The sequence below is a fragment of the Primulina tabacum genome, chromosome 17, assembly GCF_025594145.1.
Source record: "Primulina tabacum isolate GXHZ01 chromosome 17, ASM2559414v2, whole genome shotgun sequence".
Lineage (NCBI taxonomy): Eukaryota > Viridiplantae > Streptophyta > Magnoliopsida > Lamiales > Gesneriaceae > Primulina > Primulina tabacum.
In genome coordinates, this window is record NC_134566.1 from 29,961,470 (window position 1) to 30,103,627 (window position 142,158).

General features: G+C 35.2%; 16 protein-coding genes and 1 pseudogene across 30 annotated transcripts; 12 read left to right on the forward strand and 5 right to left on the reverse strand.

The window, feature by feature from the left end:
• The first annotated feature begins 1,037 nt into the window (after positions 1-1,037).
• Positions 1,038-19,941, forward strand: LOC142531811 (protease Do-like 7). The gene is given in 25 exon segments (XM_075638081.1): positions 1,038-1,520; positions 1,627-1,697; positions 2,717-2,851; positions 3,169-3,227; positions 4,285-4,321; positions 5,337-5,462; positions 7,567-7,656; positions 9,061-9,126; positions 9,224-9,280; positions 9,409-9,474; positions 10,063-10,170; positions 10,679-10,759; positions 11,761-11,810; positions 11,939-12,104; positions 14,562-15,077; positions 15,846-16,028; positions 16,096-16,198; positions 16,910-17,080; positions 17,221-17,300; positions 17,387-17,614; positions 18,351-18,566; positions 18,784-18,941; positions 19,173-19,248; positions 19,250-19,285; positions 19,514-19,941. Coding segments are annotated over 25 exon segments (3,333 nt in total). The 5' UTR covers positions 1,038-1,243; the 3' UTR covers positions 19,691-19,941.
• Positions 19,942-20,955: 1,014 nt separating this feature from the next.
• Positions 20,956-21,468, forward strand: LOC142531516 (uncharacterized). The gene has a single exon (XM_075637670.1). The coding sequence runs from the start codon at positions 21,113-21,115 to the stop codon at positions 21,338-21,340; it is 228 nt and encodes a 75-aa protein (XP_075493785.1). The 5' UTR covers positions 20,956-21,112; the 3' UTR covers positions 21,341-21,468.
• Positions 21,469-31,032: 9,564 nt separating this feature from the next.
• LOC142530964 (uncharacterized) lies at positions 31,033-37,944 on the forward strand. 2 transcript variants are annotated; one of them, XM_075636915.1, is made up of 14 exons: positions 31,033-31,311; positions 31,405-31,487; positions 31,915-31,972; positions 32,847-32,906; positions 33,540-33,669; positions 34,562-34,785; positions 34,879-34,971; positions 35,065-35,136; positions 35,551-35,583; positions 35,748-35,888; positions 36,212-36,268; positions 36,603-36,698; positions 36,782-36,884; positions 37,503-37,944. In XM_075636915.1, the coding sequence occupies exons 1-13, from the start codon at positions 31,216-31,218 to the stop codon at positions 36,836-36,838; spliced, it is 1,200 nt and encodes a 399-aa protein (XP_075493030.1). In that variant the 5' UTR covers positions 31,033-31,215; the 3' UTR covers positions 36,839-36,884; positions 37,503-37,944. The 2 variants fall into 2 exon arrangements, with proteins under 2 accessions (XP_075493030.1, XP_075493029.1); XM_075636914.1 differs by having other exon boundaries at positions 36,782-36,829.
• Positions 37,945-44,266: 6,322 nt separating this feature from the next.
• On the forward strand, positions 44,267-47,329 carry LOC142530942 (pentatricopeptide repeat-containing protein ELI1, chloroplastic). 2 transcript variants are annotated; one of them, XM_075636880.1, is made up of 3 exons: positions 44,268-44,459; positions 45,213-45,335; positions 45,682-47,329. In XM_075636880.1, the coding sequence occupies exon 3, from the start codon at positions 45,682-45,684 to the stop codon at positions 47,212-47,214; it is 1,533 nt and encodes a 510-aa protein (XP_075492995.1). In that variant the 5' UTR covers positions 44,268-44,459; positions 45,213-45,335; the 3' UTR covers positions 47,215-47,329. The 2 variants fall into 2 exon arrangements, with proteins under 2 accessions (XP_075492994.1, XP_075492995.1); XM_075636879.1 differs by having other exon boundaries at positions 44,267-44,459; positions 45,213-47,329.
• A 5,284-nt stretch (positions 47,330-52,613) lies between these two features.
• Positions 52,614-53,403, reverse strand: LOC142531122 (uncharacterized). Its single transcript, XM_075637164.1, has one exon. It carries the CDS (start codon positions 53,334-53,336, stop codon positions 52,803-52,805), a length of 534 nt encoding a protein of 177 aa, XP_075493279.1. The 5' UTR covers positions 53,337-53,403; the 3' UTR covers positions 52,614-52,802.
• Positions 53,404-58,516: 5,113 nt separating this feature from the next.
• LOC142530336 (serine/threonine-protein kinase 12-like) lies at positions 58,517-62,076 on the reverse strand. Its single transcript, XM_075636135.1, has 11 exons — positions 61,821-62,076; positions 60,781-60,873; positions 60,510-60,590; positions 60,317-60,408; positions 60,116-60,236; positions 59,960-60,039; positions 59,803-59,865; positions 59,414-59,505; positions 59,251-59,339; positions 59,040-59,149; positions 58,517-58,857 (listed from the first exon to the last, which is right to left on the reverse strand). Exons 1-11 carry the CDS (start codon positions 62,070-62,072, stop codon positions 58,740-58,742), a joined length of 1,191 nt encoding a protein of 396 aa, XP_075492250.1. The 5' UTR covers positions 62,073-62,076; the 3' UTR covers positions 58,517-58,739.
• Positions 62,077-62,122: 46 nt separating this feature from the next.
• Positions 62,123-71,484, forward strand: LOC142530335 (DNA ligase 6). Of its 4 annotated transcripts, XM_075636134.1 has the most exons (19): positions 62,124-64,626; positions 64,736-64,853; positions 64,995-65,076; positions 65,290-65,392; positions 65,495-65,591; positions 66,504-66,606; positions 67,242-67,355; positions 67,468-67,515; positions 67,942-68,039; positions 68,127-68,192; positions 68,508-68,667; positions 68,894-69,001; positions 69,594-69,643; positions 69,886-69,920; positions 69,999-70,060; positions 70,144-70,305; positions 70,394-70,483; positions 70,630-70,743; positions 71,019-71,484. In XM_075636134.1, exons 1-19 carry the CDS (start codon positions 62,304-62,306, stop codon positions 71,325-71,327), a joined length of 4,242 nt encoding a protein of 1,413 aa, XP_075492249.1. In that variant the 5' UTR covers positions 62,124-62,303; the 3' UTR covers positions 71,328-71,484. The 4 variants fall into 4 exon arrangements, 2 of the variants coding, with proteins under 2 accessions (XP_075492249.1, XP_075492248.1); XM_075636133.1 differs by lacking the exons at positions 70,394-70,483; positions 70,630-70,743; positions 71,019-71,484 and having other exon boundaries at positions 69,999-70,041; XR_012816139.1 differs by lacking the exons at positions 69,594-69,643; positions 70,394-70,483; positions 70,630-70,743; positions 71,019-71,484 and having other exon boundaries at positions 62,123-64,626; positions 69,999-70,041; positions 70,144-70,219.
• A 699-nt stretch (positions 71,485-72,183) lies between these two features.
• Positions 72,184-74,988, forward strand: LOC142530678 (F-box protein CPR1-like; annotated as a pseudogene).
• A 1,165-nt stretch (positions 74,989-76,153) lies between these two features.
• LOC142532015 (histone chaperone ASF1B-like) lies at positions 76,154-79,906 on the forward strand. Its single transcript, XM_075638313.1, has 3 exons — positions 76,154-76,467; positions 79,163-79,278; positions 79,364-79,906. Exons 1-3 carry the CDS (start codon positions 76,359-76,361, stop codon positions 79,727-79,729), a joined length of 591 nt encoding a protein of 196 aa, XP_075494428.1. The 5' UTR covers positions 76,154-76,358; the 3' UTR covers positions 79,730-79,906.
• A 17,539-nt stretch (positions 79,907-97,445) lies between these two features.
• Positions 97,446-101,094, forward strand: LOC142531853 (protein DETOXIFICATION 14-like). The gene is given in 8 exon segments (XM_075638118.1): positions 97,446-97,590; positions 97,592-97,762; positions 99,175-99,719; positions 99,798-99,884; positions 99,991-100,047; positions 100,161-100,399; positions 100,580-100,785; positions 100,861-101,094. Coding segments are annotated over 8 exon segments (1,419 nt in total). The 5' UTR covers positions 97,446-97,521; the 3' UTR covers positions 100,906-101,094.
• A 9,444-nt stretch (positions 101,095-110,538) lies between these two features.
• Positions 110,539-112,540, forward strand: LOC142530348 (protein PAL OF QUIRKY-like). Its single transcript, XM_075636148.1, has 2 exons — positions 110,539-111,322; positions 111,522-112,540. The coding sequence occupies exons 1-2, from the start codon at positions 110,625-110,627 to the stop codon at positions 112,333-112,335; spliced, it is 1,512 nt and encodes a 503-aa protein (XP_075492263.1). The 5' UTR covers positions 110,539-110,624; the 3' UTR covers positions 112,336-112,540.
• A 281-nt stretch (positions 112,541-112,821) lies between these two features.
• On the reverse strand, positions 112,822-115,286 carry LOC142530347 (protein PLASTID MOVEMENT IMPAIRED 2-like). 2 transcript variants are annotated; one of them, XM_075636146.1, is made up of 2 exons: positions 114,864-115,286; positions 112,822-114,783 (listed from the first exon to the last, which is right to left on the reverse strand). In XM_075636146.1, exon 2 carries the CDS (start codon positions 114,742-114,744, stop codon positions 112,987-112,989), a length of 1,758 nt encoding a protein of 585 aa, XP_075492261.1. In that variant the 5' UTR covers positions 114,745-114,783; positions 114,864-115,286; the 3' UTR covers positions 112,822-112,986. The 2 variants fall into 2 exon arrangements, with proteins under 2 accessions (XP_075492261.1, XP_075492262.1); XM_075636147.1 differs by having other exon boundaries at positions 112,822-114,714; positions 114,864-115,284.
• Positions 115,287-119,348: 4,062 nt separating this feature from the next.
• Positions 119,349-119,904, forward strand: LOC142531756 (non-specific lipid-transfer protein 2-like). The gene has a single exon (XM_075638008.1). The coding sequence runs from the start codon at positions 119,434-119,436 to the stop codon at positions 119,734-119,736; it is 303 nt and encodes a 100-aa protein (XP_075494123.1). The 5' UTR covers positions 119,349-119,433; the 3' UTR covers positions 119,737-119,904.
• A 182-nt stretch (positions 119,905-120,086) lies between these two features.
• LOC142531755 (uncharacterized) lies at positions 120,087-120,794 on the forward strand. Its single transcript, XM_075638006.1, has one exon. It carries the CDS (start codon positions 120,295-120,297, stop codon positions 120,682-120,684), a length of 390 nt encoding a protein of 129 aa, XP_075494121.1. The 5' UTR covers positions 120,087-120,294; the 3' UTR covers positions 120,685-120,794.
• A 2,297-nt stretch (positions 120,795-123,091) lies between these two features.
• On the forward strand, positions 123,092-128,731 carry LOC142531305 (uncharacterized). 5 transcript variants are annotated; one of them, XM_075637404.1, is made up of 6 exons: positions 123,092-123,776; positions 125,613-125,649; positions 126,178-126,414; positions 126,497-126,544; positions 126,719-127,167; positions 127,586-128,731. In XM_075637404.1, exons 1-5 carry the CDS (start codon positions 123,472-123,474, stop codon positions 127,118-127,120), a joined length of 1,029 nt encoding a protein of 342 aa, XP_075493519.1. In that variant the 5' UTR covers positions 123,092-123,471; the 3' UTR covers positions 127,121-127,167; positions 127,586-128,731. The 5 variants fall into 5 exon arrangements, 4 of the variants coding, with proteins under 4 accessions (XP_075493519.1, XP_075493517.1, XP_075493518.1 ...); XM_075637402.1 differs by having other exon boundaries at positions 123,093-123,776; positions 127,579-128,731; XM_075637403.1 differs by lacking the exon at positions 127,586-128,731 and adding an exon at positions 127,394-127,482 and having other exon boundaries at positions 123,093-123,776.
• Positions 128,732-129,123: 392 nt separating this feature from the next.
• Positions 129,124-133,219, reverse strand: LOC142531304 (uncharacterized). 5 transcript variants are annotated; one of them, XM_075637399.1, is made up of 6 exons: positions 132,839-133,219; positions 132,307-132,504; positions 132,130-132,191; positions 130,175-131,986; positions 129,640-129,766; positions 129,124-129,513 (listed from the first exon to the last, which is right to left on the reverse strand). In XM_075637399.1, the coding sequence occupies exons 2-6, from the start codon at positions 132,461-132,463 to the stop codon at positions 129,161-129,163; spliced, it is 2,511 nt and encodes an 836-aa protein (XP_075493514.1). In that variant the 5' UTR covers positions 132,464-132,504; positions 132,839-133,219; the 3' UTR covers positions 129,124-129,160. The 5 variants fall into 5 exon arrangements, 4 of the variants coding, with proteins under 4 accessions (XP_075493514.1, XP_075493515.1, XP_075493513.1 ...); XM_075637400.1 differs by having other exon boundaries at positions 132,727-133,219; XM_075637398.1 differs by having other exon boundaries at positions 132,650-133,219.
• A 5,226-nt stretch (positions 133,220-138,445) lies between these two features.
• On the reverse strand, positions 138,446-139,141 carry LOC142530679 (uncharacterized). The gene has a single exon (XM_075636493.1). The coding sequence runs from the start codon at positions 139,139-139,141 to the stop codon at positions 138,446-138,448; it is 696 nt and encodes a 231-aa protein (XP_075492608.1).
• Positions 139,142-142,158: the final 3,017 nt, after the last annotated feature.

The window sequence follows — 142,158 nt, forward strand, 5'->3', positions numbered from 1 at the left end:
CGTTTTTAGACATGTTTCGATAGAGTGAACAGTTAAGTGGTCTTACGCTGCCATACTTATAAGCTCAAGCGATCGAGTATATCAAATAAATCGCTTAGACTTAAAATCGTTGAATAGATTTGCATCTTGAGATGACTTTTTCTGAATCTTTAACAGTATGGTCAAATAAATATAATACATGCAAAGATATTGCATAATTAAGTATAATGGTTGCTTTGAATGGCAAGAATGTGGTTCAATTTTAAAAAGAAATGTTCAAGTGAGTTGTTTCTTGGTGTCTTAACAAATCAATGTTAATTAACTTAATCTCATATCTTTATTATTATTTTATTTAATCTTATTTTGTATACCATTTTGAGTCATCCTACAGTATTATGAGATTTGTACAACTCTTAAAACACAAAAAAACTTAATAATTTTTTTTATTTATATAAATATCAGGAAATAATAGTAAAATCTCACGATATTATTGTTGTAAATATCAACATATAATATATTTATTGTATTTTTATCATTATTAATTTTTTTAAAAAATACTTTTTTGAAAGAGTAGGTCTCTTACGAGACCGTCTCATGACTTTTTATCTGTGAGACGGGTCAATTCTATCGATATTCACAATAAAAAGTAACTCTTAGCAAAAAATAATGCTTTTTCATGGATGACCCACACAAGAGATTTGTCTTACAAAATACGATCCGTGAGACCATCTCACACAAGTTTTTGTCTTTTTTAAAAACAATATGTGAATCCGAGGACCTTTTAATTACTGTACCTATTCGGTTTGAGTTCGGTCTCTACCATTATTATTCAATTAATATATTAGCAAGTTTTTTGTTTTCTATTTGATATTATTTTCTTGTAATAATGTCGTATGTTTTTTATTACACATGAAACAATAAAATAAAATTTGACATTGGTCTTGGCCGTAGATTACCTCTCAGGCCACCACAATTCCTATATTAATATTAAATTAGCAATGATCATTACCCTTAATGACTTGGGATTTTTGTCCAAAAACATATAAAAAAATATTTTGATTGATTGGCACCATTCACCTTTTGCCCCAAGAATTCACAATATACAGGTAGAGTCGCAAGGAAGATTCCCCAAAATTTCTTCTTTTGACTCAATCCTTATAACTCTGTTTCCCGTCTGAATCCCAGTGCCTGCACTCATTGATTTGTCCGGAAAGTTTTTATTTTGGATAATTTTTTAGGGTTTTTGAGGGGGTTGAAATTTGAAATGGAAAGATTGGGATCGGAGGGAGCTTTAGCAGGGATGGAGACAAGTATGAAGGAGGATCTTTGCATGGAGATCGATCCTCCGTTCAAGGAAAGTCCCGCTACCGCCGAGGACTGGCGGAGGGCTCTCAACAAAGTGGTCCCAGCAGTAGTTGTACTCCGTACCAACGCCTGCCGTGCCTTTGATACCGAGTCCGCCGGTGCCTCTTATGCGACCGGGTTTGTTGTCGACAAGAGCCGTGGAATCATCCTTACCAATCGCCACGTTGTGAAGCCAGGTTTGAAAATTCACGATTCTTTAGTCTCTGTCTGTTTGTTGCCCCCTGAAAATGGTTTTAAGTTCAGTTCCTGAGATGGTCGATGTTGCCGTTTTTTTTGTCGCAGGTCCGGTGGTGGCCGAAGCGATGTTTGTGAACCGCGAAGAAGTTCCGGTCTATCCCATTTATCGAGACCCCGTGAGTTGTGATTAATTATTTTAGTTTATGAATAATCTTGTATGTTTCTCAAAAATAAAATATAGGTATTTATGAACATTGTAGTTTGGTATGTTGAATTTATGAGTTGCTATTCTAGTTCCTGAATCTTGATGTAAAAGAAACGATTTTTTCTTTTTCTTTTCCTTTTTTGACGGAACTCCAATGTAAATGTTCACTTGTAAGTTCAATTTTTATGAGAAATCATCCCTTCTCCTTGAATTTGAAATTGTTCCAAAGAAAAATGGATCCTGATTGACTGAAAATAGATATTTATGTCAAAACTAGTTACGAGTGTGGTTGGAATTCAGCTGAATTATCTTCTTCTTCAGCGGACATGCTTATCAAAATTGGTGCATGTCCACTTGCCATCATGCATCTATCATATCTGGCAGATGATGATTATTATGCAAACTGCTAATTTGTCACACGTGCACGAAAATCTAAGACGAGAAAGTGATTTGCTTGATTGACTTAATTTACCTGCTTTTACACTAATTTTGTGGAGCTTGGTCCTGTAAAATTTGGTTAGTGTCTTGAGAATTGACATCTAATCTTGATATGCTTCACTTACCCGAATCTGAACCTCAGTTCGTTGATTTTGTACCGAGTTCACTAACTATCTGCTTTGCTATTGCTACCTGTCTTTTCTTGTATTTCCTTTTCAATTCCTGGCTAAAAACTAAAAAAATGCACTTATTATGAAAATCTTATGATACTGATATTTGATAGAGCAATGCAAAATTGAAAGATAAAATGGATTGAAATTTAAAATAGTTGTCATTTGGAAGAATATATGCTGGTGTTCCTTTATTTATTCAACCTATTACCCTTATTTATGTGTTCTATAGGCATATGCTTGCATTACTGAAATGCTTCTTGAAGTTATCTATCCTTTTTTTTTCAATGTCTTTCGCAAGTAGTCTGATCACATCTGTTTAAAGTCAGATTTATTTTCTAACCTATATTGTACTATTTAACCTTATGACTTGGATGTCTAGGTTCACGATTTTGGCTTCTTCCGTTATGACCCTTCTGCTATAAAATTCTTGAGCTATGAGGAGATTCCTCTTGCACCTGAGGCAGCTTGTGTGGGTCTTGAAATCAGGGTTGTAGGAAATGATAGTGGAGAAAAGGTACGTAAATCAGTTTGTCATTTGGTAGTAACTTTTTTGTGGTACCAAAATAATTAGTGTGCAATTTGGCAACATTAAGATAGCCAATCATATAAAAGTTCTTTGGCCATTGAATCTTACCTGCCGATGGTTGTTGCCTCTGCTCGGTGTGCACTCTAATGATTAAGGGGATTCATTTCCTGAGATGAAATTTTATGTGCGCTACTTTTATATGAATGTTACCTAACATTTTTTTTATTCTGAATGTGATAGGTATTGAATTGCCATTGGTGGTTTACTTGCCACTTTTGTGCTACTATTAACATTTTCTGAATCAGGTCTCTATTTTGGCTGGTACCCTTGCTCGTCTGGATAGAGATGCTCCACAATACAAAAAGTACGATCTTTGTGTTATTATGCATCCGATTTTTTCGTGGTTACTCGTTCAAGAATAAGTTATCATCGGATAAAATGGCGGGAAAGCCTAGTAGTTGGGGAATTATGTGGCCCTGTATGTTGAACAAGTCATTCGGCGACCATAATTATTACTATTCATTGGACATTGATGCCAGGCTTTGTTTTCATCACTGTTTGGGAATAAATCATTGTGGGATCTTTATTTGGTTTGATTCTAGTCACAGTTACTTGGTGTTGCTAGACTCTCATAGGTTGAGAACATCTTTCCAGATGTGAAGACTTGGATAATCTATTCCCTGCTAGTCTGAGACCAGTGGCTTGCCAGCATGACCACTAAAACTGTGTCTAGCAGAATTGGTTTGCATACAACGATAGTCTCTCTCCATATTGACCTTTTTGAATTCTTGATTATTTGTTCTGTGGATGGTAATATCGATGAGATGTAGAGTAGCAGATCACAATGTAGCCTTGTTAAAGAAAACCACCGTTGCACATCAACATTTGGCTTATAGGAAGGTACCCACGATTTGCAGATGGCCATGTTGGCTTTTGGAAAAAAGTGATTAACATCCTTCCAAAACAGAGGCACAAGTGATCTATGACTCTGCATCTTATTGAAAATTGCATACTCTGCATCTTATTGAAAATTGCATTCCCAATTCAGTAATTTTTTTTTGTGGGGTGGGGTGGAGGGGGGGGGGGGGGGGGGTTTGTTACATCTTTTCTTCTCAGTTGACAGTTGATTGATGACAACCACGGATTCTAGAGGGCTTCTCTGGTATTTAATGAGATGGGCTATAGGCTGGAAGGAAATTTTATGCTGCATAAATCCATGATATTGAATTCTTTGCCGAGGGATGTTATGATTATTGCAAAAAATGTTAACAGAATGTGTGCTAGATGATCAGTTCTTTTTCTGGCATGACTCTTTGAGTTCTTGTCTTTTTCTAGTTGCTGGATTACATGCTTTGTGATCTATATTCAAGGAATATCAGCATTTGCCATCACATTTGACTTTGAGTTGACCATTTGTGCAGGGATGGCTACAATGACTTCAATACATTTTACATGCAAGTAAGCGTTGTGATTTTGATACTTTTTAATTGCAACATGCTTGATACTCATTGGGACCATGAAGTTTATTTAGCGTTTCATTGTGATCCTGAATATTTTCCTGTTTCTCTTTTGACATAATCACGTCTGGAATGATTTGTTATTGTTGCATAGCTTTCTAGAATGCTATACTTGATTGTAAGTGTGAAATAACCAGATCTTGATAGAAATTGTAACGAGAACTCGTGAAAGTAAAAGGCGAACCTCATATGCTCTCTATTTTTTTAAAGATAAACTCATATGCTCTCTATTTTAACTAAGGCAGAGTGTATTACTTTTTTAAATGTATGTTTTGTCTTTCTCTCTGATGTTAGCTTAATGGCCATGGCTGATTTCATCTGTGTTTAGATCATGTAATAATTTTGTTATATAATCTAATAACGCAGAGTATCAGATGTTGGATTTGGTTGTTTTCGTAATCACAGCCCCGACAATCAATAATGTTTTATTGATATTGGTCTTACGGGCACAAATACACGTGCTAAATTAATATTAAGTCTCTTATCTAAGGAAAGAAAGTATCCGTGGGGTACAACTGAAAGGATCTTGAGGTCCATAAGATGTGTTATCATATACCATTGTGCATCTGAAATTGTTTGAATCATACGTCACTCTTGCTAAAGTTTAGTAGTTGAAGAAGATAGAAAATAAAAATTATCAAAAATAATTCAAAGGCAAACCATTTAACACATGCATATGCCATATCATATATCAAGTAATTTTACTTGACAATAATGAAAGTTTTGTACATTGTTGATTTTGATAAAAGAGGCGTACATTTTTAAAAGTTGTTCATGGCTGTCTATTCCTTATCAAACGATTCTTTTTGTGTTAATCTCTTCAAGAATTTGCTAATTGGATTCTCATGTCCATGATAACCAAGTTTCTTGCTCCATCCATGCCTCACTCTATTTTCCTTCTTTTAACTGTTGTATCTTAGTATATCTTTGTGTTATCCACCTTTCATGGAATGCAGGCAGCTTCAGGAACGAAAGGAGGTTCAAGTGGCTCCCCTGTAATTGACTGGGAGGGCAGAGCAGTTGCCTTGAATGCTGGGAGCAAAACATCCAGTGCTTCAGCATTTTTCTTACCTTTAGAACGAGTAAGCAAAGTTTTAATTATGTTTTGTTTATTTTTCGTTGATATTGTATCTTTTTCCAAGCTTCAATCATATGGTTTTTTCACAGAACTCTCAAATTAAACCCTTTTTTGGTGGCCTCTTGATGTTCATCATTTGACTTTAAACACAATTACACTATTGCATATGACTTGCTCTCTGTGACAGTTGTTTTTTCAAAAGTTGGTTCTTTTGCAGGATAAAATTCAGAACTATAGTTATATTTTCCCTTAATAAGATATCATAACTCATACGTGAGATTAATATTTTCCTTTTGGTCTACATGATGTGTGTTTCTGAGCCTATATTCTTGATTCTACTTTCAAATTCCAAGGACCGTTATATCCTTGTCTTTTCTTGCCCAGTTTACCTAATAGGTGTCACCTGGGAGTCTAAATATTCACTAAGAGAGTATTTGACTAAACTTATTTAAAGCAACTTATAAGCTATCACGCCTTATAAGTTGCTTTAGTAGCTTATAAGTTGCGAGGTCTTATTTTAAAAATAAATTAAAAGTGTTTGGATGAACTTATTTTAAACAACTTAAAGATTTAAATGTGTTTGGTATTATAAGAATTTTTTATTGTCATAATTACCAGAAAATGTATAATAGTATGAGTTAATGTAAGTAGTTATATATAAAAACAGTTTTATAATTTTAATATTAAAAAAAATAAATCTATTTTATATTTATAATTATAAAAATTGATGTTCTTTGGAAAAGATATTTAATATTATTTTTAATGTGTTCAAGTAAAATGTTGATTAAAAAAATAGTAGTTACTAATTTACTCAATAAAAATTTAATAATGTTGTTCTTGTATCCTAATAAAAAGTTAAACAAAATCTTATTTTAAATTCGATAAAAAAGAAAGTGATAAAGTGTAGATTCAAGAAGTAAGGATAAATTGATGATTTAAGTAGTAAGAATAAAGTGATGATTATATAAGGATATTTTGGAGAAGTGAAATATTAAAATAAGATCTTTTTGAAAAAAAGTAGGGTATCCTAACTTTTTTAAAAACAGCTTATGAGTTGTCAAACAACTTATTTGATAGCTTATAAGTTGTTTGCAATTTTTTTACCAAACAAATTATGAGAGTTTATGGCTCTAAAACAATTTATAAGCTGTTATGTAGAGTTTATAAGTTCTACCAAACACCCTTTAAATCATATTTGTTCTGTTCACAAGGTTTTAGATTTTTTATTTATGTTTCTATTTGCAGTTTGTTGCTAGTTAAATTATATTCCTATGTGAACTATCTTGTAGGCCGATGGTATACGGCTGGGCTTGGATTTTGGTATCAACTATTTATGATTCGTTCTTTTGGTCTGGCATTTTCACATTACCAATAAAAGCGTTTTATCACTTGAATTAGCTTCTTGCATAGTGTAATGGACATTGTAAAGTTTACCATTTTCTTTGCTAGAAGTTCTGAACGAAGATTTGGTATCTGCCAAAATAATAATGGCCTGAAGCTATTATACTGTAGCTTCAGGTATCAATTTAGTAAAGGATCTAAATAAGGCAACAAAAGATGTAATCAGGATAAAAGAATGGATTGAAGGACTGAATTGGAATTTTAAAATTTGTAAAAAAATAAAGGAAAAATTCTGGAACAGTTGAGACGAATTTGAATATTAAAATTGTAAAAAATAAAGGAAAAAGTCGTGGAACAGTTGAAATCAATCTGATGGAAATCAAGGAAGAAGGCCATCCTCCCCAGGATTAGTCGGGCAAAAACCCGGATACCTAGGTTACCAAACAAAAAGGTGCTTCCAAGTTTCCGTTTACAAAATCAAATCGCCAAATCTCTTGATTGTTTCCAGGAATCAGTCCTCCACTTGGTGCAAGATAAAAATATGATATGACCATTTGGAAAGAAATATCACTTTTATTAACATTTTCCATCAATGCCGAAGATAATTACGGTGTGAAGTTGCACGAGGAGAAAAAAGAAGTGTGTTCAAAGAGTATTTTATTTACTTATCAAGACTTCAGTTATGTCTGATTTTGTTTGTGATATTGGTAGTTGTTAAGACTGATTACCTATGCCTACTAAAATGAGCAGCTTTGATACAATTTCAGGTTGTTAGAGCCTTCGAATTCTTACAGAAAGGAAAAGACTCCGTCACAAATACATGGGATGCAGTCACCATTCCTCGTGGTACGCTTCAGGTTTGTCAGTTCTTCCTTTTTTGTTTGTTTTAAACCTTGACGTTATTTTCTGCTTTGTCATTGTAATTTTTTTATTTCCATTATTTTTTTATTTCAATCAACTTTTATTTTTTGCAACTTAGCAATATTAAACTTGTTTTCTTGCCTTTTAGGGAGCTGCTTTAGGCTGAATGCTTTGAACAAACAAATTCTTTATGATGGAGTTTTTTGTCATTCAAAATTGTTTCGAACATGTATACTCAGTGTTATAAAGGAATTTAATTATTCACAAAATTAAATTTTGTTCAGTCAGAAAAATATTGATCGATGTGGGTTGAGGGCCAGTACAATTGAATGTGGTTAGTTCAGTAAAAGTTTAACTGCTTAGTTTGTGAGTTCTTGTCATGCACATGGTACCCCAGAATCAACTAACTACTGTTACATATTTTTGGAGACTGTTGAGTTTTGCCTATCCAAATCCAAAGTTTTTCTAAACAAATTCTATATGCTTTGGTTTTCATCAACATGATGTCTTTCTTGAAGCTTTTAAGAAATGGCAGTGACATTATAGTACGGGAAACTTTAATCTTCACAATAATCTTTATTACATTTTCTGACAAGCTTTTCCTTCCAGGCTTTTTAATCGTGTAAGCTAGATATAGCATAATCGTTGTTTACTCGCAAACATTAACTGCATTATATTCACATTTGCTTTTTTGTTACTCTTCTGTGTTCTGCTGGGGTGAGTATGCTCCATTATTTGATAACAAACTATGTAGCACGGATACCTTAATTTTTTTTTGAAGTATCGGATACGGATACGATACGGATATGGATACGACACGCGGATACGAGTGTCGGATACCTCAAAATCCGTATCGTTGACTTTGTTTAGGGTTGACCAGCCTAATACGTTTTGGACACGGCGAGGACACGCCATGGATAAGTTTTTCGGATACATTTGGGCAAAATTGCAAATATTTAAAAGTTTTAGGGGGTTAATAAAAAAAATTAAAAATTTTAGGGACTAAAAGAAAAATAATTTAAAATAAATTTGGTTGGGCTTTTAAATCCCTAAATGCATTTGTCCGTCTCTTTCATTCCATTTATATAATTTTTACTTTTCAATACTAAATTTATATAAATATAAATATATATAATATTTATATATATTTTAATGATTGTCGTATCCTAATCGTATCGTGTCTAATATTTTCAAAATTTGACGTGTCGCCGTATCCGTATTGTATTCGATACGATACTCGTACCCGTATCCATGTAACATAGATAACAAATCAGTTCATGTATTTTAAAATTTATTTTTTGTTATATTTTTGCAGTGTCATAAAACATTTTGTCAATATCTTACTCAATAGGGTCTGAATGGAATTTCATTTGATTTAGATCGACATATTGGTGTTGTAGGTTACATTTTTGCACAAAGGTTTTGATGAGACACGGCGTCTTGGCCTACAAAGTGAAACAGAGCAGGTATGTTTGCCTGCGTCTTCATATCGTTTGTCTTTTCATTTTGTCCAGGTTAGAATTTATTGAAATAAGTAGTGACTCATCGTTTTCAATGCATCAGTTAGTACGACATGCATCTCCCCCTGGGGAAACCGGAATGCTTGTTGTTGATTCTGTTGTGAGTATAATTCTGGGTTTATCATGTTTCATTTTATATATTTATTATTTCTCTTGAAGGGACATAAAATATTCTGCTATTTGCTTTGACTTCCTATAAATCTGGTCTTGATATTGCATTTCTGATAGGTTCCAGATGGCCCAGCTCATAAGCATTTGGAGCCAGGTGACGTGCTTGTTCGTTTGAATGGAGAGGTTAGTTTCACTTTGAGTTACATTATGTTGGGGAAATCTTTGTAGATTTGTCTTACAGAGTATTGAGCACTTGAGTCAATTAACCCAACTTCAATGCTTTCGTGGAAAACATTGGGAAATTGGTTCCAGATTTTTGTTTATTTATCTTGTTAATTTTTTACCGAGTTAATGCTGAAGTCAGAGTAGTAAATTAGTGAGGCAAGGGGATGGGCAAAATGTATATGAGGTTTTGTAAGTGGAGAAAGGGTTAAAGACGTATACTAACAAACCAGTGAAACCCCCCTCCTCCCCCCATTTTCATATCAGTGGTAGTGTCATGGAATTACCACACTTATTACTGGGATGTAGTCAATGCCCAGAGGTGCTGGTTTCGGTGAAATGTGATGGAATTGTTCTCTCCTTTTGGATTTAAAGCAACATAAATTTTACTTCGCTGCAGGTTTGACTCCTTGAAATTTCTAATGATTGACTTTTATAATTGAGATGTTATGGATCTTGTATAATTATTTGATGATGCATGGATATGTTTTTAACGAAAATTCATTTTGCATTTGGCTTACTGAGTTTGATCTAATTCATTGGTTGTAGGTATCTACTCAATTTCTCAAGATGGAGACTTTGCTTGATGATAGCGTCCACCATAAAGTTGAACTTCAGATTGAAAGGGGAGGAAAACCTTTGACAATGAATTTGACAGTAAGATATAATTTTCTCTGAATTTTCTTAAGTTTTACTTTAGCTGTTATTTGATTCTACATGTAACTCTAATTAATAGATCCAGGTAACCCTCTAAATGTTATTAAATTTAAGCAGTGCATTTGTCCTCTTGTTGTAATTCTTGGTACGATTTTTTATCATTTATTATTTTTGGAAATGCACTTTTTCCATGTATTTTCCATGATAGTTTGACATTGTCGGATTGAGTCCTAACTGCTTTAACTTTGATGCCATTCCTGGCTTCCTGTACACCTTTTATTCTTCAGTTGGTCGGATGCATCTTTCTATTGGTCGGACATACCTTTCTATAGGTCATCCGACTTATGCAATTATTATCCCGTTTGTAAAGGATCTTTCGCTTGGAGAGAGAAACTTTGTCACAATTTTTTTCCAGACACCATGTTGAAGTTTTCTGGTCGATCATCCTCCATTGCTGCATTTTACATTTCAAATTTATATTTTTTATTTTCCCTTAAATCTCTTTCAGGTTCAGGATTTGCACTCGATCACTCCTGATTACTTTCTTGAAGTTAGTGGTGCTGTGATACACCCTCTTTCTTATCAACAGGTTGGCATTTTCAATGAATCTTTATCATCGCCATTTTTTGGGACCCTTATGGCTGGTATTAATGTATTATATGAATCTTGAATTCCCTGCTCAAGTTGCCTAGCGTTTTCATGCTCCATGTTGGTGAGAAACTGTGTCTATCATACTAACAGTTGATATGAACTTGTTGAATATGATATTGATTTATGAATTTCTAATTTCTAACTACTTTTTCCATCATTTGGGAATCAATATGCTGTGACCAATGATTAATATGTTACCCACTATAGACCGAACCAAATGTACCTTTACAAAATTTAGTTTGACCCTTCATTTTGAGACGTATTAGTTCTTTTCTACCATGCATTTAATCTTTGCTCTTATGATTTCATGTTGATTTGGACACATTTCATTTTCTATATTGGAATTGGATCTTAATTTGGAAAGATGGGGGCACTCGGATATTTGATTTGATGATAAATGATTTTTGGAATTTCCAAAAAGATCGAATTTAAATAATGATTATTTAGGGTAATGTGAAAAGTAGAAAGATAATATGTTTACATTAACCGAAAATAACATAGGTATTATGTTATCGGGAAATAAAAGCGTCCTGGAAAGGGGAAAACATAACATGCATTGCCTGAGACTTCCAGAAGAGCTCCATTGTTGTGACAAAAAGATAATATTGAGTAGTTTCTTTTGAGTTCTTAGTAAGGAAGGTTGTGCAGATGAGTTTCGTTTTGATTACATGTGCTGGAGGAGGGCGAGACAAGAGAGAAGAAGTAAAATTTGTTTACAACATCTTTTAACTCGAAAAGTCAGTGACAACTGGGTATTCTCATTGTGGAACATTGACAATTGAAAGTTCTGGACATAATTACTCTCGTTCAACAATATACAGAATGCATTTAATGAGATTCTATCGAATTCAGTGTGTTAATGCTGTACTTTAATAGTTGGTCACCTTCAGAATCTGCTAAGTTGCTGCCTGCAATAAACTAATTCTTCTTTATATGCAGGCCAGGAACTTCCGCTTCCAGTGTGGTCTTGTTTATGTTGCTGAGCAGGGGTACGCACACATTTTCTTGGAGTACATGATTATGTTAAAATTATAATCCTTTTATTTCTGTTTCTTGTAATGCCGATGCTAAATGTGGAGGCCTTCCACTTAATTGACCATCTACTCACCTATTCCAGGTATATGCTATTCAGAGCTGGAGTCCCACGCCATTCTATCATTAAGAAGTTTGCAGGTGAAGACATATCAAGACTTGAAGACTTTATCTCCGTGCTGTCTAAGTTATCCAAGGGTGCAAGAGTACCATTAGAGTATATAAGTTACTCGGATCGTCATCGAAGAAAGGTACACTTGATGTCTCAAATATAGTGTTGGATATGTGCTCAACCTATAATTCTTACATAAGGTATTCATCGAATACATTGGGTTTGTGAAGACACCCTTTCTCTACCTTCACTTGCGTGTGAACAAGAAAAATGCCTCCTGGTGTCAATATTCAAGCCACATTTATTGCTCCGTCAATTATATATTTGTTGACGGGCAAACATCCATTTAGAAATTTGTGGCGTATCTCATTATATCTTATGTTGGTTAAATGCTTTTGAATCTGACTTTATAAATGCCTGAAGAAGATTTATGCATGTGTTAAATAGAGATCCTCACTGGCTTCCAAAATCAAGAGAGCCATGAAGAACTCTTCGAGTGTTTTCTTGTGAGAGTTAGAGATTATTCTATTGATTATACTTGGAGTCGGGATTGTAATATTTTGAGTGTTTGGTAAACACTTTCTGAAATTTTCCTATATCGAAATTTTTTAGTAGCCTTGTGGACGTAGCTCTTGTTCTCGATCGGTGCGGCGGAAGGTGTGTTTCAAAAAAACTCAACTTAATTTAGATAAAATATATCAATACTGAATTTTGTTTTGAACCCAAATAACAAACTTATATAGAGCTATTCCTAGTCTAATACTATAATAAGAGTCCTAATGGTATTAAAAATACTAGTCCTAATGCAGTTGAAATACTAAAATCCTAATGTAGTTAAAATACTGAGAGTTCTCATCTAAGTAGAATACTAACAAAAATCCAATATGAATAAATATTAATCATGTCCTGCATCATTTACACGCGGGAACCACGTAAATGCATAACCTCTTTTGTTGGCTAATTGTACCAACCTCCTTGTGAAGAGTCTAAAAGACACAAGACCACCTAAATAATATTAATAGACCAACACATCCTCCATTAAAAATCAAGCACATTTTATTCTTGTGTTAATAAAACTTGTGCACATTTGTTCCCTCTAGTAGGGGTTTTTATATCTTTTAAACACAAGAGGTCTAAATGCTATTTATTCTACATATGTTTTTTTTTACATTGGTGGTGGCTCAATTAGTCTTGTTTTTTGTTGATCGCTTTATTCCGTTTCTTCATGTTTTGAGCTTCCACAGAGATCTTTTTGATATCTTCAAACGAATATCGCTCGTACCAATTATTTCCAAAGGTTTTCCATCAGCCAATTTTTTTTCTCCATAATTAGTAGATAGTAATAGTGAAAAGAAGTTTGAGAGTCCATAACCTAAACATCAATTGGAATTTCCACGTATAATAGTAAAACACCATGTTCTTTCTCAATTACAGCGTCGACGATGTTCTTATTATCACGATTCTTTATTGATTTGCAGTTCCTCATCGAGTGGCCAGTATCATCACAATTCCAAACACTTTTTCTTTTCAAGTTCATTCTTCACCTTACCACTCCTTGACTTAGACTTGCCGCAACCTCATTTAGCACTTTTTTCACTACTCCTGCCCCCGATATCGAGATTTATAACATAACTCAATGATATTCTTCTAGTCAAATCCATCCTGCGAACTTATTCATTAAGAATTTGGTCTGTTACATCATTGAATTGTAGGAATTGCTAACTGCTGTTTGCGTTTGTTCCCAAGTATTTGGTAAAGATGCAATAATAGTAAGGCACAAATGTCATCATCAAAGTTGATTTCAACCAATGTTAACTGATGAACAACCATGTTAAACTCATTGATGTTTGCCGCCACTGAAGCACCTTCGTCCATAGCTGAATTTTTTTTTCTTCTGATGTATCTTGTTACTTATAGACAACTTTTTGTACATGTCTGACAGTTTGGACATCTCCTCCGTGGCTTTTGCCTCCAACACAATATTTGCCATATTCTTCGTTAGTGTCAATCGAATTACACTTGACCTCTATCGATTAGGCTCCCACTCATCAACCTCCACCTTTTCTAGCTTCTTTCCTCGTAGAGGTTGATGCAGGTTTTTGTCATACCGATAATATTTAATTTGTGATATAACAATAAAGTTGTAGGGCCGATTTTATTGTTTCCATCTCCCAATCTATCTTCTCAAGGCATCACTTCGCACCTCAAGCTTGACTTCAATTTTCAAGATTGGAAGGATCACAACGCTCTCATCACTGCTTGCATTTTATCTCATGGTAGAACAAGTTATAATATAATCTTTAATATTATAATGGTTTTTGTGTCTGTTTGAGCTATGTATGATACGAGCACTAATACAATAATTAATAACAGAGAATTGAAACTAACTTTAAATATTATAATCTGGAATCAAGAACTTTTGCAATTACCATAAAACTAAATGGCAAGGAAGAACAATCACAATTTTCTCCTCTTGCCCCAACTTTCTTGATCCATATTTTCATTCAAGTTCACCTTCTCTTTGCTAACAATGTATTTGATTATTTATCTTATCGAAAGTTGTGGACATTCTGTTTACTGTTTTCTTTGGATGCAGTCTGTCCTGGTCACAGTTGATCGCCACGAGTGGTATGCTCCTCCTCAGATATACACTCGCAATGACAGTTCTGGTCTGTGGGCAGTGAAGCTAGTTTTGCCACTGGAATCCCCGCTTCTATCATCAAGGATGAGTCCTATAGATCACAATCTAGCAAGCAATATAGTTTCACCTTGTAGTACTGAGGTTATCATGGAACAAGGGCATAATTGTGTTGGCCAAGAACTAATGGACGGTGTGATGAGTATGGAAACAAGTTGTGAACACGTCGCCGAGGGATCACATCCTCTAGATGAATCTGATACTGGAACCAAAAAAAGACGAGTGGATGAGGATTTATCTGTTGATGGTGTTTTATTACCGGACTGCTCTTTGCATGAACCTAGGGAAGAGGGTTTGGGGGATTCTGTTTCTGAATCTGAGACAGTTTTAAGAGATTATCAAGGTGCAGCAGGGGCAGCAGCTAATGCTTCGATAGCGGAGCGTGTGATTGAGCCTACACTTGTGATGTTTGAGGTATATGATCATTGATATTGTTTTTTTATAAATTTACATGTTTGCTTCATCTTTATTAAGTTTTAGTTTCTCTTTCTTATGTCTTTGGAATGCGGTTTATTTGAACTAAAAACAGGGTATCTGCAATATGAGGAAGAGTTTAGCGATGGATTAGTTTTTTGGAAAAAAAACAAATGGGGAAATAGGCAGAATAAGAGAGAAGCAACGCTCAAAGAACAAAAGCCATGCAATGTGTTAGGACATAGGGAGCAATACTGATCTCCTAAATCTAAAGAAAGAACTGAACCTGCTTTGAAATTGCTGTCAGATAGAGGATTTGTCTATGAAAACCAGAAGCTTTTGTTGATTAAGAAGTTTTTCTGTGAGTTTTAGATGAGTAAGACGGCTGATCATGACAAAGTCTTTCAATTAGCTTGTGGAATGTGGGAGAGAGCATGGCATTCATCCATTACACATGAAATATGAGGTGGGGGGGGGGGGGGGGGGGGGGGGGGGGGTTAGGAGCATAGTAACGAACTGCACCCTGTGGAGGTTGGTTGGTGGGCTCAATTCTTCATGATCTGCTGGTCAATTTGTACTTGCGTAACTGCTTTGATTACCACAGGAAGTATTCTAGTCATTACCCTGGTTGGATAAACAGAGGCTGGCTTTGAAAAATTGAAAGAATCTGAATTTCTGTTAATTATTTGGTTCTATCAGAGGCATGCATGTTCTCTTCAATAGTCTCCTCCATAGTAGTATCCTAATTAAAGTATTTCTAAAATGCAGGTACATGTGCCATCATCTTGTATGATTGATGGAGTGCACTCACAGCATTTCTTTGGAACTGGTGTAATAATATACCACTCTCAAACCATGGGATTGGTCGCAGTTGATAAAAACACTGTTGCAGTATCTGTGTCTGATGTGATGCTTTCTTTTGCTGCTTATCCAATCGAAATTCCTGGCGAGGTAATTTTGTATCTGTTGAAGCTATGTTTGTTGCTACTGTTCTTACTGACTCATGCGAATTAAATAGGTTGTTTTCCTCCATCCTGTCCACAATTTGGCTCTAGTTGCATATGACCCTTCTGCACTTGGTGTTGGTGCTTCCGTTGTTCGAGCGGCTGAACTACTTCCAGGTAATTTTTTAATCTGCTTGAATTATTTTGCTGCATGATTGTCTTCCATTTGAGACTGTATTTTCTATCTTTTTGTTAAAAGATTGAGTGGAAGGTGTGATTTGCACAATATGAGGGGCGTAATATCAGTTATATGGCAACTTTTAGACTTTGCTTTCATTTTATTAATATTTATTCAATGATCTAGCCTGTGGTGACATAGTACTCGGTTCCCTCTTACACCTTCAACAGTATTAAGTTTTGATTTGAATAATTAAATGAAGACGGGCTGAATCACCATGCCGATGATGTGAGTGATGTTGGATGTAGTTGATAGACATCTAGAATGATGTCAGCATTTGGGATTTGAATGGATTTGGTGCTGTTGGGATTTTGTATTTCTGGCGCAATTTTCCCTAGTAATGTGACACTCAGAATTCTACTTGACCTTTTCGCTTTATTGTTTGACATGGTGAAAGAAAATCCTGTAACTTTTGTTCACGCGGAACTTTAAGCTGCCCTTAGTTGGTTAATACTATAGGAACTAACATCAAATGCAAGCATGGAGAATTCTACTTTCATGTGTCACAAGCTAAGTGACCATTCTTTAAGCAATATATTTTTCAAAGTAGTTTAAAATACTTTCCATTATTTCCTGTTTTAGATTGATTTCCGTTAAAGTGAAGCACACCCCCTCTCTCACACAAAATTTGATTATATCTTATTCCTCAGAACCTGCACTACGCCGTGGAGATCCCGTATGTCTCGTGGGCTTGAGTAGGAGTCTACAAGCAACTTCCAGGAAATCATTTGTCACCAATCCTTGTGCTGCTTTGAATATTGGTTCTGCCGATTGTCCACGATTTAGAGCCACCAACATGGAAGTTATAGAGATTGATACTGGTAAATTGGAATTCAAATTTCTACCTATCTAAATTGGTTCTCTTTACTCTTTCTGTGGCTTGGCTTTTTGCCTTTTCATTGCTTCTGGCAATCATAAGAAACATCCAGTTCTTATAATTATTTGTCATTCCATGTTGCAGATTTTGGTGGCGCATTTTCTGGTGTTCTCACGGATGAGCTTGGAAGGGTTCATGCTATTTGGGGAAGCTTCTCAACTCAGGTATTTTCTTCTCTCCCTCTCTAGTTCATCTGAGCTGTCTTGCAGAAGCGAGATCTAATGCTTACTCTGTATGCTACTATTTCCAGCTTAAATATAGTTCTAATTCATCTGAAGACCATCAATTTGTTCGAGGTATTCCAATTTATACAATAAGCTCAATCCTTGACAAAATCATATCTGGTGCTGAAGGACCTTCGCTTCTCATTAATGGAATCAAAAGGCCTATGCCACTTGTAAGGATGCTAGAGGTTGAAGTTTACCCCACTTTGCTCTCCAAAGCTCGTAGTTTTGGCCTGAGTGACTCTTGGATCCAGGTAATCTACTGTTTATGCAATTCTATTTGTTCTCGAGTGTTTGCTGTCTACAGATGGTGGTAATTATTTTATCAGGCAGGAGAATTCAACTATAAATGAAGTAATCTTTATAATAGCTTTGTCTATTTGTGTTTGTGGATATAAGATGCTTCTAAATCTGTTTATTTATGTCATGATGGTTTCTTAGGCTAATATTTCTTTGTTTTTCCCTTGACAATTTCAATGGGTGGAGTCACAGTTGGGATGAGCAGTTGCATTTTAAGAAAGATAATAAGTGACATCTCAACTGTCATTTTTTACCCCCGACAGTTATCGCCTCTTGGCTTTGGGGTTATGTTGGTAGATTTCATGTGTATGTATGTTCACTAGGTGCTCATTTGGATGTAAGCTTATATATTAGAAGAAGCCTGCATGGATAATTGAATCCAAAGTTCGAAGACGTGATTGGCTCTGAGAATTTTGTCACATCAGTTCTATGGCTGCAGGCATATCTTGACACCTGAATGATAGGTCTAGATAATGATTACCACGGGGCTTTGTCATGTTGGTAGGCTTCATGTGTGTTGTACTGGGTATTCATCTGTATATGAGGCTCCTCTTGCTCAGTGATACTAGATGTGAGTCATTGTCAGACTTAAAGTTGAACCTATGTAAATAGTATATTCTCTGCTTATTAGATAGTTGAGGGGCATTGGATGGTATTGGAACTCTATCAATCTTTGGTTATGAATCGCAGGCACTTGTGAAAAAAGATCCTATCAGGCGCCAAGTTTTGAGGGTCAAAGGCTGCTTCTCTGGTTCTAAAGCGGAAAATTTACTAGAACAAGGCGACATGGTTTTGGCAATCAATAAAGTACCAGTCACTTGCTTCGGTGACATTGAGGACGCTTGTCAAGGACTAGACCAATGTAAAGACAGTGATGGGAAGCTCAGTATGACAATTTTTCGCCAGGTTCGTATCTGGCACCTTTATCATGTGGTATATTTGTATTTATTCATTTACCTTGTCAGATTCTTAACAAGAAACTATGTACATTATGGGTCTTGTGGCCGAGGATGTGTTAAACTCTTACTGAGGTAGACACTTTTGATTCAGCCGGAATAGAGACACTTTTGATTCAGCCAGAGACACTTTTAACTATTTTCAACTGATCGATATGATTCTTCAGGGTCGTGAAATGGATCTTTCGGTGGGAACAGATGTGAGAGATGGAAATGGAACCACACGTGTGATAAATTGGTGCGGTTGTATAGTGCAGGAGCCACATTCAGCTGTGCGAGCTCTTGGGTTTCTGCCTGAAGAAGGGCACGGTGTATACGTGGCAAGGTAAGTCCTTTAAACACATTCATCAAAAATTAACTGGTGTACTTATCTGGAGAAAACTACTAGAGAGCAAGATTTTTGCAGGTTCTATCTAAATAATTAACACACTTTTTTAAACTTGATCAGAATGGAAACCACACCCGTTTTAGGAAAATCAAGTTTTTGGCTTGAAATATATTCTGTCCTCTTGATTACCAATTGATAGTCAGATTACTTTCTGCATATTTATTTCAGGTGGTGTCATGGAAGTCCAGTACATCGATATGGTTTATATGCTCTTCAATGGATTGTAGAAGTCAATGGAAAACCTAACACCAGACTTGGATGCTTTTGTTGCTGTAACAAAGGTACCCCCATCTTTTTATGAAATCATGAGAAATCGAAGGAACCTGACCAATACCAGATATAGTAGCACTTAGCAGTTTCTGTTCAAGAAAATAAATTTTTATGCCCGTAAGACCAATTTCACATCAATAATTTATAACTTGTCAGAACCAAAGTGTAAGTTTTCCTATACTGGCGTTGCTACTTGATAATATGAATCTGTGAACTTTTTGTAAATTGGAACATTGTAGGAAATAGAACATGGGGAGTTTGTTCGAGTGAAGACCATACACTTGAATGGGAAGCCACGAGTACTAACTCTGAAGCAGGATTTGCACTACTGGCCTACATGGGAGCTGAGGTTTGATCCAGAAATGGCTGTCTGGAGTCGAAGGACGATCAAAGCGCTTGATTGTGACTCCCAGTGAATGTATTCTTGGCAAGAATCCTGAGTTTTCTCGAGTAATGATACGAAAAAATGGAATTTTCTTGATCAGGTCAATGTATAATTTGATTGATTTACAGTGTCATACGAGATTGGTAGTGCAACCAATATTTTTCAGATTATTTATATTTACTAGTTGTGTGGTGGATGATATGATGATGAGAGAATTTATATAGGTTCAACTTTTAATGTGCAGAGAAATATTTAATAAAAACATGAGGTTATTTATCTTTATTTATAATTATTCATATATTATTCCCTGTTTGTTTTTTTTTAATTAATGTGTTTAGAATAATGACGATGACTTTTTTCTTATATCAATTTTTTGTTAATCATCAAGCTATATCAATTTTGGTATTGAAGTTCCGGTCATATTTCGAGAGAAAGATACTTCAAAATTTATTTTCTGATCTAATTAGGAAATTCAAAATAATCCACTAAATTTAATCTGCATTTTAAACTCATTCATCGTCTCTGTACCCGAAACAGATGCGCTTCTGGGAGCGTTCTACGAGAAGGCATATGTGTTACATCCCTCGCGGCACGGCAGCATCCGTACTATTGAAATGGGGTGGTACAGATCTTTCTTTCAACTGGAAGTGGGTAGTGCACCAGCTTTGAGGATAAATTCAAGATCTAAAGTACTGACTGAAGCCTAAAAACTTGAAGCCGAAAAGACCTTGAAAATTTAGTTAAGTTTGCAATCCTAGAACTAAAACGAACATCGAGCAATACAACTTTGCAAAGAAACTGTTAGAAAACAGAAATTGGTCTATTATGCATCGATTCTTGCCACCTTGAAAATATTATTCTCATGAGGCAGGTCAAATAGCAAAAAAATTTAACCATAGTCCACAAAAATAATATTAAGATCTCGTATCTATACTTTTATATTATTAAGTATGAGATTCTTAGAATAACTCATTTAACATTAAATTTGGATCATATGTTGTATTATCAACCCAAGAAAATATCACACATATGGATTAATATATTTCTTGATTATTTAAATTAATTAGACATTTGTAGCAAATTTACTCGGGAAGAGTATTCTATCTAAAGGTTCAATGAAAAAACAACGAGTCATATGTTATGTGTCAGCCCATTTCAAACACAAAACGGACATCTGTCTCAAACATTAAAAAATAAATAAAATTATAATACAATGTAGATGAATAAAAGGTATTTCAAGAAGTCAAAGATCCAACAAGTGTCCAGTTTCTAGGTACGTGCTCTGCTCGGGACACATCATTCCCCCATACCACGTAACAGATTTAGTCTTCCGAATCACGGATTTTGCTGTATAAATCACAGGACTCGCGGCCTCCGATGAAGAAGAAATCAAAGAAACATCTTTCTTTTTCTTTTCTTTTTTTTGTGATTGGATAAATTTACAAGAGAGAAAATGGGTCTTGGGATTCCAATCTGCGTGCAGTGTGGGACGAGGAGCAACCCATGCAGGTGCAAGGTGGTGGGGCCGACGCTTGGGTTCCTGGCGTTTGCGGCGGCGGCGCTGGTGGAGTGGCCGGTCGGGGCTTTTGTCTACTGCTTCCGGCACGCGAAAGGCCGCCGTATAATTGCGCATCCCGGGGCAGTCGTTTATCCCTCGGTCAACCGTTGCATCCCCATTTGAAATTGCAAGTTCAATGGTGGATTTAACACTTTCTTTTCTAATTTTATGTTCAAGCGGATTGTAATAATAATACACGTAACATATTTTACCATAATTACACTGTTTTATTATTATTATTATCATTATTATCTTTCATAATTACATTACCAGTATGAGTATGTCTGTTATTGTGAGATGATCACGAATCTTTATCCGTGAAACGTGTTAATACTATCGATATTCACGATAAAAAATAATATTCTTAACATAATAACTCAAATAAAAGATTTGTCTTGTAAAATACGATTCGTGAGATCGTCTCACATAAGTTTTTGTCTTTCATTAAATCAGAAGACATGAGATCCATGACCGATTAGCAAACAAGAACCAGAATTCAAGATACCCATTTTAAATCCAGTCAATCTAAAGTTAGCATGTAAAATCTGCAAACACCAAAATTCAAGTTAAATCATGCTTAAAAATACTATAAAGTTTCTCGAAAATCGTCAAAAAAAGAAGAAGAGAGTTCTTCAGAAACTATAATCACTAGGCCCAAAGTCCACACAATATCGTAGGACGAACTCATCAGTCTCTCTTAACAATGTTCTAAATATCTTTCTTATTTTTTTAAAAAAAATTTGATATATTTTTTACTTAATTTGTATCATATAAAAGAAATTTTTTTATCAACTTTTTAAGTTAAAATATGATATAAAAGATTTTAGAAAAATAGAGAGATAAACAAAAAAATAAATATTTTAAATAAAAAAATTCATCTAGTCGGGTTGTCTACAGAGTTAGATGTTTAGATTAAAAAAAATCGCATAGATATACAGATAAAGACAATAAACGTAAAGCCGATGGCTGATCGTTTTTTTAAGACACTGTTATTAAGAAAAAAAATAAGATTTTCTTATTAAAAAAAGGTTTCTAACTGCTATAAAACCCCAAAAAAAATAATTACAATGCAATCATGTCTCAATAAGATCAAAGAAAGCTAGCTATCTTTTATTTATGAAATTATTAAAATTTAACAATCTATAGTTATTCATAGATTTAACTTTCGGAAAGTTATAATTTTAATTTTGTAAATTGATTTTTTGTTTTGTTTTTCGAAACTATTAAATTGATCGAATATGATTTATTTTACATTGATTCTATAAATATAGAAAAGAAGGTAAAAACTTGTGTGAGACGATCTCATAAGTCATATTTTGTGAGATGGATCTCATATTTGAGTAATTCATTAAAAATTATTATTTTTTATGCTAAGAATATTACTTTTTATTGTGAATATCGATAGGGTTGTGTGGGGACCCGGACGCTAATTCATTTCTTAATAATCTTTGGGAATAATTGAATCAATTAAGATAAATATGGTCTAATTTTTTTTTAAATACAAGTGCGGAAACGTAATGTAATCAATCTGATATACATATCAAAAGTAAAGTACATGTCTTGTACTCAACACATTAAAATCAAACTAGGGTTCAACTACTATGTATCAAGTGCTGAAGCCTATCTACTTCTGATCCGGATCTCCATGCTAACTTGTCCTCTCTCATCCTCTTCTTGACACTGATCCTGTCCCATCTGTTGTCATGCACACATACAAACACGACAACAACCGGATAACTCCGGTGAGAATATAATCCCAGTATAAACAATGTAAACATGCAATCCTATAAAAACCTATATAAAAGCATATAACAGTTATCAATAACATGTATCAAATCCGAAAACATGAATGATGTAAAACTGTAAATAAACTCATGACTCGTCATCTCAGACTCGACTCATCTATAATCTAGGGATCCCGGTTCCTGGATATTACAATATACCGAATCTCCGCAATAGAAGTCAATCCGCTCCTATGCAACATCGATATAAATCAACCATCCAGTGTCTTGGCATATCCGCCGAAGACTTGGCATGTCCGTCAATAACTAGGCATCTCCGCCCCTAACTCAATACACGCTTTGCTATAACTCAATAGACTAAGCATATCAATTTAATAAATTGCAAATATCAATGCAATAAATAAAGTATGTGGTTTTTGGGAAACTCAAGTCCAATCTGACTTAAGTCGATCTCCTGGTTAACATTGATTTATACCTTTCTTTTAGTCGATTTGACGAAGTCGAAGTCTCGAATTCGAATCTGTCAATACTCAATCTGGCAATGACAATATCGAGGAGTACAATATCAATACACCTTGCACTGCACGTCTCGCGCATATGCGCGACCTCCCTCGGCGCAGGTCGCGCATATGCGCGAGACCTACTGGTCTCAGCGCGTGTCTCTCGGCAGCTCGCGCATATGCGTGCCCTCACCCGGCGCATATGCGCGGGGTTCTTTGCAACTCTCTGCCATACTCGCGCATATGCGCTGGTCCATGTCGCGCATATGCGCCCGGCTGGGTCGCGCATATGCGCGAGGTGCTCAGTCCTCGCACATAACATTCTTTCTCTGGTCTTCCCCGGTCCGATCCGTTCTGTCTATAATCATATCAATTTATCAACAAATCATTTCAGATTACAATAATCAAAATATCGGGCATTACATTTCTCCCCTCCTAAGATACGATTTCGTCCCCGAAATCACAGGCAATCAAATCATATCAGAAAAAAATGTATAACAAAAGTTAAACAGAAAACTCACATCAGTGAAACAACTCGGAAAATCTCTGTCTCATATCTGATTCTGTCTCCCAGGTAGCTTCTTCAGTGCTATGACGACTCCACTGAACTTTCACAAGCGGAATAGTCTTCGTTCTGAGTTGCTTTTCTTTACGATCTAGAATCTGTATCGGCTTCTCAAAGTAACTCAGTGTCTCGTCAAGTTCTGCCTCGTCTGGCTGAATGACATGTGAAGCATCGGGAAGATATTTCCTCAATAACGATACATGAAAGACATCATGTATTCCAGATAGAGAATGCGGTAGGGCGAGTCGATAGGCACAATCTCCTATCTTCTCGAGAATCTCGTACGGCCCAATATAACGTGGAGACAACTTCTCTTTCTTGCCAAATCTGACAACTCCTCTGAAAGGTGAAATCTTCAAGAATACTCGGTCTCCTGCCTCAAATACCAACGGTTTACGTCAAACATTGGCATATTTGGCCTGTCTGTCTTGAGATGTCTTCATTCTCTTCTGAATCAGCTTCACTTTTTCAGTCATATCTCTGATCATATCAGGTCCAATCTCAGGTACCTCAGAGATATCATCCCAATATATAGGGGATCTGCATTTCTTACCATACAACGCTTCAAATGTTGCCATCTCAATACTCGTCTGATAGCTGTTGTTGTACGAAAACTCACAAAGTGGCAAAGATTCTTGCCAACTAGTGCTAAAATCAAGCACTACAGCTCTCAGCATATCTTCCAATGTCTGGATAGTCCGCTCTGACTGTCTGTCGGTCTGTGGGTGATATGCGGTACTCAGATGTAACTTCGTACCTAGAGCCTTCTGTAAACTCTGCCAAAAGTGTGAAGTAAACCGAGGATTACGGTCTGATACAATCGACTTCGGCACTCCATGCAATCTGACCACTTCTCTGACATAGATCTCTGCCATCTGGTCATGTCTGTATGTCATATTGTACGGAATAAAACATGCGGATTTAGTCAATCTGTCAATCACGACCCAAATCGCATCACAACCTCAGGAGGATCTCAGTAGCTTCGTTACAAAATCCATGGAAATGTGATCCCATTTCCATTCAGGAATAGATAATCTCTGTAACAGTCCTCCCTAGTTTCTTTCTTTCGGCTTTCACATGTTGGCAATTCAGACATTTGGATACAAATTCAGCAATATCAGCTTTCATCTGTTTCCACCAAAACTGTCTTTTCAAATCATTGTACGTCTTTCTGCCACCAGGATGAATACTGAATCGACTACTGTGCGCTTCTGACAATATCTGTCGTTTCAACTCTGAAAAATCTTGCACAACAAGACGATTATTCACATACAGTACCTGATCACGTACCTTGTATTCTGATCGATACCCTGCTCTGACCATCGATATCGAATTCTGCACATTCTGATCAACTTTCTGAGCCGCTTTAATTCTCAAAATCAGCTCTGGTTTGACTTGGACGGCATATAATCTCAACGGTTTACAATCTGTCTCAAATACTAATCCAGACAAACAACAATCTTCTATCAAATTCGAATCACCAATCGTCGATAAGGATAAGGAACATACATTTCGACTTAGTGCATCAGCTGCTGCATTAGACTTTCCTGGATAGTATTTGATCTCACAATCAAAATCTTTAAGCAAATCAAGCCATCTTCGCTGCCTCATATTCAGCTCTGACTGTGAAAACAGATATTTCAAACTTTTATGATCAGAATAGATTTCAAACTTCTCACCGTATAGGTAATGTCGCCATATCTTCAGTGCAAACACAATGGCCGCCAATTCAAATCATGAATTGGGTAGCGAGATTCATGTGGCTTCAACTGTCTCGAGGCATAGGCATTCACATGTCACCGCTGCATCAAAACACAACCCAATCCTCTGTGAGAAGCATCGCAATAAACTACAAAATCACCAGTACCTGATGGAATAGTCAAGATCGGAGCAATGGTCAGTCTCTTCTTCAACTCAAGAAAACTGGATTCACAGTCTTCTGACCAAATAAATGGAGCATTCTTCTAAGTCAGCTGCGTAATAGGTTTAGCAATACTGGAAAAATCTTTAATGAATCGACGGTAATAGCCTGCTAAACCCATAAAACTGCGTATCTCTGGCACTGAAGTCGGTCTCGGCCAGCTGATCACAGCCTCAACCTTGCTAGGATCAACAGAAATACCGTCTCCAGATATAATGTGACCCAAAAATACAACCTGTCTCAGCCAGAATTCACATTTCGACAATTTGGCATACAATTTTTCAGCCCTCAGAATTCTCAACACAGTTCTCAAATGCTCAACATGATCAATCATATTCTTCGAATAAATTAAAATATCATCAATGAAAATAATCACAAACTCATCAAGGTACTTCTGAAACACACGGTTCATCAGACCCATAAACACAGCTGGAGCATTCGTCAAACCAAACGGCATGACAATAAACTCATAATGTCCATACCTGGTTCTGAACGTTGTCTTCGATATATCAGAATCTCTGACTCTCAGCTGATGATATTCAGATCTCAAATTGATCTTGGAATAGAGAGAAGAACCCTGCAACTGATCAAATAAATCATCAATACGAGGCAAAGGGTATTTGTTGTTTACCGTATCCTTGTTCAGTTGCCGGTAGTCAATGCAAAGTCTCAATGAACCATCCTTCTTTCTAACAAACAACACTGGAGCACCCCAAGGAGAAACACTCGGTCTGATGTAACCCTTGGCCAGTAAATCTTCCAACTGATCTTTCAATTTTTTCGGTGCCATTCGGTACTGGAGCTCTAGAAATCGGAACTGTACCTGGTACCAATTCAATGCTGAAATCTATCTCTCAAATCGGAGGCAAACCCGGAATCTCATCTAGGGAGACATCAGCAAACTCACAGACCACTGGAAAATCAGCCAATGATGAGCTCGATTTCAGTACGTCAACTGAATACACAAGGCACTCTCTGCTCCTTTCTGTAACAATCGAATCATAGATAATGTCGATATCAAAGGAATTCTAGCTCTAGAACCCTTACCGTAAAATTTCCATTCTTCAGCCATCTCAGGTCTGAATCTCACAATCTTATGGAAACAATCAACGTTAGCACTCTACTTGGTCAGCATATCAATACCGATAATACAGTCAAAATCATACAACCCAAGTACAATACAATCTAGCTCAATCTCATGTCCATTATACTGTAGCATACAATGTCTAACAGATGTCACTGATACAAGACCTCTCCCCAAATGTGAAAAGACAGATACTACAGATGATAAAGACTCAACAGGCAATGCATGACTCAATGCAAATCGCTCAGAAATAAATGTATGAGAAGCACCCTGTATCTATCAATACATAAGCAGGGTAACCTACATAAAGAACAATTATCTGCAACAACATCATCTGGTGCTTCCTGGGCCTGTTCCTCTGTCAAAGCAAATACTCTGGCCTGCTGTCTAGGAGGCTGGCTAACTGTCTGGCTTCCTCCTGGCCTCTGCTGTGACGGAGTAGTAGTCGGTGGTGGCTGGAAAGAATGAACAGCTGATGATCGTCTATCAGTCTGAGCCACTGATCCAGCTGATTCTGCTTCCTGGGATCCCTGGAAACCTCTCTGTGGACATATTCTAGCAAAATGTCCCTGCTGTCTGCAAATACGGCAACTACCAATCACTCCCTGGCATTGCTCGATCGGATGTCTCCCTCCACAAGTTCTGCAATAAGCCCCGGTATAACTCTGGCTCTGTCGGGAACCACTGGAGCTAGAAGAACTGCTGCCAGACTTCTTAAACTGTTTTCCTCTGGCTTTCAAATAATCTTTCTTCCCGCTGCTGCTGCCACTCTCAAATCTGGGAGGGGGTTGCTCGGGGTCTCGGTGCTGGAGGAACATACGAAGCTCCTTTCTGTCTCATCAGACCAGCTTCAGCTCCTTTGGCTCTATTCAGGGTATCAGCAAAGTTATTCGGTCGCCCTGTGTTCACCAATGTAAAAATCTCAGGATTCAGCCCATTAATGAACTGATCAGCAACAGCTTTGTCATTCTCGGCCACATGTGGAGCAAAACGCAACAAGGTAGATAACTTGGCCACATACTGTTCAATGTTCAACTGACCCTGTCTCAAATTTGCAAACTCTGCACCCTTGTCTTTCCGGTACGATACTGGGAAAAATCTTTGATAGAACTCAGTTTTAAAGACATTCCAAGTGATATTTGTACCTCGATGATCCAATGCTCTCTTTGTCGTGATCCACCAGTTCTTTGCAACGTCATGCAACTGGTGCCGAATCAATCGGACTCGGCGCTCATCTGTGTAATCCAAGGAATCAACCAGCATCTCAATATCATCTAACCAACACTTACAATCAACAGAAGTCTCTGTTCCTTTCAGGGTTGGCGGTTTGAACGACTGAAATCTCTTCAGTAACGTTTCCATCGGTGTTGCTGTCACATCCATCGGATTAGCTGAGGTACTATCCTGTTTTAGTACTCTTCGAGGAGGCATATCTGATTACCAAAAAGGTTAGAAACCAAATACAACAAACCTATTTCAGTCCTCCTCTGATCATCTTACTGCTGATCAAGAATCGGTTCTGATTCATTCTCAATAGCACATGTTTCCAATCAAATCAGATAATCAGGTAAACATGCAATTCAAAGCAGTAAAACATGATAGCAATCAAAAGCAAGGAAGAAAACTCATTCTACCTCGCTCACTAGCTTCTATCTCAGTCTACAGAACCTACTGCTCTGATACCACCTGCTGTGGGGACCCGGACGCTAATTCATTTCTTAATCATCTTTGGGAATAATTGAATCAATTAAGATAAATATGGTCTAATTTTTTTTTTAAAATACAAGTGCAGAAACGTAATGTAATCAATCTGATATACATATCAAAAGTAAAGTACATGTCTTGTACTCAACACATTAAAATCAAACTAGGGTTCAACTACTATGTATCAAGTGCTGAAGCTTATCTACTTTTGATCCGGATCTCCATGCTAACTTGTCCTCTCTCATCCTCTTCTTGACACTGATCCTGTCACATCTGTTGTCATGCACACATACAAACACGACAACAACCGGATAACTCCGGTGAGAATATAATCCCAGTATAAACAATGTAAACATGCAATCCTATAAAAACATATATAAAAGCATATAACAGTTATCAATAACATGTATCAAATCCGAAAACATGAATGATGTAAAACTGTAAATAAACTCATGACTCGTCATCTCAGACTCGACTCATCTCTAATCTAGGGATCCCGGTTCCTGGATATTACAATATACCGAATCTCCGCAATAGAAGTCAATACGCTCCTATGCAACATCGATATAAATCAACCATCCAGTGTCTTGGCATATCCGCCAAAGACTTGGCATGTCCGTCAATAACTAGGCATCTCCGCCCCTGACTCAATACACTCTTTTTGCTATAACTCAATAGACTAAGCATATCAATCTCATAAATTGCAAATATCAATGCAATAAATAAAGTATGTGGTTTTTGGGAAACTCAAGTCCAATCTGACTCAAGTCGATCTCCCGGTTAACATTGATTTATACATTTCTTTTAGTCGATTTGACGAAGTCGAAGTCTCGAATTCGAATCTGTCAATACTCAATCTGGCAATGACAATATCGAGGAGTACAATATCAATACACCACTCAAATCAATACTAGATATAATCAGAACTCAATCTAATTCTGTTTCAACGGCATAACTGCACAATCTCAATATACCCAGCAATACAAATCAAAAGATATCAATTCCTACAACTCATAACCCATAACAATACAAATCTGATATCAAATCTCAATCAAATCCATTCTGAAAATCATAAAAATTTCATACGGTATCTGTTCTTCAATCCGATTTCGATTATACGATGTCTAATATATCAATAACACCATATATGAATCATATCTGATTCCTTCAATATCATATTTTCAAGTCATAACAAAACGTAGTAAAACTTACGTCCAGTTGAAGTCTTTGTCGCTAGGAACACAGTACTGAAGTCGGATTGAAATTCTGACGGGTGGATCTTGCACAAACTTCAAATTCCTAAAATAAAATGTGTATGGATTTTCACGAGGCTTCCTCGATCGTTTTCCTTGAAAATCTGAAGGAACAATTGCAAATTCGACATATATATATATATATATCCTAATGCATGCTAAGGCCATGTGGCTAACTCCTTGCACTGCACGTCTCGCGCATATGCGCGACCTCCCTCGGCACAGGTCGCGCATATGCGCGAGACCTACTGGTCTCAGCGCGTGTCTCTCGGCAGCTCGCGCATATGCGTGCCCTCACCCGGCGCATATGCGCGAGGTTCTTTGCAACTCTCTGCCATACTCGCGCATATGCGCTGGTCCATGTCGCGCATATGCGCGAGGTTCTCTGCCTACCTTGCACATATGCGCCCAGCTGGGTCGCGCATATGCGCGAGGTGCTCAGTCCTCGCACATAACATTCTTTCTCCGGTCTTCCCCGATCCGTTCCGTCTATAATCATATCAATTTATCAACAAATCATTTCATATTACAATAATCAAAATCTCGGGCATTACAGGTTGACCTGTCTCACAGATAAAGATTCGTGAGACCGTCTCATAAGAGACATACTCTAGAAATAATACAGTTCATATTACTAAAAAATTAAAATTAATGGATAAAAATAAATAGAAAAAAAAAGTAATACGGCTCCTGATACTTCAAAATGATAGAAAATAATTTTTTGTTTTTCTTTATTTATTTTTGTTTATATATATTTTCACGTGTGTAATATAAACCTTATTTTTTGTTACATATACCACGTAAGATATAATCGATAGTCAAATAAATCGTATTATATGAATGTAATGTTTGAGGACAAATAAACGAGGAAAACTAAACTTTTATAATAATTTAAAAGAGTTAAAACAGTCCAATTTAAAAGGCTAAAACTGCAGTTTTACATTTAATTGATAGAAAAAAAAAAAGTTAAAGAGACCATAATTATAAATATTCAAAAAACAATGGAAATATTACACAAATATTCAGGAGCAAATAATAAAAAATGTACTGATTTATTTTCTCAAAAGAAAAAAGAAAACAGTGAAGCTTCTAAGTTTTTCTGGTAGTGACGATGAAGATGATTCCGGACACTCGAATCAACTCGTGAACGAATTTAGGACTGTGGCAGAATCGGGATTGAACCCTAGCATCACGGGCCATTTTGAAACAAAATATTTGATTTGATACAGATGGACCCTGAAACAGCTCTGGAGTTTGTAAAGCACGGCGCCACTCTTCTTCTCCTCGATGTTCCTCAGTTCACTCTTATTGGAATCGATACGCAGGTACATCTTCTGTGTGATTCATGCATATGAATTTGTTTTGTGTGATTATTACTTGTTTACCTGAGGAAGCGAAATTATTGTTGTGTGGCGCAGATGTTTTCGTCGGGTCCTAAGTTTAAGGGTATCAAGATGATTCCTCCGGGCGTTCATTTCGTATATTATAGCTCATCTAATAGGTTGGTTTCTTTTATTCTTGATTGTTCCATATTTTGTACTGTCAACTTGAGGGTGCAACGCAAAGCGGATCCGAAAATTTTCAAAGCTTGTATTTTTCTTCCCCTGAACTTATACTTTTCAGCTGCTAAATGCTTAAATCTTCCCTTCTGGCTTGGGGTCTGCTTTTGGGATGAACTGAATCCTATAAGGTGAAATGTTAACTTAGAAAAAGTTGCGATTTTTCTTTCTTCTGAATGAGCTTACTTGCGTCGGAGGTTCCTGTATTCACTTGATAATATCTGCTTTAAAATCGACCAGAAAAAAATCAGCAAGAATGAGAATTTTTGCCAAAATTTGTTCAGATAAAAAGTAATGTAGTATTGTTGATTGTAGCTTGTTTTTTAATGGTTTGGTTGTGGTACTTGTTTTGGGTATGTGATTATGCAGAGAAGGCAGTGAATTTTCTCCAATAGTTGGTTTCTTCATTGATGCGAGCCCTTCTCAGGTGACTGTCATTATTTCATCTTTTTGGATTTGCCGTTCCAACTCTTGCATTCACTTAGTTTCCGACTCGAGACTAAAAAATTATTTTGTTACATGCTCATGTTTGTGTAACTTAAAGTGACTGTTCAATGCTTATAATTTAAATAAGTATTCAAATGCTTTGTTGGATCTATTTGTCTAGAGTATTTTCCGGCAAACGATTTTGTTGACAGTGCGCCTTTGCTGTGAAGAGCATGTCTTGCACACTGTACATGTTGGTGTTAAATGTAATGTGAAATGCAACTTAATAATCATTATATATTTGTGCACTGATGAATGTTTATTTTATTAATATTCAAAAGTTCATAAAGTATGTATTGGATGTTGTAGGAAATGTAATATAGTTTTCTTCATTATTTAGATTCTAGAATATTATGTCCCAGCGCACGTCAATAATGCTTGCACCTCACGACTAGGATTTAGGGTATCACTTTACTCGTTTAGAATCCCCATATGTAAACTGTGACATGTAGCAATTTATACGCGAATTTTACTCTCTAATTATGCTGACGAAAATTGCAAATATGCCAAGTGGAACTGCACTATATTAAAAGAGCAAGTGAACTGCTGTGAAGCAAAACTGCTGGTAGGAGATGCTAGTTAAAGTGATCTAAGTGATCTTTTGACGCATTATTTGTCGACGAACCCCAGAAGAAAATTTTAAGTTTGACATTTTGTAGATACCTCTGGCCCATTGTACGATGTGTGTTGATAAGTTACCTTATGGATCGAGTGATTTATATTTTCTTTTGTTTATGTTTACAAATTATGAATTGATTCCTTGTATTGGATGACAAATCATAAAGCGTTGGTCCTTTTCTGATTTGGTGTAACAGGTGATTGTCCGGAGATGGGAAAAAAAAGAAGAGCTGCTTGTCAAACTGTTGGAAGAAGAGGTAAGACCAGTTTATGGAACAAGTTCTGACTTATGATTTTTTGTTCCTGAATAGCGCGTTCACTTGCGTGGACCCATCATGTCATACCCAACCTGTATGGTGAAGCTTGATAACCCAAAATCTACAAGTTTTCCCACTGATTGCCAAATATCTAATTATGTTTTGAATGTCTCACATCTCCAGCAGCTTAAGCCTTAAGGTTTTAGGTGTGATGGTCACTTAATATGGTTTGAGAACCATGCTGAAGAGATCATCATCCAAAAGAGTTTAACCACCACCATTTACAAATGCTTGTCTCTGCTAGGCTTCATATGTAGAAGACACGTGTGCTATAGATGATAAATGTTTAACAACTCCTAACAATTTAATCTTTTTGGCGAGGTTTTCATTCGATAGGTGGCTTGTCTGTTGACTTATTTTTGACTTACTGTTAGAGGGTACACATGCATGTTCAATGCTTCAAGCATTGATTTCTAGTTGAAGCTCACTAATCATAACTGTTGTGGCCTGATTTGAATAATATCTTCAAGTTGCTGCCAAAAATTGTGATTTAATAAACACGTTACTGATGAAACACTTCCTCTTGCACTGATTTTGTGATGCTTATTCCTAGCCTTTTATTCTTTTATATAGGAAGAGAGATACTGTGAAGCAGTTAAAAGGCTAGAATTTGATGCACAGCTTGGACCATATTCAATGAGTCAGTATGTTGAATGGAAGCACTTGTCCAATTATATTAACAAGGCTACAATTGATCGCATTGGTGAGAAAATACAGTTATTTACAATATGTGCTACTTGATCAAATGCATTTAGTTTTACTATTATGTCATAAGATTGTTTTCCTCTCCCGGTCTCTAACCCTTCTACATTATGATTCTAATTATTAAAACAATTTGAATTATTCAAGTTGGCGAGGGGATCAATCATAAAAAGAGGAGAAATAAGTTGTGAGAACGAGTTTGCTGATATTTGATCAGGATATCATTAAGATATGAAGCACATTGACAAATAATATTTTTTTAAAAGAAGTTCTTTTTTTAAGATTTATCTTTGTTTTGAATTAAGACTTACAAACTTGAATGTGGTATAGCTAATGGGACTCTGTGGATAAACTTTTAATTTAATGTCCCAGTTTATCTGTTGTCCACATCTATTTCGATAACAAATTCCATGTATTCATTTCTCCCCCCTCTATTATTATATCATGCGGTAAAAGAAATCAGGCTAAAAGATAAGTTAACAGAGACATCAGACGCTGGGGTTGAGTGATGAAGTTCTATTTTCTAACTTTAAAGAGAGTCATTGCCTACTAGTGCAATTTCACTCCCCTATCTGGCAACCCCCTCCCTACCCACCACGAAGATGGGTAGGCATATATGCACGGCAGAAAAGATACCAAATGATATGTTGGCCATGGTGACACATATTGGCTTCTTGAATAAGGCAAATAACTTTTGGTGGGTTGACAAAGTTGACTTTAGTCTTCCTTGGAGACTTCATAATAACCTTTGTTTTCCAGAGACTAATTTGACAATGATCGATAGTAGGATCTTCTTTAGATTTCTTTTTAACAGTTAAATGGCGGTTTTTTAAGTGTATATCCTTCCTTTTGTTGCTGTGATAACTGATGTGTGATGATTGTATGATTTACAGAACCTATTGGAGGAGAAATCACAGTTGTTTCAGAATCTAAAATGGTTGGGAATTTTCCTAAAACCACAATGGAGAAAGCTTTGGCCGAGCAGTTGAGGAGCAGCAAGTTTTCAACTCATGAGGAAAATTCCCAAAGAAGAGGCTGCTACTACACTAAAATTCCTAGAGTTGTCAAGCACAATGGACTTTCTGGCGGAGAACTTACCAATATGAATCTTGACAAGGTTTTCTGTTGGAAAATTCTTCTACATTGAAGTTAAGATTTTGTGATTTTTCCAGGTATTCTGAGTTAGGAATGTATGCTTCTGTTTTTTCAGACACAGCTGTTGGAAGGCATATTAATGAAAGAATATGGAGGTGTTGAAGATTCACTTCTAGCAGAAATGCAGTTTGCATTCATTGCATTTCTGGTGAAGAAGAATTCGGTTTTTATGTTTCTCAAGTTGCATGGAACATAGACTGTTTTGGGTTAATTTAGATGTTTAATTAGGTAAAAATTGCAGATGGGTCAGTCATTGGAAGCATTTCTGCAGTGGAAGCTTTTACTCAGTCTCTTATTTGGCTGTACAGAAGCTGTAAGTATACATCTGAACAACAAAATTCTTCAACGTCATTATTGGAAAATATTGTGATATCTGTGCTGTCAAAATTTAAATGCCATTCTGGTAATTTACGTTCATGCAGGTGATAGTGTAATACTTGCTGGATAATATTTTTCCATACCATGATGCCCAAAAATGTGTTAATTGTGTGAAGATTGAAGCTCAAAACAGAAGACCGACACAATCGAAAAGCTTTTTTTTACTTAAAATGATCTTTTTAGTCTAACATTTTGTGGAAAATCAACCTTAGGGAAAAAAAACCGTAAATCAATTTGTTTTGCTGTGTGTCCTTATGACTATATTTTGATGTTCTGTCCAACTAATTTGAAAAATTCGTGAGATCGTTTCTTTGTTCTAATTCTCATCTGAATTTTTTTATCTCTGCAGCCTCTTCACACCCGGAGTCGGCTATTTACAAAGGTAGGGTATTAAGTTAAGCTCATCTTGATCTTCATATTTTTTATGGTTTTCATGTTAATCATGGTGGTTTGAGGTGCATGCTTTGAACTCTAGATTAATTATTATAATTACCTTAGGTATTTTATTATCTTCCTCTTCTGATTTTGAAATTGATGTATTGACAGTCTATTAGAGTGATTTATTATCAGTTAAAATATGGATTTCAAAAAGATCAGCGAGATATTGGTGCCACGAACAAAGGAGTATCAGCATTGTTGGATGAATCTTGGTTATCTTCTGATAGCTTTCTGTTCCACCTATGCAAGGTAATGTTATAAGCTGACAAGATCATTATGCTCATCCATGTGCAATTAATTTTGGGCAATTGAGAATATTTTTTTCACCTCAGTTTCTGATCCTGTACCTCCCATCCTTGTCTTAACGTGATTAGAGGGGAATCTTGACACGGATTTTGTTTCCAAAATTTGACTGTTTAATTGAATTTTAAGTACTCAATTACTCAGGCATATGTTGTTTACTTGCTTATGATTTTTGCCTTTTCTGCATTTCTGAATAAATTGGAAACATCTCCTCAATATTCATCTACTGTAAATTTAGACTTAAGGTCAATCCCTTATTATTGCTACAGGATTTCTTCTCGTTGGTGATGGAAGCTCCGGTGGTTGATGGGGACCTTCTGACTTGGGTATGTGTATTTTTTTATTTTGCTTAAATGATAACTTATTTTGTTATTTACTTATTTACAATCATTTTCATTTTCAATATCTAATCACACCCACGGTAAGTATGCTCTTATTTTAATATTATTCCTTTTGTTTAAAGTTAAAATTTTTCGAACTTAATCATAGGAAGGGGCAGGGAGTGAATTGAAAGTGATATCATCAAGGAATAGACATCATATAGTTTCATTCTATCAAATAGATTTGACAGTTCTTCTCATATGCAGCAGTATGAGACATCATTATTTGAAAGATATTTTCCTCCATCGAGTACTAAATTTTGCCTTTTGCTTTTGAAAGATAAGAAAACTCAAACTGCTGCTTGAGAACTCATTTGGATGGCAATTTCATCAGAACAGCACGGTGCATGGTGTTTACGTCGAGGAAGATGATGAGGTTTGTATAAGTGAAAACATAATTATCCATAATTTATATTCATTTACTCCATTATGCCATGACTGGTGTTTTAACTTCTACAGTATGCTCCAGTTGTAGAGATATTGGATGATTCTCAACTGCAGAAATGTGTAAGCTAGTAGTTTTTAATCTTGTTTATGCCTTCAAGCAGCCTTGAGATAGCAGGTTAGCGAGCTTTTTAGTTCACAATTTGTGAGATGAGAGTCGAAATATTAAATCGAGATTGTGGTCTCAAAGTAATATTTTATCACCACAATTAAAATATTACTGTGTTGACAATTTAGTAGTAAAATTTAATGTAGAGCTGTGCCGGAAAATTCGATTGAGTTGTTGAAACCCTTAATGTTCAGCGTTGGTTTGTATTTTCCATCTTGGCTAATCATATGTAGTTTTTGGAATTCAAGAATTAAAATCGAGGACGATTTAGCATAAGTTGGAGGAAAATTAGATATTGAATGCAATTTCTCTCAGAAGTTCGATGTATAGTGATCCAAAAATGAAGTACCTCAAAGTCCCTGCTGTAGATTCAGTTAGCTTGACAATAAGTGACCACTTCAACTAGTAAACAGTGCAACCCAATGTTAACAGTGATGCATCATCATTTTATAATTCGCCAAGTCACGTATTGATCTAAGATTCGAGAAGAAATGCTGCAAGACCATGGGACCGAACTTGTATCAAGTTTAGTTGACTATTGGACAAATAGAGCAATAAAATGCTTGTCAAATTTATTAAATCTCTTTAAATGTATACAGTTTATTTACTTCCCACTTTCTGGTTCAGCACTTTGGAGACGACCAACAAAGGGCTTCACACCCTTCCATGTAGAGGACTCCTGGTTCTTCTGGGAAACGTTCTTTGCAGATCCGTTGCTGGTAACACTTGGGGGTGCTTCATACAGAGCAGTCTTTCACCTCCTGCGCAAAACAGAAAGTGATCCCGAAAAGGAATGAAATTGGTCGGCAGCAGTATATGATATGTATTGAATCGGTTGTATTAGTTATATTAGTTAAATGAGTTATTAGGTTGGGTATGAAAATATATTTTGAAGCTCTGCGCTTCCATCTTTTTTTGCATGAGCAAATCATCAAAGTAAATCGATTTCAATGTTATTGACAAAAACTTCCTGGTTTCAGCGGACTGATCGATAGTGTACAAGTAAGGTTGCGACTTGCGACTGCACGATTCTGGGTGTTCCGGAATGATCCCACGTGCACTTGGTCTATTTTCTTGGAAATTAGTCCAGACAAGAATACAGAATTATCGCAAACATGGTTAGAAAATATTTTTCAAGTTGTTTTCTTTTCTTGTTGTCAGCTTATTTTGCTCTATTATTATTTGCCTTGTTATTATTATTGCTTGTAAAATAGATGTATAAGTTATAGATGAAAGAAATGTCGGCAGAAGCATTAAATGTATGTTGGTTGATTTGTCAAAGTTGGTTGGCCGATTTAAACGAAAACAAAAACGTGGGAGGCAAAGTCATTGCATTAAGTGACACGTGGTTGGCTATGCAATGCAGCGGAAGTTTCACGGAAATTTTCAGAGGAGAAAAAGCGTTTTTATATGCGTGTTCACACGGTCAAGGGGTTCTATAAATAGAGCTCCCCCCTTCATTTGGAAATCATCCATTCTTCGAGTTTTCTCTCATCTTATAAGCATTTGAGTGCTTAGTTCTGTAATATTTGTGAGGTGTTTTGTTCTCCTGTATTAAGAGAGTGTGTTCTCTTTGGAAACACAGTGAGTGAGTTGTACACCACAAAATATTATAGTGGAATTTTTTTCATCTTGCCCGTGGTTTTTACCCTAATAATTTTTAGGGGTTTTTCACGTAAATCTCGGTGTCCAGTTTATTCTTTATTTTCGTGTTTTATTATCTCAAAATCCGCACGTGGGACCAACAAGTGGTATCAGAGCCTTGGTTTAAAATTTCTTAAAATTCTGAGCATGCTCTGTGGTTGCAGCCTAGACTGATCTTCCATATCAGAAAAGATTTTTTGATATTTTTTATTTAAGGCGGGATTATTTTGTCCAGTCTACTAAAATTGTTGTAGGCATAATGGCGGGAAGGTACGAGATAGCAAAGTTCAACGGAAGCAATTTTATGCTGTGGAAAATAAAGATACAAGCAGTTTTAAGAAAGGAGAATTGCTTGGCGGCCATTGGAGATAGACCGGTGAAGATTACGGACGATGGAAAGTGGAACAAGATGAATGATAATGTTGTTGCCAATTTACACTTGGCTATAGCAGACGAAGTTTTGTCAAGTATCTCTGAGATAAAAACAATCAAAGTTATCTGGGATACTCTGACAAAGATGTACGATGTCAAGTCGCTACACAACATGATTTTCCTAAAGAGAAGGCTTTATACTCTTCGGATGGCGGAATCCTCATCAATGACCGACCATATCAACACACTAAATACTCTATTTGCCCAACTCACTTCCATGGGGCATAAAATAGGGGAAAATGAAGGTGCGGAGCTTCTACTTCAAAGTCTACCAGATTCATATGATCAACTTATCATCAACAGTTACCAACAATATTCTTATGGGCTTTCTAATATTCGATGATGTCTTAACTGCAGTTCTCGGAGAAGAAAGCCGGCGCAAAAATAAGGAAGACATGTTGGTAACTTCGAAGCAGGCAGAGTCTTTACCGATGATAAGAGGAAGATTTATGGACCGTGACTCCAGTGGGAGCCAAAGACGAGGTAGATCAAAGTCCAGAAGTAAGAAGAAAAATATCTACTGCTTCAAATGTGGCGGTAAAGGGCACTTCAAGAAAGAGTGTACGAGTATCGAGAAGAGTTCTCAAGGAAATGTGGCCAGTACTTCAGGCGGTGGTGAAATATTATTCAGCGAAGCGGCAACTGTTGCGGAAGGCAGGCACAAATTTTGTGACACATGGATTATGGATTCAGGTGCGACGTGGCACATGACGTCTCGGAGAGAATGGTTTGATCATTATGAACCAGTCTCAGGAGGATCTGTATTCATGGGAAATGATCATGCCTTGGAAATCGCTGGGTTCGGTACTATCAAAATTAAAATGTTTGATGGCACCATTCGCACCATACAGGAGGTACGACATATGAAAGGACTAACGAAAAATCTTTTGTCCTTGGGGCAATTGGATGATATCGGGTGCAAAACTCGTATCAAGAACGAGATCATGAAAATTGTGAAGGGCGCGCTTGTGGTTATGAAGGCGGAAAAGGTTGCTGCAAATCTGTATGTACTTTTGGGGAAAATACACAAAGAGGCAGAACTAGCTGTTGCATCAATTGGTTCAGCAGAAGAATTAACAGTGTTATGGCATAGAAAGCTCGGGCATATGTCAGAACGGGGGTTGAAAATTCTCTCAGAACGGAAGCTGCTGCCGGGACTTACAAAAGTGTCATTACCATTTTGTGAGCACTGTGTTACCAGTAAACAACACAGATTAAAGTTTGACACTTCTACTGCCAGGAGCAAAAGCATATTGGAGCTGATTTCATTCGGATGTTTGGCAAGCACCGGTTGTATCCCTAGGAGGAGCGAGATACTTTGTCTCGTTCATTGACGATTTCTCTAGGAGATGTTGGGTGTATCCAATCAAGAAGAAATCAGAAGTTTTCCAAGTTTTCAAATATTTCAAAGCGCGGGTTGAACTTGATTCTGAAAAGAAAATCAAGTGTCTGAGTACTGACAATGGAGGAGAATATACCAGTGACGAGTTTGATGCATTTTGTCAACATGAGGGCATTAAGAGACAGTTCACGACGGCTTACACACCTCAACAGAATGGAGTGGCGGAGCGGATGAACATGACCTTGTTGGACAGAACAAGAGCTTTGTTGAGGACTGCGGGTGTAGAAAAATCATTTTGGGCGGAAGCAGTCAAAACCGCTTGTTATATTATCAATCGTTCTCCTTCAGTGGCGATTGATCTGAAGACTCCGATGGAGATGTGGACCGGGAAGCCGACATATTATTCTCATTTGCATACATTTGGAAGTCCTGTGTACGTTCTGTACAATGAGCAAGAAAGATCGAAGTTGGATTCGAAATCCAGAAAATGTATCTTCTTGGGCTATGCTGATGGAGTTAAGGGGTTTCGCTTGTGGGATCCTATTGTTCACAAGCTTGTCATCAGCAGAGATGTAATCTTCGAGGAAGATAAAGTAAAGAGAGACAAATGTACACCGAATTCAGAAACTACTATTTTTCAGGTGGAAAATAAGACGGACGAAGGTCAAGTTTCTTGTGAAGCAGTACCAAAGCACGAAGAATAAGAACATGTTGAGTCTGAGGTTTCTAATGTGAGGCAGTCAACTCGAGAAAGAAGACCACCAGGTTGGCTTTCAGATTATGTCACTAAAAGCAATATTGCATATTGTCTATTATCAGATGATGGTGAGCCATCGAGTTTTCACGAGGCTACTCAAAGCTCAGATGTATCTTTGTGGATGATAGCAATGCAAGAAGAGTTGGAGGCATTAGATAGAAATAAAATTTGGGATCTTGTTACACTACCACGAGGAAGAAAAGCCATTGGAAACAGATGGGTCTATAAGATCAAGCGTGATGGCAATAACCAAGTGGAGCGGTATCGTGCTAGATTGGTGGTAAAAGGGTATGCTCAGAAAGAAGGCATTGACTTCAATGAGATATTTTCTCCTGTGGTTCAACTTACAACAGTCAGAGTAGTGTTGGCATTGTGTGCGGTGTTTGACATACATCTAGAACAGCTAGATGTGAAAACAGCATTTCTTCATGGGGATCTTGAAGAAGATCTATATGCTTCAGCCAAAAGGTTTTGCGGAAAAAGGCAAAGAGAACTTGGTTTGCAGGTTGAAGAAATCTCTGTACGGTCTCAAACAGGCGCCGAGGTGTTGGTACAAGAGCTTTGATTCCTATATCATGAGCCTTGGATACAACAGACTGAGTGCAGACCCTTGCACGTATTTCAAGAGGTCTGGTGATGATTATATCATTTTGCTGTTGTATGTGGATGACATGTTGGTAGCAGGCCCCAACAAAGATCAGGTCCAAGGGATTGAAGGCACAGTTGGCTAGGGAATTTGATATGAAGGACTTGGGACCAGCAAACAAGATTCTAGGGATGCAAGTTCACCGAGATAAAAGTAACAGAAAGATTTGGCTTTCACAGAGAAATTATTTGAAGAAAGTCTTGCAACGCTTCAACATGTAAGATAGTAAGCCAATCTCGACCCCTCTTCCTGTTAACTTCAAGTTATCCTCCGAGATGTGTCCTAGCAGTGAAGCAGAGAGGATGCAGATGTCTCGAGCACCGTATGCATCAGCAGTGGGAAGTTTGATGTTCGACATGATCTGTACAAGACCCCAGACATTGCTCAAGCAGTAGAAGCAGTTAGTCGGTATATGACGAATCCTGGACGAGAGCATTGGAGCACTGTTAAGAGGATCCTTAGATACATTAAGGGTACCTCGAATGCTGCATTATGTTGTGGAGGATCGGATTTTACACTCAGGGGCTTTGTCGATTCAGATTATGCAGGTGATCCTGATAAGAGAAAATCTACTACTGGTTATGTGTTTACACTTGCAGGGGGAGCAGTAAGCTGGGTTTCAAAACTGCAGACAGTTGTAGCGTTATCTACAACAGAGGCAGAATACATGGCAGCTACTCAAGCGTGCAAATAGGCAATATGGATTAAAAGGTTATTGGAGGAGATCGGGCACAAATAAGAAAATGTTCCTTTGTTTTGTGACAGTCAGAGTGCCTTGCACATCGTAAGGAATCCAGCCTTTCATTTCAGGACAAAACACATTGGAGTACAATTTCACTTTGTGCGGGAAGTAGTAGAAGAAGGAAGTGTGGATATGCAGAAGATTCATACAAGAGATAACATAGCTGATTTTCTGACCAAGCCAGTGAACACTGATAAGTTTGAGTGGTGTAGATCCTCAAGTGGTCTAGCAGAAACGTAAGCAGCAGGGAATGACAAGATTGAAAGAATGTGTGGAGATGTGTTTGATTCTCAATCAAATTTCCAAGTGGGAGAAATGTCGGCAGAAGCATTAAATGTATGTTGGTTGATTTGTCAAAGTTGGTTGGCCGATTTAAACGAAAACAAAAACGTGGGAGGCAAAGTCATTGCATTAAATGACACGTGGTTGGCTATGCAATGCAGCGGAAGTTTCACGGAAATTTTTAGAGGAGAAAACGCGTTTTTATATGCGTGTTCACACGGTCAAGTGGCTCTATAAATAGAGCTTCCCCCTTCATTTGGAAATCATCCCTTCTTCGAGTTTTCTCTCATCTTATAAGCATTTGAGTGCTTAGTTCTGTAATATTTGTGAGGTGTTTTGTTCTCCTGTATTAAGAGAGTGTGTTCTCTTTGGAAACACAGTAAGTGAGTTATACACCACAAAATATTATAGTGGAATTCTTTTCATCTTGCCCGCGGTTTTTACCCTAATAATTTTTAGGGGTTTTTCTACGTAAATCTCGGTGTCCAGTTTATTCTTTATTTTCGTGTTTTATTATCTCAAAATCCGCACGTGGGACCAACAAGAAATTCCTAACACACAAAAAAAAATCATATTCTGTCATTCTAACCTAACGGAAACGGAGAGAGATGGATGGTCTCGACTCGAACCCAAGTGATAGTGAAAAAAGCTCCAATTCCATGTAATCCAAAAAATCATAATACTATAACAATGTAATATAACGATGAACTGTAATTTCAAGATTAAGGTTTCTGAAAGCAGTGTTCTAAAATGCATGACTTAATTGCGAAGTGTGGGGAAAAAGTTTCGTTTTATAATATACAGAAAGAGTGAAAAAAACTTCCCCATAAAAAGTGGTCGGAAAGATTTATGGATATCACGGAGAAATGTTTATAAAATGATTGAAGATTTTGCTATGACGTGAAAATGATGTAGTATAAAAAAAACCATGCACATACATTTTGTTGGTTTTTTTTCGAGTAGGTCTATTATGAGACGGTCTCACAAATTTTTATCTGTAAGACGAGTTAATCCTACCGATATTCACAATCAAAGTAATACTATTAATATAAAAAGTAATACTTTTTCATGGATGACCCAAATAAGAGATTTGTCTCGCAAAATACGACCCATAAGATTTTTGCCTTTCTTTTCCTTTTGCAAATAATTAAAAGATATTATAATTATAAATAAAAAAATATTTAACTTATGATATCTATACTATATTATAAAATTTGATTTACTAAAAGTAATTAATTTTAGATGTCAATATATATTTTAAGAATTATATATATTAATGAAAGTTAAAAATTTAATGTAAACTAGATGTAGTTCAACGGATCTCTTTTTGTTTATTTGAATTTTTTTGTTATTTTTTTTATTTATTTATTTTAATTTATATATCAAAATTGTTGTATAATTTCTCATTATTTTTTATAATTATATTTTGATATTCATTTAAATATAAATTAAATAAATTATAAAAATATTGCGTGTGTCAATAAACTAATATATATTAAACCAGTCCTGATAATGTTTTGAAGCAAATATTAATGTTAAGTTGTCTAATTTTTCCAATATTTCATTACGCTCTAGTTCCGTAGTTCCTATCCACTTTCAGTGTTCCACTCTCCGCCAGCATGCCCGTCTGCCCTGCTCTTCACCGTCAGCCGTCGTGGTCCGATTAATTTCTTCACCCTCCGCCGGTACCGCTGTGTCCAATTTCTTCGTTGAAATATACTCTAATCGATTATGTACAGGTACGGACATGAACGGGATGAATGTTTTTGTTTTCTTGTTTTTTTTTAAATGTATATTATGTTGCTTCAATGACACTTGCAGAAGCGAAATTCTATGCAGCGAAGATTTCCGTGGGAAATTTCTCTTCTTTATTTACAGCTTGTCTTTTGATTTTACTTTTCTTTGGTATGCTTTTTTGTGTATCAGATGATGAATTGGTATGATGTGAAAATATGTGTTTCAATTTGTGAAATAGATTCTTCGCCTCCATGGTCTTGGTAGCTAATTGATGGACAAACATATCTTCTGTGTTGTATAGGGAATTTGTGCTTCAATCTTTGTCTTTTATTTCATTATTGAGAGAATATGCTGAAGCTAGTTTAGTTGTCATGACTTGGAAAGGCCAAGAGCATGATTATTCATCGGTGATATGTCTCTTGAATCTTAGTTGTTTCATGGTATGTTTGTCTATTAAGGATCTCATCTTTGCTGAAAATATTTTGTGCGAACATGACAGATTTCAGTGTATCATATGCTTGCTCTCTGCTGTCACAATGTCAGCAAATGAAAAGCTAATTATCTTTTGGTTTATTCTTGGGAGTCTTATTTAGGAGCTCCTTTTGTTATTTTTGTAACTAAATGGAATCTTTTTTCTAGCTATATTGTTGGACTCATTTTCCTTTTATATATCTTCTTTTTGGCAGAGGCAGTTAGTTTTACATGCCTTTGTCAATTTTGTGAACTTCTGATGTATTTTCTTTTTATCCTCGTAGGTATCAAACCTTGCATCACCTCTGCTCTGTTGGATGATGATACAGTTTACACTCCTGTGAAGCACTGCATGGTGCAAATCATCGTTTTTTCTATTGTGAGAACATAGCTTTTGAAATGCTATAGTAAGCAATGACCTCCATTTCTCCTCTTGTGGCACCACCACATTTCAAGCCTGCCATAAAGGAAAGCAGCAGTCCACATCATGAAAAACTTGCATTGCTTTTGGATAAAAACAAAACTATCAAACATCTTAGCCAAATCCATGCATTCATTATCCGGCATGGCCTGGAAAGCCACCCAGTTTTGAATTTCAAGCTCCAGCATTCATATTCTTCTTTGGGACAAGTCGAAGATTCTGTCGCCCTCTTTAATCGCACCCAGAATCCTAATGTTTTCTTTTATACATCCATTATTCGTAGCCATGCCACAAATGGTCTCCATGAACAGGCACTACATTTTTATGTGCAGATGTTATCTGAAAATGTGGAACCTAATGCGTTCACATTTTCCACTGTCATCAAAGGTTGCACACTGGAAGTCGGAAAAATCCTTCATTGCCATGCACATAAATTTGGATATGAATCGGATAGTTATGTAAGTACTGCCCTTGTTGATGTTTACGCACGAGGCATGGATGTTGTCTCAGCACGTAGACTTTTTGACATGATGCCTGAAAAGAATATTGTTTCCTCAACTGCAATGATAACCGGATATGCAAAAAATGGGGATGTTGATGAAGCTAGATCATTGTTTGATGGGATGGAGAAGAGGGATGTGGTGAGTTGGAGTGTGATGATTGATGGATACGTTCAATATGGGAAACCAAACGAGGCATTAATCCTTTTCAGGCAGATGCTGAAGTCGAAGGTGAAGCCTAATGGAGTGTCAATGGTGGCTTTTCTTTCTGCTTGTGGTCAGGCGGGAGCGTTAGAATTGGGGAAATGGGCTCATTCTTACATTCGTTATAATGAAACTTTGTCAAACGCTCAGGTGGGCACAACTTTGATTGATATGTATAACAAATGTGGGAGCTTAGAAGAGGCGAGGATGGTGTTTGATGGGATAAAGTACAAGGATGCTGTTGTGTACAACGCGATGATTTGTGGGTATGCAATTCACGGATTTGGCCTAGATGCTCTGAAATTGTTCAAAGAGATGACCGATCTGGGCCTTCACCCTACTGATATTACTTTTATTGGCATTTTAAGTGCTTGTGCACACGCTGGATTGGTTTCTGAAGGGTGGTCCATTTTCCACGCAATGAAAAATGAATACGGGATACAGCCAAAAGTTGAGCATTACGGATGCATGGTGAATCTTCTTGGTCGGGCAGGGCAATTAAAAGAAGCATACAATCTTTTGAGGAGTGCCAGAATCGAGGCTGATCGCGTTTTATGGGGAACTTTACTTGCGGCATGTAGGCTCCACAAAAACGTCGTTCTTGCAGAGAAGATTGTAGAATACCTACATGAACGTGGGCTTTCCAATTCAGGTACCTATGTTCTACTTTCCAATATATACGCTGCATCAGGAAACTGGGATGGGGTGGCTGGAATAAGGTCTATGATGAAGCAAACTGGAGTACAGAAGGAGCCTGGCTGTAGCTCGATTGAAGTAAATAACAACGTACACGAGTTTCGTGCCGGTGATGTGAAGCATCCGAAAAGCAAAGAAATTTATGAAATGCTCGAGCATGTAAATGGCTGGCTAAGGGCCCATGGGTATTCTTCACAAACAGATGAAGCATTGCAAAACATTGGAGAGACAGATAGGGAGCGCTTGCTGGAGGTTCATAGTGAGAAGCTTGCTCTTGCATTCGGGCTTATTAGCACCAATCCAGGGACTTCTATTAAAATTTACAAGAATCTCCGAGTCTGTCAAGATTGCCATGCTGTGATGAAGCTTGTTTCCATTATCTCTAGTCGAAAAATAATTATGAGAGACCGCAACCGGTTTCACCATTTCGTGGATGGTTCTTGTTCTTGCGGTGATTACTGGTGATGTATTGTACAGATTTCTTGCGACCTAAAATGAGTTCTCATACTTGATATCTCTATTGTTTTCATCGTGTATACTGATTGCTGTTTTATATATTTGAAAAATAGTGTATACTATATCGGTTTGGTCGTATATACCTTAAAAAATTCCAATAAAATTTATAGTTGTGGGATAATTAATACTCGAACATAATTTTGTTATGCTCTAAATAAATGATTCTTTGTTTTGTTCGATTTATGGTATTCTCATCCTTGTTAATAATATATGTTGGGCTGTGTATAAAGGACTTGAAATAGCTTGGGAATTATGACACAAAAAGTTAGTGCTACAATGTGATTCGGAGATAGTCGTGAAATGGATACAAAATGCAAGGACATCGTGTTCGTCATCGCTCAACTTAGTATCAAAATACAAGAACCTACTTGCTAAAGAATGGGAAGTTAAAGTACGTCATATCTATAGAGAGGAGAATAGAGCAGCAGACTTCTTGGCATCGGCATCCCTTGAACATGACAGAGGCTGGAGCATTATCGAGGCTGGAGCATTATCGAGGATCTTCCGACAAGATTAAAGGAGATTATGGAAGAAGACAGACTAGGACCGAGCATCTTTCTGAGAGTGATAATAAAATAGATACATTGTAATTAATGTCCTCACCCAATAGATAAAAAGAAAAAAATATGTTAGGGTTTTGAGATTGTTTAACAGTACTTGTCTAAAGCATGTGAAAAATCTTTAAATTATATTACTCTAACAGTCGGGCTTTAACACTCGATGAAGAAGGCTTCTCTCAAGATATTATATGTAGTGCCTATTTATTATTTTTAAAAATAGATTTTGTGATGAATCTATTGATTATCTCTCAAAATATTTTAGAAAATGAAATTTATGATATATAAATCAATATTAGTAAAAATATTCGAGATAAATTAATTCAAAGATAAAAAGTAAACTTCGAGATTTGAATGTTACAGGTAAAAACAATGAGAAATTCAATCATTGGCGTAAATATATTTATTCTATTTTATTAAGAATAATGACATGATAGTAATCATCTAGGAAGGACACTAACTTTTTTTTCCAACTTTACTCTTATATGATACTAATATTACACTTTTGTTTTTTTTCTTTTACTAAATTTCAACACACACTTTTATTTTTTATTTTTTTTATTTCAACAATTCAAATATCAATTTAGTCCCTACATAATTTGTCAAATTTCACTTTAATCTATCGATAATGATAAAAAAGAATGTACAAACACGTATCGCGTGTGCAAGAGTAACGAATAATTAATTAAATATATTCGAACCTACTCAATCATCGATATCAAACCACCCATTTTCTTCCAACGAAGCTTCCTTCATTTAAAGCCAAGATTGATCCTAACTTGTTCCAACATAATGAAATGAAATAAACTCTTCATACAATATATTATATACTTGCATACTAGTGATCAACATATAACATATACAATGAATATATAATTTTATTATATATTCAATATTTATTTTAGAATCAATTCGCATATATACGTATTTTGAAATCTGATACACCATGGATGAGCTCACTATCCTTGGTTCATCCCTAGCCCAAATAGAAGACAAGTTCATCAATGACCCAAGTGTTCTCCTATAAATACCAGGTTTGAGTGTTTAGTTAATCCATTCACTGTACTATTTTTCAGCAGCACCCTTAGCTGCTCTCCACTAATATCTTAGTCTTTGACTTGAGCGTCGGAGGGGCTACGATAGGACACCCTCATGTCCCCCTTCTAATGGTCTTATTCGTGATTTCAGGCTCAATGTAATTTCGAAACCTGCGTCTGGACTAATGACACTTGCCGGAATCGGACTCTAAATTTTTCGTGAGTATCAAAATCAATTCGCATATATACGTAATAAATAATTCATACAAAAAAAAAAATTATGAAAACATGAACCCGCACAACTCTTTCTAGTCTAGTATCTTGTTGTCGATCCACAGTTGGTCCAAGTAGACAGCATATTTCCTTCGACTATTAACCACAAAACTAGCAATCAGTAATTCAAAATAAATAAATAAATAATTTAAACTTAGCTCTTCACTAATCTGGAAACTGAAAGAACACTGTCTTGTCTTGTGAGTGATGATGTGGTGCAACCATATTGATTTTGGGTCATTTTCTAGCCCTTTTTAGTTGGTGCATCCATCTACTTTCTTCATACGTGTGTTATTTTTAAAATCAATTTTGTGAGATAAACCTTCGACTCGATTCATGAAAAAATATTATATTTTATGCTAAAAGTATTATTATTATTTTTATTGTAGATATCAATTTGGGTGATCCGTCAGATATAAATCGCGAGACATGTTAATTTATCTAAACATGAGGAAAATAGATTTAAATTAAATAAAGCAGATAATGGCTTATTTTTTTATGAATAAAAAAACCCGAAAGTTGCATTGAAGGAGTTGTTATTTTAGGCTCGTTAAAATTTAAACTCATATCCAATTTGAAATTAATAGATTTCTTGTGAGACGATCTCATATATCGGTTTCACAGATCTTTATCCGTGAGACGGGTGGTCCAAATATAATATGTCTCACAAAATTGAGTCGTGAGACCGTCTCACAAAAATTTTTGTGATTTGAAATTATATTTTAAAGTTAATGAGTTAGATTAGACCTTTCAGAGATTTATATTTATACTAGATTTGATATATTTAATTTTTAATCAACATATTATGACAAAAAAAAATATATATCTTGTGAGACGGTCTCACGAATCTTTATTCATGAGACGGTCTCATGAATAAAGTATTTACAATAAAAAGTACATAAAAAGTAAGACTTATGAACTATATCCATATTTACAAAAAAAAGTACATAAAAACTCTTGTAAGATGGTCTCGTGGATCAATTTTGTAATACATATTTTTTTTTTGAGTCATCCATGAAAAATATTGTTTTTATTCCAAAAATATTACCTTTTATAGTCAATATGGATATGATTGACTTGTTTCATAACGTCTCATAAAAAACTTACTCTAAAAATTAATAATTTTGACATAAAAAATAATATTTTTCATATGCGACCCAAATAGAATATATGTTTCACAAAATTGACTCATAAGATCGTTTCACATTAGGTTTTGTGAACAAAAAATCAAACAAAGTAGTTCTGAGTTAAAACTCCAATCATGTATTTAATATCAGTGATGCAGATATAAATTGAAAATATTGCAAAGATTTAAACAAATGCATAAGAGAAGAAAAAACTTGAATCGTAAAGAAATAAACAAACGTACAGACAGACATTGACTTGATAATTCATACATAAATATCAGTATTACTACTTGGAGTACATGTGAGGTCTTAAAGACCCGCTACACGACCCGTAGTCGGAAAGATACAAATTTCTTATATGTATGATGCACCGAATACGATGCTGATAGGGATATAAATGATTCAACCAAATCAAACAGTATCAGGCTTGAGTTTTGCTCGTCTAAAATTGTTTGAGGCTCGAGCTCGATTCGAGCTTTTATTATCAAGCTCGAGCTTGGTTTGTCTTGAAATTACCAAGCTCGGGAAAAGCTCGAGCTCGTTTAAAGCTTGTTTAACATGTTAATCAAGACGGGCTCGAGCTTGATTCATTAATAGTTCGTTTAGCATGTTTAACAAGCCTGGCTTGAGCTCGGTTCGTTTTCGAGCTCGTAAAGCACAGAATTGAGCTTGATTCGAGCTTGTTAAAAATTAAATATATCTATAAACTAATTTTAAATCAAACATAAAAATATAAATTCATTCATAAATAACCAAAATGACACAAATAAAAGCTAAAAAAACATAAATCAATATATTATTGAAGATTCCAAAATAATACATTTAGGCATAGTTTGGTACATGAGATAAGTGAGGGATTGATAAAAAATCCTCCTTATCCCATGTTTGGTACTTTTTTAAAAGCCCATGATATGATAAATAATTTTTATAAAATATCCTTTCTATTAGGTGTGATAATTTTAATTTAATGATAAAATACACTACAAATGACTTAATTACCCTCAATTTATAAATGATTTTTATAAATCTATGCTAGTAGGTAGAAATTAAAATCAAATAAATTTTTTATTTATTTTTATATATTATATAATATGATAATTATATAAATGAATTCGAGATAATTATATAAATAATTTTTATAAATCTCAATAAAATTATTAGTATCACCCGATTAACCATAAAAATTGATATTTAACTTGACTCACAAAATCAATGGCTCAATTATCATATTATATAATATATAAAATTAGGTAAAAATAAATAAATCATGCAAGCACAATCGGCACATGAACAGATAAAAAATATGAACTCAAGCAACAACTTTGAAATTATAAAATTTATTATAATAAGGTTAATTTTGTCATTACAATCTAATATATAAATTTAATCACTCTTATTAAAATCATATCAAACATTAAATATAGTATTCTCCATCTTATTTATCCTTAACTTATCATTATATTATATATCACATGTTTATCTTATCATGTGTACCAAACTATGCCTTAGAATATACATCATACACTGATATCACCCTATAAATAACAATGAAATAATTACATCCCTTTAATAGTTCAACTAAATCTGATGAGAAAGTAGGGAGGACGTCAGAGAATCCATTAAAATCAGGAATTACAAAATCATCTCCAATAACAACTAGTCAAGTATCCTGCAAAGTCCATAATAATATTAGTATTAATATTTTTATTTGTCTTGTGTTCAATTTCTTCCATTGACATTACTACTAATATTTTATTTGTCAACTCGACAAATGAGCCAAGCTCAAGCTTACGAGCCATTAAACGAGTCGAGCTCGAGATCGAGCTTACGTGCTATCTAAACGAGCCGAGCTCGAGCTCGAGAGCCTATTATCGAACATGTTAGCGAGCTCACGAGCCGAATATATTTAGGCTTGAGTTTGGTTTGATTAAATTTTCGAGCTCAAAATCGAGCTTGAGCTTGGCTTGATATGTATAACAAACGAATTCAAACGAGCTTTTTATCGAACCGAGCTTCGAATAGCTCACAAACGGTTTAGTTCATCTACATCATAACGATGCACATATTTTCATCGTAAAACGATCTCACGAGTTATCTTTGTAACATGAATATCTTATTTGAATCACATATAAAATATGATAAAAACTTGAGTGAAACGGTCTCACGGTCGTATTTTGTGATCATACATGAAAAAATATTACTTTTTATGCTAATAATATTACTTTTTATTATAAATATCGGTAGGGTTGAACCGTCTCACAGATAAAATTCGTGAGATCGTCTCACAAGAGACCACTCATAAAATATTAATTTTTATGTCAAAAATATTACTTATAATTATAAATATAAACATAATTAATTTATCTCACAGATAAATAATATAACTTTGATACCTGGCATCATTCATTAGTAATGACATATCTACTATACACCACAAATTATTTTTTGGAGAGAAAATAAAAGTCCAAATCTTTGCCAAAAAAAGCTTAAAATATAATCGGCAAAAATATAAAAACAAATGGCCATAATTTCGCCGGTCATTATCATCGTCTAAAACCGGCCGGTTCCTCCATAATAGTCTCCAGCAAAGGCTTCTTCGACCGGCAGCAAACCGACAATCGGTGCTTCATTTCCAGCGCCGAACATTGTTCGAAATTATCCAAATTCAGCTTCGGCGCCGACACTTTTTCATTACTCTCCACAGTCTTCTGCTCGGTAGCCTCGCCGCATTCCGGCAAGATCCTCGCGCCGACCCTTTTCGTGGAGGGTTTCGTTCCCGCGGAAAGCGTGTCCATGTCCGCCGCCTTCACCGTCGAGTTCAGCCTTTTCATCTGGAAAAAAACGTAGGTGTTTCCCATTTCGAGGTCTTCATCGGCGTTCAGGGCCGAAAAACGTCTCCCGACCCGCAGTGATTCGGCGTTCACCAGGAAGTAATTCGACGCCTCCACCATTAGCTCGGCGGCCTTTGTGGACTCGTGTATTCGCCGGATTTCGCCTGAGGGGAAAATGACTTTTGTGCCCCTGCTTGAGCTCTTGATCACTTGGCCTGGTAGGCTGCAAGAAGTGTAATTTCCCATTTGGGTTTTGGTTTCAAAATTACAGAAATTTGAGAATTATAAAAATTTTAATTCCAAAAAATGAAAATAATTGATGGAATTTGAAGTTTATTGATGGAATTTGAAGTTTGTGGGAGTATATAAAGTGTTTGAAGGGGTAAAAAGGTCAATCTCAGTTTCGTATGGATAATATCATTATATAAGGCATGAAATTGGATGGTTGGTTCTTTTTATTTTCCATATGGAATATTAGTATTTCAAATAATAAAAACATTTCCACTGTGAGAAACTCACGATTATAATCATATAAAGTTAAAAACTTGTGTGAGACGTTTTGGTCGTATTTTGTGAGACAGATTTCTTATTTGAGTCATTCATGAAAAAATATTACTTTTTATGCTAAAAGTATTACTTTTTATCGTGATTGACCTGTCACACAGATAAAGATTCGTAAGACCGTCTCACAAAAGACGTAGCTACTCTATTATAAATATCTTATTAAAATTACTTTTAATCGATAAAATTCGTGAATCGATATTAACTATAGAGTTCTTTTTATATCAAAATTTAATTTAAACCACATGTTTTGAACCTTATAATTTGACAAAATAAAGATTTACCACAATTATATAGTCCAATACAAAATACAAACCCCGTCTTCACATAATCTAAAAACAAATTAATTTTTACCAAAGGAAACTGCGATTTGGTCAAAAAAAACCAATTTTTTGGAAATAAAATTGGTGGGAAAGAATAATTCCAGCTGGTCATATATTATTTAATATAAAATATATACTTTTTTGTTTCAAAATTCTAATTTGTGCTGTCAATACGTGTGGATCTCGCCACATTCCAAAATATTTCTCAAAGAACGGATTTTTTAGGGCAAATGTTAGTTATAAACTTAAGAAAAAAATTATTTCAAAAAATTGTCTAATAGATGATATTTATAAGTTTATCAAAACGTGAGATATTTGCAGTATTGATTATCTCTAGAGAAACCGACGTTCATCGCGACCGACTCTCGACGACTTCTACTCACCTTTGTCATGTATTTTAATCTAATTTTTTATTATTCACATTGATTCGATGGTAGCTCTTTTATATGTTGTCTTTTTCGCTACACCGATCTCAACGAGAGCATCAATGTTAATTATAAACTCAAGAGAGATCATATCAAAAGACCTATTTAATGAATGATATACACGCGTGGATTTATAAGATATTATTTATTAGTGTTAATAATTTATTACTGTTAATATTACATGTGAGACATTTCCAATATTATCGACCCTCTTTAACTCTTGAGAAACCGAAATCTACGAATGCCCACTCTAGACGGTTTTCACTCACTTTTCAGTATTCAATGTATGTATCATGCATCTTAATCCAGTCTATAATTTTTATTATCCGCATTGATATGATGATAGCTCTTTTTAGGTTGTTCTTTCTGTTACGTCGACATTCAACGAGAGTACCATGTTAGTTATAAAGCCAAGAGAAGTACCGTTCAAAAAAGTTTGTCTAATGAATTATATACCCTCATAGTTTATAAGCTGCTACTTTTACTTTCAATATTCCATATGAGACAATAACAAACACTTTGCTCCATCATTAATTGTTAGTTTTAAGGTAGGATCCCATTGTTTGTCTGCTCTCCCAATAGTTGCTTAAGAAGAAAATTAACTCGAATCCTTACAAAATCTGTAACAAACTTGAGAATATTCCAAAAATCATACTAAATTTATCCATGTCTTTAAATATAAAAAAATTGGAACATATTGTTTATTATATTTGTATATGAGCAAAAACTTGTGTGAGACGGTCTCACGAGTCGTATTTTGTGATACATATATCTTATTTGGGTCATCCATGAAAAAATATTACTTTTTATGCTAAGAGTATTATTTTTTATTGTGAATATTGGTAGGGTTGACCTGTCTCACAGATAAAGATTCGTGAGACCGTCCACAAGAGACCTAGGAAGGATCGAAAGCTTAAATATTTAGAAATGCATATTTTGATGGTGGATATGATGAATTTTAAATTCCATTTCGATTAATACTGATTTTTATTTGGTCAAAAACTTTATTATTTACCATTATTCTTAAATCTCAATCCGGATTGCATAGGATTATTGAAAAAATATTGCTAATAATTAGATTAAAATCTTATCAAGGATTTGACATCCTTGCCAAAAAAAAAATTTGAAATTAAATTTGGTTAAGATATGTGAAACATTCAAACATATTAACCGGGTGAATCTTATATTATCTTTAAAAGTCAAATGATTTAATTTCCATTGTTTTTAGTTAGACTTTCTCGATGTATTATTAAGGAAATTATATTTAAATGATTCGATACTGTGTTGCAAATTAAATAGGAAATATTTTAATTTCATGAAAATGATGTTACACCTAACGATTGGTATATTTTTGGGCTTGGATTAGGCAGAATTTTTTTTAATTAATGGTTGATTTCCCGTTCTTGGTCGATTTGATTTTACTCACAAATGATAACCATAAATAACTTTCCAATGACATTTCACCGCAATTCCGTTACGCTAATTAAGTAAATCATACTAGCCAACTATTGTGGAATAGGCCTCTTATGAGACGGTCTCACGAATTTTTATCTGTGAGACGGGTCAACCATATCGATATTCACAATAAAAAATAATACTCTTAGCATAAAAAGTAATATTTTTTCATGGATGACCCAAATAAGAGACCTGTCTCACAAAATACGACCCGTGAGACCGTCTCACACAAGTTTTTGTCAATATTGTGCACCATATAATTTATGAAAATTTGAATCTCCTCCCAGTCAGATTCTTATCATGAATCTCTGACTATATTTAGATATGAAAAACGATTTAAAAAAAATTTAAAATTCTCCTAGATTTGAAACGACAAAACAATTTGTGGTCATTTCGAAACACTTAATTCAATCATCTATCCAAACATGTTGAGAATTTAAAGACCAATCCTTTTCAAATATTAAAATTTATGTACTAATTAAGACACCGAATACCATTTTGCTAGAATCAGAATTTCAAAGTAAATCTATACTATATTTTAATTTTTTTTCCAGTAAAAATTTCGTCACTGTTGGACGCTATACATTGTTATCAACAAGTTTTCTTTGGTCACACACTTGGTACAAATTTGTTGCGAACTTTATGATTGCGAACAATGTGGTAACTGAAATCGAAACTTTACGTGAAATGGAATGGTCTTCTACCAATGGATAAACTAATTCAATAGCTTGTCGGTTGCATTTTATAATATGACATAAAAAGCACTCTACCATCTCATTTCGTGAGCCGCTTTTGGGAACTCGCAGTTGTTATTTTTGATAGATTCTAGATAAATTCAAAGGATCAGCGTAATAGCTTGCAAACCACATTGATTCGATAAACCACACTAAACAAGTTTTGTGTGTCAGACTCAAAGTCGGATGACAGAGACAAGAGAAAAATTGAACTCCTGACGTCGGGTCCCATTTTCTTGTTAGAATGAATGGCAACACTCTATATTTTTTCTCCCGTTCAATAATATGATGTATTCTTTTCAACTAGGTCATGGCTGACTGATAATTGATTTTTTTTATATAAGTAATCTGTGTTAAAAAATGAAATTAGAATAAAAAAATGAATTTTTTATTTTAATAATATTTTTAGATTTTTTTACATATAATTAATTTTAACGCAAAAAAAAAAAAAAAATAAGGGAATGAAGACGAGTATTTGTGGTTTCTAAAATTCCATAAGACATTATTGTATCTGTTATGACTCAAGTATTATACATAATAATAATAATAATGAAAAATTTAATATGTTTCTCGAATTCATCAAATATCTTATCGTCAGTTGATTTTGACATTCGATAAGAGTTTCTAGATATTTGGAGTCCATAATTGATATTGTTGTAGATTTAATAAAATTAAATATATAAATCATGTTATTGAATCTATATATCACATGTTAGGAATTCGTGTCGAATTATCATAATCATAAAATATAAAGAGTATGTTTTTGTGAGACGGTCTCACGAATCTTTATCCGTGTGACGGGTCAACCCTACCGATATTCACAATAAAAAGTAATGCTTAGCATAAAAGGTAATATTTTTTCATGGATGACCCAAATAGAGATCCGTCTCACAAAATACGATACGTGAGACCGTCTGACACAAGTTTTTGTCAAATATAAATAACAGTAAATATGTATCATAATACATTGATTGATCTGACGTTGGAGTTATATATATTTCAAAACAACATAAAATCAACCACGTTATCTCATTATATATCATTTTTTTTAAAAAAAATTCTAACTTATGTGGGACACGTGATATTACATATTTATTGTCATGGCAATCTCTATCTATTTCTCTAGCAATTTCACAAACTCTGCCGATTGTTCTACACATTTTTTTGTTGATATAAATTAAGGAACAATAATACACATTAATTCACTCAATAATTAAGTGCTATGAATTTGATTAAGGTCGAATATCAAAATCATCTCATCTAATACCATTCTCATATAATATGACATTTATTTTGCAAATTGCAACGCCATTTCTAATGTAAAACGAATGATCGTCACATATAATTTGCAATGCCCTTATTAGTGCAATTTAATTAGATTAGACTATGTTCATTTACATGCTTCTTCCTTCTTTCCAGTATCTGTCAGGAATTATTTTGTGAGATCACATAATTTAATTAATTGTACATGAACAAACTATTTAATAAAGGACCCAATAAAATGATCTAATTAATTGTAGGTTTCCAAAATATTAAATAAATCAATATAGTCCACCTTATGTGTAGAAACACAGTCCAATTACATTAAGAACCCATTGTGCAAAATCGTGCTTGTGGGGCCTAGGCCTGGGACATAACAAAATGGCATCAGGACACGAATACCAAGCAATAAGCCTTATGTAGGACGAAGTGCAGACAAGGCAAAATGCAATATCCACATGCAACTTCTGAATATGTAAGAGACACCTCTAGATTTTTTATGCTGGTGGATCAAGACGAAGCTGGGACGAGAACATCACGTTTTGAGAAAGAAACGTCACGTTTTGAGATGTGACTACTATTCTTGTCCAACTATGAATTATTAAAAGAAAGTTTGAAATAATTTACATTGAAATTCAATGTATTGTTATAGCAACTTTGAATAGCTATTTTCGTAAAGATGAAGACAAATAGTTGCTAGATGAGCCAATTGTGTAATCATGACTCATGTTTACGAGAGTCCGACCCCGTGACGTGACAACCACCACTGCTTCCCGAGCCCTCGAAGTATGATAATCTTTTTATGTTTAAATGCTTATTGATCAAATATATGAATTTTAAGTATTTTAGGCATAAAAAAGTAAATATGCATATGTTTGGGCTATTTGACAGTCAGCAAACATGGCAGCCAGCTTTCTTGAGCAACAAAATGACTTCTTCCAGAATTTCTATGACAACAGCAAATGAAGGCCTCTGGGAAATGTCTTCGCTTGTACACTGCTCTATCAGCCTACAAAAACGACGAACATCGAATTCAAATGCAAACATATTCTTTTGTTTCATTTAGATAATAAGACGTAGACGAGTTGCGTTTAGGACAGCTCTTTGATATGAAGAAGCCAAAATAAGAGAAGTTCCAAGTTCAAAGAATCATCTCCAGAAGATTAGGCATGGAGTTTTTCTCAAACTTACTGAAGGATTCTGCCAGGACATCGAATTGTACGAAACTTCTTCTCAAACTCGACAGAAGTGAAATGCGTATAGTCAGAGTTCATGTTGGTGAAATGCTTGCCTTCCAGCATCTGTTTTATATTCGGTACCAGAAAATCAAAGCTCAAATCATCAAAGATTAAGCCTGGCTAGTCATGCAAAAGCTTGAATAAAAACATAAACTTATATATACCTGATAGAAAATAAGACCGAATGCACGAATGTCTTTCTTGGTATCGTTTGCCAACGCGTGAAGGATCTGAGAACTGTCACTTAAATGGCCTGCAGCGAAGGAGGAGTCGAGAAGGCCGTGAAAAAAGTCACAAAAAGTGAAATTCAATCAATTTGCAGCATACATTGCTCTTGATTAGGATGTATTTGCTCGTACAACATTTGGACCCAATACTCTCCAATCTTCAAGTGGTCACCTTCATCAAGCAGCAAATTCCTAGGACATGGTAAAAGTTAAATATATGATAGGTGCATTAAAATGAATTTCTTACCCTTTATTTTACTTTGTCAGATTAATCCCAGTTACTAAAATAGTCCATTTCGCTCTCTCAAAGCCAGTGGCAAAGCCAGAATGGGCTTGCAGAGGAAGATCTCTCCCTCAAAAATCTGAAAACTTCACTGTGTAACTGATAGGAAATTTGAGCAAGCAACTGACACGAGGTTGAATTTACATGTTGAGTTAAATATATCTCGAGTACGTTCCAAACAAAGAACTAAACAAGAATAAGCTTACCTGAGATGTAAATTATTATGAACAATGGGAAAAGGCTTGTGCTCATGAAGATAATTCATCCCCCTGTCAACACATGCCTGAATTCCTTCAGTGAATGCAATGTAGATATGGCTTTTTACTCAAATTCGAGAACGAAACCATAGAACATACAAGCTACCTAGCAATATCAAGTGCATAACGAAGGCAAGATGAGGGGTCTAGGCGACCCTTTCTAGTCAAAATCTCATCCAAATTTCCCTGGAATAAATTATCCAATAACAGAGGTGAATATAAATGACACTTAAAAATTTACTCAGAAACGAAAGGTTCCTACCTTTGGCAAGTGTTCGGTAATCAAAATCATCTCTTCACCGTGCACTATTGATCCAAGAAACTGCAAAATATTCGGATGCCGAAGTTCTCTAAGAAGAGTATTATCCTTGGCAGACAATACCCTGAAATAATTTTCGATTAACTTTATATGATTAACTGATAAATGGAATAACGGGATCATTTCAAACTCCAGGAAACATACATTTTCTCCGGATGGTAAATGTGTCTAGAGAAAACTGTTTTAACCACCCAAGTTCCGCGCCACTTGACCTTTTCTGATTCACCAAATAGACCCTGAGAAAGACGAATTTAGTCGTGCTATATTTGTACTCGAGTGAAATACAAAAGACGAATCGACTGGTAGTACCAGTTCATGAACTTGATAAACAACACACCTGCTTGATTATAGACGAATGCTGCAAATTCAGTTCAGAAATGTTAATATTCTCGTGTGCATCTTCTTCGTAACGGATCAACTGCATAAGAAATAACATGAAACTTGGAATCACACTCAATCACTAGTTCATTAGATATAGATGTGTCAAAAGATTTTCATTTGCAGATTGAGATGAGATGTAGAATCAACTGATGCGTACATAAAAGAGTAAATTTCATGGCCTAAATCTTTTTGAATAATCAAACTCTGTAGAAGATTATAGAAATTACTATTGGTTGGTCCTCAATAATTTCACTGCCTCCATAGACCTCAAGGATCCTGCAAATATCTTGGTGCTGGTACTGCTTTGCATCTGCATATGGCTAAATTAAAATGAAAGAATTACTCAAATATGGTTCCCAAACTTCAAATTTAGATAAAACTAACTATAGACCAAGTCAATAAAAAATACCCTTCAAGCCATTTCAAAGAATACAAGGGATATTTTCAAATGTCAGGAGTGATGTAAAGCATCAACAGCACCACTTGTCGACTAGTAGTAACAGCTAACCGGAAAACAATCGTATGCGACGTTCTAATTACCGAGTTGTAATCTTTTGACTTTCAATAAATACATGTGATTATTTATCGATAATTAGAGAAGTAAATGAACCAAATTGTTTGTGAACTATTCGAAACTCTATTCGATAAAAGCTCGTTTGAACTCGTTTAATGAGGCTCATTAAGATAAACAAACCAAGTTCAAGCTCTACAATATTCGGCTCGTCATGTTCGTTAGTAAATTCATAAGTAATATCCTAGATGAAAAATAATAATTTTGATATTTAATTCATTGATTTAACACATTAATTATGAAATATATAAAAAAATCTATTAAATTTATTTATTATAACAAAGTGACAAATTTTAATAAGAATATTATATTTTTTTTCAAATGTATAATTTATTTTTTAATGAATTTAATGAATATTTAAATGTACAATTCATATTTATTGATATTGTTTAAGTTCGATAAAAATTTGAATAAGCTCGTGAGCCATGAATATATTTGTTAAATAAAACTCAAGCTCGAGTTCGGCTCGATTATAAATAAGCCAAGCTCAAACATTCAAGAGCGGAACTCGACTCGCCTATGCTCGGCTCTACATTCCTGCCGATAATACACATGTTACGGAACCCAAAAAAATTTATACTTTCTTCCGTATTCCTGAATTTTAACGTGAAATCTACAAGAATGGAGTGTGGATTCTTAGAAGTTGAAACTTGATGAAATGGGAATGAAAGAAAAAGAAAAGTAAAGTGCAATTACGGTTCTTTGCCATCGATCTCGGAGATTGACGTCGGCGTTGTAGGCCAGAAGAAGCTCAACAATGGAGGCGTGGCCTTCACTAGCGGCGAGATGGAGCGCAGTTCTGTTATCGTAATCTTGCACGTTGGGAGACATGCCCTGTATCAGCATCTCGTTCAATCCAACTCTATCTCCCCTCGAAGCAAAACTCAAGAAATTCCCGATCAGTTGCATGTCGTATTCATCTTCCTGATGATGTATCAGACTCGTCATAACTGTTTGTGAATGAACTCACGAATTTTTTTTAGGAAAAACTGAATCTTGGTGCGGTACGGTACGTGAGAGAAAAATGGCGGTAATGTCGAGGGGGCGTTAGCTTTGGGGTTTATTGGGTTTTCTTAGATTTCCCCGTCGGAATCCTTTCGTCTGATTCGACGATATCTTATTTGTTTGTTGTCTAATTTTTCGCTTGACAATCTAAAGGTGACTTGAATTCCCCGTCAAATGTCTGCCGCCAAATCACCACAACCGAGACCCATATCCTCCACCGCTCTCCACCGTATCGCCCTCTCCAACCTCTCGCTGCCACCGCAATCCCCACCCACCCAACCCGTCAGCGCTCCCCCAGCATCCATCCCCCATTCCAAACTAATCCCCAAAACCCGCTTCATAGTCGACGGCTTCAAACACTCAGACTCCAACTTCTCAGTCTCCTACTTCCTCTCCCACTTTCACTCCGACCACTACACCGGCCTTACCCCGCAATGGTCCCAAGGCATAATCTATTGCTCGCCCACCACCGCTTGCCTCCTCCGCAGTATACTCAATATCCCGGAACCTTTTATTTTCCCGTTATCACTTTCCCAATCAGTGTTAATCGACGGCGCTGAAGTATTTCTCGTAGATGCAAATCACTGCCCAGGTGCTGTACAGTTCTTGTTCAAAGTCCCGGTGAGTAACCGCAAGGTTGTTGGGTTTGAGAAGTATGTTCACACAGGGGATTTCAGGTATTGTGACGAGATGAAGAGCGAGGATGTGTTGCGTGAGTTTATTGGTGCGGATGGTGTGTTCTTAGACACGACTTATTGTAATCCTAAGTTTGTATTTCCTGGTCAGGAGGAGTCAATTGATTATATTGTTGGGGTGATAAAAAATATAGGGGTCGAGAACGAGGGTGGCTTGAATGCAAAGAATGTGTTGTTTGTAGTTGCGACATATGTTATTGGGAAGGAGAGGATTTTGCTGGAGATTTCACGAAAGTGTAAGAGGAAGATTCATGTCAGTAGCAGGAAAATGGCAGTATTGTGTGCATTAGGTTTGGAAGAAGGTGGCGTGTTCACTGAGAATGAATCGGAGAGTGATGTTCATGTTGTTGGATGGAATGTATTAGGTGAGACGTGGCCGTATTTTAGGCCTAATTTTGTGAAGATGAAAGAGATTATGAGTGAGAAAGGGTATTCCAAGGTTGTGGGATTTGTTCCAACGGGGTGGACATATGAAATTAAGCGTAACAAGTTTGCGGTGAGGAGCAAAGATTCATTTGAGATTCATCTTGTGCCTTATAGTGAACATTCGAACTACAATGAGTTAAGAGAGTACGTGAAATTTTTGAAGCCTAAGCACATAATTCCCACGGTTGGTGCTGATATTGAGAAAATAGATAGCAAGCATGCCAATGCAATGCGGAAGCATTTTGCTGGATTGGTTGATGAAATGGCTATCAAGCAAAATTTCTTACTGGGTTTTATCCGTGGTGGAAAGGGGGTTGAGCAGGAGGACGATGACAAGGATTGTTCATTTGCTTCAGAAAATTTTCAAAAGGAAGAGGATAAAGTTACATTGTCTGCTCCATATTTTCAAAATGATGTTGAACTGGAGGGTGACACGAAATGTTCATTTCCTCATCAAGATGACGTTACATGTGGTTCTGAAGATATGAAAGAAGATGATGTTGACAAGTCTGTGCAAGAACTTCGAGAGTGCTTACCCAGTTGGGTAACCCAGTGCCAGATTTTGGATTTACTCAGTGGTGCCAGAGGAAATGTTGTTGAGGCAGTTTCTAATTTTTACGAACATGAAACTGAATTTTATGAACAGGCTCTTCCCAGTACATCTGTATCATGCACTTTCCAAGAAAGTTCAGAAAGTCAACCTGCTTTGTCTTTTAAACCTCAACCTGTCAACAGCACGAATCTTGCTGATGGTGTTCTTTTCAGTCAAAGCTTTAAATTATCCGGTGCTGGAGATTTGAAGAAGAGTGGGTTCTCTCCAGGAAAAAGGAAGAAAAACCTTGATAGCAAGGCAATAAAGAGAGCTAGAGCTGATGTTGGCCGGGTGTCCAGTGATAAAAAGCAGCATTCCATCACTAAATTCTTTAGCAAAAAAACGTCCGACATTTCCAAAGATTGTAAAGTTGAATCGAGCTATTGTGGTAATGATCAAAGACGATTTCCTATAGATGCTGCCGATCCATACAAAGAAGAGGAGGATCAGTTTATTCAGATTGTAAATGGTGATGAATCATTAAGAAACTATGCTGCCACCGTCCTCTGGAAAGCCGAAGGAGACATTAATACGGCCCTGGACGTATATTATAGTGATAATACTGGTATCAGCAATGAAACTAAACACAAGTTACTCAACAGCCATAAAAAAATGGAAGCTGAAAGTTCCAGCAGCATATGCTCTGTTGACAGGAATTATGAGCTATCAGAGAGCAACAGATATGACATCAAGCTTAATATTGGTTGCACTGCTCTAAATAAGGATGACGTGTCTATAAATTACGTATCACTACCACCTGAAATATATTCTCCTATTGATTACGGTTGGTCTACTTGGTCTCCAGTCACCTGATTACAAATTTGGTTTATTAATGTTGGTAAAGTATGCTATTCCTTAAATGGTTTTTGCTTAAGGTTGAGGATTGTTTCCAGCTTGCTGGAGAAAAGGGCAGCCTGCTCCATACATTCATATAGCTCGAACTTTTGATCTAGTTGAGGAAGAAAAGGGCAAGTTAAAAGCTACATCAATGCTATGCAACATGTTTAGGAGGTTTGTTTCCTAAGGATTTTTTCCCTTAAGTCGTTTTCAAGTTTCCAAGTTATTGACCGGTAAAGCATTCAGTTGTATACTGAATTATTTTGAAAACAAGTTATCGTGCTTTTTTATACTTCAGTATTTTTAAGCATGCAGTTTACTGGCCCTTTCACCTGAGGATGTACTACCTGCTGTATATTTATGCACAAATAAGATTGCTCCTGACCATGAAAATACGGTAAATTTCTTCTTGCCATGCCTTTTTTCTTCAGTGCTATTTGGATGTTGAACTTTGTACTAGAATGTCTGGACTCAAATGCTAAGGCTGAAAACCATGGCCGCCTTTTTTATGCTTGTTTTACACTGGTTATTTGTCCATATGTTAGTAGTTTCTTCATCGTTGTAATTGTACCGGTATGGTTTTAATAATTGAGTCATTATGGTGATACAGGAACTGAATATTGGTGGCAGCATTGTTGTTGCAGCCCTGGAAGAGGCTTGTGGGACCAAAAAATCTAAACTAAACAATCTTTATAATATTGTCGGGGATCTAGGTAAATTAAAAAACCTTTTCAAACTGTAATATTTTATCATTTAACACAATTTCATCCGGTGTATTTATTTACTTGGCTGTTGAATGATATGGGTTGAATCAGGTGATGTAGCTCAACTTTGCCGGCAGACGCAATCTCTCCTTGCTCCTCCACCAGTGCTTACGATTGAAGGAGTGTATTCTGTTCTCCGAAAGATAAGGTACTTATTGCCTAATTATTGGTTTTATATGTAGATTGTCCAAACTGTTTTCCCGATATTATGAGACTGGGAACAAATGCCTGAAATTACTTTCCTAAAGTGAAGAACTTTTATTCAAGGTTTTAGTCTGACACTAGTATGTTAGGCTTTCACGGGGTCCAATGTTGAAAGGAAATACTTTCTGAATAAAAAGTAATTTATATTTTGATTTAGTATTATTTTTGTGATGAAAAATATTGCAGCTAACTTGTCTCCACATTGACCGATAGAGTTCTACCTAGTTTCGTCTCTGCATCATCATCTTTTAGTGCAACAATAATGCTTTTGAACAAATAGCTTGATAAGGACCAAAAAAAAAGTTACAACTATTCTTCACAATGAAGATTAAAACTATGATAAGTTTAAAGCAAGAGCTAGATTCAAAATAAAACAGATGGAAGGGCAAAATTTAAAAGTTCTGAGGAGAAGTTGCAGCACCATAGTCTTGGTTTTTTTGTTGTAGAGTTTCAGATTGAAATGGGAAGCTGGTGAATATTATAACTATGTAGTACTTCTGTCAAAATGCCAATAGAACTCCCTACATCTGATCTGTGATAATTACCCTCACATGGTTGCGTCTAAATTTGGGATAGGCTGCAGACCTTTTAAAATTAGTTTCATAGCCTCATTTATAGATATCTTGATCTAAATTTATAGAACCCCATTTTCTTCATATTTTATGACTTGTTAATTGTATCCATGAAGGTCACTTCGGAAGTCCTTTGATAGTTTTAGTTTGAGGTGGCTTGCGTGTGTAGATAATATATATTTATTAGCTATGAATGACGTTTTATTTTTAATTTGATTATTGTAAAAGAAATATACCTCTTATTATTCTATGCAAATGTTCCATGTTTACATCGAATTCATCAGTGCGCAAACAGGTAGTGGCAGTACGAGCAGGAAGAAAAGTCTAATTGTGAATCTCATGTGCTCATGTAGAGAGAATGAGATTAAATTTATCGTTAGAACTTTGGTAAGTAAAGTCACAACTTTTTCTCATTGGTTTACATTTTTATGAGCAAGTATTCTATATTGTTGGATCATGTAAATATTAGCTAAACATGCGAAGGCTTGTAAGCATGTTTTTGGTTTTGCACCATGCTAATGTCTGAGAATTATTGTATGCTTGGCTTCAATTCTTTTATTTAGCAAGTGCTCTAGTAGGACTATTTCTCAGAATAGTAGCAAATGCATGGTAACTAAACCTGAGCTCTTGGATTTAACTCCTAGTTTGTTAGAGACTCAGAACACACCTTCTCTGCTATCTATTTTCGGTTATTATGATAATAATTGTAGAACAAGTTGAAAGACATGGAACAAAATAATGTAACTAAAATTTTTGAGTGAAAAGTTAAACCAATATATGAGAGTTGGAAAAAGAAGGAAACTGAGTTGTGGCTTCAATGGAACAATGTAGACGGGAGGTTGGGGTGGGGATGGAGGAGTAAGAGCGTAATAAGCCTTGACGTTCTTAGCGTGTCACATAATCTCTGCAACCAAATGATTGTTTTTATTTCTTTGTTTCAAGCCTTTTTGTTTTTTCATCTGGCATTTGGCTTTCCAAGCACTTGAAATTATATTTGTCCCCATATTCATCTTTGCACATAGGTTAGGAACCTAAGAATTGGAGCTATGATGAGAACCGTTCTGCCTGCTTTAGCTCAGGCTGTTGTGATGAATTTGTCTCATGAAGTTCCTGAAAATTTGAAGGATCATCTTCAGGTTTGTTTATTATTAGTCTGTCATAATTTTGCTTGTAAACACTAGTTCACTTAATTAAGCAGTAGGATAATCGTGTTTCAACTGAGTTTTTTTTCCTTATATTTTTTTGTAGCGTCTCTCAAGTGCAGTAGTTGAGGCATATAATGTACTTCCCAACTTGGTAAGCTTCGGATTTAAATTCTGAAGAAAAGATTTTCTTTGATGTAATTGTTATTACTTACAGATGTCTTAACTATACTTTTGTGTGGGCTAGGTTTGAACATGTAATGAAGATGCTCTTAAACTTCATAGTTACATAGTATTTTCACAGAATATCACTATGTTTAGTTTTTTTTTGCATTTAATCACTGCACTTTTTCTCATAATAATTTGCTCTATTGTGCATATTTTCCTTTTTAAATTGAAGTGATAATTTTAGGAACATCAGGTATGGAAGATCAGACCCTCATCGCAGAAAAAAGTTGTTGCATTTAATAGGATAATCTTGAATTAGTGTTTGGTACAATGAATGTCGCTATTTTTGTTTCTCATTTTAAGTTTGATGATGCGGAGGTGTTGTGGTCTGATGTTAACTTCTTGTTTTCAGGATTTACTTATCCCAACCCTGATTGAAAAAGGAGTTGATTTTTTGCCCACGACTTTATCAATGATTCCGGGCATACCAATCAAACCAATGCTTGCGAAGTAATGTGGCTACCACTTCTATCCTTACATTGCGAAAAAGAATCGCTAGAGCTCTTCCTGATTTATTTCATTTTTATCATGTGGTAGGATTTCTAACGGAGCTCCTCAGGTGCTGAAGCTCTTCCATGGCAAATCATTTAGTTGTGAATATAAGTAAGTTCTGGATGAAGTTTAATATTATTTCATAAGGTTTTTAAGTATTTTTTTTTTGCTTTTCTTTTTTCCTCTGATGTTAGTTGTGTTTGTGGTGTTTTTGAGGTTGATTTTAATAATAATCTCCCATGGTGTTTGTACTCTGAGATTGGACCAGTAACATTAAATTCAAGTATTATCAAATTATTAGCTCCTCTACAAAGTTTAAGCTGCTATATAGTTGGGAATATTTACTATTTAGTACTTGTGGTCTTAGATTTAAGTATTCCAATGTTGATTGATTTAATTATTTTTTCTTTCCTTGTATCTTATCAGGTATGATGGCCAACGTGCTCAAATTCACAGATTAGTAGACGGTTCTGTACGAGTTTTTTCGAGGAATGGTGATGAAACCACATCAAAATTCCCTGATTTAATCAACATAGTGGTGGATTTATCTGCTCATGCAGCACATTCATTTATTCTGGATGCAGAGGTAATTCTCACTGTTTTCTTTCACTTTCTTTCTTTTTTTCTCTTTTTCCTTTTTTATAAAAAAATTGCTTCAATTTTCTATGCAATGATTTGCGGTTTGCACCTGAAGTATTTCTGTTGTTTGCAGTTGTGGTTTCACATATTTCTTGTTATGAGCTGAATCTATAAACGGATTGTGAGTTTTCTCGCTACTCGAAATTAGGAAAAGTGAACATTTCTGATTTCAGGTGGTTGCAGTTAATAGAAAGAACGCTTTGAAGCTCTTGTCATTTCAACAACTGTCATCCAGGGAGAGAGGGGGTAAAGGATCCATGATTGATACTGATAAAATAAAGGTAATCTATATGTGTTTCTTCAGGTGAAGAGCATACCATTCATTTTGCCCCAGTTTAGATACACACTGAGGCTCAGTCATATATTTTTTAACTTTTTTATTAATGTTTTCCTATAGAGATTATGGTTAAACATTTTATATCTAATTTAACATTTATTGAATTATAGGCAAAAATTCCTTTTAAGATTTATCAGTTGTCAAGAACAATGGAAATGGACTTGTTTCTGGGCATCATATTCTTTTCCTTATAACTGGTTGGAAATGGACTAGAAATTGTTTTTCTTTGGTTTGTCTCAATCGTTTAAAAATGCATGGGTGGCCTTGGTGATCGTGTTTGTTTATATATTCACAAAATGAGTGTCACTATAAAAAGAAAATGAAAAGGAAAATCATTATGATCAGAGGTACCTATGCTGCTGTAGAAATAGGTCCAGCGCAAAGTGGGTGCCTCTCAAAAAATTGAAATAAATTGACTACGTGGTACTTCCTACATGTTACATTGTTTGACTCTAAGATTGTCTTCTTGGGTATATTAGCTTCATAGTTCGAATAAAGTTTTAAATCTATACAGCTGAGATTGTCTATTCATGCAGGTTGACATATGCATTTTTGTTTTTGACATCATGTTTGCAAATGGAAAGCAGTAAGTTCGTACAGTAGTTCTATTTACTAGTTCCTAATTGTTTGTGGATCATCATGAGATTTTTTTGAGAATCTATTTAAACCTGAATAACACAACCAGCGGCAAAGATGTCTGACCACTTCAGTAGATGTGCATTCCTTGGTTTAAAAGATATTCTATTTAAGCACCTGATCAGTGATGGCTTGCTTATATATTTTTTTATAGCTTTCCTATATTCTTATACTCTACACCATTCTTTGCAGGTTGTTGTATCTACCTCTGCGTGAAAGACGACAATGTATACGCTGCAAACATATATAATTATTTACCAATTAATCAGTTTTTGGTCTGATTTTGCATTTCCTTGGTAAATCAGATTTGAAAAATTTATTCGGAGAAACAAAACCAGGTTACTTCGAGTATGCAACAGAAATAACGGCAAGCCTTTTTTTTCTCTTATTAAGTTGAGGAAAAAATGCCAAATATGCGATTGTCATATTGAATTCACCCAACTCTTGTAGGTGGAATCCCAGGATGCTGATGTAAATAATGAAGGCACGTTGAATAAGATGAATGGTTTTCTTGACAATGCCATTTGTGCATCATGTGAAGGCATCATGGCAAAATCTCTTGATGTTGATGCTGGATACATTCCATCAAAGCGTTCTGATTCTTGGTTGAAGGTGATATTATATTATAAGATCAAGATATTCTTAAATTAGACACTGAGGACTCTATATTTCCTAAGAAGATTCTCTATTTCTCTGGCAGGTCAAGAGAGATTATGTTGAAGGACTAAGCGATTCTTTGGACTTGGTTCCCATTGGTGGTTGGTATGGAAATGGAAGAAAAGCAGGGATGGTAAAAACTTCAGGCTGTGTTTGAATCCAATAGTTTCCCCATGTAGAAGTCGCAATATTCTTTTAGAAACAAATTTCATTTCATGTGCCTGATCATCGTTTAAATACATCATAATTATTCAGTTGCTTTACATTTTAAATCAGAAGTTTCTTATTTTCAGGTATAGCCCATTCCTCATGGCCTGTTATAATCCTGATACCGAGGAATTTCAGAGTGTTTGCCGCGTCATGTCTGGATTTTCAGACGCTTTCTATATAGAGGTATATCCAAGTTAGTATTTGATTGGTTGGTATTTTGTAGGAAGAGAAGTGCCTGTAAAGTTAGAAAAAAAATACTACTTTATCCAAACATAGAATTGCTTATGTCTTCTTCACAAATGGCACTTAAATATAATTTGCATTATAACCCCATTGCACCCAAAGGTATGTAAGGTGTTGAAGTCCAAATACTTACTCCTGCACGCACCACAATCAGTTCCTGCATACACCACAATCAGTACAATCGATTTGCTGGTTGTTCTGTTTGAATTTTGCAGATGAAAGAGTTCTTTTCCGACGACAGAATCCTATCAAAAAAACCACCATACTATCAAACCTCTGAGGTACCCGACGTTTGGTTTTGTGCTGAAATTGTGTGGCAAATAAGGGGTGCTGACTTCACTCTGTCACCTGTACATCATGCTTCCATTGGTTTAGTCCACCCATCTCGCGGTATATCAGTCAGATTTCCAAGATTTATTCGATCTGTATCTGACAGGAAGGCTGAAGAATGTAGCACAGCTGCAGATATTGCAGACTTGTTCAATCTCCAGACAAGAAAAATGGATGTGAGAATCAAAGAATGAGCACAGATTGTTGTTCTTTGGCCACCTTGGTTTTTTGGTTAAGCTGTATAGTTTAAGTGTGTGTAAATCTAGTAGCTTTTGCTCGGGAATGGGGGTCTTTCACTTATTCGGGGATCTGGCCACAACTCTTGGAAAATTAAATATGTTTCTTTGTTAAGGGGGAAGCCTCAGTAAAAAACTAAAGTTTTGAAGATCTATACATAAATTTTCAAAAACATTTTTGAACTCAATTGAAATAAAAGAATACAAAATTACTTCCATTTTCTCAATTTTCGCTATCTTAAATAATGTTCTATTTTTCAATTCGATTACTGCAATTTTGCTAATCTGTTTCAAAATTGAAAGAAACAATTTAAACGGTATACTTTTGAAAATAATAAAAATATCATTCAATATGGCTTGTTGCAGATGGAATCAAGCATTCAAGATGGATTTTTGGAGTATGCCTAGGGGTCGGAAAAAATACCGAATTTTCGGTATACCGAGATTATCGTATCGAAAAATGCGAATTTACCGAATTTTCGGTATATCGAAGATTTTGGTACGTTACGATAAGAATATCGAATTTTTCGTTACGGTAATGGTATGCAATTTGAAAATTTCGGTATATACCGGAATATCGAAATACCGAACAAATATAAAAATTTTTAAAATATATAATATTTTAAAACAATAAATTCATAAAAATTTTAAAATGCAATGTTTCGGTATGATATAATAATTACATTTTGATTTTCATTTAAATATAAATAAAATGAATTATAAAAAATATTGTACAAATTATGCGTGAGTCATGCAAAAGTATAAATAAATTAAGCACAAGAGAGTTTCAACAGACGACCATTTCAAATTCCAAGCCCCGAGTCTCGAAGATTGTAAGGTACGCAAAGGAAAAAGTATCATCACATCCAGCAATATATAATAGAACAACTGCAAAGGATTCTGTGATAGCAAGTTTGAAAATGAATACAACGACTCCAATTTTGATTAATCAACCATCAGAAATCATCATCAATATTCTCTCAAGGCTCCCATCCGAACCATCCTAAGCTGCAGATGCGTTTGCCAGCGATTATTCGACCTACTCTCTACTCCTGAGTTTGCAGAATCCCATCTTTCTTTTTCAACCCATGGCCTACTTATAGGCCAACTTGGTAGAAACCATGATGATACATGCCAAATATTCGAATTTGTAGATGAATTCGAGCTTCAACACCACAATCTTCACTACAATGAGGTAATGAAATTTGACCCCAGAGTGTCTATTGGTTTCTCTGATGGCAAATTACTAATGAGCGGTTCGGTGAATGGTATTCTTTCTCTGTCGGGAGAAGAAACCAAACTGTGTGATGTTCTGTACCTATGCAATCCAATCACACGTGAGTATATTGCTCTTCCTAGGCTAGGATTGAAGGCACTGTCGAGTATCCTGACATTTCTGAGTACGGGTTTGGAGTAAGCAGGATAAGTGGCCAATACAAAGTGGTTAGGAATGTCCGCAGACGTTCACACGATCGCCAGGCAGCGCCAGACTCTACTACTCAGAACTATGAGTGTTTGGTATATACAGTTGGAACAAGGTCGTGGAGAAAGATTCAACCATGCCAGCCATTTGGACAGTTTCACTCTTCATTTAGCTTGTTCCTGAATGGAAATCTTCATGGGTTCAGAAACAGTGAAAACTACTCCAACATGTTAATTTCTTGTTTCGATCTTGAAACTGAATCGTTTAAGCCCTTTCCTCCACCTCCACCGCCACTAGATTCACCAGGTTTTGGCACCTTGGGAATTCTCGATGATTGCTTGTGTTTCGTAGATAATAGCTCACAAGATGTAGATATTCTTGTTATATGGATGATGAAAGAGTATGGGGTGAAGGAATCTTGGACTAAGCAACTTGTTATTGAAGCAGGAGGCTTTGTTGCAGAGCCGATCCTAACAATATTTGGGCCTTGAGTCTAACTTTTAAAAAGAGTCATCTGAATCATAATGTGTGTTCATGTTTTTTTTAGTTCCATAGCAATTTTTCAAATTAAATGAATACGTTAAAGACAATATAAAAAACTAAATGAATAAAAATATCAAACATGTCCAAAATGATCACTAAAAAACAACTCTGCCTAACAGTTTTAGAGTTAAAAATACTAATCAAGTCTGTATAATCAAGTTGTTCAGTAATTTCTTTCTCAATCGATAACATAGCCAATTCATTCAATCTTTCTTGTGACTTGGTTGATCGGAGAAAAGTTTTGATGAGCTTTAACTTTGAGAAACTTCGCTATGCACTTGCTACTGTGATCGGGACAGTCAACAAGATTTTATAAGTAATATGAGCATTTGAGATTCTAAATGCAATCATTATTCATATGAGTATCACATAAAAAGACGCTGATGATCAAGCGCAAACAATCTTTAGCCACATTAATAGCTTGAATGAATCTATCACTTTTTACACAACTAAATAACTGGGAAATGCTGTCTTACTCACTAACCGAATTCAACATCAAATATACATATCAGTTACAGCCAATCACCACACATTCTTGATACGCCCTACACACACATTTTCAACCTTTCACTTTTGAATTTTGATCTTAGCCTGAACCTGATATGGTGAACGAATGGACTGATTCCATGGGGCCTTTAGGGTTTTCAATTTTTCATCTCGTTATACTTTATATATATTGATATTTGAAATTTTGAATACATATTTTAAGAAATATTTGGGTTTCTTCTATGCACTCTCAAGCAAAGTTTATAGCAGGAGATTTCATGATTTGGAAACTTTCTCGTGTATATATTGCAAAAGCAAAAACAAAAGGGAAGTCTCAAATCTTGAATCCCCGCCTCAGAAAGAGTGAATAAATCATTAATTCGAAGGTAATATATGATTGATTCTCTTTTTCTGATTTGTCCCGATTTTTATACTTGTCCTTAATCCGCCATGCTTCCACCATTACTCCACCCCGATAAAAAAATTAGACTGGTTTGGTAAATCATACCAACAACTTATTACCAGCTAGATTAATTCATTAACTCCTGACTTTGATTTCGAAGAGGACCGATAATTTCTTAAAATTTTATGAGTGATTTTTGTAATAATAAAATTCATGTTTCGGTTGCACTAATTTTTCACAAACTGGATTTTTCCTTTCGCGTCCATAGATGCATATGTGGGGGCTATCTAATATTATATATAATAATTTTTTTAAAAAAATTTTGGGCACCAAAAAAGGGATGGGCCTGAGTCATTGGACTCATTTGACTCCAAATAAGCATGGCCCTGCTTTGTTGGTTTATTTTATGAGTCGATTTATCCTGTCAAAGTGTTTAAAGATGGTGACATCTTGTTTAATTATCAAAATGTCGAGCTGTTCTATTTCAGCAAAAAGACCAAAACTTGTGAAGATCTTGATTTTGTTAATCAAGATGAGCGTGGCAGGATCGAAGCCATACCTCCCAACTCGAGCTTTCCGTCACTCAAGAGTTTCGACGGTGAAAACATAGAACTGTTCTCGTAAGCACATGAGTTCATGTAATGTGCTTATGACAATGTAATACAAGTATGAATTGTTAGCCATTTCTGGAATTTGTATTTTGTAATGTAGCTCATGAAAATTGCCTAAAAAAGGTTTGATACCTTGGGAATTTATATGGGTGATGAAGGAATATGGATCAAAGCTTTTAAAGATGGCGACATCTTGCTTAATGGATGTTGTCCATCTTGAGCATAAATCCTCATAATTTTGTTTTCGAACTTTATCCAAAAGATTTCATACCAATGTGAATATTGTTAGTTATCTCACATCGGTTGGATAAAATACCTGGGAGTTATATATATGGTATTGGACAATCCCCTCCCTTGAGCTAGCTTTACGGGTTGAGTTAGGTCCAAATTCTAATCTTAACGTGATATCAGAGTTCAGGTTCCACCGTTATGTGTTGGACTGCCCATAGTTGCGTCACCCGTTCTGCCCATAATTGGGTCATTTGTAAACTTCACGCTCCAGATGTTCATTCCTAGGCGTGAGGGGGTGTGTTAGTTGTCCCACATCTATTAGATAAAATACATGGGAGTTGTATATATGGTCTTGGACAATCCTCCCTCCTTGAGCAAGCTTTTGGGGTTGAGTCAGGTCCAAGTTTCATTTTTACAAATATCATTTCATCTTGTTAAGACATTGTCTTCCCATTGTATTTACAATGTTTAAGTATCTCAGAATTCCAACCACATGGCTCATTCTCGATCATGGCTCTGATACCACTTGTTGTATAATAGAAGTCGCATATCTCCACAATAGTATGATATTGTTCATTTTAGACATAGACCCTTCGTGATTTTGTTTTTGGATTTTATTCCAAAAAACCTAGGTCAAATAAGATATCTTTTCATCTCATTAACTAATGGTCTTCTCTTTATATTTCTAATGTGTGACTTTAATTGCTTTCGCACCAATCCGAATATCAACACCCTCATCTATTTCAGCAGGAAGACCAAAACTTGATCTGGTTATTCATGAACAAAATGGATGTATTGAGGCCATAACTCACAGCTCGAGCTTTCTCAATCTTAAAGAGTTTGGAGGGTGAAAATGTCAACCCCGGTGAAAATGTCAACCCCGATTACGAATTAATTTATACGGGCTTCGGCCCAATAGTATGGGTAAAGCCCAATCATTAAAATGAAATCAAGCCCGAACACAAAAGAAACTCCCGCCAATATCTATTACCGGCTACACCCGGTCTACTCGACAGTCGCCGGTAACTACTATAAAAACTACCTAGAGCGCAACTGATACCCAAAAACACTGTCAGAGCAGTTTTTTCCCTACTGTGCTATTTTCTAAAATCCCGTGCTGTTCTTCTCTTTCGAACCTTTCTACTCTTCCGACCTCGAATTCTTGGTGCTTTTGCGCGTCTCATTGGCATCATCTTCTGCTGAATGAAGCTTTCGTTCCCGTGCTTCCGTCAAATTCGTATTTGAGCAGCTGGAGCCCTTATGACTAACGTGGGATCGCCAGTTTTGGTACAATGAGTGCGGTGAACATCACGAACGTGGAGGTGCTGGACAATCCGGCGTCGTTTTTGACCCCCTTCAGCTTCGAGATCTCCTACGAATGTGTCACGGCTCTCAAAGACGGTAACAACACTGCGATTAACTCTTCCTCGCTTTTTTTTGTTGCCTCGGCGGGACTGATGATTTATTCGTCAATTTTTTTGTCGGTTAGCATTTAGGGTTTATTTTGTTGTTTTGGTATTGGTAGCTAGTGTTAGGACCAATGGAATCAGGATATCTCTGTACTTGCCCACTTTGGTTTTAACCACGTGGTTTTGCTTTTGGAACCGGCTAAAAGGTACTGATATGGAGATATCATTCCATCTTTATAAACCCATTATTTTTCTCTAGATCTTCTAACGTGTGACTTTGTTTGCATCCCAACAATCCTCCCTCAAACGAAGTTCCACTATTATTATCATGGTCCGAGCCTCCCCTCAAGCCTTATTCGTCCTCCAATCAAGGTTACTTCACTTCACTGCGTTGGAGCGCACGCTTTACATAAATACTGGGAACATAAACCACCTCCAGAGTTTAATCAAGGATTTTTTCCAGGGAGCCCTCACCTCTTTCGTTTAGGTATCAAGGATTCTACCCACATGGCTCGATCTAGACCATGACTCTGATACCACTTGTTATGACCAATGGAATCCGGATATCTCCATACTGTTATGATATTGTCCACTTTGGGTTTTAACCCTCATGGTTTTGCTTTTGGAACCCTCATGAATTTTAAATCGAATGACAGTTGTGAGGTAATGAATTTATTTAGAGGTCTATCGAGCTTGAATTTTGGGTTGTAGACACAATGGTAAACATTGAGTGAGTAATAAAGCATGGCTGATGTTCAATGGCAGAGTCAAGATTATTAATCTACCAGGCTAGAATTTTAAACTATGAAATTCTTTAATTTTTGAAATTGAGCTGCCCTAACAAATTTTAAATTAATCCAAAATTATCACAAACCTAATATATGAAATTTTTTTAAAAAAATGGGCCACCCGAGCTGTACATTGATGTGGTTCGCTGCTGCCTATGTTGGATCCCTGGGGTGGTGATATTTATCTGGGTCCTGCTGATGTATTACTTACCCATAACCTTACCATGAATACTGTTTCGTGGTTATTTGGCGGGTGGAAAATTTAATTTGCTGCCTTTTACTTACGCCTTGGGAAATGAATTGCACATAGATTCCAGAAGTAAGTATTCGCTACTCTTGTGCACTTAGATTTTTTGAGTGACAGGAAAGCCAGTTTTCAAGTGAGACTGAGAACTATTGCTGATAAATCTTGGGCAGAGTAAGATAATTTGGTTCTTGTTTTATGCTAGGGAATCAAACTTAAACGTTATTTTGCTTGTTTTATGACTTATCACTTGGTGGACTTCATATTTTTTTTAATGTAGCGTAATCACCTTGTTTTAAATTTACGTCTAGGGTGTGGGCTCTGTGTGACGCACACCTGTCCAGTTAATATTAATGAGTTATGATAAAGAAAATTGGGTCATAAGCAGCTGTTATTGGCGCCTGGCGGCTTGTGAATGACTTTAAATTTCTATTTACTGTCGAGCACACTCCCATGTGGCACGTGAATGACACTTATGTCCCAATTGGTGGTGATATTGAGCTGCTTGTGCATTTCACAAACTATGTATAATGTATTACACATGCACGCACAAGTATGGAGCGTGAATGACATTTCTCTTAGGATGTGAGTGGAACATTACTGTCAGCTGTGGTTTGATTCTGCTTGTGCAGTCGATACTTTCACGCATACCCAGATAATCTGAAGTTGCGGTGGTATCTATAGCAGTCTAGTTCCTGACTAAATTTTGTGATCAATATGTAGATCAACGAAAAAAATCATGGCACATAAAGCTCAACATCTGACAGGGATTTAGGAATTAATGTGCAGATCATGTATTGAACATGGAAAGATCTCTCATCGTGTTTCTTTCTCAATCTGTTTTCATAGTCTATTGGTCGTGGGAAATTTACTTCTTTAAAATTTTATTATCTTATTCATTGCCTTTCGCTTCTTTTCTTGTGTTTTAGTGGTGATGATTATTAGTTTAGAGAATTGTGTTTCATTTTTTTATGTTGGAGATGAATATAATCGACTCTTTTTTTTCCTGGAGAAAGAAAATAATAATAATTGCTTATGGATATAGTAATTGACTATCAGAACAATGAATCCTTCTTCATAAGGTAACATGTGTGGTTTGTTCGTTAACCATATCAGGCTAAAATTTAGTGGATGGCGTTGCAGTTGTGATTAATTACCCTATCATAAAAGGAAGGGTTGCTCAAAGTTACAAGGCTGTCCCTTCTCTATTCCTCCTTTGTTCCGAACTAGGTGGTGAATTTTTTATTGGTAAATCTGTGGATAGTTATTGTGGTCTTGGTTTATTGTAATTGTTGTGTTACAATCTGTTCTATTTGTCCAAACATCTTGAAATGATCTGATTAGATTAGTTACATTGAAGACTAAAGCATTCCTCTAGATTGAAGAACAAAATACTAGTCCATGACAACTTTAATGATTTAAGTGCTTTTAATTCATGTGACAATCATTAATTAGTTCCAAATGTTTTTTCTTGATTATGCTCACTCACAAAGGATTGTGGTACATGCATGGTACAATGACTTCGCTCTAACATCGCCTTTTTAATTTTGTTTTCGTTATCCATATAAGATTCTTTTCATCTATTCAATTCCCATAAATATAACTACATTCATGGTTCAACAATACAATCCTAATCATCAAAATATCCACAACAGATTTGGAATGGAAACTCATTTATGTCGGATCTGCTGAGGATGAAACATATGATCAACTTTTAGAGAGTGTACTTGTCGGCCCAGTCAATGTAGGAAACTATCGATTTGTTTTGCAGGTAAAACCAAGGACTTTAAAGAATAATTTCAAATGTGTGTACTATGCTGTGGCTCACCGGGATCTTGCTCTTTTTTTAATACCAGGCAGACCCCGCAGACCCTTCCAAGATCCGTGAAGAAGACATAATAGGCGTGACAGTGCTTCTATTAACCTGCTCTTATATGGGTCAAGAATTTGTTCGAGTTGGCTATTACATCAATAATGATTATGATGATGAGCAGCTGCGAGAAGAGCCTCCCCAAAAAATCATGATTGACAAGGTCCAAAGAAATATACTCACTGACAAACCTAGAGTTACCAAATTTCCCATAAATTTTCACCCTGAAAATGGTGAAACTGGAGAACAAGCCCCTGCACCTGATTCTACTGCTGCTGAAGCAGACGAAACCAAAGAATGGAAGCCTTCTTCACCCATTCATGTCGCAGATGAGAATGTGCGCTATTTATAAGAAAACTGTTTTTCTGATTTTATGCTCCTATATTTGTTGTGTGCTGCACTTGCCATATTATTGGTGTAGTACATTGTGAATTAGTTTCTTTCATGTGTCAACCAACCTGCAATATAATCTCCATTTTTGGTACTATATTCTTCTTTATGAGTGGCCTTGTTTCATAGTCGCACCATGGTAACATGCTCATCATTTAAGTCTCTCTTTTTATTTTAGTCTCTTCAAACGCAAAGTTGATCTGTCTGCTACCTCCATTGTAAACCAATATTACTGGATTCAGTTTCACTATACATGCTAGCGATGTGATTTTTTGAAAATTTTTAAATATACTTATCTCAAATTGTATGTACTGATGTAGTATTTTTAGGAAGTTGTGGAAAGTTGAGTCAAATGTGAAAGTTTAAAATTTGATAACAATATATTTTATGGGAAAATTACAAAGTCTGATAATTTATTTTATTTTAGGAATAAAAATAAATCCAAGCCTAGTTTTTTTACTTTAGTGGCTTGAAGTGAAAGACTGCTCTTGTTTTGTCATCTATTGTTATGTTTAGATTGGTTCCCCGCCTTATGGCTTCAGTGACTGAACTGAATCTTTATTTAGGGTCCAGGTCATACCAAGCCGGATCAGCTCGATCCTATGAGGCTAGGTCACTTGGACTCATACCATCAGGCCCCGAGCTCATTCCATCAGACCAGGTCAGGCCACTTGGGCTCATCCCATCAGGTCAAGTCGGACTCATCCCATCAGGACAAAAAATTTAACATGAAAAGAACACATCTTTGCTCGGTAGATTGTCCACTCAACTAATCCAATCTACCCACTAATCCAATCTACCCGACCATCATCATTGGCGCTATTTGTGGGAAATCCGATCTATAGACAAAAATACAGTTTCCGTTCAAAAATAAGTCCGACTAGCTCGGCACTTGGGTTTTATCTATGGCTCTTCATCTGGGCTCAAATTTCGGCAGCTATTTCCGGATTGGCATGGAAGGGCATTTGACTATGCACTCAGTAGCGTACAACTATATCAGTCACTTAACTCGGCTCAACAAAGATATCTCACTCTACCGTAAGTAATTAGGATTCAAGATTTCTAAGTTAGTGATTTGGTTTTTAAGAAAACTAACCAGCAGGAACTGTTGGAAAGTTAAAAGTCTGAGAGGCATGAGGTCCCGACACCTCGTCTAAAGTCCGGGAGACATGAGGCTCCGACACCTTATCTAAAGCCATGAGCCATGAGGCCTCGTTATTTATCTTAAGCCTGGGAGACATGAGACCCTGGTAGACCCTACGCCTTATCCAAAATCCTGGAGGCATGAGGTCCCAGCACTTATCTTAAGCCAAGGAGACATGAGGCCCCGACACCTTATTCTGAGCTCGGGAGGGATGATGCCACATCACTTATTCAAAGTCGGGAAGGCATGAGGCCCCGGCACTTTATTTAAGTCCATGAGACATGAGGTCTCAATATCTCATTCTAAGCTCATGAGAGATGACGCCTCAACAATTATTCAAAGTCCAGAAGACATGAGGCTCCGAAACCTTATATAAAGTTCAGGAGGCATGAGACTTTGATATTTTATCTAAGCCCAGAAGACATGAGGTCTCGACACTTTATTTTAAGCTTGGGAGGGATGAAGCCTAACACTTATTAAAAGTCCGAGAAATATGACCCCCCGGCACCTTATCTAAAATCTAGGAGGTATGAGGCATTGTCACCTTATTCTAGGCCCGGTAGGCATCAAGCCCGATTAATTTTCAACACTTTGAAAATTTTACAAAGTGTTAGGCTACTTAATCCTCGGTCAGTGATCAAGACCCCACAAATAGATCGACTAACTACAGAAAATTCAAGAAAGAAAAGATTGGAATTGAAAATGAATATTTTCATCAATAGCTGAACAAGTACAGTTGAAGGGATGAGGTAAAGTGTCGCCTCATCATCAAAGAAAGATTCAATGGCACATATTGGAGAAGTCTTACATGTCTGCAGGGAAAACATCATCATCTTCAAATTGCTCTTTTTTTATTTGTAAGAGTCGATCTAAAAGCAAGAATTAATTATCTTTTTCTACGGAGTCCAAGCATGACTAATCGGGACAATGAGTATGACTCTATCTTGACTATTTAAGAAGGGAATAGTGATACCCTGGAAAGTCCCAGGTCATCCTTGGACTCGAACAAGGAAGAGAAGACCAAAGCAGGACCATATTTCAAGTTGTTCCCAGGAAACTGAGTAGAGCCCAGATAGAAGTTAGTCAGGGTAAATAAAGGTTCATCTCTCTCGACCAGGGTTCATCTTCCCCGATCAGGAATTAGGTCACCCGACCAGGCTCATCTCGTCCGAGTAGGGTTCATTTCATCCGACCAAGGTTCAGGTCACTTGACCAGGGTTCATCTCACCCGACCATTGTTTAGGTCACACTCTACCAGGGTCCATCTTCTCCGACCAAGGTTCATTTCGACCAGAGTTCACCTTCTCCAATCAGAGTTCAGGTCATCCGACCAGGATTCATCTTTCCCGACCAGGGTTCAGGTCACCCGACCAAGGTTCATCTTCCCCGCCTAGGGTTCATGTCATCCGACCATGGTCCATGTCAGATCAGGCCATGCTTATCTCATTAGGCTAGGCCACCCGGTCTCATTACATCAGGCCAGGTCACATGGGCTCATCCCATCAGGCCAGGCCAGGTCACCCGAGCTCAACCCATCGGGACAGGTCATGCTCATCCAATTAGGTCAAAAATCTTCATAAGAAAAATACACATGTCTGCTCGGTAGATTATTCACCCAACTCAGCTAATCTACCCAAACATCAATGATATAACAAAACAAAAAATAATGTGAATTCTCATAATCAAAATACTCAATTGAAATTCATCATAGTCCTATTACTAAATGGTGCTCATTTTGCTCATTATTATTCTTTCATTTATTTTTCAAATCAATTAATTGTTGGTACCATCATCTCCATCAACCTTCGAATGGTCTATTTTTTTTTCTTTGGAAATTCAGATAAAGTATCATGCTGGAAATAAGTTAAGATTTATCTTCCAACTTATAAGTTGTATTATATTTCCAAATTAGTAAATCCGTGAGCGTTTAGGTCCAAAGTGAACAATAGCATATCATTGTGGAGGTATGTAATTTTTATTTTTCAACAAGTGGTATCATAAACATTGTCGAGATCTTGCCATGGTGGTGGAATATTCAAACACTTAAACAAAAAAATGAGGACTCTCGGTAAATCCACGATGAGATCGAGACAGACGGTGCTCCAAGATTTCATATAAGGCGGTGCACTCCCAACACAACGGAGATGAGTGACCTCAACGATGGACGAATAGAATTGAGGGGATGTTCGAACCATGAGAAAATGGTGGTCCTTAGTTTGAGGGGAGAACTGTTGGGAATTCAACCAAAGTCCCGCATTGGATATTCATGGAGAAGACCATGAGCTTATAAGTTGGAAGATATCTTCATCGATATCAGATTTTTTTAAGTAATATCATACAGTTGTGGAGATATGTGATTTATATTGTTCAACACTCTTGGTTTAACAATCAATATTTAATAATTAAATAATTTTATATATAGTATATTTATATATTTAGTATATACATAAATTACCCGTGTAACGACATTACCATATATCTATAATATAATTGGCATGATTATTTTTTCTCCAATCACAATCAAATACCATTGTTATTTTATTTAATTTAAATAAGTGTGACACACACATTTAATGAAAATTTTGAATGACTCAAATTAGATATACCATGAATTATTTGATTGGAGATGAATATGTGAATCGCATGTTCCAAAATTGAACCAAGTAATAGTTATATAATATACCTTACATATTTAATAAAACTTAAAATAATTTAGTATAATAATGCTTTCTTTCACAAACGTGTCACTTTATTTAGTACATAATTGATAAGAATGTTTATATCATCTATAGCAAAAACTTGTGTGAAACGATCTCACGGGTCGTATTTTGTGAGACGGAACTCTTATTTGGGTCATCCATGAAAAAATATTACTTTTTATGCTAATAGTATTATTTTTTATTGTGAATATCGGTAAGGTTGACCCGTATCACAGATAAAGATTCGTGAGACCGTTTCACAATAGACCTACTCATCATCTATATTATGTTTTGTTGAGTATGAAATTCCAATACTAACTACTTTTGATCTCCAAAACATACCAGTTTTCTTCTATATTTCTTTTTTGAAAATATATTTCATTAAAAATCAAACTAGGAATCCTCGTGTATTTTCTTCTCTAAAACATCCCTTGTAAATAGAACCAATCTTATATCGATTGTGAGATGAAGGAGTTGACGTAAGAACTCAAAGATTATATGTATCTATTAAAAATCAAAATAGAATTCATATTGTTGGGGTCTAATAATTTTCAATGTCGGGTAGAGCAATCGAAACGTAGTACTTGTGCTGATGTATAATTTAAAAAAATTTGAGTTTCATCATTACCACTAGTTATAACTTTTGGTAAAGTGGTAAGTTCTCAGTCCTACAATTGGTATAAGAAACAATGTCATGAGTTCGAGTCTCATTATATATTTATATTGATGCTCCCGAAATAGCAGAAATTATATATTTATATTGATGCTCCAGAAGAAGCACAATTTTTAATTTTATATTGATGCTCTTGAAGTAACATAACACAAATTTATATTGATAATATTGATAGATCTATGAATAAAATATAGATGTATAAGATTTATCAATATTCTTGAAATTTTTTGATCTAAGATCATGAAGATCTATCAATATATATGAATAATATTGATATAAAATATAACATTATCATATTCCTGAAGAATTTAGATAAATGTTATATGTTTCAACAATATTCTTGAAGAATATTGATTCAATATAAATTATAAATGTATTGTTGTTTTGATTCAAGTTTTCTTATCATATTTTTGCTTGTTTCTTTAAGATTTATATTATTTGAATTTCGATGATTTAATCAGTCGCTAAAATAATGTGTGAATACAAATATTTTATATATTTACGACAAGTTTTGAGTCAATCACAACACTATAATTGATATTAATTGGATACAAAAAAAATTTACTGTTTTTTTCTTCACTTTGAAATTGATTGGCTCCTATGTTAGCAGCTTACTTGGTGAACAAGATAATTTATTTGTCAAAATTCGAAATTTGACATTGATAGGTTCATAATAGTTTGTATTTTTGTGGTCATATCACTCATTGTTACTGTAACGTCTCGCTCGTTTTAAAAATGCGGAAATATTTTTTTTATAAAATAAAAGCTCGCATTTTCGAAATAACATTTAAAATAATCGTCTTTATTTTACAATAAATATCACAGTTCAAAATGACCCAATTCGTCTAAAATCATACGTAAACATAAACGTATAAAATTCTTAAAATCATCAACGTATGAAAATATTCATCTCCTCTCAATCTCATAAATCGTAATGCGGAAAACATGTGGTCCTCGGGTCGTGTCACCTTACCAAGTCTGTCTACTCAGAGTTCGGAACCTCCAGTCTCCTCATCATTAAGTTCACCTGCATCACACACGCCTAGTGAGTCTAAAGACTCAACACACCTGCACCGTTAATAACAAGTACATATACCTAGCACACAGCAGTGAAAAATATCATACTCAACATATCTTTCATGAACTTAAAAGCATAATGTAAACGTGGTGTAAAATCATGTCATGTCAAAGCATGTCATCTCATATCATCATATACGTAAACATATCTTTCATGAACTTTAAAAGCATGAACATCAACGTCTCGTGTAAAATCATGTCGTGTCAAAGCATGTCATCTCATATCATCATATATGTAAACATATCTTTCATGAACTTTAAAAACATGAATATAAACATGTCGTATAAAATCAAGTCGTGTCAAATCATGTCATCTCATATCATCATATACGTGTCAAAACATGTCATCACTTGTTATCATGTACGTAAACGTGTCGTGTAAAATCATATCGTATTAAAGCATGTCATCTCATGTCATCATATACGTATACATTTTCTTTTTAATTGAATTCAGTTCATTAGCTGTGACTTTCGTATCATCATGTCATCATGTCAGTCGATGGATCCATCTACGTGTAACCACAGTACTGGGCGACGGGGACACCAGCGACACTCTCACCCGTCAACTGGGCCTTGGCCTATCATATCATCATATCATGTCAATGGAAATACGATCGTCGGGCTCCCTCTAGGGCCTTCTCCCGTAAATGGGCTCCCTTTGGGCCTTTTCCCCCACGATATCTCCAATCATATCATCGTGTCATCGTATTAGTCACAACTAAATCACTTCCTTAAAACGTGTCATCATATTCATCACTTAATAAAATAATGCATATACGTAATTTTTCCTTTAAACCAAGCATGCACCGTATTTATTATAATTGCGTAAAAATCGTAAACATGATGCATAAACATTTAAAACATGATAAAATGTGCTCAGGACGCTGTCTTGACCAAAATTTCACCCCGGGTGCAAAATGACCATTTTGCCCCTGAAAATCCAAAAATTATCATTTTGCCCCTAGATGTAAAATTCCATGGTTTTGACATTTTCTTAATTCCATTGACACTAACATATCCCAAATAATTATTTAAGCCTACATGAATTTTCTCATATTTTTATTTGGCCTTAAATCGATAACTTTTAAATTAATCTTTAAATATAGCATATTAATACGTTTTAATCCCGAATTAAACCAAAATTTAGCATAAAATTCCCAAATTAAAAACTTAGACTTCTAATAATTATTTGAGGTTAAATATAATTTCCCATAATTTTTATTAAGCTTAAATCTAGACGTTTTCATTAATCTTTTAATTAACGTTTCGTGCTACGATTAAATCCCGGATAAATCCAAAACTCATTATTTTGATCCAAAGCTTACTAAACTGCTAAAAATGTCTCAAAACATATTTAAAAGCATCCCTAGATGTAAACTCGAGCTCATTTCATAACTTAACCGAATTGTTTTAAAACTTGGACCGATGTCTCGGTTTTAACCCGAATCGAGCCAACACTTAACCAAATTTCTCCCAACTCTTGTCCACACCTAATATACACATTGACAGCCCTTAAAACACCTATACCCGTCCCTTAAACATTACGAACAGACCTTACAAGTTGCTGGAAATCAGCACCTCTCCTTACTCGACCTCTAGTGCGGCCACCATCCAAGAATTTTGATGCTAGCCTACAACCGATGGTACCGGTCACTAACCAGCTTGTCCTACACCTAGACCAGACCCTACTGGACTGAACTCACATCAGCTCCTTGCCCCATGCAGCTTACACAACAGAAACGAGCGCTAGAACCCGAAACCACTACACCCGAGCTCCCATCTTCAAGCGTGCGGTCTGCTAAGCCTGGGGGTTCCAGCACGCTTCGAGCCCTTCCAAGACTTGTCTCAGATCTACCAGGGTCTGGTCTAAGACTCAGCTAGGTCCCTGCGTGGTTAGCTAACCCCTGCACGCGAAAGATCCCAAGAAAACGAGCTATCCCCTTGAAGTGCTCCTCTCGGCCATTCATCCTGTAGCACCAGCCACAATTCTAAACCTCAAACCACCATCACTGCACAGCTATTAACACCCAAGAATCACAGCCCCCTTGCACGACAGTACATAAAGCGTGAGTGGAATAAGCAAAAACGTGGGTTTCCATGTCAAAACCGAATAAACATGAAATGGATCGAGACTTTCACCCACAAATAAACACACATCAACAAATATACAGCGTAAATGATGCAGAAAACGAAAGTACTTAGCGTGCCTGGCAATTAATTCGCAAGAAAACCGAAGAACGAGCGTCGGGAATCAAGCCGGAGAATTTCTTTTGCAAGAGCAACAATGGCCGAAGCTTCCCCATGGTTGGCTTCTGTAAAATCAAGGAGGGAATGTCTGAATGAAGAGGGGGTGTCGGCTGGTTCTATTACTGGTGTAGGGTAGGTTTAGTTTAAATGATGTTTAGGTGCTTAATTAAATAGTAAACAAATACTTAATGGGTCCTAAATTGCTAATTAAGAGTTTAAAAAGAATTTTAAGTACAATAAGCTTAAAAGTAGGCTAATTAAATCCAAACATACTCCCGAAAAATATTTCGTGTTGGAAAGTTTTTGAAAATATTAGCCGAACCCTCAAAAAGTCACCCGATTCGATAAAATTTGCGTACCGCTAAAAATTAAAATCATGCGGGTAAAATACCCCAAAAATCCCATTTTTGAAAAATACACTTAAAAACACCTATATTAATTTAATAAAAATTAATCTTGTAATAAAATAATTTTCCTGATAATTCTCCGGTCCCTGTTCCTCGTTCGAGCGCGAAATGCTACTTAAAAAATATCTAATACATGAACTTATAAAATGTATGGAATAAATTATACCATGCATGAATTTTGCATAAAATGTATAAAAATAATTCAACACAAATTAATAAAATAAACATGCATTTTATGCTTTAAAAGAATTTAATAAAATACCAAAGAAATTTAATAATTTGCATGCATGTGGTTTACGTGACCCTTCAAATTTTCGGGACATTACAATCTCCCCCCCCTTAAATTGAATTTCGTCCTCGAAATGACGAAATTCGCTTATCCTTGATAATCAAAAAGTTTAGACTTAGTTCTAGTATCCCAATAGTCCACGCTTCCGCGGCTCTACTTTGATAAAATAATAAATCTTAAGATGTCCTTATGTCTCTTTGGTCTCGATAAACTCTGCCTTCTAAATCCTCGTTTGCGAAACTCAACTTATAATGATCCATGGTGACCTAGTTCTATTTTTCTATAATCTCGAATTTCAACATTTATCAAACTTTCCAATATTAGATATGGCAGTTCGAATTTTTATTGCGTCTTACTTTTCTTATATTATACCCGTAATGTTCATTGACCTATTACATTTGTATTTATGCAGTTCGACCTAAGAAACCTTAGCACCAAAATTTATTGATCGACTTCTATTCTTGGTATTACACTTAGAAGTTAAACCTTATCTCAACCCCATAATAATATTAACATAAGATCCTTGAATCGAATCTTATCTTACGGCACCAAAGTTACGTGGCTTAATTATTTAAGAGTGCATCCCAAATATTAAATTGTTGCAAACCTTAACTTCGAGTAGCGTTAATCCATAAAACCCAAAATGTACAACATCGATCTTCTACCTTGATAATATAACCCTTTTAGTATCAATTACATGCTTCAACTATTCTCTTCCCAATTACAATATAGTTGAGGCATAAGACCCTTGGCTTTCCTCGTTGGAACGAATGTCGCATATTTACGTGTCCTCAATACTTAATTACTATTAGCGTTTAAAACTTAATAAGTTATCTCATTGTAGCATTAGACTAACTTTAATAAATCAACTTCACTTATAACCCATAGAGTTCTAGAATCCCAATAACAAGCTTTTAGATTTCTTACTCGATAAAAATCTTAATATTCATTCATTGATAACTTATGTTGAACACCACTAATTCCCTTTTGTTTTTGTTTTTGTTTTTGTTTTGTTTTTTTTTTCACCCAAAATTCCCGTATGAACAAATATCCCATAAATTTGAATTTCAAATTTATGCAACCCAAATAGTTTTGGATAACATAATTCCAACACACATATTCACTTATTCCCAAGTTGCTTAATGACTTACAAAATTCCTCAAGATAAGATGTCTACCTCACCTCTTACATGCGTCTATCAAACATCCCAATCATCAATCATTCCCAACTTTCTAGCCAAATTAAATTTCAACAAAGGTATAATTTTAACTATTAAGATCATGATTAAAACTTAACCTACATCAAACCGTAGGTTCCAAAAAATAAGTTAAGTTAATGTTTAATCTTGTAACTTGACCAATTGATCAATTTTATCTTGAATTGTTACCACTCTAAATTCTTAAATTTGTCACAACATTATTTCACTAACACTTAAATTTTCAAGCCCAATATTGAATCATCATACAATGTCCTTGATTGTCATTCCTTATTACATTATAACTCAGATATAACCAAGTTCTAATTATCTCTTCAAGCTCAAATCACCGAAAAATCTTATCATTTAAACCATTCAATTCTCACTTTACTACTAAACAAATCCCAAAATTTCTTAAAAATTGCAAAATTAGTTCTTACTTTCCTCGAATATTATCCGAATTTGTCCTTAATCTCGAGAATCCAACAATTACCCATAAGTTCGTGGCGTTCCTAATTCCGTTTTATAGGTTTCCCGTAACATAAAGTTCAATAATCTTAAGATTATTAGACCCAAGATCAATTCTCATAACCTCGAAAATTACTGATTTTACCCAAGTGTTCCTCAAAAGTTCAAATTTAATCCTCAAAATTTCAAAATTTGCAATTTGGTCCTTAAAATTCTCGAAGATTACAATTTTGGCCCTATAACTCCTCGAAATTTGCATTCTTTTCCCATAAAATTTTCGACTTGGCCTCATTAAAACTTAAAATTCTCAAAACTAAAAATTTAATCCCAAAGTTTGGTAAATTCAAAATAGTCCCTTAGAATTTTATTGTTGCACTTAGTTCCTCAAATTATTGGTTAATATAGTTAGGTCCTTAAAATTCTCAATCCATTCAATTCAATCCTTAGGTCCCACTAGGTAGAGCATGCACCCTAAATAATTTCTACAATTTTATACTTCCAAGAATCGTCGTAGTCTTCGAATCATTAATCCTTACAAGGAATCCTAAAAAAATTAACTCGGCTAGTAAACACGAACCATCAATAATTTATTAGAAATTCTAGAAGTCCCAAAAGCATTCATAATTTTCAAGATTAACTTATTACCCCAAAGAGTACATCAGTATTACTGACCTAAAAATCAATATAGTCAAATCATTATCAACCTCTTCTAAAGCCCAATATTCAAATTCTTAGACACGTCCAATTCCAAACGTAACCAACATGCAATTTAATCTAGTTTTTTTTTTTTTGAAACATTAAATCCTTAAATCATAAAAGCAGCTAAACATATACCGTATATCGTCATAAAGCATAAATCATGTTAACATGCAGGTGATAAGAGTAAATCATTTAAAACATTTAAATCATAAAAGCTTACAGACTTGAGGCTTGAAGACTGAGCTGCAGAAACTGGCGGTGACACAACCCTATACAGGACCCTTGCTCTGATACCAACTGTAACGTCTCGCTCGTTTTAAAAATACGGAAATATTTATTTTTAATAAAATAAAAGCTCGCATTTTCGAAATAACATTTAAAATAATCGTCTTTATTTTACAATAAAAATATCACAGTTTAAAATGACCCAATTCGTCTAAAATCATACGTAAACATAAACGTATAAAATTCTTAAAATCATCAACGTATGAAAATATTAATCTCCTCTCAATCTCATAAATCGTAATGCGGAAAACATGTGGTCATCGGGTCGTATCACCTTACCAAGTCTGTCTACTCAGAGTTCGGCACCTCCAGTCTCCTCATCATTAAGCTCACCTGCATCACACATGCCTAGTGAGTCTAAAGACTCAACACACCTGCACCGTTAATAACAAGTACATATACCTAGCACACAGCAGTGAAAAATATCATACTCAACATATCTTTCATGAACTTAAAAGCATACTGTAAACGTGGTGTAAAATCATGTCATGTCAAAGCATGTCATCTCATATCATCATATACGTAAACATATCTTTCATTAACTTTAAAAGCATTAACATCAACATCTCATGTAAAATCATGTCGTGTCAAAGCATGTCATCTCATATCATCATATACGTAAACATATCTTTCAGGAACTTTAAAAACATGAATATAAACATGTCGTATAAAATCAAGTCGTGTCAAATCATGTCATCTCATATCATCATATACGTGTCAAAACATGTCATCTCTTGTTATCATGTACGTAAACGTGTCGTGTAAAATCATATCGTATTAAAGCATGTCATCTCATGTCATCATATACGTATACATTTTCTTTTTAATTGAATTCAGTTCATTAGCTGTGACTTTCGTATCATCATGTCATCATGTCAGTCGATGGATCCATCTACGTGTAACCACAGTACTGGGCGGCGGGGACACCAGCGACACTCTCACCCGTCAGCTGGGCCTTGGCCTATCATATCATCATATCATGTCAATGGAAATACGATCGTCGGGCTCCCTATATGGCCTTCTCCCGTAAACGGGCTCCCTTTGGGGTCTTTTTCCCTCACGATATCTCCAATCATATCATCATGTCATCGTGTCATCGTATTAGTCACAACTAAATCACTTCCTTCAAAACGTGTCATCATATTCATCACTTAATAAAATAATGCATATACGTAATTTTTCCTTTAAACCAAGCATGCACCGTATTTATTATAATTGCGTAAAAATCGTAAACATGATGCATAAACATTTAAAACATGATAAAATGTGCTCAGGACGCTGTCTTGACCAAAATTTCACCCCGGGTGCAAAATGACCATTTTGCCCCTGAAAATCCAAAAATTACCATTTTGCCCCTAGACGTAAAATTCCATGGTTTTGACATTTTCTTAATTCCATTGACACTAACATGTCCCAAATAATTATTTAAGCCTACATTAATTTTCCCATATTTTTATTTGGCCTAAATCGATAATTTTTAAATTAATCTTTAAATATAGCATATTAATACGTTTTAATCCCGAATTAAACCAAAATTTAGCATAAAATTCCCAAATTAAAAACTTAGACTTCTAATAATTATTTGAGGTTAAATATAATTTCCCATAATTTTTATTAAGCTTAAATCTAGACGTTTCCATTAATCCTTTAATTAACGTTTCGTGCTACGATTAAATCCCGGATAAATCCAAAACTCATTATTTTGATCCAAAGCTTACTAAACTGCTAAAAATGTCTCAAAACATATTTAAAAGCATCCCTAGATGTAAACTCGAGCTCATTTCATAACTTAACCGAATTGTTTTAAAACTTGGACCGATGTCTCGGTTTTAACCCGAATCGAGCCAACACTTAACCAAATTTCTCCCAACTCTTGTCCACACCTAATATACACATTGACAGCCCTTAAAACACCTAGACCCGTCCCTTAAACATTACGAACAGACCTTACAAGTTGCTGGAAATCAGCACCTCTCCTTACTCGACCTCTAGTGCGGCCACCATCCAAGAATTTTGATGCTAGCCTACAACCGATGGTACCGGTCACTAACCAGCTTGTCCTACACCTAGACCAGACCCTACTGGACTGAACTCACATCAGCTCCTTGCCCCATGCAGCTTACACAACAGAAACGAGCGCTAGAACCCGAAACCACTACACCCGAGCTCCCATCTTCAAGCGTGCGGTCTGCTAAGCCTGGGGGTTCCAGCACGCTTCGAGCCCTTCCAAGACTTGTCTCAGATCTACCAGGGTCTGGTCTAAGACTCAGCTAGGTCCCTGCGTGGTTAGCTAACCCCTGCACGCGAAAGATCCCAAGAAAACGAGCTATCCCCTTGAAGTGCTCCTCTCGGCCATTCATCCTGTAGCACCAGCCACAATTCTAAACCTCAAACCACCATCACTGCACAGCTATTAACACCCAAGAATCACAGCCCCCTTGCACGACAGTACATAAAGCGTGAGTGGAATAAGCAAAAACGTGGGTTTCCATGTCAAAACCGAATAAACATGAAATGGATCGAGACTTTCACCCACAAATAAACACACAACAAATATACAGCGTAAATGATGCAGAAAACGAAAGTACTTAGCATGCCTGGTAATTGATTTTAAGTCCGTAAGTGATTATAACTCTGCATTATTCAAGACTAGTTCCACACTGATACTTTGTGGAGAGAAAGTCACTGATCAAGACATGTTGGAAAAGACATTCTTCACTTTTCATGCATCAAACATGCTCCTGCAGCAAAAATATCGTGAACGTGGATTTTGAAGGTACTCTGAACTCATCTTATGCTTACTAGTTGTTGAACAAAATAATGAGCTGCTCATTAAAAATCACCAGATGCCTCCAACTGGATCTACATCATTTTAATGAAGCAAATGACACAACATTTCCTGAAGAATATGGAATCTCATTTCCTGTAGCAAATGCTATTTCCATTCAAAATTATAACCATGAAAGTCAACGTGGACGTGGACGTGGGCAAAGAAGATACTATCAACAACAAAAAGGAAAGAAACATAAAATAAGCCACCAACAGTGGAATTCCAATAATGAAAAAGCAACGGAGAAAAGTTCCAAAGTGCATGAAGAAAAATCTTATAGATGTGGAATGGAAGGACATTGGTCTCGTACCTGTCGTACGACAAAACATCTTGTGGATCTCTACCAAAACTCAATCAAGGAAAATGGAGAAACTGAGATAAATTTTGTGGACAATGATGATCCAATTGATATACTCACTTGGACGTCTCTGATTTTCTTCGCTCATCCAGATGGAATTTGATTGGTGGTGGTGTGTCAGAAAACAATAAATAATTATTTTTATTTGTTTTACTCCTACTTTGAATTTATATTGTTTTTTAGGTTATCATGATCTCATTTTTATTTTGATGTTCAGTTCATGTTTAGGATTTGTCGTGGATGTTTATTTTGTTATTCAATAAATGTTTTTATTATTATTCAATAAAATATATCCTTTGAAAGTCTTACATATTATCATATTTAGCTTATTGAGTTATATTTTATTTTAAATTAATGATGATATGTCATGATGAATGATTAGCGATAGTGATATAACACATATCATTCTTCAAAATAAAAGATATTTTTTGGAGTTAACATTAGCTTAAAATAATGTTACAACAATATCGGGTGCATCAAAAATTATTGAAGGTTATGGAAAGGTAAAAATCATTTTACCAATTGATACTAGCCTATATATTAAAAATGCTATATATGCTAGCAAATCCAGTAGAAATTTGCTTAGCTTTAAAGATATTCGCCGAAATAGATACCATATTGAAACATAAATGAAAATAATTTTGAATACACTTTCATAACATCTATTATATATGGCCTGAAGCAGATAAAAGAAAAACAACAAAAGGTTTGTTGGAATGAGAAAACACTATCTCATTACGATCATCGAAATAATCAATGTGAGCAAGAAGTTGAAAGAATCATTCACTTACAAAAAATTACAAATCAATTGCCCGATGCTTTTGTTAATACAAAGAAAGTGACAAAGTCACATATACATTCAAAGAATGTCCCTGTAAAAATTGATGCCCCCGTAGGACCATCTACTATTCAACCGGCAAATGAATTTAAAATACGCTAGAAGCGTGGTCGACCAATTGCTTCCAAGGATACTATACCTCGAGAAAGAAAGGTACAAGAGAAATAAAATTTAAAAGCTCCCGAAGAAGCAATCTTGGATGATATAGTAAGAGAAATCAATGAACCAAACTTGGATAATATTATTCCTTAATGATCAAATTCTCATGAAAATAATGAGATTTCAACAAATTATATATCATCTCGAAAATTCTGGTATCCAAATAACACAATTGTTGACAATGTCTTTGTCTTAAATGTCGCCCTTGATATCATACATAATGAAGACCGAGAACCACAATCTGTTAAGGATTGTCAACAAAGATATGATTGGCCAAAATGAAAGAAGACCATACAGACTGAATTAGACTCACTAGAAAAACATAAAGTATTTGGACCTAGAGTATGAACACCTGAAAATGTAATCATGTTATGATACATATGGGTTTTGTACGAAAGAGGAATGAAAATGGTGAAATTGTAAGATACAAGGCCCGACTCGTAGCCCAAGGTTTCTCGCAGAGACCTGGAATTGATTATGAAGAAACATATTCACCTGTGATGGATGTCACTACTTTTCGATTCCTAATCAGTTTATCAGTATGAGAAAGTCTTGATATATATGAGACTTATGGATGTGGTAACTGCTTATCTTTATGGTTCACTTGATAGTGATATATATATATATATATATATATATATATATATATGAAAGCCCCTGAAAGATTCAAACTATCGAAAAAAATGGTGAAGCACCCAAGGCATGTTATCAATAAAAATGCATAAATCCTTATATGAATTAAAGCAATCTGGTCGCGTGTAGTACAATTGTCTTAGTGAATATTTGTTAATGGAAGGATACACAAATAATGTTATTTTTTCATGCGCTTTTATAAAAAGAACATATGAGGGTTTTGCAATTGTAGCAGTATGTGTTGATGATCTAAATCTTATTGGCACTCCAGAAGAGCTTACTGCTAAACTGTCAATTACTTGAAAAATTAGTTTGAGATGAAAGATTTAGGAAAGACAAAATTTTGTCTCTGATTGCAAATTGAACATTTGTAAGAGGGAATATTTGTTCATCAATCATCATATAAATAAAAAATATTAAAGCGCTTTTACATGGACAAGGCACACCCATTAGCATCATCAATATTTGTTCGATCACTTGATAATTTTTCATATCTCGCAAATTTTACTCGCCTAGATATATCATTTTATGTTAATCTTTTACGAAGAAAAAACTCATGTCCAACCCGAAGACATTGGAATGGTGTAAAACACATATTTCGTTACCTTCGTGGTACAAATGATATGGGATTATTTTATTCTACAAAATCAAAATCTTCTTTAGTTGGATATGCAGATGCAGGATATCTTTCTGATCCACATAAAACTAAATCCCAGACAGGTTTTGTGTTTACACGAGGAGACACTGTTATATAATGGAAATCGGTGAAGCAATCCTTAACAGCGACATCTTCAAATCACTCTGAGATCATTGCAATGCATAAAGCAAGTCGGGAGTGTGTGTGGTTGAGATCCATGACACAACATATTTAAGAATCATGTGGGTTGCCAACAGCCAAAGATAGCCCAACAGTAATATTCGAATATAATGCTGCTTGCATTGCGCAGTTAAAAGGAGGCTATATCAAAGGTGATAGAACAAAACATATTTCACCAAAGTTTTTCTATACACATGAGCTTCAAGAAAATGATGATATTGATGTCTATCAAATTCGCTCAAGCGACAATGTAGCTGATTTATTTACAAAGGCATTGCCAACTTCAACATTCAAAAAATTGTTGCACAAGATAGGATGCATCAGTTGAAGAATCTTAGATGATTGAGATCATGAGAAATATCTATGGTTGTACTCTTTTTCCTTCGTTCAAATTTTTTCCATTGAATTTTACTGACAAGATTTTAACGTGACAACATTTGATCCCCACATCTCTTAGAAATAATTTGTTGAGTCGATAATCATCTAAAGAGAAATGTTATAGATAAGATATTGTAGATGATTATTGAGATAAGATTTGTATTTTATCATTGTTATCAACTATTCAAAATCTGTAAATATACTCTATAAATAAAGATCTCAATAATAAATAAATATTTCAAATCATTTTCTCTCATATGCAATCTCTATTTTCAAAACTCAAAAAATGATTTGAGAGGAGTGGTTTTTGCCAAGTCTGCGAAAGTTACTATTTTAGGAAGCCCACATGCTTTTTTTTTTCTAGAACATGGTGTTTTTTTAATATTTAAAAAATGGAACAAAAAAAAAATCAAAACTTGAAAATAAATATAGAATCTAATATTTTTTATATTTTGATATAAAAAAACCTTTACCAGAGCTGGTCGGCACAGTCTGCTATACAAATAAACACCACCACCATATCAATACACAAATCAAAGCTTATCAGCATCGCCTGCAATGGAGGAAGCATCGCCGCTGCTGCGAAACAGCGGCGCGGTTCAGAAATCCAAGTGGAAATTATTCGCAGGAAGAGACAAAGAAGGTGGGTTATATAGCAGCGCCAATGGTGGTGGTGACAGTGTCGCAACACCTCTCGCGTGTTGCGTCGATGATGATGGTGGGCCATCTCGGCGAACTGGCTCTCTCCGGTGCCGCCGTCGCCACCTCTTTTACAAACGTCTCCGGCCTCAGCCTTCTTGTAAAGTGTTCTTTCTTCCCATTGCATCTCCCTTAAATCTATTTTCTTTGCTCGATTGCATTGAAAACTTGAGAGCTCGTAGTAGGAAACTAGGAATCATTTTGTGTAGATTAAAATTGTTAGAAAAGCTAGTACGATGTAAGTAACATTCAAAAGGAAGAATACGCAAAATTTATCAATTGAGTTGGTGTCCGATTTCGGTCAGATTGTTAGTTGTCTCGCATCCATCCATCGGATAAAATTTTGGAGACGTACATATGGATTTGACTTGAACAATTATATCTCTTGAGCTAGCTTTTATAGTTAAATCGTCATGTATTAGACTGTTTATAGTTGGTTCAACCGTTCTACGCTTAGTCGGATCATTTGTAAACTTTGAGCTCCGAACGTTCATTCTTAGACGCGAGAGGGTGTGTAGTTGTCATCGGTTGGATAAAATATCTGAAAGTGATAACTTTGACAATCATTCTTCCTTAAATTAACGTTTGAGATTGAGGTAAATACAAGTCTTAATCTTAACACAAATAAGCACTTAAAACTTGGTCTTGACCGTAAATTAAATTTAGTTCTTTTTTCAATGAAAATATTGACATAAATTGATGGCGTAATATCAGCATTAAATACAAAACAATTCCAAGGTATACACTAATACCCAATTTTGATCATTTGCAAGTCTAGAAAGAACAATTTACATAGCATTAATTTTACTAATTTTCCTATTCAAAAACTTACCTTTGTCGTTTTCAAAAGGGAAACTTACATAATCCATGTTATGATTAAAAGAAAAAGATACCTTTTTTTAATTAATGATAAAGTTAAGTGCAGTCTATGCTTTGATTATAGAATAAAATTTGAAGGATATGGGCTCTTAAGTGCTTAATAAAGCTTAACAGCTCACAACAACAGCTCACCAAAAAGGAAAAAAACTCATTTGCATATAATAAATTAATTGTTTTAAAATAAGATAATAATACTGATTTAATAGTAAAAAGTAAAATTAGGATATATTAATTGATATAGTGGCATAAAGTGATGGTTTTTTTTTTTGTTAATTAGTACACTTTTGATGTATGAAATTAGTTTTTAGAAGTTCTTGATAGAATAACTTTGGCAAAATATATTAATGACTACTTCTATCTCGGTTAAGTAGATGCCACAATGAGGATATTGCACCGTGCTAGCTTGAACTGATCAACCATATTTTACCTCTGGAACATTTGATAGTACAATTTTTCTCTCTCGTGTGTATAAATGTGTGGTTTCAATATAAATCTCATTCAAATTTATATATATATATATATATATAGATAGATCAGAATTATTTTGGACTGAATAAAATTCTTTAAAATGATTAACATGATCGCTTCAACGTACAAAATGCTTGTTTTAATTTTGAATTTTCATTCAAACAGTTTGGAATGGCTAGTGCATTGGAGACTTTGTGTGGCCAAGCTTTTGGAGCAGAGCAATACCAAAAGCTTGGAACCTATACTTATGCTTCAATCATATCTCTTCTTATGGTCTGTATTCCCATTTCCGTTTTATGGATTTTCATGGACAAATTGCTAATATTTATGGGACAAGATCCTTCAATCTCCGTAGAAGCTGGCAGATATGCAATTTGGCTGATTCCAACGTTATTTCCTTATGCGATTCTTCAGTCGCTTATTCGGTACTTGCAGACTCAGAGTTTAATCCTTCCAATGGTTTTAAGCTCGATCGCAGCTCTGTCTTTCCACGTACCAGTTTGTTGGGTTTTAGTGTTCAAGGTGAACTTAGGCATTGCTGGAGCAGCGCTGGCTATCGGTTTGTCGTATTGGCTTAATGTGGTCTTGCTCGCTTTGTATGTAAAATACTCCTTGACCTGCGAGAGGACGCGTGCTGCATGGTCACGGGACGTTTTACCTAGTGTGAGGGAGTTTTTCTGCTTCGCTGTCCCATCTGCTGTCATGGTCTGGTATATTTGTCTCTCTTCTCTTTCAGTTTTCAATCCTGGAATTGGGTTTTCCTTGGCTGATTCTTGAGTTTGCTGCAGCCTTGAGTGGTGGTCTTTCGAAATAGTGGTGTTGCTCTCCGGGCTTCTTCCTAACCCTCAGCTTGAAACTTCTGTTCTTTCAATATGGTACACTGCATTAATCTTGATTTCTGATGAAGAATTTGCTCTCGAATGAAATGGGCTTTTACAGTCATAATTTGAAATATTTTCATGTATGATCTCACTGAAACAGTTTATTGGTTGCCTCGTTGCATTACTTCATCCCATATTCGATTGGTGCTGCTGCAAGGTCCGTGCTTGAGTGCCTAGTCTCATTGCTTTCCATTTCCACCCCAACTTCTTTTACATAAGTTTGTGCATTATTCAGATGCAATAAAAAAAAAGGTTTCTTCTTCTTTGTAGCACAAGAGTTTCGAATGAACTAGGTGCAGGATGTCCAGACAGGGCTCGAGCATCTACCTGGTCAGCAATGGTTCTTTCGCTATCTGAGGCCGTTATTTCTTGCTCGATTCTCCTCAGCTTCCGCCATGTCTTCGGGTATGCTTTCAGCAACGAAAAGGAAGTCGTGAATTATCTCCAAGAAATCTCTCCTTTTGTTTGCCTCTTGTTATTCATGGACTGCATACAAGCAGTACTTTCGGGTAAATCAACAACCGAACTCAGTATAACGGAATTCGAGTCTAACTGTCTCATATGATCAGTCCCTTTTTTCATAAAAATTATTAGCAATCATTACCAGAGAAATCTATAATCCACGTTCATGTGATATATTATACATACAGTACTAGTACTTCAAAATTTACTTCGTTTTGGAGTTCTAGGGGTGGCACGAGGAAGCGGGTGGCAGCATTTGGGGGCGTATGTGAACCTCGGGGCATATTATCTTGCAGGGCTTCCGACGGCAGCAGTTCTCAGATTCGCTCTACGTTTACGGGGAAAAGGCCTCTGGTTTGGCCTGAATGTTGGATCAATAGTGCAATCCATTCTGTTATCTCTTCTAACATGTTTCACAAACTGGAAACGACAGGTTTCTGCTGAATCAATTTTCTTTGAATCTGATCTGGTTAAGTTTTTCAAGAAACTAAAATGGGGACATTTGCAGGCATTATCAGCGAGAGAAAGGATGGCTGAATGTGGAAGGAAATGAAAGTCTCAAGTGCTGCCATGGGAGGCTCCAGCCGGGCAGGTATACGAATCTAGCTGCTTCATCCTGCTGCGTGCGGGTATATGTTTTGGCGACCGTCCAATATCAACGGGTCCTTTATCAAATGCTGTTTTTTTATTTTATCGCAAAGAACGCTCGCACGTGATGTGTGTATATATAAAAGTTTTTTTTTATGTTATCTATGTTTTGTTATTTTAAAAATTTATGGTTTTTCATAATAATTTTTTTTATGTAAGAGTGATATAATCGTTTAAAAACGAAATTAATGAAAAGACTCGTAAAAAGTAGCCCTAAAAACTCATATAAAGTAGTTTCAGGAAGTTGGACAACCTGAATGGATCCCCTTTTGTTTGTAATGAGAGGCCTCCAGCAACTGAAATAAAAACGTACGTTTAGCACCTTGGAGATCAAAACCAAAATTGTTTCTTAGCATCCAAAACAAAAAGGATTCAATCATGCGGACAGGCCAGGCCATTGTTCTAAAACGTTCAACTTTTGCATGTGGTCGGCCCCTAAGACATTCATGACTTTACCATTATCTAGCAGAGAATGTCTTAACTGCACATTAACTCAGGAAAAGTTACGATTTTGCTATGTAATTTGTTCGTTTTCCATTTTCTGTGCTAAAAACTCTCGATTTGCAAGTTTAGTGCAATATATATTGGTCATTGTTCTCACTTTTCAACAAAATGTTAACGTGACGTCGAAAAACGATGTCGTGAACATGATGATGCATATGATGTTTTTTAAGTCTAAAATAGAAAATGGACAAGTTTTATGACCAAACTTGTAATTTTCCCGTTGACAAAATGCCGGAGAAACTTTAGGAAAAGGGCCTTAAAGTGTGATGACAGAAGACTAGAGAGCACAAAGAAGTGAGGTGCCAATTTGGTGCACTTTCATCATCATCTGTGCTCTCTATCTTCTGTCAACAATCCCCCCAACCCCTCCCTTAATATACAAACATATACACTTGAAATATAGCAAGAAATCAGTACATACATATTATTTTGGGGCTACCTTGTTTTGTAATATTTGGCTAAAATAATGCAGTAGTGGATGGATCAGTGCGTGTATGTTGTTTAAAATTCAAAATCTGTAGCACTTTTTTTCCATGAAATATTTGTTTAAGTAGTCAACGAAACTTTTGATTACAATAGGATAAAGGGAAAGAAGGTGCACGATGACAGAAGCATAAAGAGCACAAAGAGAGAGATACAAAACTAAATGTATTCTCCTCATCTGTGCTCTCTATCTTCTGTCAACTCATCACCATTTCCTCTTCACCCTATTATCTCATATGTAATGTACATATTCGAGTTAACATTCGTTCCACCGGTCGAACTTGATTTTAGTTTACCTGCACGACTCAAGTTCAAGTGAAAAAAACTCATTTAATTTAAAAATGTGTCTTATATATATATGCATGCATGTGATGTGCGTGAGCAGATGTATAAAAAGTTGTTGAATGTTAGAGTTTTCCCTTGAGGCTGGACGACTATCTACCTCCACCAGCCCTAACTTTTCCTCGCCATCGAGACTCCAAACATATATGAAAAAATATGCTCTTTGCAAAAGAAGAAGAGGGAACTAAAAGGATTTGAGAGCAAGTTTGGTATGATTTGAAGGCAACCCCTAGCACATCTATATATAGTGCAAGAAGTACATTGTGTGCTTACAATAATGGACAAGATTACTGGAAATAAAGGCGGGATTAAGGGGGATTTAAGCATTAGCTTGCTTATTTTACAGATACATCTGATTAACAGAATTTTGTGTGCATGGAATCAAAAGGTGATAGATCCAGAATTCTGGTCAATAAAATAATGTTATTTGGTGTTCGCATGCAGGAAAATTCGAAGATTCCATGCAGTAGGATGGAGAATAAGAACCTTAGAAACTAATAGTTGGTGCAGGAAAGAATAAATTTCTTTTGTGTAGTTGTAAGCTCCTAATTGAGAACAATTGACGTAATACGGGTAAGCCCACATATTCCAGCGCCAAATAATTGTAATTTTATATTCTATATATGCACTTCCTTTTCCATGTAAAAATAAGGGCAAATTACGGCATTTGTATTGTATATGTTTGCCTCTTTATGATTTTAGTACTTTGTATTATAAAAACTTGTATTTTCGATTTTTTAAAATTGCAAATTTAATTATTTGTTTGTAATTTTAGTATTTTTTTAACATCACGTCAACAATGGTCGATGTCACTTTAGCACCACATCAACACTCACGAAAATGACTAAAATCGTAGAAAAACAAAGATGACAGATTGGAACTAAATTTCAATTACTAAAAGGACCAGAATCAGAATGAGTTCAACATACACGATCAAAATTACAATTTACCTTAATAATAATAATAATAATATGCAAATTCATGTCTATCCAAACATATTTTGAACTGAAAATTCGAGCTAGTTATAGTTAAGAACTCGTTCATTTATATAACTGTATATTCTATATTTCATCAGCAGAATTTAAGATGCAATTCACAAAGTTTTAATTTACAAATTATTGTCTCCAAGGGATTCATGGACTTGATATTGATCACTCTTAATGCATTACTAAAATCACAATATCGTGCTGTCGTTATGTAACCAAACTTAAATTTCTTATGTTTTAAATAAAATGAGTGTAACGATAAGTAGGATAATCGAATTCATTGTTAATGCATTACGAAAAATCCAGCTACGAATAATTGTGATAAATTATCAGCATAAAGGAGTAAACTCTTTAGATAAATCAAAGTAACTACAAGTCTCTTATGTTATTTTTAAAGGAGAAATACTAGTCTTTTCAAAAGTTTTTTTTTTTCAAATCATTCTAACTAAGTTTTTAATCCCAACAATGTTAAAAAGATTTTGATTCTTTACTGTCCTATAGATTGGGAAACAAGATAGATATATGCGATTTTGAAAAGTTGCAAGTACCTCAACATGTACTTGAGACCATTAATTGGCAAATTACCATAATAATTCCTTAAATGTTTGAGAGACTTATAAACCCCACTGATCACAATTTTAGTAAAAAATAATATCGAACTTCTTTTAAGGAAAATTGATATAATAGTTGACAGGGAAAAGGGTGATCATATTTTAAGGCAAAAACTTGTGTGAGACGGTCTCACAGGTCGTATTTTGTATGACAGATCTATTATTTGGGTCATTAATGAAAATATATTACTTTTTATGCTAAGATTATTACTTTTTATTATGAATATCGGTAGGGTTGACCTGTCTCACAGATAAAGACTCATGAGACCGTCTCACAAGAAATCTACTCCATATTTTAAAATTAATTTTCAATTTTTACCAATTTTTTTTTTGCTAGTTCATCTTGTAGATCTAGTGAGAAAAAGAAGAGAAAAGTGGATTGTCCTGGAGCATGGGAAGAAAAGTTACCAATCACAAACACAAAATGCCTTATTATCTAGCACAATTGGGGATGTGGGGATGGGATTCAGTCCTCCACTTGTCATCCCCCCATGGCTTCATATATATAATAGAATCTTTGAACGATTGAATCATCACCAACTACCACTCTTATTATCAGTTTTATTATAAAATTTTATGTACATTTCAATAGAAAATAGTATTTACGCCAAGTAAATGAAATATATCTGAAGAGAAAGCAAACTTAGCTGATGGTTCGTAAGGCAGTATTCGATATGCATCATTTCAAAGTGTTAGGGCAGTACTCGATCAGAATGGAATGCTAAAATCATTACACTTATTCCCAAAGTTAAAAAGGTTGTGTCTTTGAAAGATTTCAGGCCAAGATTTCAGGCCAATCAGTCTTTGTAATACATTCTATGAAATAGTTTCGCGCACGATCATTTATCTGTTTAGACAAATATTGTAAAAACTCGAATCAATTCAGTCTTGCAATATTCCATGTATTTCGAATAAATGTTTGGAATATGTTCTCTTCATTTAGTCATCGTTATTCTAAATTGAATTGGTCAAGTTGTAACAGTACAATAAAAGAGGATTAAAGGTCATTTGACCTATTGTTCAGCAGCTTTACGATAGAAAACATTACAAACATGCAACCTTCAAATTCGAAAATTTAAATGAGACATATGCAGCTGGTTTGGGGAGTTGTAACAACTAATTTAAGGTCCATTAACAACTATTATTGAGTGTTAACAGCTGCCTATTCAGCCGATCATTTTCACATAAAAATAGTGGCCAAAGGTTGAGGGGAAACACCACCAAAGCATCACCAAATCCCTACAATTTTCAAGAATCAAAGTGTGTTATATTTCAAACGAGAAGTGCTGCAGGAATTATGATATTTCAGCGGCATCTTGAAGCCAGGTCATCTGGAAACTTTGCAAATAGCCAAGTTCGAGGCAATCCAACAGCTTTCGTGTTCGACTTTTTAGTTGTTCTTCCCTCATTTTTTAAGATAATAATCAGATAAGTTGGCTTATATATATTTATTATAAAATAGTGATATTCATGCTTTTAAAAAAACAACAGTACAATACTCATTTCTTCGTACATGTTTCGTTTCGCATAATTCTTCTGTTATTCTACGATATCTTGAAAACACACTGTTATGATTCGAATTAAAAGTGGTAAGGAAATTTCCGAGACATGATAAGATAAGACCCTGATGTCGTGGGTTATAACAATCGATATATGACATCGCCCCTTAGATGAAAAACAATTAGAGACTGATCAGTATATCATGGATAAATAGATGAATAACAATGTCATGTTTTAATATGTTTTGATGCCTTGTTTATGTCGGCAAGAGTTTTTCAAAGAAAATGGGGTCAGTCAAGAAAGGCAGCAAAACATGTATTAAATGTGGGCAGAAATTTGGATTTTCAAATTTGACGGAAATAACGCATTTTTAACGCGCTTTCACACTGACAGAGGCTCTATAAATAGAGCTCATCCCTTCATTCTGAAATCATCACTTCTTCGAGTTTTCTCTCATCCTATTAGTTCTATAATATTTGTGAGGTGTTTGTTCTCCTATATTAAGAGAGTATATGTTCTCTTTGGAAACACAGTGAGTGAGTTGTACACCATAAAATATTACAGTAGAAATCTTTTCATCTTGCTCGTGGTTTTTTACTATAATAATTTTTAGGGGTTTTTCACGTAAATCTCGGTGTCCAGTTTATTCTTTATTTTCGGGTTTTATTATCTCAAATTACTGCAAGTGGGACCAACAGTTTCAAATTCTGTTTGTCTCATGTCTTAATTTACGTTGTGATATGTTTGCGAATATTTCACATTTGAACTCATATTATGTGTATATTTTGATACTCTTGTGTGCAGTTGGCTCCTACATACTTGGTGTTTCTCCAAACACTCATTCCCTTAGGCCATCTCCAATCCATTGCACTACATTCTGCACTACATTGATGTTACACTAAAATCATCTCCAACCACATTGCACTGTATTTTACACTACAATATAATATTTCAAGAATATTCTTTTTTTTTCAATATTAATATTTCTGTTTTATGTTAATTATTTATAATTTGATAATATAATGATAATTAAATATTATAATTTATATATTAAAATTTATATATTTAAATATTTTAATTTATATATTAAAATTTGAATTAATTATTTCATATTAACAAAATAATTATTTGATTTACGTACAATTATTTAATACAAACTATATTTTAATAAAATCAAAATATGATTGAAAAAAACACGTTCATTTGATATTGTTTCGTAATTTTTGTTGTTTTTTGTTCGTAATTTGTACCATTTTAACGCATTATTAATTTAATATGTGTTTTTTTTATTTTTTATTTTTACACTTAATTAATTTCTAATCAGAATATTAAAAATTTTATAATTAAAATTTCAAAAAAATATTAATCAATTAAATATTAAACACTTGTATTAAATTAATCAAATTAAAAACTAAAAAAAATAAAAAAATAAAAAAAAAATTGTGGCGCAGCAATTTGTGGAGCTGCTCCAATCCCGCGCCAGTTTTGGTGCTGGTGTCATGATTGGAGATGGTCTTACTTCCCTCCCCAGATAAAAAATCTTTTGTTCGAATTGTTTTAACAGGATATGTCTTGTTCTTCGTACCGAATACTGCCCAACAATATGAATAACATTGTTTCTTATTTCATAATCTCCATTTTTAATAATAAATTATTAAGCACTTTAGTCTTTATGTATTGGCGACTTTACCTTTGTTGATTCGAATTAGTTCCGCTTTGATCCGATTGCTTGCTCTCGGTTGTGGCTAATTTTGGTCTAAAAAGTGCTAGCTTTTTCCTATTTGACATGAACTACATTCCAATGGGAACATATAGCATTTTTTGACTTCTTTTTTACTGCAAAAATATTCATTGGCATCGATTAATTAAATCCATGAGTTTTCACTTCCCACTCAATCCCGTCTTGTCTAATCTAATCAAGAATAAGTTTAAAACTTTCTTCTTCTAGATACGAACCATATTGATGATCTAAATCGTTGACTACTTGCTTATTTTGAAGTTAGTTTACACATTATTTGACATGGATTGTATATATCATTCGAATCTAGTAAAAGATTTTTATTTTATATGTGATGTTGATATGATATACACTAGTTGCAGCAATTTATAAGTGTTTGGGTGCAATAGTTTACGGCAAAAATTTGTGTGAGATGGTCTCACAGGTCGTATTTTGTAAGACAGATCTCTTATTTGGGTCATGCATGAAAAAATATTACTTTTTATGCTAAGAGTATTACTTTTTATTTTTGATATCGGTAGGGTTGACCTGTCTCACAGATCAAGATTCGTGAGATCACCTCACAAGAGACCTACTCATAGTTTAAAGTTTATAGGTCAATCGAAACGTGACACTTGTGATGCTTTACGATTAAAAGATTTGAGTTACATCATTATCATCAAAGACTACAAATATAATGAGCTTATTTGGTGAGTTAAAGTTAGGGATGTAAATGAACCAAACCGTTTGTGAGCTATTCGAAGCTCGATTCGATAAAAGCTCGTTTGAGCTCGTTTAATGAGGCTCGTTAAGATAAACAAAATAAACTCAAGCTTTACAGTATTCGGCTCGTTAGCTCGTGAACATGTTCGTTGGTAAGTTCATGAGTAATCTTTTAGATGAAAAAATAATAGTTTTGATATTTGATTTATTGATTTTGCATATTCTATTAAATTTATTTATTATAATAAATTTACAAATTTTAACCAGAATAATATTTTTTTCTTTAATATATAATTTATTTTTAATTAATTTAATGAAAATTTAAATGTATAATTCACATTTATTAAGCTTGTTTAGGCTCGATAAAGGCTTGAATAAGCTCGTGAGCCATGCATATATTCGTTAAATAAAGCTCGAGCCCGGCTCGATTATAAACGAGCCAAGCTCAAACATGCAAGAGTTCGGTTCGGCTCGATTCGATTACATCCCTAGTAAAAGTTGAAACTTATGGTGAAATGTTGTTATATAATAATTAAAATTTTATTAATTTCTTATAGTACCTGAGCAAGAAGGGAAAGTGATTTATTAATATTCTATTAATTAACTTTGTTGTCAAATGATTTTGTTTATTCGAACTTGTCTATATTTAATTCGTCGCACTCGATCTTGCTGTAATTTTTTTCTGAGTGAGGAATAAATTTTATTTAGCCATATCTAGATATAGACACATATATATGTATTTACACGATATACACACATATATATTCCGTAAGACCGTTTTTAAAAGTGTTAGTTTCTCGTGAGACGATCTCATAAATCTATATCTATGAGACATATCTGCCGACCCATATCTATGATCAGCAAGGAGGGAAATGATTTGTTATTATATTATCATATTTTGTTATATAAATTTGTTTGCAACCAAATGCTCTAATAAACTCAGCAATCTTGCTATAATTTTGGATTTTTAAATAATTTGTTTATTTTTTATATATTTAATTTGGGTCGTTTTAGAGTAAATCTATACTATCTATCTATTCTATAATATAAAGGAGCACCTTAAAATAATGATTTTGGTATGACCAATTCAAAATGGTAATTATCCCCTTTAATTTTAATTAATTTATTATTTGATAATTTATCCACAAAAAATAATAAGAAAGTAATTAAGAATAATAATTACTAGTCAAATTACATTTGCTCTATTAAAGAAAAAATATATTACGTTAACCAAATAAAATAAAAAAGATTAACCAACACAAACCAAAAGCTGTGCCCAAAATACAATCGCCAGATATGTTTCGTTTCAACAGCCATAGACAAACAAAACTTTAACCTATATTATTTTATGACAAAAATTTATGTGACACGGTTTCACGGGTCGTATTTTGTGAGAAGGAATATCTTATTTGGGTCATCCATGAAAAAGTATTATTTGTTAAGCTAAGAGTGTTACTTTTCATTATGAATATTGGTAGGGTTGACCCGTCTTACAGATAAAGACTCTTGAGATCGTCTCATAAAAGATATGCTCTTATTTTATTTTAGGCAAAAACTTGTGTGAGACGGTCTCACGGGTCGTAATTTGTAAGACGGATATCTTATTTGGATCATCCATGAAAAAATATTATTTTTTATGATAAGAGTATTACTTTTTATTGTGAATATCGGTAGGGTTGACTCGTCTCACAGATAAAAATTCGTGAGACCATCTCACAATATGCATACTCTTTATTTTATGGGAACATATTAAAACTTATATCAAAAATAAAATTTTATATCTCATAAGATCCTAAATTTTTTTTATAAAACTTAAAAATTATTTTTATATATAAAAATAAATTTAAATTAGTTTAAAATATATTGAGTTGTTTAAAATGTAATTTCAAAAAACTAATTATCTATCTTAAAATAGCATTGAAATATTTTTTTTAAAAAACTGTTATTTTAGTAATAAAAAAATCAATAAATAAAGATTCTCAGAATAAATTAAAAGCTGGTTATTATATATATATATACGAAAAGATGTAATGTGGTTTAATTTGTATGAGAAATTGAATCAGAAGTGGGAAAGTAAATATTAAAGAAAATATTTTAATAGTTTAACTTTTTTTGAAAAGTAGATATGAATTTATTAAAATAGATTTTTATAATATTTTTTATTAAATGAAATAGATTAATTTTATAATAGTAATGTTTGTATTTTAAAAAATTTATCATAACATCGAAATCATAAAAGAAAAGAGTAGGTTTCTTGTGAGACATTCTTACGAATATTTATCTGTAAGACGGGTCAACATTATCGTTATTCACAATAAAAAATAATATTCTTAGCAGAAAAAGTACCCAAATATGATATTTGTTTCACAAAATACGACCTGTGAAACTGTTTCACACAAATTTTTGTCAAAAAAATTTGTGAGAAAGTCTCACAAACCAATTTTGTAAGACATATTTTCTATTTAAATTATCAATGAAAATTATTATTTTTCATGATAAAAATATTATTTTCGTAAAATATGAAATTAAGTGGGTGTAGTTAGTATGGAAAATTGAACTTTAATAATAGTATATAAATATATATTTGGTTTATTTGAAAAATAATTGTTATTAACTAATATTAATGAAAAAATAAATATATATTTATCATTTAACTGAATACATATCTGGCTCCCGGTGCCACGCTTGACGCCCAGCTAAGAAAATCGATTCCTCCGAGTCACAGGCGTTTCTTAGCGGCAGATCTATTAAGCCGAAAATGAACCCCAAAAATTCGCCACCCTCCGCCGCCGCCTCCAAACTCCGACTCATGTGCAGCCACGGCGGCTACATAGTCCCCCGTCCACACGACAAGTCCCTCTTCTACGCCGGCGGCGAGACTCGCATTGTCGCGCTCGACCGCCGTACCACCGCGGCCTCCCTCTCCGCCCTCACCGCTCAGCTCTCACGTGCCATCTTCAACAACCGCCCCTTCCATCTCAAGTACCAGCTGCCCAACGAAGGCCTCGATTCCTTAATCTCCGTCGTCACGGACGAGGATCTCTTGAACATGCTCGAGGAGCACGACCGAATTACTCCCCCTTCCCGCATCAGACTATTTCTCTTCACCGTCAAGCCCGAGTCGTTGGGTTCCACACTCCTAGACCCGAAATCCGAGACTTGGTTCTGCGACGCTCTGAAGAGCACAAGAATTTTGCCCAAGGGGCAGTCTGCGGATTCTGGTTTGTTGATGGGTCTTGGATCGGAGATTGAAACTCCTGCAGAGTGTGGTGGCATCAGTATCGAGGATAGTCATGGGGCTGAATTAGCTCTTGAAACAAGCCTATCGTTCAAGTCAACTGGTTCTTCAAATTCCATGGCGAATTCGCCGCAGATCGGGATTGGTCAGTACGAAGATAATGGGTCGAATCTGCTGCAGAGAAAGATCAGAGTACCATCATCAGCTTCTATTGAAAGGTATTTAAATTTTATTTTACATTATTCTGCAGTGACCCTCAGACTTGAAATGCAATCCTGGTTAATGGAGTATATTCTATTCAATAAATTTCTTTAATATATCAATTCGATCGTATAAATAATGTCCAATTATCTGATTGTACCACCAAGAGTATCAACAAGGAGATGTTGAATGTGTTGGAGATTATGTTTTTCACAGTGATAATAGTGTTGGAAGTGCAGCGCCGCCATCAAAAACTGGAATTTATCAAGAATCACTTGTACAAATCCCCATAGAGGCACCATCTTTCCTTATTGAACCGGAAAGTACTTATTTGGATCATTCATGTAATCTTCCCTCTTCAGAACCAGTTAAAGTACTGGGCTATCCGACATCACAGCAACCAGATGGAAAACAGCTACAACATGAATCACAACATATTCAAGGAAACCTGCATTACATACCTCAATACGTGGCAAATCCAATGTCAATTTCGCAGTATTATCCCGTATATCAGATGCCATCCTATCAGCAGCATGTCCCGTGTCCAACGAATCTGCCTTATCCAATACATTTAGTTCCCATAAGATCGACGCAGCATCTTCATACATCAATGCAGTGTTATTTCATTGATACAAATAACCCCAGTTCTTCGACTCGACCCCCTTTGCATCCGCAGACAGCAGCAGTTGCTCCTCCTGTTACTCATAAAGAAATCTCTGGAGCTCAACCTGTTACAGAATCAACCACAAAATCTTACAAGAATGTTCTTGATGATACAATGCTAGTTGGCATACCTTCTAGTTCCGATCAACTGGTGGTAGTCCCTAATGAGACTCAGATTCCTTCTGAACCTGTTCCAACTACTTCAGTGCCTTCTTCTATGCCCAGTGCTGATTTTGATGAAGATATAGCATACAACCCAATATACAAAACTCAGCCTACACCACCTGTGTTGCCTTCTCAGTACCAAACGCTGAAAATGAGAACGACTCTGCTGCTTTCAGAGTCTTCAGTCCACCGGCAGATGTAGCACACAACCCAGACATATAATTTTGAATGGTTCGCCAATTTCAGGGGGAAAGTTAAAGATCTTGTGTCGATTGAACTGTTAATACCCTCATGAAGTGTTTGTTCGTTTCTTCATATTGTACAAGAAGGTATGATCTAGCTTGAAGATTGTGTATTCAGACTTGTATAAATCAGCTTGCGAATTTTCTATACCATTTGTTCGTTCATTTCTTTGCCTTTACATTTGTTCCTCTGTGTCACCTGTTCATGGTCTTCAGTATATGTATGTACACTGTAATGCATTAATATTATTGAATTCAATGAAAGAGTGACACCACTGTTCTTTGTCAATGTTTTGTTGCCTTCGATTTTTGTTGATTACATGTCCTGTTTCTCACTCAGACTTTTGGCCAACTCCTACCAGACATTAATGATTGGTCCAATCTAGAGCAAAAAATATATTTTATCGATTGAAATTGGTCCGAGTTAGTTAAAAACAGGCTCAATCTGGGTAAAATCCCTTTTATACTAAACTATCTGCAACTGATATCTATTGAATATTTGCAAAGCTTATTAGCAGTCAATATGACGTGCTATTTGAAAACACATTTCCGATGAAATCAACTTGTCAACAAAGATTGCTGACTTATCTACACTGAGATAGACAATTTCTTTAGATGCTATTCTTTCCTCCAAAGAACTTGGTTAGATCTGGTATAATCTTTTTTCTCCTCCTTACTCTGAAAGATGGCCCTTTAGAAGCATTGTGATCTGCTGTAGTTGATATTCTTCGAGACATAACTTTTTTGACAGGTGCCATTCTAAAGCTTCGGTTCATCGATTTGCTTCGAAGCGCATTCTCAGGCTGCAAGATTTCAGGTTCCATATTTTTTGCAGACTTTTGCCTCATGTGCGCCAGTTCTTTCTCCACCACTTTCTTTGCACTCAATGACCTCTTTGTTTTGCGAACCTCGTGTTCTTCCTCTACTTTAAGCTCCCTAGATTCCCTTCGCAATAGCTCGGTTTTAATCGCCATCTCTTTTTCACTTGCTTTTAGAGCTTCGATCCAAGCATGAGCTGCCAAAACTTTTTTTTCTGCAATTTCGTTGGCCCCGGCAGCGCTTCCTGTCAGGTACTCGTATTCAAATCTGGAAATTGTGATGGTTGAGCCTCGTTTTGAGGCTGAAACTCGATTTCTAATTGTAATCTCAGTTTGTGCTTTTAGATTATTGAGGGCCTCAGTTTCTGATGCTTTAACGGCTTTAAGATCTTGAAGGGCCGCCTGTAACCTTTCCTCTGCTAAATCTATCTCCATTTCAGTTTTTTGTACATCTGCTTTGATGATCCCCGTTTCTTCGCTGATTATGGATCGTTCTTTCTTGGCCTTCTCGGAATCAGATTTTAACTGTTCAAGAGTAAGTGATAGATTCGACACAATAGATTTCATCTTATCTTCAGACGCAGATGTTGCTTCTAGCTTTGCTTTAGCTTTTAGAAGCTTTGAATTGAGATTCTGGATTATCATCTCTGGTTTCTGCTCGTTCTTTTTGACTTGAGCTGTTTCTTCCATAACATGCCTTAGCTCATTCCTCACAATATCCATGGAAGTCATGAACTGAAAACTATCATTTTTAACAGAAGCCAATTCCTTCTTTGTAGCCTCTAACTCTTTTGTGATGGAATATAGAGTAGATTCATCAACTGTTCGTTCACCTTCTTCCAGAAAGTTACTTTCAATGTTCTCTGCTCTTCTCTCCATTTTCTTCAGTAGATTTATCCCACCCTGTAACAAAGTGATGTCTGATAATGTAATAGCGAGCTTATTCTCCAGTTCTTTAGCATTTTCAATTTCTTGTATCATTTCCTTCTTTTTCTTCACAGTATCCTCCTTTGCAGCCTTGAATGTTTCACTGCTTTCTTTTCTCTGAGCTTCAGCCGCTCCACGCTCCTTAATGGCCTCAATTCTAGCCAACTCAACCAGCACATGCTCTTCATTAATTTCCTCAATCTCCCTCTTGACCGTTTCTAACGTTCTCGAATGCTGCTGCATACGCACCATGGAGGAGTCTATTTCTCGTTCGGCCCTTCTCCTTTCTTGTAAGACGGAAGCCATATCCAGCCTAAGCTTGCTCAGCTCTTGTATGATCGACTCCAATTCGGTGCTCCGTTCCCCTTCCCTTCTTTTGGCCATCCTTAGCTTCTCCACTTCTCGAATCTCCGTTTTGGCTCTTGAATATGATTCCTCAGCTCTTCGACTTAGTTCTTTCACCATCGCCTTTGCTGCAGAAAGCTCGGATTCAGCTTCTTTTGTTACCGATTCTGCTTGTTTTCTACTCTGATTGTATTCGTTACTTTTTCCTTCTTGCCTGGTGAAGTTCTGTTGTTCCAGCGTGTAAAGTTTCTGCACGCACACACACACGTAATTTACCATCAGAAGTCGCACATGAAACAGAACCCACAATCTAAAACCCTGAAATTTCGCAAAGAAACGCATTTGAAAACAGTTTATTGAGATTGAAAAGGAAACGAATTTTAAATTTCCATGAATACCTCTGGTAATTCGCCCTTGAATTTTCCATTGCCGGGGTGTTTTCTAGAACCCTTCCTCCATGAGAACCAGAACTGCTCTAATAGCGCCAATCTTCCTCGCCCGCTACTTCCCTCTATCCATAACTCCAAACAACTCCTGAAACAATGCGTACCCCTTCTCTCGAGTTTCACAAAACAGCACAAAATTCACAGCGGAAATTGAATGAACACCTGAATATCTATCTTTCTAAAAATTGGCGGTGTTTCTTGCTCCAAGTCTGCAAGTTAATAAAGCGATGGTGGAAAACAATGAGGCATTAGAAGGAGATAAAATTATTTGTAAATTGGTTGAATCACCAGCCTTTGGAATTTTCCTTCGTGGACCACAAGGCAAATTAACATTAAACAGGTGCATTTGTCCCGTCGGCACTCGGTTACTTACACCTGCGCCTGGCCCCCCAACGCTGGCCTTTGTATTTATTTTGCGTCTTATTTCGCAATCAACCGTCGGTTGTTGTATGATAACACGGATAAAGTTTCATTTTCTCGAGAAAATAGTTAATTTAGTATTTAAATTGTCATGTTTTTTGTTTCGGTTATTTAATTTGTCAAATTCAGTTTTAGTCATGTAATTTTGTGTTTTATTATTAATCTTTAGTCATATTTCGTGAGAGCATTGAGTTGACCAAAAATGTTGACGTGTCACTGGAAAATTCGGATGTGTCATCGTCGATTTTAAATGATGTGTCGGTGTTACGTCAGAATTCAAGTGAAATAGAATTAAAAACCAATAAAAATCAAAGTTCATGACTAGAACGCATTTTTTGACAAGTTAAAAGAAAAAAAAGGACAACTTAATTTGACAATTTTTTTATTTTCTTAGATTGTTTAATTTGTTAATGAGATTTGAAAATAACCTTGTCTTGTAAAAATTTTGGAACCCGTGATATTGATTGACGTTAAAATCAAGAATATCTGAAAATGTGTGATGTGATGTATTTAAACTTTATTTATACTTAAAACATATAATATATATATATATACATATATATATATGTGTGTATTGTCTGTTATAAACGGTCTCAAAAAATTTTATCTGTGAGACGGGTCAACCCTACTGATATTCACAATAAAAGGTAATATACTCTTAGCATAAAAAGTAATAATTTTTCATGGATGACCCAAATAAGAGATCTGTCTTACAAAATACGATATGTGAGATCGTCTTACAAAATACGACATGTGTAACTATCTTGTTAATAGTAGCAACCAAGAATTGAAAACAAGGTCGTCATTGACTTTTCCTTTATAAATATCATGTTTACTTGATATTAATGTATTTAGATACTTTTTCATTAAAAAGCACACTTTATATACTTTATTTAGGGTAAACATTTGACTGACTTGAGTATCGTAATAACCAGGCCGAAAAACTTTATGATGTCCCCAATAGCTTTTTTTTGCTCTTTTAAGTGGGCAGACTCTTTAGCCTGAATACTATCCGCTCGATCTCTAGTATGTCCGAGAAGAAATCCATTTCACCCGATACGATGGTCCACAAAACACAACCATATTTACCCTATCAATATCGTCCGCAAACAAAACAAAATCACTCGGAACACATGCAAATTAGGAGTATCCGTGGCCAATTTCTGAATACCAAGAAGTTGCCAACCTGGCAACATCTGAATTTTGTAACCAAGTATTTATTATTTATTTAACCAAAAATACGATTCAGCCCATTTATTGGAAAAGCTTTTGCGTGCCAAATTGAGACACATTTCCACGCCTCCGAGGTGCACGTTCCGACGCGTGCGTGGTTGGATTTTCTGAACCATTTGACCTATATACGCTTAAATACATCATTTTTTTAATATTTTAATCTGTTGCTTCTATAAAACTATTAAAATCTCTAAAACACCAGTCTTGGTTTTTGTTATTATCAAAATGTAAATTATTTTTTGATTCGGACGGTTTTGTTATAATTAGATCTCGAACTCAAAATCCATCGCGCGTGCTATAAGTCATCGGCACGATAAAAATGTATTTATTGATAAGCATGTGTAACAGTATTTTCCACAATAATGTCTCAAGTGGGCCTATGGCCAACTCATTTCTTGTACCCAAATAATCTTTGAGCTTGACACCAATAAAGTTTTGGTTTTTTATTTATTTAGATAAAATAAATAAATTATTTGGGGATCCAAACTTTGGCTCTAAAATAAATATTATAAAAACCTTTCTAATTTCTAGTGTAATTTTTAATTATCTCAAGATAATCAATAGATTAAATAATTATCAAAATAATACATTGAAGACCAAATAATGGCAAAAAAAGAAGGATATTTAATTAAGTTTTTTATTGAACATATTACTTTAGGTTTTCACTTAGGTATTTTATTGGATTACTTTTTTTTATTTATATTATTACTGAAAATTAAATTTAAATGCTGAGGCTAAAAAACTAAAGCTTTAATAAGTTTTTTTTAGAATGCTTTGTTGCGTAGGGTGAAAATTCACATATTTTTTGAATTTTATTCTAAATTAATTTTAATATTCGAGCACGTTATATTGACGCTAAGTTTGTCTCCACTCACGTTTTACCTGTCCTTGTCTCTTGGCCCTGACCAAAACCTGAATGTGGAGTATGCAACCTTTTGGAGTTGTGGCACAACATTTTAAGAATGACACGGTATGTACTCCATTAGGTATTATTGATACTCTCATTACCTGATATATTAGGGGTCAATCCACAGGATGAATTCTTCTGAAGTCGGACAGATGGATGTCCGAGACATCTTCTCCCCGGACTCTCATATAAGCTCCTGAATGATTTCTACCAGAGTACCTCGATAACAGTCCCGCGCTCAAATGTTTGAATAGGTAAGATATTGTCTCGAGAGTCGTTTCTGGCAAAATCCTACTAATGTGACATGATAAAAAGAAGGGCGACATGACATAAAGTCAATATCTAAGATTACAAGCGGGAAGAAAACAACACACTCATTACTTTTCTTGCTATAAATATCAGGTTCTTATTGCATTGATTATTATTCAACCACATATATTCACACATATATTTACACCAGTATCATTTATTTCTCTCTTAAGCTACACTGGTTATCTTCATTATCTTTACATGCTGACTTAAGCATCGGAGTGACCACGCTGGACACCCCTCCGGCGCCTATTTACGAGTTCATCTTCTTGTTTGCAGGTTACGGCCGTAATCATATCATACAGAGATGTACCTTCACCACAAGATATATCTCCTTGCTCATTTTTTCTTAAACAAAACTCTTATCAGATCCGGTAGATTGCTTCGACTCCGCTTACCCAATTCACATGGATCGCATCAATTATGGTCTAGCCAACTTCATGGAGCGGATTAATGCAATCGACTGACCAAGTTGCATTGTAGATTGTTGACAATATACACATAAAGATGGATGCATTTCTTGAAGATGGATCACACGAAGCCACCATTACTGTGGTTCGTGCATTGGTGGTCTCTGTCACCAGTTTTTTCGGTGTAAGTGGGCTACTTGGGAAAAAGGAAGTTGCTGAAACCGTAGCTCCCCCACCAGATCCGATAGAGCCCCGTCCGCATTCAGCAAAGCCGGTGAGTGCAGCCTTTTTTTGCCATTAGATTTTTGGTACGTTGAGTCCGTCATGTCCATCGGTTTATCTTCGATGGCAGCCAAGTAATTCTCGTTTTTTTAAAACTGCTTATATCTTTATTTTTCATAGCATAAAATTGTTTCCATTGAATTATGTTATCTCGTATCTGCCCGTCACTATGTCTACAACAATTTAATCGATTAGACAAAATAATCTCGCCGTAATAAAAAAACTTTTCTGATTTGAAAGATCAGTTTAGGACACAACCACAAAACATACACAGAATTTTAAAAAAATTTTAAACCAATGCTTTGACACCACTTATTAGTCACATGTACGGTAACTTGAGATAATAAATATGAAAATAAAGAATAAAATGAACACCGAGATTTACGTGGAAAACTCTTAAAAATTATTGTGGTAAAAACTATATATAAAATGAAAAGAAACATTCAAATATTATAAGATGAGACAAAAAAAACTCGATGAAGAGATGATTACGAAGGAAGGAAGGGAGCTAATTCTTCGTCGGTGTGAAATCATGTATCGACGATATCTTTCCATTCGTAATTTTCAACAAACCATGCAAAACACGATTAGACTTTTCTTCATAATTAATGCTTACCTACCTTTGCCGACATTGAGTTGATGCTCTTTTATATTTTCTCCCCAGTTTTGGAATCTTGTGATAGAACAGCAGTGTAATTGATATCATAATTTATTAGAAGATAATTTATTACTGTAGTCAAGGGTGAGTGAGTTCTTATGCGGTGAATGCACCAAGTCAAAAATTTTGAGCTGAAATAATACTTCTTCTCATCATTATTATGACTATTGATACATTATGCTTTAGGATTGGCCAGTAATATTAATTCCATTTTTCCCACGCAACTCACCCACCCTCCCCTCCCCTCCCCTCCTATAAAACGCTTCACCTAATTTCTCATACACAGAAAAATATACTCTGAAAATGAACAAGTCTGATGCAGCATCAAGTGTGGCGCTCCAGTGTCTGCTAGTGGCAGTGGTCCTGCTAGGTGAGGCGGTGCATGGTACGTCGGCGGTGACCTGCAGCCCGCTGGAGCTGAGTCCATGCTTCGGGGCCATAGTCGGTTCGTCGCAGTCGCCGTCCGCCGAGTGTTGCCGGAAGCTTAGAGAACAAAAGCCTTGTCTCTGTGGCTACCTCAAGAATCCAAACCTCCGGCCTTATGTGGGCTCTCCCAACGCCAAAAAGGTCGCTGCAGCTTGCGGAGTCCCCACTCCCACTTGCTAGTCGGGAAATGATCCAAAGTTTCACAAAAAGTAGCCCGTGAAAAATATCATATTAAATAAATAACTATGTACAAAACTTTCTCGTGTCGGAGACTGTCTCTCGACATTATAAAATCGGGTTATTTGTAATCGTCTCTCCGATATTTTATATTTGTGGGATTTACTTTAATTTGCATGTTATAATTTTTGTGTTTCATAAGAGAATAAATATTCATCATCTAGAGGTGATATGTAATTAACTAGAATTGCTAACGTGATATTACATTCGCTAGCGTCGTGTAAACACTAAACATCACATTATTGTCGAAAAAAACTAAAATTGTTTCAAAAACGAATATAACAAATTAAAACTAAAAATACAAATTTTTCGATTATTAAATCACCTTATCCTAAACTTGGAGCATTCCATTTCAATTATATATAATACGAGCATGGAGCCCAGGCTCCATCCGTATAATTTGTTATTATTCCACTACCACTACCCTTTTGATTCCCTTTCCCTTCCTCATGTGCTCACACATTCGCTTTACGTGGATATTCTCACTTTGCAAATCCACTCATGGCACCTCTCCACGGATTCAAGATGTTAGCCACCAAGTGTACGGTCGCCGGTAGCCCCACAAGAAGCCCCACTACCAGCCCGGTGATCCCCCTCCGCCGGAGGAAAACTCTCCGAATGCTGCTTAGTCACGGCGATGGCGAGGATAGACCACCTGGGAAAGGGAAGTCGTTTTCTGTGAGTCGAAAGCTCAAGGATCTGTTCCTGTCTTCTCCCCCGGGACTCCAGGAAAGGGTTGCGAGGAAGCGCTTGTCGCCGACCTCCGGGGGTGGTGCCGGAGGCGGTGTAGGCAGATGCGGGGCACGATCACGGCGGCCGACGGCAGCTACGTTCCGGCAGCGATTGCTGAGGAGAGCTTGGCGACCTTTGCTCGTCGCTATACCTGAATAATTGATAATATTGTGAAATATTATGTAATTTAATTTGACATTTGTAACTATAGGTTATTGTGTAATTTTCTCACTAAATTTCTTTAATATGGAATTGAATATTAATCATGATATATATATATATATATAGCAATTGTTCCATTTTTAATTTGTAATAATAATATATTATATAAAGAATTTGTCACCTAAACATATTTTTTGTTTATCAAAGTGTTCTTGCAACAATATTTTTTTCAACATTGTTACTTACTTTCAATATTATTTATCTCAAATTAATTATCTTCTTTCTCTAATTTCTATCAATTATTATTAAATTTAACATAAAATTAAGTATTTAATAAAATAAAAAAATCTTATATAAATTATGTTTACTAATAATAATAATAATAGAACTTTTGTGTTAGATGGGTCGAGATAAATGAAAGTGGGATAGCTTACGAATGTCACTAAGGTAAATCGAAATACTTTAATATGTTGCTCACGCAAGCATTTAATTGAACATTTATTTATAATAAATTCATAGAATTCTTTTAAATATATATATAAAATAATGTATATAGCCCACATAGCCATAATAGAGAATCTTGAAGGAGTCGATTTTCAATCCCAAATTGGTTTTGGGGACTTCAATTGCTAATATATTTTTGAGACAGAATGGGCAACCACCCTATCCTCACTTATTAATTAAGTTAGGTATATATATATATATATATATATATATATATATGCATATATATATGCATGTGAGATGCAAGTGAGAAACATATTATTTCTAAGCAAAAATTTAGACGATATGGAATATATGACACTATTTTGGAACAGCGATTGACGTCTAATTTGACGTAATACATGTCGTTTGTAGTCTTTGTAACGATTTTACAACAATGAGCACACGCGTCATGGCGTTGGTAAAGTTTGCCAATGCATTCCTGAAACTTTAAATTACAAAATGCAATTTCTGGGTCTTAGATTACATTTGTTTCATGAACAAAAGCCTTCATTGACAGCAATATCGTCCCCTCATGTTGATACTAATAATCCGCATTTTGGATCAAAAACATATCGTTGTCGTACCTCAAAAGTCGATTGTTGATAAATAAATAAATAAATAAATAAATCGAGTAACTCGTGTTGTATTTATTATATTTTTATGTTTTTTTTTTCTGTTCTAAAATAATCGCTTAGGAAAAACTTATTGTGGTCGGTGTAGTGATTGAATTCATCATCGAGCACGTTGGGTTGATAGGTTTGACAAATATAATAATTATAAACAAATTAAAATTTAATGAATAATTAAAAAATAAAAAATAATCATATTTAAAATTATTAAAGAAATACAAATTAAATGAAAAAATAATATACAAGGATTGAAAAGCTATTAAACAAATATATAAATAAACAATTATTAATTATTAAAAAATTTAAATATACAAGGGCATAATTAATGATAGAAATCAATCCCCATCTGTTAACTTTATTAACAAAAAAATTAAACGAAATATAAAAATCAATAAATTAAACTTTAATGAATAATTAAACAAATTATTAAATAAAAAGTTAAAATATAAAAAACAACAAAATTATCAAATAAATACAAATAAATGAAATTTTTTAATATATTAATTTATTGTTTATAAAAGGTAAGGCGGTAGCTTGTCTTTCAACGAGGCTAGGAGATTATGTCTAATCGCAGTTGTTATTCTACATCTATCTAACTATGTATAAAAAGAAAAATTCGTTTACCGTAACTATTTACATCGGTGAATTTATAAGTTTGTCATTTTATTATTCGATATTATTTTATTTTAGTCATGACATTAGTATAAATTATACTTATCATTTTGTCTTACTAATTATACGATAAATAATATATTTATCATTAAAACATGTGCTTAATGACCCGGTTAGACACATAATCAAAAAATTAATATTTTGTCTTGACCCGATTAGACACATAATCAAAAAATTTGTGAATTAAAATATATAATCATTTGTCAGTTGGGTTGGAGAGAAGCATTTACAATTTAAAGTTAATCTCATGTCTATTCCCATGTTCCGATCATCTTATTTGTCCCACATATTTATCCAGAAGTAAGTGTAGTTTACCGGTTCCACCAATGATCCTATCTCTCGACAAAGATCGTGTGAGTGTGCAGCCTCCTGTCTTCCTGCTTGTGGAAATCTGCTTTCGGGTCGTTGCTCTGCTGCGTCTGGTCCATCCGGCAAAGATCTCTTGATTCCTTGCAGCCGGGACTTTTATCGTTTATTCAATAATCGATGAAATAAATAACGTAAATAATTTTGACATTATAGAACATAAAAATCGCAAAGAAATAAGATTCATTGTTGGATGCAAGAAGAAAATATTGTGTAGGATATTAATTGCACGAGAAGTTGTGTACAATTAAGAAACATAATACGACATTATAATCAATTATCAATTAATAATTATTAATTATTGACTGATAATTACAAAGTACTACAGCGACACACGTGCAGTAAAATCCCCGACGTTCTAAAATCCCAGATCCCTTTTAGATCGGACCAGATTCCTTCCTAAATTCGCTGATTTTCCCCCAATATCACCCATCGTGCGCTCTTCCCACGCGCCGCCGCTTCACTCTATTTCCCAATTGCATATTGCTTCGGAGTTCGAGATTTAAATAGTAGGAGGTAAAAAGTAAGAAGAGATTGTTAAGAAAAATAACATCTTCCTTTATGAATTGTGCAATTCAGTCGCTGGACCACCACAGAGAAGGAAATTATCGTATAGCCGCTGGAGAACGCAATGGGTGGAGTTACTTCGTCGGTCGCTGCTAAGTTCGCTTTCTTCCCGCCGACCCCGCCGTCGTACACGGTCGTGGCGAACGAGTCGTGCGGCGGAGCGCTGTGTATTCCGGAGGTGCCTCGGAGGGACGACGTCGACGTTTTGAGGCTGAGGACGCGTAAAGGGAATGACGTGGTGGCGGTTCACATCAGCCACCCTAAGGCGAACCCGACTCTCCTCTATTCCCACGGTAACGCCGCCGATTTAGGTCAGATGTTTGAGCTTTTCGTCGAGCTCAGCCTCCGTCTTCGCATCAATCTGATGGGGTAATTTCTCGTTTTCTGTCCCATTGCTTCGCTAATTTGTGATTGCCTTTGTGTTTACCTTGATTTTAGTTGTCCCAATATTGAAAATGATGCTGCAAAGCTTTTGGTTTACTTTTTTTGGTAATCGATTTATTTATCTTTGTTGGAATTTAGAATTATTCTCATCCACTTATTCTAACGATAACTGGGAATTACTCTTTTTGGAGAATATATTTGGATTGGTAAATCCATGCTTGTCCAAACAAGGAAAGTCAAATTTCCATATGTGTTTATTTCCATAATTGGCTGTGGCTTTTGGTTTCATCCATAATTAGATTTATGGGCAGGAGTAAAAAAATGACTCCTGAAAAATAATTGATTGGACTTTATCATATATTGTTATTGCCGTTTGCCATGTCTTATTAGTTAACACCTTCCAACCAAGGAGTGATTATGGAATATCAGGTTCCACATCCTGCTTGTGAAAACCTGTGTACTACTGTTGGTTGCCAAATTAATAGTGCGCAAAAGTAATGCATGCAATAGAAAGATAGAGAATGGGATTAGGAGAAATACAAGCTCCTTTAAAGATACTGTTCCCTGAAAAATGTCTTTAATAAAATTTGCATCAATGCCATGAAATTTTCTTCAAGTTCTTGTCTTTATTTAGTTGCAAACTTGAATTTTCAAATAAGTATTCCCATAGGCGCAAAAATTGCAGTAGTAGCATCTAGGTCTCTCAATCTTTAGATTTATCTCCACTGCTGAAAATTTAGATTTTCGTGATGTAGCAATCAACCTTGTAGCTAGATGCAAATGGTCGATAGTTTCGCATATGTTGAACTTTCGATCATGTCCACCATACCAGTGAACGTATTAAGACAAACTTCTGAACCAGTGTGTGTAATTCTGAAGCAGTGTGTGTAATTTATGGAATGTGGTTCTTGGTGTCCCTAATTTGTGAGTCGTAGTTGATTAATGAAGATGAAGACCTTGACTTGGGAATTAGTCTTTTGACCCATTAAAAGAAATTTTTTGGTGGACTGATTTTTCATCAATTAATTTGCATCTATGAAATTTCTTAATTGATAGACCTGGATCTTATGTCTTTGTGGTGGCTTGCTGATGGCATTTTGGAAATGAATGGAGGACAATGTTTGGATTGTGATACAGTTTTATTCATTTGATTCAAGGCTTCAAGCAAAATGTAACTGACTCTGAATTCAGAACTGAATGCTTTGCTTCATATTTATTGTTCTACCAAGTCAATCTTTAAGCTTTCTGATGGTGAATGAAGCGTGTCCTTCATTTTTGTATCACTCCCTTTTTCATTGATAGCTGTCATTATTATTCTGATTTTGTCTGAGAAAAAGAACACCTAAGTCCTGCAGATGTTGACAATTGATTCATTAACATAACTATTGACTATAATAACACTTGAAGAAGCAAAAAGGTGTACATTGAATATCACATGCCACTTGTATTAGTCCAGTTACTTTTTTCCTCACCAAGTTCTTTGAGTTTAAAATGATTTCCTTTACAAATATCTCTAATCACTATATGATATTGCTCTAGCATTCTCCATTTCGTTGCCCTTTTAGAGTGACCCCTAGTTTATACAAAATTATAGAAAAAATGAAATGGTGAGTAAATTTTGGAAAAGTGAACCTAACCTGAACTGATAGTTTTCCCAAATATATTGGCAAAAAAGGGCGCTCAATCTTGGCTAGTTTGCCAGTAAATAAAGCACCGCCTCCTTTTTAGTACAAATTTTCCCTTCAAATTTACTTATGATGATCTATATTTCTTTCTTTTTACGTATTATAGTCTTTTTGCTAATTTCTTCATCATATTCAGGTATGATTACTCAGGCTATGGACAGTCCACTGGAAAGGTTAGATGCATTCTTTCACCGCTATATAAATCCAGTTAGGTTCACTTGATTGGCATCAGTATGTCCATCATCAGAATGTTTGCTACTGAAATATTTCCCCACCTTTTTTTATTTAATTTGTTTTGAAAGGTTGATTGTATAATGAGATGATGATTTTGATTGCTCTCCTTGTTTATTACTTTTTCCCCTTTTCTCTGTTTGTATCATTAAAACTTTATTATTTATTAAATCTACTTGTAATATCATCGTCATTTTGTAGGCTGGCTAGGTGCGATTTGCCAAAGATAGTACCATGGTTGGCTTCAGTAGGAGCCTTGAATGAAATATTTTTTCTTGTTGAGCTGTTTCCAGATAGTGGAAAGAGATCATTTTTTTTGCCTTTGCATCACACTCTTTTCGTACTTTTTGTTAATTAGGAGTCTGAATAACAAGTCAAAATATTATATTTGTAAATAGTGTTCCTGTTAAGTGCTTGCATGATTTTGGTCCTGTCAAATTTGACCCGCCCATCCCTTTTATTTGAAACAGCCAACTGAATGTAATACATACGCAGACATTGATGCTGTATACAAGTGCCTCAAAGAGAAATATGGGGTTAAAGACGACCAGTTAATACTCTACGGTCAATCTGTTGGTAGCGGTCCCACCATTGATCTTGCAGCACGAAAACCTGACTTGAGAGGGGTTGTTCTGCATAGTCCTATTTTATCTGGGTTAAGGGTGTTGTACCCTGTAAAACGGACATATTGGTTCGATATTTACAAGGTATTACTGTATGCTGCTGTGCAACTATTATTCAATAAACTTGTATGATTAGCACTCAAAGTTAACTTTTTGGTTATTACAGAATATTGACAAAATTGGTGGAATTAACTGTCCAATTCTTGTTATTCATGTAAGTTTCCTTATTGTGTTTCAAAGATACCCCCTCTCCATGTTTTTTCTGTCTCTCTCGGTCTCGCCCATGAAATGTCTGAAGCTTTCTCAAGATCATTATCATTTGGACTTGCGTCGAACGTTTTTAAAAAAAATTGCACTATGTGTTACTTGATTCATCGTCAATGTTTAGGGAACAGCTGATGACATTGTTGATTGCTCACATGGCAAGCGGCTTTGGGAGCTTTGCACCGTAAAGTACGATCCTACATGGATAAATGGCGGTGGACATTGCAATCTTGAACTGTATCCCGAGTTCATCAAGCATCTCAAAAAGTTTGTATTGGCTCTTGGAAAATTAAGACAAGCATCCAATGTTTCAGCAATAGCATCATTAGAGCCCGAGAATAAGAGCAAATCAGCAGAAAGCAACACTGCAGACACGATCGAGTTACCACCAAATCTTCCAGAAATTTCAAGAAACAGTTTGGATAGCCGACTGGACAAATCCAAGAAATCGAGTGTTCTTGAAAAATCAAGAATGAGTACTGATCGTGTCGACAGATTTAGGAGGAAAAAACACCTGATATGGTGATCGGTTGAAATCCACGAAAAGTCATGCTACTGGCTTCATTTAAGAAGGTATATTGCAGCAACCCATTCCATCTCGAACGGTTTCTGCGTCTGAGTATGTACCATGTCGAACATGCTTATAGAAGTAAGTTATCTGAATGATATATAGGCTGACCTTGAAAAAAATAAAAACTCCCTTTTTTCTCGTGTAAAATATCAAGCATCCTCTGATGGTGTTCAGTTTGCGGTTTCAGATCTTTCTTATCTCAAAATATGTAAATCTTAATTGTCATAGGTAGTCCTCCATGTTTGCGGTCAAAGATGAACTGAAACTAAGACCAAGAATTGTATACTGTTCTGATTATTCATCTATGTGAACTCTTACTCTTTTTTTTCCGCAAAGTATTTCTGTCTACCAAAACTAAGGTACGCGAATAAATCTTATCTAATCGATTACTTGTCCGTGATGTGTAATGATAGTTCATAGAGTCTTGTTGCAGCTTTTAGCGAACTCCAGCAAAATGGTACAGAGAAGGTGAACACACTGCATGGATAAAGCAGCTAATTGAAGTTTGCCGGCGATCATTGCGATGGCTCAAATGTTTTGAGTAAGAGATGAAAATGTAGAAACTGTCGTTTAGATTCCTTAATCTTTTACTCACAGCTTCATTGATCACGAGTTACGAGTCATTTTAAAAGGTGTGAAATCAGTTATTGGTCTTTTGATTCTTCAAAAAAATGAAGGACGAAACCTTTTGGAGTGGGTTCACCCATCTCATGTTTTGGAGAATAGGTGCTTCGGACTGACAGTCTATTGGATTTTACCCGTACGGTAGTTTCCTAACACTTTGTCCAATGATTTTTAGAGGGTGGGTCACATCACATGTGTGAAACTATACATTGTATCATATGAAAAAATGTAGTGGTACTGTTATAACCATTGGATGAAGTATTGAAGTACTATCTCAATGTTGGGATCGAACTAACCTTGGACCATCATGTTTGTATCAGAAAGAAAGTGATTTCTCATGAGGATTCCGTATATCCTTCCACGATTTCATCGAACAGTATTACGAACAGAGCCATAGAACATATGTTAAGACTGGAACTTGGATCTAACTCAATCCCAAAAGCTAGCTCAAGAAGGGAGGATTGTCCAAGACTATATATATAACTCCCAGGTATTTTTATTTAACCGATGTGGGACAACACACCCCCTCATGCCCAGGAATGAACATCTGGAGCGTGGAGTTTATAAATGATCCAATTACGGGCAGAACGAGTGACTCAATTATGAGCAGTCCAACACATAACGGCGGAATCGGAGCTCTGATACCATGTTACGAACAAATAGAGTCCCAGTAGAATTCTACATTTGGCGTAAATTGGAGTTGAAACAGAGGATTTATGGTTCGAAACAATCGATCTCGAGTCTAGTTTTGTCTTGGTCTCAAGTACCCTATGATCAAAGTCAAAAAATATTAAAAATGTAATTTTAATTTTTTTATTGCAAGATTGTTCAATAATTTATTAGACAATCAATTTGTATCAGAATGATAATTTGTGTATTTTTTAAGCATTTTGTAATAGACTCAACAGGACTCAAATTGAATAGACATCAACTTACATTGTCTATGGGGGGTTTAAGGATGTTACAATGTTAAAATCAACCATTCAAAGAACACACACGCAGTTACGAAGTTATCCATAGTTTGTTCAATGAATACAACCTGTTTAGAAGATTAGAAAATTAATCAGTGAGAAAAAAATTCATTCAGTCTTCAAAAATCTATCACAATATCTTCCACCAAACTCTGAAGCAAATGCCTACTGATCTCCACAGCTGTATAGTGTTTTTCAGTTCTGAATCGTGTCCATTCCGTTGCAGAACTCATCTCCCTCTCTATCAAATCTTCGAAAACAGACCTGCTAGATTCCTCCCATTTCCTCACATCCTCAACTATGGCAGAAAAAACCGTGTTAGTGTTCAGGCAAAGTGGCAATTGTTGGGACAGTGTGGATCCCAAGTCAATGTATCTACCAAATCTTGAATCAAGATACTCTATGACCGAATCCAACGCAAATGTTCGAAGCTGATTTGCCTCTTACTATCCTCAACGCCAAGGGAGCAACCAAAATTCATCCAAAGAACAGTTGCAAGTGTTTCAAGTTCCTCGACTAGCAAATGTTTGATAGAAAAATTTCTTTGCACAGTTGAACGGGTAGGAGCTACATATCCAATCACCAACTCAGCATTCAAGATAACATCGTTTGCATGATCAAGCTTCGTTCCTTTCAACCCACAGTTAGCAAGGTTCAGGCATCGAAAAATGTCTGAAACATTGTTGATGATATTGGCAACCAGTTGTTTACTTGTATTTGCTATGTTTATGGAGGCCAAAGAATCCAAATTCTCTGCCAAGATGATTAAGATCGTTCATTGAAGGAGTCATTCATAGATCCGGGGTTTTATAGCATTACAAAATGAAAAAGGTGTCACAAAACTAGACTAACAGGACAAAGAAAAATAGGCATCCTCACCAAAAGTATCGCCTTGACTGCTGGAAAGACTCATATCAGAAGAATATGCTTCGAGAACAGATCCCGGACTTAGCCGGTCACTTTCAACTAGTTGATCTGTCGATCTCTTCACTTTCACTGTGTTCGCCTGAGTAAATAGATCAAACAAAGTATGTCGAGTATAAGTTGACAAAAAATATGATTACAAGTACAACAAAATCAATTGAGGTTCTTGCATATGTTGCGAAATAAAAGGTCTAATGCAAGAGTTGAACTCTATTTCTTTGGTCAGACATGCAGTTCTGTTTAGGGGTGCACTCAAGGCTGCCTTATGTCCAGGAAGAATATTAAACGAAAGAAGAGACCTGAATTACATTTAAATTCAAAGTAAAACTGGCATGTTCGACAAATTACATAATTGGTTATAGGTTCCAACAGACACTGATCAATCTCATCCAATGATATCCTAGTAGATGTGAAGGAACTTTGGCCTCCTTGTTTGAGAACTCTTGCCTCATTGTTTTTGGTGCTCGAACTTAAAAGTGTGTATGCTTACCCGACAAATAGTAGAAGACTTTGAGCATGACAAACGGCTTAGAGAACTAGTTTCCCTCTCGGACATAACTGGAGATTTATCCTGCTGAAACGGTATTTCCAAGGTTAAGGCAGTTATTAGCTCCTGCAAAATCATAGCAGTGGTTTTCTTAGCTGCATTACCTCCAACATCGTCAATTTGGCAAGTCAATTCCTTCAACTTTTGTTCAAGAAGGACGCTCAAGGCATCTCCACATAGAGAAAGCGGCCTTTCAAACCTTTTCCTTGAATCATTTTCATTTAATCCAGATGATTTGTCATCAGTAGCTGAATCGTTTTGAATCCTTCTTTTTGTAACTGCAGGAAATCCAGGTTTCTGCTTTGATGGAGAATTAAATCGAAAAGAAATAGCAGTATGGTCCCCCTGGCCACTGCCAACTCTATCCTGTAAACCAAGCAATTCAGTTCTATTTCTTTGGTGGTTATCAGAGTGAATATTTGCTCCCATTTCATTCCCAGACATTGAATGAGGAAAAATATAAGTTTGCTTATTAACGGTAGAGCTCAAACCTGAGCAGCTTTCACCCTGTCTAGAGATATTAACCGATCTCCTCTTTTGTCCTTGTAATACCAAATCATTCTGTCTGTTTTCAATACACCTTTCAGTTTCAAATTTCCCATTGCCCATTCCAACATGCAATCGCGACCTAGTAAGGCCACTTGAACTTTCATTGAATGAAGCAAAATTCCTTCTCTCTTTGATGGAATCTGACGATGAGACCTTATCACGTGACAGACTGTTTAGTTTTGACCTGGCAGGGACTGAATTCCTTAGCCGTGAAATCTGATTTTGGTTTTGAGTCTTGTGGTTAGAACTACATGAGAGGAGTTCATCCATCCAAGGTTCACATACCTGTCCACTGAAACAACTTTTCTCTGGTTTATGCCTAACAAAAGGTCGTTCATAGCCTGTGAATGGAGGAGCCTTGGCTAATGGGTATTCCTCTGGCAACTCGTCTTCTAGTTCTTGATAAAATGTTGGCTCCGCTAACTGAGTTTTTTCTGATCCTTGACCAGAGAGACCTGCACAATGGGATGACGGTAAGTTAAAAATGAGCGGCTGCTCACTGATACATGCTCTAGAACCCAAATTATCCACACAACAGCCACAGTTTGGGCAAGACTGATGCCCCTTCAAAGCAACACTTGCAAATGTGGCAGAATCCTCTAGTTGGTTTGATAACACACCTGGCCATTGTCCAAAGCACCCTTTGTCCAAAACACACTCGCATTTAGGAGAATGGTGCAAGGTGTTGGAGTAAGTGAGAGAAGATTTAGACCTGCTGGTTTGTAGTCCAGGTTCCAGAATTCTAGTCGCCGCACCAATCAACTTAGAAGCATTTTTCTTGGAAAGATTTCTAGGACTTTTAACCGGAGTAGGGAGCTTGGGATGATGCTTTTTTGGTTTCAATAAAACATTCTTAAATTGATGCGTCTCAACCCCGAATGGAGTCATTGGCATCTGCTCATTAAAGCTCGTCTTTTGAAGCTTTTGGGGCCTCAATTCATGCTTACTTCCACTTTTCTCTGCATTCAAAACTCCTCCCTCATGTTCACGCTCATTATTCACAAACCTCTCTGGTTTATAACTTTCATATCCAGATACTTGAACGACTTTGGACTTCTGCCTCTGTAATACCGGCATTGATTCCAGACCCATGAGCCTGGCAACCAAACTAGGAGCTCTTGTTTCATACTTTCGTCCAAGATCAACATTGGTCGATCCACGATTCTTCTTCATATTTGGGAAACCACCGCTATTCTCATCAGCAATCTAAATCATTACACGCAATATTTCAAGAAAATATACCAACATCAGCAAAAAGAATACGCGGCTAAATTTTCTGCCAGATCACAACTATGTAAGCAGTAGTCTATAATAAAGCAAAACATTCAGCATAAACAAACTATGCATACCAATCTATGTTTGGAGTGCTTATCATCTCCCCCGTTTTCCTTCGAACCTTGTTTCAACCGAACTAAAGATCAATGCAACACGAAGAACAAGTGATGAATCAATAACTTTAATGAGTTCGAACATTAAACCAGACAGCATCTGCGAAATATAAGTCAATAATATGCCAAAACACTAACCTGGAGGAAGCAATCTCTTGGAAAAAAGCTTCTTCTTTGAAAACCTACGGTTCCAATCAAATAGTTCGAAGAAAATGCCCACGCATCCTCCCGTTCCCTGAGGCTTCTTCTCCACAATAGCCAAAGATGAAGTCGTCTTCTCCATGCTATCATTCATTTATCCCTCTCAAGTCCCACCTCTGATAATAATCAAGAAACCTGTTTCCCACAAAACCCGACCATTATTCTCAACAACAACAAAAAGAAAAATAATACCACTTTTACTCCAAGAAAATAACCATCCAAAATCCCTTTGAACAAATCCTCAAAACGAATATGAAAAGTAAGAAAATCAATCGGCCACCTTCTTTCCTTTCTTTTGAAAAGTCACATTTGTTTCCCTCTCCCAGAAAAGAGTTCAAAAGGCAGCGAAAGAGTTACCCAATTAAAACAAAGCAGTAACAATGACGAGTACCATCCCTGAAAATCACCCACTAGACAACAACAACAACAAAAAAATCAGTAAATGAACAGTGGAACTCCAATTATTCACCTCATTTCACGCGACGAGTAACTGTAAAAAAAAACCATCTCTGAGACTGCATCAAACGCACAGGGTGCTAAAAAGAAGGCAAAAAGATAGGCGGGTTCGTACACATGAGCGGTGAAAGCGTAAATATCATCCGTAATACAAAATGCCTAATGGATAATAGCTACAACGTGAGATTCTTGATGGTACGCAAATGTTTTTCCATGTATTTGGTGAACCCGATAAAAAGCAAAAATGATTGGATTTTTGTTTCTTTGTTATTCTTAGCAGCTGGAAAAGCTGAGCTGTGAAAACGGCTGTTCTGTGTCATTTCAGTCGAGAGGGGTGGAGGAGTAGGATAAGGGGAAGATGGCGCCGGGCGAACTCCCCCATGCGCACTATTCCATTTAGGTAGTCCCCCCAGTTATAGGGTTTTTTTTTTTTCCAGGATTCATATTTTTTATTTTTTTAAAAAAAAAGGAAAAAAAAAGGGGGCGCGGATTTAAAAAAAATAAAAGGGAGATCGGCGACTGATTTTGCAAAACCGTCGCTATTGGCGACGGCTAAGACAATCCGTGAAAACCTGTCACGGATTCTAAAAAGCCGTGTCACTCCTTTAAGTAGAAATGCGGGTATTCTTTCCATCATCGTCGAAAATAATTGTTCCTCATATTCATTCTCGCAACTTATTTCTTTCATTCGATTTATATGTGCAAAATCCATCTTTTCTACTTCGATCATATATTAATATTATTTGTTGATTTTATCGTCCAAAATATTTTATAACTTCATTAGTATTAAGTACACTAATATTAACTCATTCTTATATTAAATTAAATTATTTATATTAAAAATACTAACCTTGAAATATTTTCAAAAATCAAAAAATCATATTTATTATTTTTTTAATATTCAAACTATTTTTTAATATCGTGATTAATATTAAAAATATATTATTTAACTAAATTATACTTAATCATATAATGTTAGTGAACAAAATTATAATTACATTAATATAATATAAATAATACAAACAAAATATTAAAAAAAATTAATTAAATTACCTTCTCAGACGTAATACGGAACTTGTAATAATATCAACGGACGATGCTAATATCTGAAATAAATGACAAGTATTATAAAAAAAATTACACAAAAAAATTACTTCTTAATATATAAATTATCAACGAAATTAAATATTACCTTTCGTATCTCTTCAAATGAAATGGACGATAAAATCAACAGATAATATTAATATATGATCGAAGTAGAAAAGATGGATTTTGCACACATAAATCGAATGAAAGAAATAAGTTGCGAGAATGAATATGAGGAACAATTATTTTCGACGATGATGGAAAGAATACCTGCATTTCTACTTAAAGGAAGAAAACACATAGAGTGACACGGCTGCTTAGAATCCGTGACAGTGTTTCACGGATTTGCCTTAACGACGGTTTTTGGTTCAACCGTCGCTATTAGCGACGGTTGTTGGTTAAACCGTCGCCAATAACTGACGGTTTTGCACAAACAGTCGCCGATCTCCCTTTTATTTTTTATTTTTAAATCATGCCCCCACTTTCTTTTCTTTTTTTAAAAAAAAATAAAAAATTGTACTATTTTTACAAAACTTTATAATTTGCCACATTATTATATTGATTTTATTAATTTATAATTTTTTTTAAAAAAAACCCCAGTTATAGTGGCAAATTTGTAATTTTGTAGTCATTATTTTTTTTAAACACATACATAGTGTGTAGATTAAACTTTTCCCACAATTTTTGTGAGACGTCTCTCACAACTGAATTTTGTGATACGGGTTTTTGAATTTTTTTGTTCGAAAGAAATATTATTTTTTTCGTTAAAAATATTATTTTTCACCGACTTATCTCACATATATAAATTCGAGATAATATCTTACCAAAGAAAAATGGGTATACTATTAAAATTCAGAGTAGGTTTATTGTGAGACGGTGTCACGAATCTTTATCTGTGAGACGGGTCAACCATATCAATATTCACAATAAAAAAGTAATACTCTTAACATAAAAAGTAATATTTTTTTTATGGATGACACAAATAAGATATACGTCTCACAAAATACGACATGTGAGACCGTCTCACAAGAGTTTTTGCCTATTGTTCAAGGATGCCTAATCTAATATTAAATCTAATAGTATCTATAAAATTCAATTGTTTTTAATTCTATATATTCCTCTTACTTATTATATTTATGAAAAATCAAATAAAATCATTATGTATTGAAATTTGGAGAGCATGTGACATAATTGATTGTTATCATCTTTTTAATTTGTTAATATGAAAATGTCAATCAAATTTAGGAAAAAAATAGTAAGGGGAATAATATTTAGTTATATATTGTATTATAATTATATATAAAAATGGTGGGAAAGTGGGAAAAATGGGTTTGTTTCAACCTACTCGTGCAGGCACTGCCTGCACGGGCAATGAACGGCCCGGATCACTCCACATGAGTGATCCGGGCCCACCTCCCTGTAAAAAAAAAAAAATTGGTTCGGAAAAATCCGAGCCGTTGGATCGACCCCTGCAGGCAGTGCCCGCAGGGGTAGGGTCGACCGAACCAGGAAAAATTGGACTGTGCTTTGGTTTTGAGCAAATGTCAAGTCTACGTCTGTCTGCTAACCTGCGCTGTCTCCATGTGAATTTGTAGTTTTTGAACTGCGAAGTCACCGGCGAGTGTGACGTACGCCCCCACCTCGAGTGACACGTCATTCTCGATGTTCTTCTAGGAAAGGATTTCCATCAACCATTTTCAAGCGAAGTTATATATTATATGAGGTGATCCATTTTTTTGATCATACATTGTCTTTCTAAAAATCGAAATGTTAGAAAATCTCTTCGACGTTTAGACGACGTTTTTAGAACACTGTTTATATGTGCTTGAATTCGACAAATAAAATGTTAGTAAATCTATTATTCAATCGACATTTGATTATAGTGTTCTTTCCATTCTTCTCGAATGCAAAATTGAGTTTATTGTGTACTATATTTTACATGAAAAAAATAATAATTTCGACTAATATACGCTATTTTTTTGAAATCCAACTAGTAAATATTAACATCATACATAAATGATATCGAATTCATGGGGATAGTAACTAAAGAGTAGTGAAACAAATTCCAAAATTTTGAAAAAAAAAAAAAGAAAAAATAGGTGGAAATCGAGAGAGCAAAGAAGATATATTAAATTCCATTACATATCATATATATATACTAGAATGCGTATATAATAACATAAAACTTATGTTAGAATCAATTTTATAATACTGATCTAAATAGATCACTCATGAAAAATATTATTTTTTATATTATTATATTTTAAATATGACAAGGTTGACCCGTCTCACGGATCTTTCCTATGAAATTATCTCATATGATACGTACTCATATAATATACGTCTTATTTGGGTGCACCGTTATTTGTTTGTACAGTTTGTTTATAATAATGAAAACAAAACAAAATAAATTAATGATAAATTAAAAAATATAAATTTTTTTTGGCAAATAAATATCATAAAGAACAAAAAAAAGAAAATATGATATTTTCGTAATTAAATAGATATCGAAAGACAGGGAGGAATTGAGATATTTTCGTAATTAAATAATCATCGGAAGACAAACAAAAAATAAGAGTTTTTAAAATTACCAATTGTATGACAGTTTTAGTTGTGATTACCGATTAAAATTAAAATAAGATAAAACCATTAATTTCTCTAAAACTTCACCGAACTAAGTAACAATCAGTTGATAACTGGTACTAAATTTAATATAGTGAGATAATATATATATATATATATATATATATATATAAAATTTATGTGAGACTGTCTCACGGGTCGTATTTTGTGAGACGGATCCCTTATTTGGGTCATCCACGAGAAAGTATTAATCTTTATTCTAATAGTATTACTTTTTATTATGAATATCGGTATGGTTGACCGTCTCACAGATAAAAATTCGTGAGACCGTCTCAGAAGAGATCTATTATATGTGTGTATATATATATTAAAGTTTAACATAATTGTAATTAAATATATATTTTTGCAAATATATTTCTTTTAGTAGATATAACAACGGATTTAGCTAACCATTATTAGTGAATAACAAAATAGAAAATATAAATTTGATGATGATAAATGAACATCTTTCTTTATATACAAAATAGAAAATATATATTCGAAAATTTAGTACGTAGATATTTCTTATAAATGAAGTGACAGGACCACCGAACCTGGTTAGGCAACTCGACTCCAACGTTCTGAGAAAATTGTTTGAAAAAAAAAACTAACATGTTTGGACATAAATTCAGAAAAGCTACACGCGATGTCAAAAAAAAAAACATACAGTGTAATAATTATATTAAATATACAGTAACAATACATTCACGTACTAAATTCAGAATGCATGATGAGTAATTATTTCGTAACAAAAAATAAATCTTCTGGCAGATCAATTTTGTGATACGGTTAAGTAAATTAAATAGATTTGAGACTTCAGATGAAAAGTTCACTAACAATAGTTGTAGAATCATGGAGTCATCTTGGTCGAATTTATATCGACTGCAATACTCTGTTTGTTTGTGTTCTAGAATCACTGCGCAAGTTGGGATGAGATTTCTCTCGTATCTTTTATAGCATCGAAACGAATTAATAGTTCAAAATTTTAAGAGTTGGATGGTTGATAATCACTTGGTTCCTAACATTTCTAATGCTAGAAATTATATTTTCAAGTTTTTTCAAAAATTGATATCCAAGTTCACATCAGAAAACGACATCTATCTCGCTAAATACATGTGATCATCATACACCAAGAAGGTTACAGATTGTCAAGTGGGCTCCTCCTAGCTTTATCCATAGTAATTAATTAAGAGTAATTCTTTCGAAATAAAAACTAAATTTTCTCTCCTGGTAAATTTCTTGGAAGAAAATTTTATAAACTTGATTCATAAAAAAATATTATATTTTATATTAAAAGTATTATTTACCGTGAACGCAGAGAATTTCAAGAGATTTATATTGAAAGTGGATTTAAAGATGAAAGTTTAACAAAATATATATGAGAAGTCTATTAATTAAAGAGTAGGTCTCTTGTGAGACGATTTCACGAATCTTTATATGTGAGACGGGTCAAACCTACCGATATTCACAATAAAAAGTAACATTCTTCGCATAAAAAATAATACTTTTTCATGGATGATCCAAATAAGATATATGTCTCACAAAATACGACCCGTGAGATCATCTCACACGCATTTTTGTCATAATTGAAACTATCGCTGTATCATGACATAATCTTGGGAAATAACAAATGAAAAGAATATTATATTCACAAAATAATATTACAAGTGCAAATATTCAGCAGAAAAAAGACAACTTGAAAGCAAATTTTACTTCTCTCTTTTTCTTTTTTTTTTTTTTTGCGCAAAATATGTGGAATGTGTTGCTTCACGGAATCGCGAAGATTCAAAGACAGTGAAAACTCGAGGTTTGATTCCACATTAAAAAAAACAAAAACAAAACTTGCCAGATTCAGAATATTTGACGAGTAGAAATGGAAATCAATTCAAACGAAAATTGCATATAAATTTAATCACTTTTTCTTGCTCTTATTAGTGCCACTATAATTAAAGATAGAACCCAAACCAAAGAGATTCGCCGGAGGAACGTTAAGAACAGGATGGATTTTAACCCCGTAGCAATACGAAGCATGATTACTCTTCCTCAATGGCGGCTTCTGCAGGCTACAAGATGATGATCTGACCAAGCTCTGCTTCGTATTGTTCGACCGTTTAATGTTAGCATTGGAACCTGTTGAGTTGCTCCGAGACAGAAGCGTCAATGGAAACAAACCCCGCCCGTGTCCGCCGCCGCCGTTCAAACTCGTGCTGCGCTTTAGCCCCCAGAACGATGATTTGCTGCTGTGTTTTTCTTCATATTCCGATATGGGTTTTCTTGTTTTGAAGTAGGGAGTAATTGTGTGCTTGCTTGCTGGCGGGGGAGGTGGTGGTGGTGGCGCCGCCGCTGTTTTAGCAGGCGGGGGAGGTGGAGGCTGTGGTTTCTTGATTTGAATGGGGAGGATTTTTCCGTCGGAGAAGAGCTCGTCGGCGGAGGAGGGATCTTGGCCAAAGCTTTCTTTGAAGACACAGAAATCGAAATCGATGCTAGAATTGTTGGATCGAAGATATTGTTCGATGGGAACTATGTTGTTTGGTGAGAGATCGTGTGAAAATGAGATCCGGGGACTTATTACCAGGTTGGGGGTGTCGGAGAAAACTTCGATCGCCATGTTTTTACCTGTAATACGATTGACTAATGGGGTGGGATTTTAGAATCAAGATTATAAAGCCAGTTGGAATTTGGAAGGCCGGCAGAAAGATTGGATTCTCTGCATGGAATGTAACTGGATAACTATAAGGAGTGTGATTTTTTTTTTAAAAAAAAAAAAATAAGGGGTTGCGAATTTAATTTGGAAGAAAAACTAAAGTGAATGATTTTAGGTGGTTTTGGTGATGTAATGGGAAATTTCTTTTTTTTTTGTTAACATTATTGTGGTTTTCGATGTAGGAAGAATAGATTGTACGAGGGTAGTTCGGTCATTATATGTGTAATCTATTATAAATTGGAAAAATATATATTTATATATGTATATTATTTGTACATATTTAATTTTTTTATGACGTGAGAATCTGTCGTCTCTATTTTTTTATGTGTATTGGGTAAAGTTGTAAACCATGTTCGCTAGATAGACTGCACTGACAAATCTTTATGTAACATGCTCGCCCGAGAAAAATGCATATTAAGGTTTAGGACTTGAGCTAACTGCATTAGCACTTGAGCTAATTCTACCTTAAAAGTTAACTTACGGAAAGATTGTCTAAATCCATATAAAAAAATCTAATAACTTCATCTAACCGTTGTGGAAAGCTAAAAAAACAAACAACTAGAGCGTAGAAAACATCAAGCTTTTGGGGTGCATGGTTTTATCAGATATAAGGGCAAACACATGGTACTGAGTAGCTTTACCATACCCGTTTCTGATACTTGATAATGAACATCAAGTGATCTATCTACTTTGGTTTTCAATATTGTTGTTTAACGAGATATCCTGAATTTAGTGGCCTTAATTGTAAGTCTACAAAACCACTTAAGTTCGTTATCATTTAGATCTTATGCATCTAATATATTCTCTCATTCGAATAATGAGATGTTATCTTTAGGATAATACCTCAAGAGTGCATTTAAATGTAACATTTATCAATACATGTATGTTCACTTATTTTACGACGGACCTCACATCTATTATTAAACATTTGCTTTTAGATGCATCGTTGAAACAATGTTCGTTAATTAATTCGTAGATCACATGGTAGAAATTGATCAAAAGAATGCCTTCCTTCTTAAAACCATAGCATGGGAGTTCGATAGATTAACTTTCCAAGAATCAATGTTGCATAAAATTAAAGAAGTTAATTGAATGTATCATAATGGATTCAAGGTGTGGAAAAGTGTAACGTTGTGTTTGCGGGTCAAGTGATTTGAATACCCCATAATTGAGAGCACATGGTTGTCCAAAACCCTACATTATGTAAAGGTACTTGTGATATATACATATATAAAATAAGGAGACACGATGGGTCATAAAACAAATAAAAAGTATTTGTTGGAAGCGTGTATGTGGTATATAATAGTAGATTTTTTGTGATATCATCTTCTATATATTTATCTGTGAAACGGGTCAATCGTGTTCATATTTACAATTATAATTAATAATTTTGACATAAAACGTACTATTTTTTCATGAGTGACTCAAACGTCTTACGAGTCAATTTTGTAAGATGAATATCTTATTTAGCTCATCAATTAAAAAATATTCACAAGAATTTTTGTGGTAAAATAAAAGGCAAAAACTTGTGTGAGACGATCTCATGGGTCGTATTTTGACGGATCTCTTATTTGGGTCATCCATGAAAAAATATTATTTTTTAGGCAAAAAATTGTGTGTGACGATCTCACGGGTCATATTTTATGAGACGTATATCTTATTTGGGTCATTCATGGAAAAATATTACTTTTTATTGTGAATATCGGTTGAGTTGATCCGTCTCACAAATAAAAATTCGTGAGATCATCTCACCAAGAGACATACTCTACTTTTTATGCTAAGAGTATTACTTTTTATTATGAATATCGGTAGGGTTGACCCGTCTCACATATAAAGATTCGTGAGACCGTCTCACAAGAAACCTACTATTTAAAATATGGAGTATCTTATCAGATGTATGCGATACATTTTCATTGTTTAATTAATTTAATCATCACTTGCTTATATTAATTTTCTTACATCAACAGCCAACAAAACCTTTTACTATACTTGTGTTGCAGTTACTAGCAACACTAACATTGATGAACAAGTGTGGATATATAAAAATTCATGCTCAATTTTTCGGGAAAAATTCCTTCAATTTCTTTATAAATCTAAACTTTGTGTTCACTAAATTGCAATAATTAGCACCTCCTTAATTAGTAATAAAATATTTTTCAAGAAATTTTAGCTTTGCAGTCTCAATCCAAGCAAAAGCTAGTTTTCAATAGATTTATAATGAAATCGAAAAATAATGTTGTAACAAAAGAAATTTAGAGTATTGATTTGATTTTTAATATATTACTATTTGGGAATATCATATTTTCATCACATTTTATCATTGTACAATCTTAATCCTCTCAATTCTCAAAATTGTGTCTTAATCTCGTATATTTAAATTTTCAGTTATATTTCCTTTGGAAGTGCTAGCATATCACTGCATAATGAGTGTCACGTCGGTCTTATTATAGCATCATGTAATCTACGTCAACGTCACGTAAAAAAAAAAAAAACTAATATTATAAGAAAAACAAAGATAACATACTAGTACTGGAGTTCAAATATATAAAATACCGAACCCACAAATAAACAAATATATTTATCAAAATGGCAATTTATTATTATTTTTATTTCTGATTTTGATTTATTTTTATGACTTTAATCAACCAATAACAAGATATATTTTATGCAAGTGTTCCATTTGTGGTGGTGGCCCATAAAAAACCTTGTCTTTGAAAATTACTTGTAATTCATCAAAAATTAAATGAACACCACAAATTCCTCAAATCTGACCTCGACATCTAATTGCTAGCTTTTTTCCCAACATAATTTAGTGGTGACCAATGAAAAGGCTGGGTCCATTATTCTTGAGGCCATAATTCTACAGGGCCATACTTTGTTTCCTCGACTATATCATACATGGAGATTTTAAATTTCAAATA

What these genes read in the sequence shown, in the direction of transcription:
- LOC142531516 (XM_075637670.1), top strand. Translation starts at nt 21,113, where the DNA reads ATGGGTCTTGGGATTCCAATCTGCGTGCAGTGTGGGACGAGGAGCAAC.
- LOC142530964 (XM_075636914.1), top strand. Translation starts at nt 31,216, where the DNA reads ATGGACCCTGAAACAGCTCTGGAGTTTGTAAAGCACGGCGCCACTCTT. An exon ending in TTATTGGAATCGATACGCAG is followed by an intron (nt 31,312 to 31,404) that starts GTACATCTTCTG and finishes TGTGTGGCGCAG; the next exon opens with ATGTTTTCGTCGGGTCCTAA. An exon ending in TATTTGGCTGTACAGAAGCT is followed by an intron (nt 35,137 to 35,550) that starts GTAAGTATACAT and finishes TTATCTCTGCAG; the next exon opens with CCTCTTCACACCCGGAGTCG.
- LOC142530942 (XM_075636879.1), top strand. Translation starts at nt 45,343, where the DNA reads ATGACCTCCATTTCTCCTCTTGTGGCACCACCACATTTCAAGCCTGCC.
- LOC142531122 (XM_075637164.1), bottom strand. Translation starts at nt 53,336, where the DNA reads ATGGGAAATTACACTTCTTGCAGCCTACCAGGCCAAGTGATCAAGAGC.
- LOC142530336 (XM_075636135.1), bottom strand. Translation starts at nt 62,072, where the DNA reads ATGACGAGTCTGATACATCATCAGGAAGATGAATACGACATGCAACTG. An exon ending in CATAATAATTTACATCTCAG is followed by an intron (nt 59,506 to 59,802) that starts GTAAGCTTATTC and finishes ACCATGTCCTAG; the next exon opens with GAATTTGCTGCTTGATGAAG. An exon ending in TGTCCTGGCAGAATCCTTCA is followed by an intron (nt 58,858 to 59,039) that starts GTAAGTTTGAGA and finishes TCGTTTTTGTAG; the next exon opens with GCTGATAGAGCAGTGTACAA.
- LOC142530335 (XM_075636134.1), top strand. Translation starts at nt 62,304, where the DNA reads ATGTCTGCCGCCAAATCACCACAACCGAGACCCATATCCTCCACCGCT. An exon ending in AATTTATCGTTAGAACTTTG is followed by an intron (nt 66,607 to 67,241) that starts GTAAGTAAAGTC and finishes CTTTGCACATAG; the next exon opens with GTTAGGAACCTAAGAATTGG. An exon ending in GTTCTGATTCTTGGTTGAAG is followed by an intron (nt 70,306 to 70,393) that starts GTGATATTATAT and finishes TTTCTCTGGCAG; the next exon opens with GTCAAGAGAGATTATGTTGA.
- LOC142532015 (XM_075638313.1), top strand. Translation starts at nt 76,359, where the DNA reads ATGAGTGCGGTGAACATCACGAACGTGGAGGTGCTGGACAATCCGGCG. An exon ending in TGTCACGGCTCTCAAAGACG is followed by an intron (nt 76,468 to 79,162) that starts GTAACAACACTG and finishes TATCCACAACAG; the next exon opens with ATTTGGAATGGAAACTCATT. An exon ending in ACTATCGATTTGTTTTGCAG is followed by an intron (nt 79,279 to 79,363) that starts GTAAAACCAAGG and finishes TTTTAATACCAG; the next exon opens with GCAGACCCCGCAGACCCTTC.
- LOC142530348 (XM_075636148.1), top strand. Translation starts at nt 110,625, where the DNA reads ATGAACCCCAAAAATTCGCCACCCTCCGCCGCCGCCTCCAAACTCCGA. An exon ending in TCATCAGCTTCTATTGAAAG is followed by an intron (nt 111,323 to 111,521) that starts GTATTTAAATTT and finishes TGTTTTTCACAG; the next exon opens with TGATAATAGTGTTGGAAGTG.
- LOC142530347 (XM_075636146.1), bottom strand. Translation starts at nt 114,744, where the DNA reads ATGGTAAATTACGTGTGTGTGTGCGTGCAGAAACTTTACACGCTGGAA.
- LOC142531756 (XM_075638008.1), top strand. Translation starts at nt 119,434, where the DNA reads ATGAACAAGTCTGATGCAGCATCAAGTGTGGCGCTCCAGTGTCTGCTA.
- LOC142531755 (XM_075638006.1), top strand. Translation starts at nt 120,295, where the DNA reads ATGGCACCTCTCCACGGATTCAAGATGTTAGCCACCAAGTGTACGGTC.
- LOC142531305 (XM_075637404.1), top strand. Translation starts at nt 123,472, where the DNA reads ATGGGTGGAGTTACTTCGTCGGTCGCTGCTAAGTTCGCTTTCTTCCCG. An exon ending in CTTCGCATCAATCTGATGGG is followed by an intron (nt 123,777 to 125,612) that starts GTAATTTCTCGT and finishes CATCATATTCAG; the next exon opens with GTATGATTACTCAGGCTATG. An exon ending in ATTGGTTCGATATTTACAAG is followed by an intron (nt 126,415 to 126,496) that starts GTATTACTGTAT and finishes TGGTTATTACAG; the next exon opens with AATATTGACAAAATTGGTGG.
- LOC142531304 (XM_075637399.1), bottom strand. Translation starts at nt 132,463, where the DNA reads ATGAATGATAGCATGGAGAAGACGACTTCATCTTTGGCTATTGTGGAG. An exon ending in AGCACTCCAAACATAGATTG is followed by an intron (nt 131,987 to 132,129) that starts GTATGCATAGTT and finishes GTAATGATTTAG; the next exon opens with ATTGCTGATGAGAATAGCGG. An exon ending in CAGTCAAGGCGATACTTTTG is followed by an intron (nt 129,514 to 129,639) that starts GTGAGGATGCCT and finishes TCATCTTGGCAG; the next exon opens with AGAATTTGGATTCTTTGGCC.
- LOC142530679 (XM_075636493.1), bottom strand. Translation starts at nt 139,141, where the DNA reads ATGGCGATCGAAGTTTTCTCCGACACCCCCAACCTGGTAATAAGTCCC.